Genomic DNA, 144179 nt, shown 5'->3' on the forward strand with positions numbered 1-144179 from the left:
ATTTCTCCCGATTCTTCTGATCTTTCCAGTTTTCTTTTTTTGTTCCTAACATTTTGGTATTAGAGTCATGCCCTAAACTAGTTAAAACTAGAAGCAGCAGTCTTCTACGTGTGTCATAATAAAAGTATGTCGATGGAGAGTCCACTTGTGCAGTCTACTGGAGGAAGGAGTCAAGGTCGTGGAAACTTTAGAGGCAGAGGAAGGGAACGAGGCAGACAAACCTTCAACAAGACAATAGTGGAGCGCTATAACTGTCACAAGCTAGGACATTTTCAATGGGAATGTCAAAGCAATACCAGACGAGGCAGACTATATCTCAGCCTGTAGCAACCGTTTAAACTCAATTGAAACTTATGGGGAAAAGTGGTTCAAGGTCTCTGTCGTACACTCACCGCTCCAATTCCTATCGTCATAGTCAGAGAAGCAGAAGGGACCCAAGTTCTTCCCCCTATCATTCCACTACCAATTCCAGGAGAAGCAGCCGTTCAAGTTCCCTCAGCCGCCAACGCAGAAGTAGGACTTCCTCGTTATCTCCTTTCCCCAAATCGTCCAGTTCTAGTCCTAGTCGTGCATCCACTGATCGGAATCATTCCATAGAGAAGCTTAAGAAAGAGGAAGAAGAGAAGAAAAGGCGTGAAACAGAGTTGAAGAAGTTAGAGGAAGATGCAGCTAGGAGGATGAAAGAACTAATTCAGAAGAATGTTGAAGAAAGGCTAAACTCTGAAGAGACTAAATTAGAAATACAGAGGCGAATAGAGAAAGGTCGCACGAAGTTGTTTGATGATGTTGATGTGCAACTTGAGAAAGAGAAAGACGCCGCTCTTACTGCTACAAGACAAAAAGAAGAACAAGCACCAAAAGAGAGAGAAGAGCTAGATAAAATGCTGGAAGAGAATAGAAGAAGGGTAGAAAAAGCACAGACGATTAGTTCTGGAGCTGCAGCGGAAGGAAGAAGAACAATATTGTGAGCTCGAGTTGATTCAGAGACAAAAAGAGGAGGCAGCTTAGAGAACTAAGGTAGATGATAAGAGTTTGAGTTATGTTTTGCTGGGAGTTAGTGATGAGTCAAAAGCTTACAGACTCTATGATATAGAAACGGCAGATGAAATAAGGATATAGAAACGACAGATGAAAATAAGAACATAGAAGCGGCAGATGAAAATAATGATATAGACGCGGCAGATGAAAATACTGCAGAGGAAAATATTTCATCTGGCTCTTTGGCTGAAGCAAGCTCTCCTAGCTCAAATAAGGCAAGGAATAAGAGACCACCAGTCTGGATGAGAGACTATGCAATAGGAGAAGTTTTTTTTTGTAAAGAAGATGATGAAGCTCAGCCATGTTTACCCTTACTGAACATGCAAACTTTGTAAACTTTAGAGAAGTATTGAAGAGTGAGAAATGGAGGCAAGCGAGGGATCTAGAGCCATAAACAGAAATGGCACATGGTTATTGATGAAGTTACCTAGTGGAAGTTTGGTATGAGGTCGTAGATATAAACTGATTACTATTCCTGTTCAGTTTAAGGGAGGGATTGTTAGGATTAGATTTGATTGAGTTATTTGGATTAGATTTGATCTAGTTATTTGAATTAGATTTGATTTAGTCATTCTTCAATTGGATGAGAGATTTCTCCCAATTCTTCTGATCTTACCGTTTTCTTTTTCTGTTACTAACAGTAACATGTCATTCTTAAAAAACTAGGATACCGATGTGACAATGATACATTAATTAAAAAGAATTATTTCAAAAAATTTATCAATTTTATATTAGAAATAAATTCATATAAATAAGTTTATATATTTGTATACTTAAAAAAAAAGCTTAATGTATGTTTCACTCTCAAAATATATTCAAAGTCAAGTGTCTGATACGATGGATTATAAATTTGTAATGTATCCATTGTATTAACAAGTGTTCAGTACATGCCCAACAAGTGTTCAGTACATTTAAAGTAGTTTGAAAACTAGCACGTCAAATATTATAATTGACTAACTACAACTTCAATTTTGTGCTTTAAGGATTGTTTTGACCCAAGAGAAATAAAATCCTTAATTTAGTACATGGTAGCAAAGATGGACATGAGAATGAGTTATTCTCATATGGAAACAGATTTCACCTTAAGTTATATCTCATATCCTCTCTTAACCAATTATTTAGTTTTATTTAGTATGTTTTAGAAAGATAGGTCCATCCATAGCAAAAAAATAAAATAAATAGAATAGATTAAATTAGCCACTAACATAATTAAAAAAAAAAAAAAAAACATAAAGGATGAATTGATTAAATTGACTAATTGCTAACATAATTTAAAAAAAAAAATGTAACAAACACACGGAAATAAGATTAGGAACACAAGTAAAAAAAAAAAAAAAAACTCATACAGCCAAAAAATCAAGATTTGGAAAGTGTTAAACAGTTTTGATATATAGACATTTCAAGACCTTACTCGTGCAATTTTCCCATGAAATCTAACACTAAAGCATCATAAAATTTAGAGAAATGATTGAAATTGATGTCATGTTCATATAGGTTGACTTTAATACAAAAGACAAATCGAACTTTCTTAAGGATAAATTGGGGACACCAGCCTAAGCTAATCAGGTAGGTGGCCTTACCATCCGTATAGTTATATTTGATGTTGACTTTGCTCGTGGTTCTGCAACTGTCATATATATTGATATATGTGAAATGTTTGTGAATCGATATGCTTATGATATGTTATAATATGTGAATTGTATGATAATACTTACGGTACCATGTGTTCAATGGTATATTTGAGATAGGATACGAGAAGGATGCACTAAACGTAATGTAACGATAGGAGTAAGACATGTTCATGAAACGTTATGGTTTGGTTACGTATCGAAGTGTTATGGGTATGACAGATCGATAACAACGATATGGTCACGATGGATTCATAAAACAATACGATTAGGTTATGGGTAGAAAGGGATAGGATTATGATAGATTGATAGAACGATAGCGTTAGGATACGTTCTTGTAACGTTAAGACTAAGGTACGTTCAGGTAACGACACAACTATGATATGTCTAAGGACGTTAAGGCTATGATAAATTAGGGAAGGATATAATCATGAAGTTTTTACGACATGATATGATTATGATACGACATGTGAAGGACGGATATATATCCAACAAGTGTCTAAGAGGGACGTGAGAATAAATTATTCTCGAGCTTTCTTTACATCGGTCAAAGAGTATTTGATAAGCTATCAAAATGAAGGGTTTTCTCTTTTCTTCTTCCTTCTTTCTCCCTTTTCACGTTTATTTATTTATTTTTTTAAATAAAAAAAAGTTTAATGTGAGAATGAAGAAATTAGAAAGGAGAAAGAAATGAATGTAATAAAACTTTTCCGTCGGTAGGAATGGAAATGGTGAATGGGTTCTTGACGATAGTCGACCGCTATACTCTTGTTTTGGATGTAAGTGATGATTATCAGCAATATGAGTTGTGTCAATACCACACGGTTATCAAGAGGAAGTAAAGTAGAGTAGAATAGAATAGATCAAGCGATCCATTTGTTGAGAGTACTGTAAGAGGCACACAATTAAGAAGGTTGGATATAACTACTCTTCCACATCTGAGGGATGAGTCTCAAAGATCCAACTACAATATCAAAGAAACTTTGGGTGGTAGCGATTGCTTGCATTGGTGTCTCCGTGGTATCCCAGACACATGTAACATGATTTTTCTTGCTCAAATATAGCTTCATTTGTCTTAAAAGTTCACTTTTGAGTAATCCTGGAAGGCTTCTTAATTTGCGCTTCTGGTGAAGATGATCACTCCGAGGTGGGTTTGTTAGTGATGATGCAATTATATAATCAGGGTTTTATATCAATGGTTCCATTTATATCTATAAATGAAATTTGTGGTGTATTTTTTAGAAATTCAACAATAATCATCGGTTATTTGGTTACCATTCTAAAGAAATTCAACTTTCGACCTTTTGTGAATGCTCAAAGCTACTTGCAAAGTACTATTGATTATGATCCATAATACTCACCGACTCGAAATTGAGGTTTGTTCATGTTTGAAAATGTGACAAACCAAAAGACAAGATGCTAATTAATATTGTTTGTGATTGTTGTTGTGAATTCTTCATCTTTGAATACATATTTTGGTTGGCTCATGAATTTTTCCATCTTTTAAAAATATTATTTTTTTTAGTTCCGGCCTAATTTCATAATAGGCTATTGAATCACAATATTGCAATATTTTAAGTTACTTTTAAGATTAAAGGTCCATGAATAAAGTAATTACGACAAGTTCTTTTTATGCATCTTATTTTAATCTAGCACATAAATGCTTCCTAATTATTTTATTTCTTTTTTTATGAATTAGGTTATGAAGAGCATTTGAATTATAAACGCTTTAATTTATACAATATATAATAACTAATCATTTTAATATTTATACTCAAATATACTAACAAGTACTAGTAACACTAGTCTCAATGACTTAAAGAATACAACTATTATCTCGAACTATAAAGAATTTAATTCTAACCTATTCTAATGGACAAACGCTTTATTAGACTCTATTGTAAGATTTCACTTCATCAATTTAAGTAGCGTTCAACTACAACTATAAATATCAAATTCTTAAGTATTCATGAACAAAATCGGCCTAACAATGTCTCTTGGAACTATTTACCAAAGGTGTTAGAATGAGCTGTGTGGAAGGGTTGCCTTTAGATGCTTTAGTACCAATTAAGGATGTCAATATCCTAGTAGTGCAGAATGCAGGAAGGTTCGTAGTTGAAAAGAATAACGAGAATAGTGGACATCGTTTCATCTACAAGCGTGTGGTGAACGGTCTGGTTGGTATGACTAGAGAACGTCGTCCTCGCATAATTTATATTATTGTGATAGAAGTTATAAATAACGATGATATTCCTTGGTCTTTTATTACAAAGGTGCATAACTTTTAAAGAAGTTCTCGAGTTCCTTGTCCCCAAGTAGCAATACAACTACTAAAATGCTATCTCTACTTATAATAAAGCCCTCTCTCCCTCGAAATATATATGTGTGTTTGTGGATGTATTACTCTCTTTTATTAATAAAATATGGCATAGTCATAATGATATTGTAACGTCCTTTGGTCCAATTATGTCAAGCAAATGTTGTAGCAAGCAAAGAGTTTTTAATAAGTTTGCTATTGCAAAGAGCTCGGTTTATGGCACAAATGTCTCTGATGTGAAAGGCGCACCAATTCAACGAGATTTAAGTAACCATGAATAAGACACATGATACAGCATGTAAACAAAACGATGTCCATGACTCTTGTTATTTTCTTCCACTACAAACCTTCTAGCCTCTTGCACTTTTTTGTCATTGACATCCTTAATTGAAACTAGAATTGAAGGAAACACTTCTCCACAACTCATAGTGGAACACCTTTGATAGATAGTTTCAACCGATTTACTTTGTCGAGGAATACTTTAAAATTCGATATTTATAGTTGAACGCTACTTAAATTGATGAAGTGAAATTTTACAACAGATGTTAATAAATCGTTTGTCTATTAGAAGAGAGCTTGGAATTAAATTCTTTATAGTTGGGATAAGGGAGGTTTTAGTCAAATTAAGTATACTTTTTAGTTTTAAAATAAATTAATTTTTTAGTTTAAAATAAATTGATTTTTAGTTTTAATTTTATTCCTAATAAATTAATTTTGATGGGGTGTTATGTATTTTAATAAAATTAATATTAACTTAATCAACAAAAAATTTTAATTATAAGCTAAATTAATAAAAATACCATTCAACTTTGCACTTTATCTAAAAAAATACTCATAATTTTTTTAGAAGTTTCAATAATACACTTAATCTTTAAAAAAAAAAAATCTATAGAAACTATTAATTTGTTTTTTACAAAAATACCGATTGAATTTTCAAAAAAAAAAAAAAAAAAAAAAAAAAAACTTCAAAACTATGGTTAACTTTCAAAAGTGTTTAAAAAAAGATAGATGAGAGAAAATTGGGTTCATGGGGATAAAATTGAACGTGGAGAAGGTTTTCAAGCTCAGTATAAGATCCTGAAAACACAACAAGAAGTAATATCCATGTTTATCTACTAGTAGTAGGCTACTCACTAAGTTTTACTCACTCCATGTTTATCTTAAGGTAGCCATTAAGAACCTACTAGTAGGCTACTCACTAAGTTTTACTCACTCCATGTTTATCATTTTTTTTTTTCGAAGTAACTAAGAGTTGGTCGTGGATGAGAGCGTATTTTTTTAAGTCTGCTTCTTATTTTGTGTTTGTAACGAGTATGTATGTGTAACACCCAAAAAATGAAGGAAATTATCTCCCATAAGAATAAGCCACTCATGAAAGACCCAATGGATAGAAAGGAAAAAAATTAAAGGATTAAGCAAGAACAAAGGACTTAGTCAAGTCACTCGTGTACCCTAACAAGTGATTTCAAGGAGTTAAAGGCCTTTTGAAAAGAATTGGAAACGAATAAGTAAATCAAAAGGGCAAAAAAGTCATTTTATCAATTATAAAAAATCTTTCCGAATTTGTAATTCCTTATCTAAAAGGAATCTCAAGATTCAAAAAAAGGGAAAAATGATAAAAAAGCGATGAGAAATTTGTAGAAATTTTTTGGATTTTTCAAGAAAAATAATAATAAAATATTCGGAAAGTGGTAAATTACCAAAATACCCCTAGAAGAATGGATAATTACAGAAATGCCACTCCAATTAGAATCAGAGCATCTACCGTGACCATCCGAACAAAATCTTTCGAACTCAAATCTCAATCGTCAGATGTCCTCAAAAATTTGATATGATCTAGAACGAACACGCACGGATCATCACATCCAACGACTAGTATGCAAAGCCAAGGTCGATAAGGCCATGATCGAAGTTGATATCACCAAAAAATTATCCAGAAAGATCGATCTCTAAATAACGAAGATTCTGGAGCTCTCAATGTCGGTTTAAGCTCCTCCTATAAAGTCGAAAGTAGGAGCAACAATACGGAATAAGAATCGAGAAAGGTCGATCCCCCAATTGAAGGCAATAAACGTTTAGATTGTGTTTCTCCTACTCTCAGATTTCTTCCAAATTCGAGAGCAATCCTCCACCATTTCTCTTCAAACTTCTAAATAACGAAGAATCTGGAGCTCTCAATGTCGGTTTAAGCTCCTCCTGTAAAGTCTAAAGTAGGAGCAACAATATGGAATAAGAATCGAGAAAGGTCGATCCCCCAATCGAAGGCAATAAGCGTTTAGATTATGGGTCTCCTACTCTCAGATTTCTTCCAAATTCGAGAGCAATCCTCCACCATTTCTCTTCAAACTTATTCCTACCGTTTCTCAACAAGATTACCCACAAGTTCTATGAAGGAATAGAGTGCTGAAAGTGCCTAGAAACCATTCCCCCAATTCAATCCGCCATTGAAGAACTTTAAGAAAAACTTGAAAATCCTACCCGAGGATACATGATGACTCGTCGAGCAAGAATGATTCCAATCAGTTTCTGTACCTCCAAGGAATGCTTCCATAGAAGACCACGAAGAAAAATAACTTCGAGAGCGTGCCAAATTGAAGGAAATAGGTTTCAAAATTAAATTGGGGATAAGAGTCAAAATTCCTATCTACAATCTCTTTTCCTTCAAATTAAGGATTCCTCTAGCTTTAGAGAAAGAAGTTGAGTAAACTTGATGAAGGAATCCAGTGCTGAAACGTCGTAGAATAAGCTACCCACGAGATCTCAAATCTGGCGTTTCGAGTGAGTTGCATACCGAGAACGATTTCTGGAAATTAAGGTCCTACACTCAAAGACGTTCCTCCAAACCAATTCCTTGAGCCTAAAGATAGGATATGGAAGAGGTTCAATGAAGAAATAGGGCCTTGAAACCCCTAGAATCGGCTACCCAATAAGAAATCCTTTGTTTTATCTCCAGCGATAAATCAGATTTTGGATGAACTTTTGTAGCGAATATCTTAGGCTACGATCCACGAGAAGTTATCAAATAAATCCCAAGCCCTTTCTTGTAACATCCATCTTTAAGTTTCACGAAGAAATCGAGGAGAGAAACACTGTAAATTCGGCTGTACAGGCCGAGTTTCAGATGGCGGCGATGCGAAAAATGTGCATCTTCTTCCTGTTCAGAGGAAGAAAACGATGATACGGCCAGTTCAGCTGAACTGTCCAAGTCAACTAAAAAGTTTACCTTTTCTCGGGTTTTCTCAGTAGATCTTATTTTATGAAATGTTGTATGAATCCTTTTCCCGAGAGGTTATATAAGGTAATGAAGTTTGGGAGTTATTGGAAAACTTTAGTTAGTGAAAAAAGATATGGGAGAAAATGCTCATCACGATCCATATGACTTTACCTCCTACGATAACTCAAGTGGTATCCCTAAAATAATAGATTCCCCAGATGTACCCTTGGTCTCTAATAAATACTACGTGCACAATATCATGCTGGGCTTATTTCCTAAGAACCCCTTGGTCTCTAATAAATACTACGCTTATTTCCTAAGAACCTCTTGTTCTCTAATAAATACTACGCTTATTTCCGAAGAACCCCTTGGTCTCTAATAAATACTACGCTTATTTCCTAAGAACCCCTTGGTCTCTAATAAATACTACGTTTATTTCCTAAGAACCCCTATAAATACTACGCTTATTTCCTAAGAACCCCTTGGTCTCTAATAAATACTACGCTTATTTCCTAAGAACCCCTATAAATACTACGCTTATTTCCTAAGAACCCCTATAAATACTACGCTTATTTCCTAAGAACCCCTATAAATACTATGCTTATTTCCTAAGAACCCCTTGGTCTCTAATAAATACTACGCTTATTTCCTAAGAACCCCTTGGTCTCTAATAAATACTACGCTTTTTTCCTAAGAACCCCTTGGTCTCTAATAAATACTAAGCTTATTTCCTAAGAACCCCTTGGTCTCTAATAAATACTACGTTTATTTCCTAAGAACCCCTATAAATACTACGCTTATTTCCTAAGAACCCCTTGGTCTCTAATAAATCTATAAATACTACGCTTATTTCCTAAGAACCCTTATAAATACTACGCTTATTTCCTAAGAACCCCTATAAATACTACGCTTATTTCCTAAGAACCCCTATAAATACTACGCTTATTTCCTAAGAACCCCTATAAATACTACGCTTATTTCCTAAGAACCCCTATAAATACTACACTTATTTCCTAAGAACCCCTATAAATACTACGCTTATTTCCTAAGAACCCCTACCTCTATAAATACTAGGCTTATTTCCTAAGAACCCCTACCCCTATAAATACTAGGCTTATTTCCTAAGAACCCCTACCCCTATAAATACTAGGCTTATTTCCTAAGAACCCCTATAAATACTAGGCTTATTTCCTAAGAACCCCTTGGTCTCTAATAAATACTACGTGCACAATATCATGCTGGGCTTATTTCCTAAGAAATTATAAGTTCCAAGCTTATGCATAGAGGCCCCTATTTCAATTTAGGTGGGATGCTATGGTATATGTACCATGAGCTGCACCACGATTATGACAACGCACCCCTACCCCTATAAATACTACGCTTATTTCCTAAGAACCCCTACCCCTATATCATGCTGGGCTTATTTCCTAAGAAATTATAAGTTCCAAGCTTATGCATAGAGGCCCCTATTTCAATTTAGGTGGGATGCTATGGTATATGTACCATGAGCTGCACCACGATTATGACAACGCACCCCTACCCCTATAAATACTAGGCTTATTTCCTAAGAACCCCTATAAATACTAGGCTTATTTCCTAAGAACCCCTATAAATACTAGGCTTATTTCCTAAGAACCTATAAATACTAGGCTTATTTCCTAAGAACCTATAAATACTAGGCTTATTTCCTAAGAACCCCTTGGTCTCTAATAAATACTACGTGCACAATATCATGCTGGGCTTATTTCCTAAGAAATTATAAGTTCCAAGCTTATGCATCATAGAGGCCCCTATTTCTCTTTAGGTGGGATGCTAATTTCCTAAGAACCCCTTGGTCTCTAATAAATACTACGTGCACAATATCATGCTGGGCTTATTTCCTAAGAAATTATAAGTTCCAAACTTATGCATCATAGAGGACCCTATTTCTCTTTAGGTGGGATGCTATGGTATATGTACCATACTAGGCTTATTTCCTAAGAACCCCTTGGTCTCTAATAAATACTACGTGCACAATATCATGCTGGGCTTATTTCCTAAGAAATTATAAGTTCCAAGCTTATGCATCATAGAGGCCCCTATTTCTCTTTAGGTGGGATGCTATGGTATATGTACCATGAGCTGCACCACGATTATGACAACGCCACCTATGCACTCATGGGAAGTGGTAATGGGCTTATTTCCTAAGAACTTATAAGTTCCAAGCTTTATGCATCATAGAGGCCCCTATTTCTCTTTAGGTGGGATAGGTGGGATGCTATGGTATATGTACCATGAGCTGCACCACGATTATGACAACGCCACCTATGCACTCATGGGAAGTGGTAATGGGCTTATTTCCTAAGAACTTATAAGTTCCAAGCTTATGCATCATAGAGGCCCCTGTTTCTCTTTAGGTGGGATGCTGCACCACGATTATGACAACGCCACCTATGCACTCATGGGAAGTGGTAACAACGTTTTGTTTTAAAATGTCTTGTGTTGTCGTTCCTTATTCTGTGTTTTCACATCAAGGTCATTTCATAAAGGTCCTACCGGGAGTAGAACCCAAGTTGTTGGATTCAAAGTCCAAAGTGCTAACCACTACACCATAGAACCCCCTGTAAAAATTTATTTTGGAATGGGTTTCCTATTTCATGTTACTAATTAGTTGGTTTGGTTTGATTCAATTCTTGGGTCCACTAGATTGAATTGACGTAGCTCAATTAAACTCTTGATAATATAAAAATCATAAGTTTCTTAAATTAAGTTAACTTAAAAGTTTAACCCCTAATCTTTTTTAGAATGTTTGGCTTTGTGTCTAGTTGATCTCTAAATGCTTAAAAATATCTAATAAGACTTCTATTTAAGGAACTTTTCACTATAAAAGATGTAAGACTTCAGGTTTATTATTAAGGAATTTCAAATGAGTGATTTGATATATCTCAGAGGACAAAATATTTATTTGTTTCAAATATCTTACGTTGACCATTCTTTTTTGTCGAATATTTTGAATATTATCATTGTGAATTACTAATGGCATTAGATTGAATCTCATTAATAACAATATCCCAAAACTCAGGTAAAGATGACATCAAAATTAATACTTTAATTTCATCTTCAAATTTTATTTCCATTTAACTCAGTTGACTAATAATCATAATAGTCACAGGTTCACAAATATTTACAACCTTAAAAGGTAAAATTATAAGGAGTACAAGAAAAAAGTTTTTAAAATAGTTTCAAAATATAGAAAAAAAAAATAGTAGGAATTGGTCAAAGTCAACATCCATTGATCACTTATGAAACAACACAACACAGATGAGGGTAACATTTTTTTATTTCTCTACGCCCTTTGGTTTATTGGCTTTACAAGATGGAGACATGAAGTTTTCTATGTTCTAAATAAATTTGGTTGATTGTTTTCTCTACGCCCTTTGGTTTATTTGGTTGATTGTTTACAAGATGAGGATAACATTGGTACCATCAAAACTTATTTATTTCTTTGAAATGTTTGAGTTTACAATTTACATGTTTTTATTTTTCTACTTTGTCTGCTTGCATTTAGAAATGAAGCAAAATTAGTCCGAGGGTTTTAGGCAGATTGTTATAATTCTAATTTTTAACTAAAAAAAAAAATTAGTCTCGTTGTCACGCTTAAAACTACCCTAGAGGTATAATCGACCTATTATCCTTCCACCAATAGGAGCAAAAGGCAACGTTACTATGTGAAACTAGTTTCATGTCATTTATTCAACAATAAGGGTGTTAGCATGCATTTGAAAATGAACCCATATTTAAAAAATTTATATAAAATAGAAAAGAATTGTTATCTCAAAGACAATGAGAAAACCAACGGTTCCTTCACCCAAGACCTATGGCCCGACTCCCAACATGGAAGGGATAATCTAGAGAATCATTCCAAGAACCCTACCGGATGGGTTACTAACTCACATTTCGGTGGGTTCTGCAAGCACGGATTGCAAGTTAAAAGAGGTTGAAAACAAAGTAAAATGATAAAAGGGCCCAACCAAATTCGAATGGGTGACCTCGTGATCTGCAGTCAAATGCTTTACCACTGAGCTATGGACCCATTTTGCATGATTTAAACCTGAGTGACCCCTTCTATAGAGTGTCAGTCTAAAAGTGGAAAAAGTGTCTCTCCAAAATAAAAGGGCCCAACCAAGTTCACAAACGGGTGACCGGTCAAATTCTCTACCATTGAGCCATGGATTCATTTTGTAGGATTTTAACCTTAGTGACCCCTTAGACATAGTGTCGGTCCAAAAAGTGTAACAAATTTCTATCCAAGGTAGAAGGGCCTGTTAGGATCGCACAACAACGCAAACGCTCGATCTAGATGAACACAAAGAACAGGATAGAGAAAAGTGTAAGGAGAACTCTGGCTAAAAGGTTTTTTCTATTGATGACTTCAGGTATGTACAGTAACAGAGAATTACAGAGAATAAAAAGTACTTTTCAAAGCTCTAGCGGACCGGATATATGTATAGTTCAGTTTACTATATATAGGTTTACCAGATTTAACCATCTACTATATATTGACATTTACTATATATAGCTTTACCCGATTTAACCATCTACTATATATAGCTATTTACCATATATAGGTTTACCGGATATAGTTTTACCAAATATAGTTGTACCAGATATAGCTTTACCAAATATAGCTTTATCGGATATAACCATTGACCAAGCTATAAGTAAGTTGCAGGCTCCATGACCTAACACACTTGGAGACTGATCTAGTCAACTAAAAATTTCATTCTCAAACGAACATGAGCATCTTCATGGTCTTCATGGCACCATATCAATTGAGGCTTTGCACAACCTCAATATTCCAACATCAACACATTTTGTCAACATGTTTGCTGGATTCTTTGCACCCTCTATCTTCTCCAAACACATCACAATCTTTCATTAACCTACAAGTGAAATGGTATCGTCTTATGTGTTTTCTCTTTAAATGATAGACCGGGTTCCTTCGCCAACTGTATGACACTCTGACTATTTCTGTTAAGAATCTTCGTGCTGCTTCTTGCTCATTCTTCCAGATAGTCAGTCATCCATATCGTCTTCTTTCCAGCTTCAACTATTGCCACGTACTCCATCTCAGTACAACACATTTTTTAAGCCTAGACGTTCCATCATCCATGGCTTGCTCCTACTTGGTTGTATCCTCCAACTGTAGGGTCTCATCAAAGGGTTGTGGTTCCCTTTCATCAGCAACAGATAGTGTAATGAAGGTACATACATATCTGGTACTCTGATAGTACATGATGATCTTCTCAACACAAGTTCAGGTGTCAGTTACTCCACTACTGATTCCTCCGCAACAACCTCAGGAGTTTGTTGAGTATCTGCTACAAGATCACTTGGTGATTTTCTCCGCAACTCAACCTCAACTCCCACTTGCTTTGTTGTCTTGGAACCTTGCTCCACATCTGGTTCCTCAGCAGTAGTCTCAGGAGTTTCTTGAGTATCTGCTACAACATCACTAGGTGTGTTTCCCTGCAACTCAAGCTCAACTCCCACTGTCTTCGTGGTCTTGGAACCTTTCTCCACATCTGGTTCCATTTCCAATCGCACTTTCTTCAATTCTCTAGCGGTCCTTGTGAAGCTAACTCGTTTCTGCTTGCTCATAACGTAGTTCTCACAACGACCCACATGAACAGATTTCAGACTTTCTAAAACTCCTTTCGCAGCCAGCCTCTTCATTCCTTTCGCGCTCATAGGTTCAAGTCTATTGTGCTGTAGACTTGAATTTGAAGCACTCTCAGCAGCAGCAGCTATGTTCATACACCCTGCAGTTGTGTATAAGGTTCTAGATTTTGAGCCACGTGCTACCACTGTAGCACCCTTCCTAATTTTCCACGAACTCTTCCCTAACCTTGTTGCATAACTTGTGTTGTCCAACTGACCAATAGAGATCAGGTTCCTTCAGAGACCAGGAATATATCTGACATCCTTTAATGTCCACTGATTTCCTGCTGGAGTTTTTATGCACACATCTCCTTTTCCTTTAATCTCTAAATCTTTGTTGTCGGCAAGATACACCTTCTCGAAATTTCCAGACTTGAAATTCCAAAACAACTCTTTATTTGGAGACGAATGAAAAGATGCACCTGAATCCAAAATCCAGGATTCAGTCAAACTGTCCACGCTGAGGATTATAGAATCATCACATCTCCAGATTTTTGATTCTGCTTTCTCTTTGGTCTTGTACAACCTGTCTGAAAGTGACCTTTTTCTCCACAATTCCAACACGTTACGTTTGGTCTATTTGGAGATTTTTCTCGGTTCTTTGATTTTGATCGCCCTTTGTTTGGGCCCTTCGGTTTACTTCTTCCCCTTCGATCAACACTGAGAGCATTGCCTGATGAATCTCCAGTTTCCCGTTTGCGAATACTTTCGCTGAGAACTACATCTCAAATTTCACAAAACTTCAGTTTATAAGATCCTCGGGAACTGCTGATTGCGACAACAACAGTATCCCATGACTCGGGTAAGGATGACATCATAATCAACGCTTTAATTTTATCTTCGAAATTAATTTCCACCGAACTCAGTTGACTCATGATCATATTGAATTCATTTATATGATCAGCAACAGGTCCACCTTCAGACATCTGTAGATTGAACAATCTCCACATCAAATACACCTTGTTCATAGCCGATGGTTTTTCATACATATTTGACAGCGTCTTCAATAGATCAAACGTTGTCTTCTACTTGATAATGTTGAACGCCACGTTTTTGGATAGCGTCACCCGAATCAGCCCCAAGGCTTGTCGATCCTTGAGCTTCCACTGTTCCATGGTCATGAATTCCGGCTTCACTCCCAACAGAGGTTCGTGAAGATGTTTCTGGTACAGATAATCTTCAATCTGCATCATCCAGAAACCGAAATCGGATCCATCGAACTTCTCAATTCCAATCTTTGAACTTTCCATCTTCACAGATCGTGGTGAATTTCGCCTAGCTCTGATACCAGTTGTTGGGATCGCACAACAACGCAAACGCTCGATCTAGATGAACACAAAGAACAGGATAGAGAAAAGTGCAAGGAGAACTCTGGCTAAAAGGATTTTTCTATTGATGACTTCACGTATGTATAGTAAGAGAGAATTACCGAGAATAGAAAGTACTTTTCAAAGCTCTAGCAGATGATATATATATATATATAGTTAAGTTTACTATATATAGGTTTACCAGATTTAACCATCTACTATATATAGCCATTTACTATAGCTTTACCCGATTTAACCATCTACTATATATATAGCTATTTATCATACATAGCTTTACCAGATATAGCTTTACAAAATATAGCTTTACCGGATATACCTTTACCAAATATAGTTTTACCGGATATAACCGTTGACCAAGCTATAAATAAGCAGCAGGCTCCATAACCTAACAGGGCTCAACTAGGTTTGAATTGGTGACCTCTTGATCTGTAATCAAATGCTCTAACATTGAGCTATGGTCCAATTTTATATGATCTCAACCTTAGTGACCCCTTCTACAGATTATCGGTCCAAAAGTGACCCTATCGAATCGGCTATGGACCAATTTTATATAAATTGGTGGATTACCTATCGGTAATTAAACACAGGTCGTTAGATTCAAAGTCGAAAGTACTAACCACTACACCATAGAACCACTTGTTAAACTTTATTTTGGCAGCGATTTTGATAAGCGCCACAACGCTGGATTTTGCAAAGCTAGAGGTCATAGTATCCTTAGATACTTTCACAAGGTGTTTTCAACTTCTTTTATAGGTAATTGAACTTTTGAGTTCATGTAAATGATTGGTTGGATTAGTATCAGTTTAAGAAGACAGAGAGAGAAGAGAGACTTTGTTAGAAATTCTCCCAGATATTCCCCCAAGGTGTTTTCAACTCCTTTTATAGGTCGAATTTTAAAATTAAACCACAACAAAATTTACTTCTATCTAGCAAAATTATTTTTTTGTTTGAAACAAGATTATTCCCTTCTTTTTCTAAAACTAAATTTGACTCTCCAATAGATTTTAATAGTTTTGTTATTTAAATTTTCTTTAAAATTTTTGTACACAGAGTACCATGGAAATAATATATATATATATATATATATATATATATATATTTTACTATTTTGTAATTTGTATGGTATTATTGGAGGCTTTTGAATGAAATATGATAATTGATTCTCTGTCCTCTTTGACAATTTTAGATACCTCCATATCCGATATTTGATGCGTCACGTTTCATTATGAGATCTGCCCTTGGGTCAATAAGACTTAAGTAGAGAGTTTATTTGACTAATGAATTTATTTTTTTGGGTAGTAGAGATATCCCTTATAAATCAAAACTTTGTATTATTTTGAAGACACTCATCAAGACATTTGTAAATGTGCCTGATATCTTGAAGGATATAAGACACGTAATTGAGAGAACCTAAATTTTTTTTGAAGTTTACTTTTCTAGGATACGTCATCACCAAAGTTTGAGACAAAGACCATTGGATGGGTTTTAATAAGGCTCAAATAAATTTAAAATCCAAGAAAACGTATCTGAGTTTGATATTATTTGATTTTGGGTATGGACACAACTAGCTGATTTCTTTTGATTACATTAATGAATGTATGTAGATGTTTAAAGTGTTGATCTTAATGGTTTTAGAAAATATCAACACATCATCGATATAAACTATCGAATTTTTTTGAAAGGATTGAACATATCATTCATAATCTTCTGAAATTCGGATGGAGCGTTATTTAGCCTAAATGGCATGACGTTCCTCTCATATTTTCTAAAATTGACATTAAATGCTATTTTATATTTGTCCTTATAGGAAACTAGAATTTTCAGAAATCACAATTTCATGTCCAATTTTATAAAAACATTTGACTCTAAATTATTTTTATCAAATCATTTTTGTTTTGGATTGGATATCTTATTTATTCTAAAACCTTATTCAAAGGTTTGTAGTTAATTACGAGTATCAGAATTTCTGGTTTCTTTTCACCATGTTGTTAACCTAAAATGCCAGACATGACCACATGCTCTTTGAAGACCTTATCAGCTTCCTCTGCAAAATATCACCTAAAATGTCACAGTATTTAGTGTCCGATACTTTTTGACTTAACCCTAGGGTTCTATTTAAAGTGAACTTGTGATAATTTTTGTCAAATACCTAATACATTAAGATATAATATCTTATTTCAATAATATTAAAATGTCGTAGAATATCATAATATATGTTTAATTAATATGAATCTCATTCAAATTTCAAATATATATTTTTATTTAATGTTTATGATACACATCAATTATTTTAATATTTAACATATCAAATACGTTAATATGTTTTGATATTATACTTCAAGACTATAGGAACTTGCTCAGAGGACCTGAGAGTTACGTTGGCCTACAATGCATCTCATGGACGATGCAAAACTATGGTGGCGCTTGAAGGTGAATTGTATAAAAAACTGGTCATGCACCAAAAAATCATGGGAAGACCATTGATGGAATTGAAGCAATCGACGCTCCCCTGTATGGGTTTCCAATCAAAGACCTAATGTTTGATGTTGACTCTTTTGAAGAAAGAGCCACATGATCAAACAACAAAAAAACGCGGTGATATCTTTGAGAACTCTATCACACACATAAAAAAAACGTGTCGAAGAGTTAGACATTACACAGAAGATCTAGCTTTCATCGAGGAGACCTGAGTTCGATTCTCGAAAATGAAATTTTATTTTCTTATTTCGTTTATTTTATAGTTTCATCTTTTGTCACCAATTATATTTAAACTTTACCTAGGTTTGAGAAGCACTATAATCGATAAGTTCAATAGTATCTTAAATTCAAAAGACTTTTATGAACTTGGTTTGAGAGGCACTATAATGGTCAAGTTCAATAGTATCTTAGATTAAAAGGACTTTTATAAACTTTGAACCTTTAATAGTGTTATGTCATAGATATTTAGTTCAATTTCAACAAGTGAGGTTGCGGTCATTCAAATGGTTAATGTGATAATCCGGTCATTTTCAAGGTCTCTTTTGTTGAACGCCATCATGGCTGAGATGACTGAGATGAGCACCAGATGTGAGTTTGACAAGGAGGGTCGTAGAGAACCACACCTCAAGCCAAGCTCATGTTGGGCTTAACAAACTGAAAATCCAAAAACACAAACCCTTAAATGGGAACCAGGATGCTAAGGAATTAAAAAGCTTTATTTTTGACGTAGAACAATATTTGAAGGTTACAGGAACTTGCTCATAGAACCTAAGAGTTACGTTGGCCACAATGCCTCTCATGGACGGTGGAGCTCGAAGGTGGATGATATAGAAAATGGGTCATGCACCATAAACTCATGGGAAGACCATTGATGGAATGGATGCAATCGACGCTCCCCTTGATGGGTTGCCAATTAAAGACCTGACGTTTGATGTTGACTCTTTTGAAGAAAAAGCCACACGATCAAACACCTCGAAATGTCGCGGTAGCTCTAAGAACTCTATCATACGACTTGAGAGTTGAGGGCTACAAGAACTTTCTCATACGACCTGAGAGTTACGTTAGCCGCAATGCATCTCATGGACAATGCAAAACTATGGTAGTTCACGAAGGTGAATGGTATAAAAAATGGGTCATGAACCATAAACTCATGGGAAGATCATTGATGGAATCGATGCAATCGACACTCCCCTGGATGGGTTGCCAATCAAAGACCTAACATTTTATATTTACTCTTTTGAAGAAAGAGCCACACAATCGAACAGCTTGAAACGTCACGGTAGCCATGAGAACTCTAACACACACAGGGAAGGAGGTGTCGAAGAGTTAGACATTAAGCAAAAGATCATCCTAAAACTCTTCAGCGATCTGACAAAAGACTTCAGAACATTTACACCAAAAATCCATTGTCGTCCAGCGGTAAGGATATCTGGCTTTCACCCAGGAGACCTGGGTTCGATTCCTTTATTTTTTTATTTCATTTTATTTTACAATTTCTATCTTAGACTAAAAAGACTTTTATGAACTTCGTACCTTTGTTAGAGTTATGTTATAGATATTTTGTTCAATTTCAAATGGTTAATGCGATAATTCAGTTGTTTTCGAGGTCTCTCTTGTTGAACGGCATCATGGTTGATGAGCACCCGAGTGAGTTTGACAAGTTGGGCTGTAGAGAACCACACCTCAAGCCAAGTTCATGTGGGCTTAACAAACTTAAAATCCAAGAACACAACCCCTTAAATGAAAACCGGGATGCTAAGGAATTAAAAAGCTTTATTTTTTACGTAAAACAATACTTGAAGGTTACTTGAACTTGCTCATAGGACCTAAGAGTTACATTGGTCGCAATGCATCTCATGGACGATGCAAAACTATGGTGGCGCTCGAAGGTGAATGGTATAAAAAATGGGTCATGCACCATAAACTCATGGGAAGACTTTTAATGGAATCGATGCAATCGACGCTCCTTCTTATACAAAATTTGGATCAATCAAGAGATAAAGCTAGAATTAGATTATGAAACCTTTTTCTAAATTGAGTCACTCCACAATCGAACTTGATCAAGGCTTGATTGAATGACTCAGATGCAATGTACCACAAGAATTGCATAAAACTTAGAAATGACAAAGATATGCTCGAATTTCTACACGAGGGATCATCTCAACTTGAGAGATCAATTTCATTGATCACAAATATGCTTTTACTTATAATATGTGGGTATTTATAGTCTCCCCACAAAAGAAGTTAGTGGCCGTGATTTAATCTCGATCCCTTTAGATCTCCACAGAAGACGAAGTCAATTTGAGCATTACAAACTTTATGAAATTAAAATAAGAAATAAAGTTTTCTAACCACTCATGAAATGATGCTTGCAACTTCATCCGCTACTTCAACCATGCAAATATTTACTTTTGAATCTCCAAATGGTTTTGACTCAAACGAATAAGCTTGTCACACATGAAATGATGGTTGAACCTAGCCTATCCTATTTTGTAGATGAAGTATGAATGCTTGTTGAATCTTCTTGGCCTTGGGTTGTGTAATAGGTCCAGTTGGAACACCGTGATTCTTATCATCATCCCCATCTTTAAAAGGATTCGTCCTCGAATCAGAAAAATCATCACCTACATCAAAAGGACTCAACTCAGCAACATTGAAAGTAGAATGTACACTGTGATTCTTATCATCATCCCCCTCTTTAAGATTCGTCCTCGAATAAGAAAAATCATCACCTACATTAGAAGTACTCAACTTAGCAACATTGAAAGTAGAATGGATTGATAATTCTAAGGGAAGATCAATTTTATTGTTCCATGCAATAAAATAAGTCATTTTACTAAATGTCTTATAGATCATTTATAGTAAAATAAAGAATTAGGAATCCACGCTATCTACAAACGCACTCCCAATTTAGCTATCCACGCTAACATTAAAATGAAAATTCATCAGTAAAATTATTTACGCTAACTCATTGAAATTTTAAAAAGAAATCATCTCTAAATTTAGATAAGATAGTAAGTTATATTACTTGAATCACCTGTGGTGAAGGTCCAACAACACCTGACCTTCAAATCTTCAATATTAAGCTCTCCCAACTAAGCTATCCCCTATAACATTGAAAAATGAAAATTCTGAAATTTTAAAAAGAAATAATCACTAAATTTAGATTAAATAATCAAGAATTTTAAAAAGAAATAATCACTAATTTTAGATTGAATATTTAGGTTATGCAAGTTAGTCAACTTGAATTAGGTGCCGTGAACGTGGATCAAACACGTGACTTTCAGATCTTCAGTGATGCTCTCACGTGACTTTCAGATCTTCAGTGACGCTCTCCAAACTAAGCTATCCCCACTAACATTAAAAATAAAAATTCATCGGTTAAGATATTATCACTACTTCATTGAGATTTTAAAAAGAAATATCATTAATTTTAGATTGAATAGCCAGGTTATGCAACTTAGTCAACTTGAACCCTCTCCAAACTGAGCTATCCCCGCTAACATGAAAAATAAAAATTCATCGGTTAATAAGATATTTTCACTACTTCATTGAGATTTTAAAAAGAAGTAATCACTAATTTTAGATTGAATAGCGAGGTTATGCAACTTAGTCAACTTGAATCAGGTGCAGTGAACGTGGATCAAACACGTGACCTAATCACTAATTTTAGATTGAATATTTAGGTTATGCAAGTTAGTCAACTTGAATTAGGTGCGGTGAACGTGGATCAAACACGTGTCGTTCAGATCTTCAGTGATGCTCTCACGTGACTTTTTCAGATCTTCAATGATGCTCTCCAAACTGAGCTATCCCCGCTAACATTAAAAATAAAAGTTCATCGGTTAAGATCTTCAGTGATGCTCTCACGTGACTTTTTCAGATCTTCAATGACGCTCTCCAAACTGAGCTATCCCCGCTAACATTAAAAATAAAAATTCATCGGTTAATATATTTTCACTACTTGATTGAGATTTTAAAAAGAAATAATCACTAATTTTAGATTTTATAGCCAGGTTATGCAACTTAGTCAACTTGAACGCTCTCCAAACTGAGCTATCCCCGCTAACATTAAAAATAAAAATTCATCGGTTAATAAGATATTTTCACTACAGCATTGAGATTTTAAAAAGAAATAATCACTAATTTTAGATTGAATAGCAAGATTATGCAACTTAGTCAACTTGAATCAGGTGCAGTGAATGTGGATCTAACACGTGACCTTGAGATCTTTAGTGACCCTCTCCCAACGAAGCTATCCGGGCTAACATTAAAAATGAAAACTCATTAGTAAAGTATTTAGCTAATTCATTGATATTTTAAAAGGAAATAAATCTAACACGTGACCTCGAGATCTTTAGTGACGCTCTCCCAACGAAGCTATCCGGGCTAACATTAAAAATGAAAACTCATTAGTAAAGTATTTAGCTAATTCATTGATATTTTAAAAGGAAATAATCAGTAATTTTAAATTGAATAGTCACGAGTGAAGTTATGTGGCTTGAATCAGGTGCGGTGAACGTGGATCGAACACGTGACCTTCACATTTTCAGTCTGACGCTCTCAAAACTAAGTTATCTTCGCTAATATTTGAAAAAAAAATCATAAGTAAAGGTATTTTCGCTAATTCATTATATTTTTAAAAGAAATAATCACTAATTTTAGGTTGAATAAAGTTATGCAACTTAAAGAACTTATGCAACGTAAACCAAGTGCGGCGAACGTGGATTAAACATGTAACCTTCAGATATTCAGTCCGAACTAAGCTATCCCCGCTAACACTAAAAATCAAAATTCATGTGTAAAGGTATTTCTGCTAATTCATTATTCTTTGAAATTTTAAAAATAAATAATAACTAGTTTATTTTTTATTGAATAGTCCGCTTATGAAAATGGAAACAGGTGCGGTGAACGTGGAGATTAAACATGCGACCTTCAAATCTTTAGTTTGACACTCTCCCAATTGAGCTATCCCCGCTAACATTAAAAATAAAAATTCATAAAACTATAAGGTGCGATGAATGCAGATTGAACACAAGACCTTCCAATAATCAATTTGATGCTCTCCCAACTAAGCCATCCTAGATAACATAAAAAATAAATAATCACATGTTTTAGATTGAATAGTAAAGTTATGCAACTTAGTCAACTTATGCCAGTTGGATACAAAACGTGACAGATCTTCTGCTAATTCATTGAGATTTTAAAAAGAAATAATCGCTAATGTAGTGAACGTGGATCAAACGTTACCTTTAAATCTTCAATATGACGCTCTCCCTGAGCTATCCACGCTAATATTAAAATTAAAAATTCAAAAAGAAATAATCGCTAATGCAGTGAACGTGGATCAAACGTTACCTTTAAATCTTCAATATGACGCTCTCCCTGAGCTATCCACGCTAATATTAAAATTAAAAATTCAAAAAGAAATAATCGCTAATGCAGTGAACGTGGATCAAGCATTACCTTTAAATCTTCAATATGATGCTCTCCCTGAGCTATCCACGCTAATATTAAAATTGAAAATTCATAAGTAAAGGTATTTCCACTAATTCATTATATTTTAAACATAAATAATCACTAATTTTAGAAAGAATATTCAAATTATAGAACCTGAACAAAGTGCGGTGAACGTGGATCGAACACGTGACCTTCAGATCTTCAGTCTGACGCTCTCCCAACTAAGCTATCCCCGCAATCATTGGAAATGAAAATTCATCAGTAAAGGTATTTTCGTTGATTCATTGAGATTTTAAAAAGAAATAATGACTAATTTTTTATTGAATAGTCAGGTTATGCAAAAAGAAACAGGTGCGGTGAACGTGGAGATCGAACACGTGACCTTCAAATCTTAAATCTGACGCTCTCCAAACTGAGCTATTCCCGCTAAAATTAAAAGTGAAAGTTTTTAAGTTTTAAGTAAAGGTATTTCCACTAATTAATTGAAATGTTAGAAAGAAATAATCACTAATTTTATATTGAATAGTCAAATTATGCACCGTGAACCATGTGTGGTGAACATGAATCGAACACGAGACCTTCAGATCTTCAATCTAACGCTATCTCAACTGAGCTATCCACACTAACATTAAAAATGAAAATTCATCAGTAAAGGTTCGCTAATTAATTGAAATTTTAAATAGAAATAATCACTAATTTTTAATAAGATATTCAAGTTATCCAACTTGTTTAAGGTGCGGTGAACTAGAACACGTTAGGTATTTCCGATAATTCATTGAGATTTCAAAAAGGAATAATGACTAATTTTAGATTGAATAGTCGGATTATGCAACTAGAATCAGGTACGGTGAACGTGGAGATCAAACACGTGACCTTCAAATCTTCAGTCTGACGCTCTCCCAACAGAGTTATCCTTGCTAATATTCAAAATGAAAATTCATAAGTAAAGGTATTTCCGCTAATTCATTATTTTTAAAAAAGAAATAATCACTAATTTTAGATTGAATAAGCAAGTTATGTTTTTAGATTGTATAGTCAGGTAATAAACTTGTATTAGGTGCGTTGAACGTGGATAAAACACGTGTGACCTTCAAATCTTCAGTCTAACAATCTCCCAACTGAGCTACTCTTGCTAAAATTAAAAATGAATATTTATCAGTAAAGGTATTGGGTACGCTTCTGGAAATTCAACAAAAGGCAATAGTATTAGACCGAGATGCCAGATTTAAATCTCGCTTCTGGAAAATTCAACTAAGGCATTGGGTACGCAGTTATAGTACGACATTCCACCCATAAACAGATGGTCAAACAGAAATGCTCAAGCAAATATTGGAAGACATGTTGAGGATATATGTGATGGATTTTGCAGGAAGCTCGGATAAGTACCTACCCCTTATGAAATTCACTTATAATAATACTTGCCAAGCCACCATACAAATGGCCACATACGAGGTTCTCTATGGACGAAGATTTCGATCCCTTATCTTTTGGGAAGAAGGGGGGCAAACGACAACTATTGGGCCAGAGTTGGTGCAAAGTACCAACGCCGCAGTCTAGAAGATTAAAGCTAGGATACAAACCGCACAAAGCCGAGAGAAAAGCTATGCAGACCTAAGGCGCAAGGACATGGAATTGTAGGTAGGGGATCATATATTCCTAAAGGTAGCACCCCATGAGAGGGGTGCTCAGGTAGGGTAAAAAGGGGAAGCTAAGCCCTAGGTTTATCCATCCCTTTGAGATATTAGAAAGGATTGGATCTGTGGCCTATAGAATCGGGCAATGCCCAAACTTGTCTGCAGTACATAATATCTTTCATGTATCCATACTACGGAAGTATAACCTAGATCGTTCGCACGTACTGACTCATGAAACTCTCTTCTTGAGAGATGACCTAACGTATAAAAAAGACCCGATTCAAATAATAGACAAGAAAGTCAAATGATTGAGAAACAAGGAAATCTCTCTTGTTAAGGTCCTATGGAAGAATCATAGAGTAAAAGAAGCCACTTGGGAAACAGAAGAAAAATAAGAACCTTATACCTTTACCTATTTTAGAATAAACACTTTCGATGACTGAAAGTTTTCAAAAGAGAGGAGAATTTGCAACACTCAAGGTCTCCAATAAGAGACAGTGTATAATCCCTACTAGGTTGTATCTAGAAGTAAAGAACAAGTAAAATTGAAAAAACATTGAGAAAATGGTACTTTTTCTAATTTCTATAAACTTCCCGAATCATTAAATTTTTTATAGAATAAGAATTACAAGTTGCTTAAAAAAGGAAGGCTCCGATCGGAGAAGACTTTTCTGGCAGAAGATTCAGAAAAATCAAGAATGAAATTATAGAAATTCTAGACGTTTCAATGGTAGTGGAAAATCTGTCTATAAATTATGAATAAGGGTAGACTATTAGGGGCAAGAAGCAAGCTTAATCGAGTACCCAATCGAGAGATACAAGTTTTTTGTTTTGGGGCATCGTGTTCATGGGTTTACCTAGAATTCGAGAACTATAGTCCACTATTCATTTCCAAACTTGTTCCTGCACCTTCTATATAAGTTTACCCATAAGTTTGGTGAAGGAAAGAGGTCCTCAAAGTGCTAGTAGGTTTTCACACGAATTAGTCCACGTTAGGTTACCCTCTAATGTTTTCCTAAGCTCAAACCTCAACTTCTAAAGCCTAACCCATGACATTATGTATAAACCTAGGTTCATAAATAATCCATGTACCAAGTACCTAGAACTATGTGAATAACATGCTAAATAAGTTGCTAGGATCCATACCCATAAGTAACCATTATCTGCATTACAATGTGTACTAAAAGGCCCCTATTCCTCTTTAGGTAGGATGTCCTGCAATATGTATCATGAGCTGGATGTTATGATAGGCCTACCTTTCCCATAAGCTAAATGAGATGTCCTGCACCACGATTTACCAGTAGGATTACATGATTATGATGACACCACTCATGTGTTCATGGGGAGAAAATTGAAGGTTATTTTAGCGGAAGGTTTTCAGGATCAGTATATGATACATGACACGATGACCTCTAAGTTCTAAGATCCTGAAAACATAACAAGAAGTAATATCCTAGCTTAAGGTCGCCATTAAGAACCTATGAGTAGGCTACTTACTAAGTTTTACTCACTCCATGTTTATCATTTTTTATCAAGTAACTAAGAGTTGGTCGTGGATGAGAGTGGACTTTAGAGTGTGGGCCATGGACTAACCTCTATTTTTAATCTAGTATTTTTTGTTCTTCTCTACATTCAAAATAAGCCAAAAATGATAAAAAAGCGATCAGGAATTTGTAGAAAAATTATGGATTTTTCGAGAAAAATAATAATAAAATATTCGAAAAGTGGCAAATTACCAAAATACCCCTAGAAGAATGGATATTTATAGAAATGCCACTCTAATTAGAATCAGAGCATCTACCGTGACCATCCGAGCAAAATCCTTCGAACACAAATTTCAACCGTCGGATCTCCTCCAAAATTTGATATGATCTAGAACGAACACGCACGGATCATCACATCCAATGACTAGTATGCAAAGCCAAGGTCGGTAAGGCTATGATCGGAGTTGATATCTCCGAAAAATTATTTAGAAAGTTCGATATCTAAATAACGAATAATCTGGAGCTCTCAATGTTGGTTTAAGCTCCTCCTATAAAGTCTGAAGTAGGAGCAACAATACGGAATAAGAATCGAGAAAGGCCGATCCCCCAATCGAAGGCAATAAGCGTTTAGATTGTGGGTCTCCTACTCTCAGATTTCTTCCAAATTCGAGAGTAATCCTCCACCATTTCTCTTCAAACTTCTAAATAACGAAGAATCTGGAGCTCTCAATGTCGGTTTAAGCTCCTCCTATAAAGTCTGAAGTAGGAGAAACAATACGGAATAAGAATCGAGAAAGGACGATCCCCCAATCGAGGGCAATAAGCGTTTAGATTATGGGTCTCCTACTTTCAGATTTCTTCGAAATTTGAGAGCAATCCTCCACCATTTCTCTTCAAACTTATTCCTACCGTTTCTCAACAAGATTACCCACAAGTTCTATGAAGGAATATAGTGCTGAAAGACCCTAGAAACCATTCCCCCAATTCAATCAACCATTGAAGAACTTCAAGAAAAACTTGAAAATCCAATCCGAGGATATATGATGATTCGTCGAGCAAGAATGATTCCAATCAGTTTCTACACCTCCAAGGAATGCTTCCATAGAAGACCACAAAGAAAAGTAACCTCGAGAGCGTGTTGAATTGAAGAAAATAGGTTTCAAAATTAAATTGGGGATAAGAGTCGAATTCCTATCTACGATCTCTTTTCCTTCAAATTAAGGATCCTCTAGCTTCAGAGGAAGAAGTTGAGTAAACTTGATGAAGGAATCGAGAGAGGAAACATCGTAAAACAAGCTACCCAAGAGATCGAAAAATCTGGCGTTTCGAGTGAGTTGCATACCGAGAACGATTTTTGAAAATTAACGTCTTGCATTCAAAGACGTTCCTCCAAACCAATTCCTTTAGCCTGAAGAAAGGATATGGAAGAGGTTCGATGAAGAAATAGGGCCTTGAAACCCCTAGAATCGGCTACCCAATAAGAAATCCTTTGGTTTATCTCAAGCGATAAATTAGATTTTGGATGAACTTTGGAAGCGAATATCTTAGGCTACGATCCACGAGAAGGTATCAAATCAATCACTAGCCCTTCCTTGTAATACCCATCTTTAAGTTTCACGAAGAAATCGAGGAGAGAAACGCTGTAAATGTGGCTTTACAGGCCGAGTTACAGATGGCGGCGACGCGAAAAATGCGCATCTTCTTCCTGTTAAGAGGAAGAAAACGATGATATGGCCAGTTCAACTGAACTGTCCAAGTCAACTCAAAATTTGACCTTTTCTCGGGTTTTCTCAATTTTAACCCCATTCCAGACCGATATAGAAAATCTCATGGTTTCAGAAACTATACACAATAAGGAGTACGTGGAAGGAAATTTTGAAGTAATTTAGATACTGGAAGCTCAAGAATGGATGTCCCAAACGTCGACGACGAGGCAAGTAGCCACCTTGGACTTTTTGATAAGAAATACTTGTAGAAATCGCTTGGATTTTCATATGAACCCTAAACCAAGTATGAATTAAGGATATATGAAAGAAAAACCCAAAGAACCGTGAGTTAAGACCCTGAACCGATCAAATAGCTCGAGATTTAAGTAACGTTAAAATAACCCACTATATGAGCTCCGCTGCCTATCAAATGAAATTTTGGTGGTCATTGGATAAGGATAAGTATGATCCATATGACCTTTGCCATGAAGCACGATGTTTATAAGTTTTGTAGTCAATGTTGCCAATGTTTGCTGCACACAAAAAAAGATAGGGATGTTAAATTTTTAAGTCACTTTTGGAATATTAAGTCATAAATTGGGTAACAAAATATTAGGAGCATTGCCTAGGGCTATTATTTATAAGAATATTAAGTCATAAATTGGGTAACAAAATATTAGGAGCATTGCCTAGGGCTATTATTTATAAGAATATTAAGTCATAAATTGGGTAACAAATTATTGTTTTTAACTACATGTCATCTTAAGATTAACGAGCAAACTAAGGTGGTTAATAGAACGTTAGGAGCATTGCTTAGGGCTATTAACAACAACTCTTTAATAAACTAAAATCATACCGTCAACATACTTAAACTATATAAAACTCTCTCGCCTCCCCTATTAAGTTTAGCTCTCCAAACAAACTGAATTAAACAGAGGAATCCGCATCTTCATCATGTAAAATTGATGGAATAAGGAAAGAGAACAAGGAAATAGAGAGTTATCCCGGTTTGTTGCCGTTCATCAATGGAAGTTCCCTTCTCTTGAGCTCTCACGTCCACCTCTTTGCCCTAATCAATCCTTGTTGGTCTCCTTTTCTTTCTGCTGTCAACAGCTGCTGGATTAGTGTTTTCTTCTTCTTCTCTAGTTTCACAGCAGAGGCTGCTGCTGTGTAATTCGATTTTCTCCCCCAAAATGTGGCCCCTCTCCTGTTGGTCTTCCTTTTCCTTTTATATTGAGCATGGGTTCCCCTTTAGGGCTGAAAAGGAATAAGTAGTCAACATAGGATGTTCCTCATTGGGTAGTAAATGACCCACTTGGACTGATGACGTGGATTTAAACTTTTCATGTCATCCCCCATTTGTTTCCAAATTTGCTACTCCCACATGGTTTAGCATAAATGTCTGAAATTTTACCATATAACTCAACTAAATATACAATTAAGATCGATTTATGCCAAATCATATTTTTTTTTCATGTTAGACCGCAATAAACGATTTCATGCTCACTAAGTAGTAGAATAAATGGGTAATAAATGAGAAAATTGTGAATAAGGGTGCAATATTAACTATAAAAAGACTTGATATAACTCTACTCTTACAGAGTTATCAATATTATAATGGCTACTACCTAAATTATAACCTAAAGTTGATAATTGATGTCCAATTAGCCAACCCTAAATTTGTAATCATTATGGAGTGATTGAAATTACAATGGAAGTAGTTTAAACTCCTAGTACCTTAAATGAAGTTGGTCCCTTCTAACAAAACACGAATTTTTCTTTAATATCATTAATACAATTATGCTTCATCTTGAACCTACTAAACATGAAACTAAAACTGCGTTCAATTTAACTCAATTTTATTGTCATCTTGAATGACGTGTAGGATATATTCTTGATTTACCTCGATATTTCATATTAGTTAAGCTTTTTGCAAAATCACAATTAGACAACAACAAAGATGAACTTGGGTCTATTTATTATTGTAAAGAAAATTTCTAAAGATGAACTTGGGTCTTACTTACCAGTAAAATACTAGACCATCAACTTTTTGTTTTATAGTCCAACAACAGCTTAAGAAAATAGATTTTAAACTTGAGGGAAAAAAATATATTGAGTAGGAGCTAAAAATGTTGCATTTTTTTTAGAAAGGGCATTTGGTCTAGTGGTATGATTCTTGCTTAGGGTGTGAGAGGTCCCGAGTTCAATTCTTGAAATGCCCCTATGTATATGTCTCAACCTAGTGTATTATCATTTAATGATAATGCTCTTTTAATATCATTTACTTGTGTACTCCACGATATATGTCTCAACCAAGTATATTATCATTTAATGATAATGCTCTTAATATCATTTACTTGTGTAATATATGTCTCAAATGTAACTATCAAACTAAAACTTACACGAGAAAATAAAAAATAAGAACTCCAAAATAACTTCGTAATTAACTTCTATTCTTTTTTTTCTCTCTATAGTAATTCTATTCTTTTTTTTCTCTCTATAGTAATTCTATTCTTTTTTTTCTCTCTATAGTAATTCTATTCTTTTTCTATTCTTTTTTTTCTCTCTATAGTAATTCTATTCTTTTTCTATTCTTTTTTTTCTTTCTATAGTAATTCTATTCTTTTTCTATTCTTTTTTTTCTCTCTATAGTAATTCTATTCTTTTTCTATTCTTTTTTTTCTCTCTATAGTAATTCTATTCTTTTTCTATTCTTTTTTTTCTCTCTATAGTAATTCTATTCTTTTTCTATTCTTTTTTTTCTCTCTATAGTAATTCTATTCTTTTTCTATTCTTTTTTTTCTCTCTATAGTAATTCTATTCTTTTTCTATTCTTTTTTTTCTCTCTATAGTAATTCTATTCTTTTTCTATTCTTTTTTTTCTCTCTATAGTAATTCTATTCTTTTTCTATTCTTTTTTTTCTCTCTATAGTAATTCTATTCTTTTTCTATTCTTTTTTTTCTCTCTATAGTAATTCTATTCTTTTTCTATTCTTTTTTTTCTCTCTATAGTAATTCTATTCTTTTTCTATTCTTTTTTTTCTCTCTATAGTAATTCTATTCTTTTTCTATTCTTTTTTTTCTCTCTATAGTAATTCTATTCTTTTTCTATTCTTTTTTTTCTCTCTATAGTAATTCTATTCTTTTTCTATTCTTTTTTTTCTCTCTATAGTAATTCTATTCTTTTTCTATTCTTTTTTTTCTCTCTATAGTAATTCTATTCTTTTTCTATTCTTTTTTTTCTCTCTATAGTAATTCTATTCTTTTTCTATTCTTTTTTTTCTCTCTATAGTAATTCTATTCTTTTTCTATTCTTTTTTTTCTCTCTATAGTAATTCTATTCTTTTTCTATTCTTTTTTTTCTCTCTATAGTAATTCTATTCTTTTTCTATTCTTTTTTTTCTCTCTATAGTAATTCTATTATTTTTCTATTCTTTTTTTTCTCTCTATAGTAATTCTATTATTTTTTTTCTCTCTATAGTAATTCTATTATTTTTCTTCTATCTAGCTCATGGATTTCATTAACAAAGAAAATAGATGAAATAATGATGATACATTCGATAAAAAACTTAATATATAGTCATTAATAAGGGCATTTGGTCTAGTGGTATGATTCTTGCTTTGGGTGCAAGAGGTCTCGAGTTCGATTCTCAAAATGCCCCTTCAAAAGAAAACAAGCACAATTTTGAAACTTCTATAAATTTTTCATATATTGAGGCACGGAAAATATATAGGCATTTGGTCTACTATAAAGGCATTTGGTCTAAGTGGTATGATTATCATTTTGGGTGTGAGAGGTCTCAAGTTCGATTCTCAAAATGCCCCCAACAAAATTATATCAAAATGAATTATGCAAGATAATATGATTTAAAATGTGGTTTTTAAACATTGAATCAAGAAGATGAGAATACAGAATGAAACATATTCTTGGAAGGGCCGGACTTCAAAAAGAGCATTACATAAATTGTTCTATTCTTTCTAGGAACTTTTCATTATGTTGTCCGCTGTCGTCAAATAGATCATCTGTTGTCGCAATTCTTTTAAGGAAGATGCGCTTTCATTATGTTGTTCGCTGTCGTCAAATAGATCATCTGTTGTCACAATCCTTTTAAGGAAGATGCGCTTTCATTATGTTGTCCGCTGTCGTCAAATAGATCATCCGTTGTCACAATCCTTTTAAGGAAGATGCGCCCAAATAACCGATAAAGAAGTTTCAGAGAGCCATAGGTTCGAATCCTGTCACCTTGATGTGGTATTCTCAGGGGCCGAAGTGCAAAGCCCCGTAGTCTATCCGTGGTTAGGAAGGCAGGCATGTTGTCCGCTGTCGTCACATAGGTCATCTGTCGTCACAATCCTTTTAAGAAAGATGCGCCCAAATAACCGATGAAGAAGTTTCAGAGAGCCATAGGTTCGAATCCTGTCACCTTGATGTGGTATTCTAAGGGGCCGAAGTGCAAATCCCCAAAGCCTATCCGTGGTCAGGAAGGCAGGCGAACCACGCACACTAAAAAAAAAAAGATCTCCTTTTCTATCACACGTAGAATTGTCATTCTTTTGTCTTTTGAAACCCCTTACCTTATCAGTCATCAGGCAGGTTTTTGGTATCATATATCGAGATAATTATTATGAAAAATCTATTCCACTAGTATGACTTAGATACCCTTTCTTTGTGGTATCAGCCATGCTATTTGAATAGCCTGAAGTCATCATAGCCTCTCCACCAGTTCCGAAGACTCCTTTGGCATCAATGTGCTCCAATGAAAGAGATGAGACCCTTTCCTGAACCAGAACCGAGCATAAAACACCGAGGAGAAAGTCGAAAGCGAGCTCTTTTCGCGTATATGCAATCTCGAAACCCAATTAGCTCACGGACTGTCTCTTCAACCCTAGCGAGTATGAGTGCTTGGTAACAGAGAATGTCGAATGAGAAAGACATTCGATTACGGCAACATTCGCAACTACCAAAGTGCACTAAACCAAGTAGAGATCTTCGACCTAACGACAATGGAACTTCAAGCCCATTTTATCAATCCGCTTTGTACCTTATTGTTGACCGAATCGGATGCACGCCAGGCCTAAATTCTCTCTTAGTCACCCGGAGACGAAATGATGATCAGATCTGAAGTTTACGAATCGAAGAGAAAGTGGATCTGAGTTCTACACGCTTTCATTTTCAAAAGCTTCGCTTGCCTACGGTACTTTATTCAGGATGTGCAACAATACGGTCATCTCTCAGCCGTGTATAGAGAATTCCTTGATCATTTCCTTGGCGGATAACACAAATGAAATCGTTTCCCTGACCGCCCATCTTATGAGTTCATTCTTGTCTTGTTGGTTTGTTGTACTATTTTATACCTCTCTCGATTGATAGAAAGTCATTCGGGAGCTGGGAGGGCCTATCGTGAGGGAACTTTTCTTTTCACGATAGGCAAAGGTAAAGTGGGAGCTGCATATATCCACGGTGATCAAGGCAGAGCGACTCCTTCTTTAAAAGAGGTTGGTTTTATCGAAACTGTTAGATCCGCTTTCGTTAAAGAAAAAATAGTAGCTCTTGGTTTGGCCGATGTTGATTCGTATGGCAATGCGGACTTGACTCAGGATGAGGATTTCGCTTTTCATACTGCTGCTATGAGCCGAAAGAGCTGGTAAGCTATCTCGCTAAACGAAAGGAAAAAGCACGTATGCGTTGACCTCTTTAGGATCGGTTGCTTCCTCTTTTTGTTTATACGTTTGGAGAAACCTTCTAAGCGCTCCTTTCTTACCAGGTGTGATTCAATCTTTCAGCTCAAACTTTCCTATCATCCGACGGAAAAGGTAGGAGTACGACTACCTTTTCCTTTTCTTGCCCGAGCCAAGGGATCATTCAGTTTCTACCAAAAAGTTCGCTATCTATTAGTTGTCGTAATCGAATGTATTTCTCATTTCATGTTAGCTCCCCCAAGAGCTTCCTTGTCCATAGTAGATGAAATCTTGGACTTCTATCGGACTTATAGCATTGCCTGGTGAGCTCGTCGTTGAGGGTGTGCCTTACAAGAGATCGAGCAGCCTTTCTTTCCCTACCTGGTATGCTTTTCCGCTTATCGTGCAACTAGCCAACTAGCCAAAGAGAGAGGGAGAGGGATCATGTCAATCAATTTGTATGTGCATTTTGTCCGTCCTATACTTGCTTGCTTAGCTTTCTTAACCAACATCTCCGGTTTCCCTCGAACCAAGAGGTCCTGCTTATCTATACCCAACAGTCACACTTTCAGCCGAAAGACTGATTTTTTTCATAAAGTCGGTTCATAGATCAAGAAAGAATGAAGCTGCTTACAGGGACGGTTATGCGATACGTCTTTTCATACTCGCCTTTTCTTTAACCTTGCTATCAACCTAGCCATTCTCGCTTGTTGCTTTAAGGGGTCTCCCCACTGTAGATTACTCAGATTGGTTCTCGCGTCCCTGTGCCAAAAAGGATGGGCGAGTTTGAGTGTTCATCGATTGGATGGATCCATTTGCTCCGAGGGGGGGGGTGGTGAGACGAGGTGTAGCGCAGTCTGGTCAGCGCATCTGTTTTGGGTATGTTATCCGCTAAATGTTTTAGGACAGGGGGTACAAATTTTCTACATAGGTCATCTGTGGTCACAATTCTTTTAAGGAAGATGCTCCCAAATAATCGGTGAACAATAGACTTTAAAGAAGTTTCAGAGAGCAAGAAGATATAGAACAGAGAATAGGAGTGAGTGGTGCAAGGAAGAAGGAACTAGTAGATTTAATTTGGGTTCATTTGAACTAAAAAACGAACCAAATTTTTTCAAACGAACCCAAATTCAAGACTCACTAGCCCATAGTCCATATGTGGTAAAAAAAAAAACCTTCCGTGGCCCAACCCTTATTTGCAATCAGCATCCAACCATTTCTTTTTCAACCTACACGTATGCTCCAAGCCAAACTCACGTAACTAGTCAGAAGATGCGGCCCACAACTAAACGGAAGACAAGTGTCACAATCGCACTCTTGCAGTAGTGAGACAATGATTATGTGACATTTGTTCTAATCCAATGAACAAGTCAACCATGCAAAATTTAGACTGAACGAACAATAGCAGTGTATGCTCGAATCACATTTAGAAGAAATATTTTAGAAAACGTGAGCGAGGAAATACGTTAAAAACAATTTCAAATAAAGCAATGTTATAAGCTAAAAGTGAAGAAACAACAACTGGTCACGTTCTCCTATAGTACATTTTGGGACATTTTAGTCCTGATGGGTGTAGATATGAGTTTGAGGGCTAATCATACACCCTGTATTGGCACAACAATAATAGTAAAGGCCTATCTAAGATGAAAGCAAGTAAAAGGGGTTTGGAATGATCATGCCACCATGAACCACAAATCGTTTACAAGAATAGCTGAGACATCTAACATGTAGCCACAGGCAACATGCCTCAGCCAATCATGACCGCGACATCTATCCTTACACAATTTGTCAATATCTCTATCAACCGGCTCTTCATAAACTCAACGTTGTAGAATGAGGCTGACTTTGGGTCTCCCTACGCACTTCTAGCTGATCTCAGTATTGAGGAGTCTTTTCCAACCTACTAGGAGCTATTGAAAATCACTTCTCGGTTTGTTAACTCATCAAGTCTTCTCTGTTGGTGTTTATCCTACTTTCTTCGCTTGAAACAATTTCTTCTTTGCATGATGTCATACCACCTGCTTTTACTTGATGTTTTCTTGGTCGGAATAATAACGTTTCAAGTTACTGACGTGGACAACAGGGTTAGTCTGTATCGATAGAAGCAATTGAATCCTATATGATGTCTTCCTAATCTTGTGGATAACTTCGACTAGTCCATAGAATTTTCGCACCAGTCTTTGGTTCTTGTTGCTTTGAACTCAAAGTTGATCTGACCTTAACTTATCATAACTCTCTATTTGCTTTGAAATTATCGTGGTCGACCCTTCTCTACATCCGTCTCGATGGTATTTTTGCGTGAACATGTGTTGCTTTAGTGGTTTGTTTTTGTCTCCCTTCTTCAGTAGAGGTGTTGGCTTGGTGGCTTTGCCAAGCATTTGAGTGATCACTGACAAGAGCCTTTGCAGGTCAAATAAACTCGACTGTGAACATGACATTTTGCTATTTGTAGAATTCAACTAGCTCAGGCTGAGCCACATGACATCTATTTGTGGTAGGCGACATAAAACTAATCTTGTGATTTATCTCTCTTGGTGAGGTTAAAACCCAATATCTGACCTTCTTGTTTTGGGTCGTGGTGTTCATGTAGTGGCAATAAAGTTTTTGTTGAGGTTGGCACACTTGAGCTCCCCTTTTTAAATACAACAATGGCAGCAAGTGTAGATTCATCATGGCTAAGATTCTTTCTCAACTGTACTATCGTCATCATTTTCACCCCTCTTGGTTGATGGATGTTTGTCTGAATGATCGTTGGGTTAGACTCCGTTACTACTAGGCATTTTGGGGGTGAAGCTGGATACCATGACCACGGAGGAGTGGAAGCTCAAGGATTTTCACGCCGCAGGGTTAATCTGGTTGACGCTGCCAGGGAACCAAAGAAAGTGCGATTGGAAATGGTCCATACAGACATTTGGGGACCATCTCCAGTTTCTTCATTTCTAGTACCAAAATTTCATGGATTAGAGGTCTCGCCCTTGCAACGACAACTCTTTGTTTTCATAAGGCTAGTCAGATATCTCATGACCACTCTTTTTCTCCTCACCATATCTAGACAATATAACGTTGATCCAGTATTGTCTTATATAGTTAATGTTCACTCTTTAACGTCCGAGGACATTTTATAACTACCACGAAAATCAAAACATACAATAAATTCATACAAGTTTTACAACATATCATATACTGCTTACTTGGTCGCGGAGAGACGTGTCATCGAGCTGAGTCATAGAGATATACGACTCTTTATCCTAAGAAAAAATCGATATAATTTAAAATCTGGCTGATACCAATCTGCCACAACCCAACTTTTAAGGGTTCAAAACTCAAATAGAAACTAAAATTGAGAGTGAAAACAAATAAAAATAAAAGTAAATTAATATAAAATAAGAAAATGTTGTAAAATTAAAATGAGATTGAGAAAACAACACAACATTAAATGAAACTAAGGTGCATTCAATACAACTTTATTTTTTTGTCATACGAGGCAAAATAGAAAAATTAAATCAAACAAACTAATGAACTGAACCGAATCAATCCAACCAAAATTGATTAGTTTGTTTCTTTTGTTGGGTTGTTGGTTTATTTGATAACCCTTGTATATTATAACGATTCAACAAGAGAAAAATATATTTAAGTACAAGCTAAAAATATTTGGTGTTCAAGAAAAGGCATTTGGTTTAGTGGTATGATTCTCACTTGGGGTGCAAGAGTTTTTGAGTTCAATTCTTTATATGCCCCTATGTCTAAATCTTTTCTTATCTAAGGACATCATATTCGAAATCAACCTAACTTCATATTCGACATTTTACCCTTACCATCATGCTCTTAATACTCATAGTCTTTCTTAACATCTCATCCCAAGGCTTTATTCTCCAAGACAAATTCTACATCCAAGGTATTCTCCAAGACAAATTCTACATCCAAGGTATTCTCCAAGACAAATTCTACATCCAAGGACTTCACGTGTTTCCTACAATACGACCTTAATACCTAGGCCTAAGGCTTCATACATACGTTTCAAGTGGTATAATACCTAGGCCTAAGGCTTCATACATACGTTTCAAGTGGTATAATACCTAGGCCTAAGGCTTCATACATACGTTTCAAGTGGTATAACAAGGGCATTAGGCTTCATGGCTTCATTCATACGTTTCAAGTGGTATAACAAGGGCATTAGGCTTCATACATACGTTTCAAGTGGTATAACAAGGGCATTTGGTCTAGTGCTATGAAAGTTCGATTCTCAAAATGCCCCTTCAAGAGATTGTAGTATGAAAGACATTTACCAAGTAAATAAATACATTAAAATAACACAAGTGACACATATGTAAACTATGTTATTAATATTTTATTTCTATTACATCTTTCCTTATTTATGAAATAATGATCGGAGATATTTTTCATTTTCCCAATTACTGATGACGGGAGGTTTAGGATTTTTTAATGTAAGAATCGTGGGGATGTAGCTCAGATGGTAAAGCGCTCGCTTCCGATGTGGAAAGTACGGAGATCGATACCTTGCATCTCCAAATGAATCGATCACTAATATATTATTTCTTTTCAATTTTTTCTTATTTACGACATAATGAGCAGGGATAGTTTTTCATGTCACTATTATTGATGACGAGACGTTTAGGATTTTGTGACGTGAGAATTGTGGGGATGTAGCTCAAATGGTAGACCGCTTGCTTTGCATGCGAGAGGTACGGGGATAGATACCACGCATCTCCAAAATAAAACTATCTATTATTAAATATATTATTGAAAATTATTTCTTTTCAAATTTTCCTTATTCATGACAGGTTGAGTAGCGATATTTCTTCATTTTCACTATTATTGATGATGAAAATTTAGGATTTTGTGATGCAAGAATTGTGGGGATGTAGCTGTGCTTAGCATAAGAGAGGTACGACTTAGCATACGAGAGGTACGAGGATCGATACCTCTCATCTCCAAAAGAAACTATTTATTATTAATATTTTATTTCTATTCAATATTTTCTTATTTATGACATAATATCAGAGATACTTTTTCATTTTCACAATTATTGATGAAGGGACGTTTTGGGTTTTCTGATGTAAGAATCATAGGGATGTAGTTCAAATGGTAGAGCGTTCATTTCCCATGTGGAAAGTACGGAGATCAATACCTTCATCTCCAGTTGAATCGATTACTAAATATATTATTTCTTTTCAATTTTTTCTTATTTAGGACATAATGAGCTCGGATAATTTTTCATTTTCACTATTGTGACATAAGAACTGTGGGGATATAGCTTAGATGGTAGAGCACTCGCTTTGCATGCGAGAGGTATGGGGATTGATACCCTGCATCTCTAGATTTAGATGGTAGATCACTCGCTTTGCATGCGAGAGGTATGGGGATTGATACCCTGCATCTCTAGATTTTCTTCATTTTCACTATTATTGATGATGGGAATTTGAGGGTTTTATGATGCAACAATTGTGGGGATGAAGCTTATGATGGGAAATACGTTATTAATATTTTACTTCTATTCAACCTTTCCTTATTTATGACATAATTAACGGAGATATTTTTTCATTTTCACTGGAATCGTTGACGGGACATTTAGGGTTTTTGGATATAAGTATTGTGGGAATGTAGCTTAGATGGTAGATTGCTTGCTTAGCATGCAAGAGGTACGGGGATCGGATCGATACCCCATATCTCCAAAAGAAACTATTCGTTAGTACTATTTTATTTCTATTCAATTTTTCCTTATTTATGACATAATGAATAGCGTTATTTTTTTATTTTCACTATTATTGATGACGAGATGTTTAGGATTTTGTGACGTAAGAATCTTGAGGATATAGCTTAGATGGTAGAGCGTTTGCATCCCATGTGAGAATTACTGGGATCGATACCATGCATCAACAAAGGAAACGATTACTAAATATATTAGTTCAATTAAATTTTTCCATATTAATGACATAATGAGCGGGGATAGTTTTTCATTTTCAATATCATTGATGACGGGAAGTTTAGAGTTTTTTTTATGTAAAATGTAAAATCGTGGGATTGTAGCATGCGAGAGATACGGGGATCGATACCTCGCATCTCCATAAGAAACTATTCGTTATTACTATTTTATTTCTATTCAATATTTCCTTATTTATGACATAATGAGTAGCGATATTTTTCATTTTCACTATTATTCATGACGAGACGTTTAGGGTTTTGTGACGTAAAAATTGTGGAGATGTAGCTTAGATGGTAGAGTGCTCGCTTTGCATGCGAGTTGTACGGGGATTGATAACCCGCATCTCCAAAAGAAAGTATTTAATTTGTTATTATATTTTTTCATTTTCACAATTATCGATCCCCCGCATCACCAATCCAAACTATTTGTTATTAATATTTTGATATTTTTTTTATTTTCACTATTATTGATGATGGGACATTTAGGGTTTATGATGTAAAAATCATGGGGATGTAGCTCAGATGGTAGAGCGCTCGATTGTTTTGTGATGCAAAAATTGGGGGATATAGCTCAGATGGTAGAGCGCTCGCTTAGCATGCGAGAGGTATGGGGATCGATACCCCGCATCTCCAAAAGAGATAAATTATTTTTTTAAGTATGAGTTAATTTAACATGTTATGTATCCATGGGTATGAGAGAAAAAGAAAAGATACTTATATAAGGATTATTATATCATTATGGCTATGCCATTTTTATACATAAAAGAGAGTAATGTCCCACAAGCACATATAGAGAAAGGAAAGATACTTGTATAAAAGGAAAGATACTTATATAAGGATTATTATATCATTATGGCTATGCCATTTTTATAGATAAAAGAGAGTAATGTCCCACAAGGACATATAGAGAGAGGACTTATTGTAAGTAAAGAAAGCAATCTAGTAGTTATACTGCTACTTGTGAAGAGGGAATTTGATGAATTCCTCAAAAGATAAAAGCTTATAGGATGGCGGTAGATGCATATGACGGAACTTCTTCACAATTGCAATATCTGACCAATGAATATTATTGTCATTTATAGCTTCTATCACAATACTATAAAATTTGGGGTCAAGGCCTATGAAATTTTACACGGCAAACCTTCCAATAGCTTGCACTTCTTCATCATTGAAATCCTTTATTGGAACTAGATTTTAAGGCAAATCTTCTCCACGACTCACTTTTGAACACTTTTATAGATAGTTTCAACAAACTTACTTTGCTCGTGAATACTTTGGAGTTCAATATTTATAGTTGGAGAACGCTATTCAAATTGATATGGTCGAATCCAACAAAGTCTAATTGAGCCTCACTCTATTAGGAGATAGCCTCGAATCAAATTCTTTAGTTTGGGCAATGGTTGCATTGTTTTAGTCAAACAACCGAGACTAGTGTATTACCAATAGTATAGATATTTTGTACATGTATTTTCTTACATTTTAACAATGGTATACAAATAATAATTAAATTTATGAGTAGAAGTTTGGATGGAGTTTTATTAAATAGGTACTTAAATTATATATAAAAATATATAAGATTTTTATTTTTTATTTTTTTTATATACATTGAGGGGAACAAAACAAAGATTCAAGAAGAGGTCATTCCTGCCATGTTTTAATTTTTATTCTTTCTTATTTCTCGAAGATTAAAAAAAAAAAAGTTATCCTCTCTCAAATATGATTCGTTATTTGATTATTTTGTCTTGAGTGAATTTTAAGTGAAATACATTCTCTACACAAGTAATTGCAAGATACAAGCTTCACACCAAGAGGAATCAAAGTCCCAAGTATCAACGTCCTTAAGTGTCAATTTTTATTCTCCATCTCAACATAAATTAAACTTATTTTCGTGAAGATATCTATTTATAAAAGCAAAATATCTCAAAGTCACAAAAATAAAAATGAGATATAGATACGAGACATAAATAGTATACCAAATAGATATGATAACTGTAAGGATTAGATTTGATAGAGTTATTTGGATTAGATTTTATCTAGTTATTTGAATTAGATTTGATTTAGTCATTCTTCAATTGGATGAGAGATTTCTCCCGATTCTTCTGATCTTTCCAGTTTTCTTTTTTTGTTCCTAACATTTTGGTATCAGAGTCATGCCCTAAACTAGTTAAAACTAGAAGCAGCAGTCTTCTACGTGTGTCATAATAAAAGTATGTCGATGGAGAGTCCACTTGTGCAGTCTGCTGGAGGAAGGAGTCAAGGTCGTGGAAGCTTTAGAGGCATAGGAAGGGGACGGGGCAGACAAACCTTCAACAAGGCCATAGTGGAGTGCTATAACTGTCACAAGCTAGGACATTTTCAATGGGAATGTCAAAGCAATACCAGACGAGGCAGAGAAACCTTCAACAAGGCCACAGTGGAGTGCTATAACTGTCACAAGCTAGGACATTTTCAATGGGAATGTCAAAGCAGGGAGAAGGAGACAAACTATGCAGAGAGTCAAGAAGAGATGTCGCTGAGGCTTACGTGAATATGAATAAGGCCAATAGAGAAGATATGTGGTTCCTTGACTCAGGATGTAGCAATCATAAGTGTGGGAAGAAGGAATATTTTTCAGATTTTGATGGAAGTTTCAGAGATTAAGTGAAGCTGGGCAACAACTCAAGCATGGTTGTAACTGGAAAGGGTAATGTACTGCTGGAAGTGAATGGAATCATAATGATAATCACAGGAGTGTTCTATGTGGCAGACCTGAGGAACAATTTGTTGAGTATTGGTAAATTGCAAGCAAAGGGGTTACCTTTTTGTTTCAAAATGGAACATGCAAGGTGTTTCATCCTGAGAGAGGCTTAATCATGGAGAAAAATATGTCTTTGAATCGAATGTTCGTATTGCATGCTATATCTCAAACTCAATTGAAACTTATGGGGAAAAGTGGTTCAAGGTCTCTGTCGTACACTCACCGCTCCAATTCCTATCGCCATAGTTAGAGAAGCAGAAGGGACCCAAGTTCTTTCCCATATCATTCCACTACCAATTCCAGGAGAAGCAGCCGTTCAAGTTCCCTCAGCCGCCAACGCAGAAGTAGGTCTTCCTCGTTATCTCCTTTCCCCAAATCGTCCAGTTCCAGTCCTAGTCATGCATCCACTAATCGGAATCATTCCATAGAGAAGCTTAAGAAAGAGGAAGAAGAGAAGAAAAGGCGTGAAACAGAGTTGAAGAAGTTAGAAGAAGATGCAACTAGGAGGATGGAAGAACTAATTCAGAAGAATGTTGAAGAAAGGTTAAACTCTAAAGAGACTAAATTAGAAATACAGAGGCGAATAGAAGAAGGTCGCACGAAGTTGTTTGATGATGTTGATGTGCAGCTTGAGAAAGAGAAAGAAGCCGCTCTTACTGCTACAAGACAAAAAGAAGAACAAGCACGAAAAGAGAGAGAAGAGCTAGATAAAATGCTGGAAGAGAATAGAAGAAGGGTAGAAAAAGCACAGCGACGATTAGTTCTAGAGCTGCAGCGAAAGAAAGAAGAACAATATTGTGAGCTTTAGTTGATTCAGAGATAAAAAGAGGAGGCAGCTCAGAGAACTAAGCTAGATGATAAGAGTTTGAGTTATGTTTTGCTGGGAGTTAGTGAAGAGTCAAAAGCTTACAGACTCTATGATATAGAAACGGCAGATGAAAATAAGGATATAGAAGCGGCAGATGAAATAATGATATAGAAGCGGCAGATGAAAATACTGCAGAGGAAAATATTTCATCTGGCTCTTTGGTTGAAGCAAGCTCTCCTAGCTCGAATAAGGCAAGGAATAAGAGACCACCAGTCTCGATGAGAGACTATGCAATAGGAGAAGTTTTTTTTTGTAAAGAAGATGATGAAGCTCAGCCATGTTTACCCCTACTGAACCTGCAAACTTTGTAAACTTTAGAGAAGTATTGAAGAGTGAGAAATGGAGGCAAGCCAGGGATCTGGAGCAATAAACAGAAATGGCACAAGGGAGTTGATGAAGTTACCTGGTGGAAGTTTGGTATGAGGTCGTAGATATAAACTGATTACTATTCGTGTTCAGTTTAAGGGAGGGATTGTTAGGATTAGATTTGATTGAGTTATTTGGATTAGATTTGATCTAGTTATTTGAATTAGATTTGATTTAGTCATTCTTCAATTGGATGAGAGATTTCTCCCAATTCTTCTTATCTTACCGTTTTCTTTTTCTGTTACTAACAGTAACATGTCATTCTTAAAAAACTAGGATACCGATGTGACAATGATACATTAATTAAAAAGAATTATTTCAAAAAATTTATCAATTTTATATTAGAAATAAATTCATATAAATAAGTTTATATATTTGTATACTTACAAAAAAGCTTAATGTATGTTTCACTCTCAAAATATATTCAAAGTCAAGTGTCTGATACGATGGATTATAAATTTGTAATGTATCCATTGTATTAACAAGTGTTCAGTACATGCCCAACACGTGTCAGATTAGTGAAACTAAGTTATTCTCATGCTCTCTTTACACCCATTTAAAGTAGTTTGAAAACTAGCACGTCAAATATTATAATTGACTAACTATAATTTCAATTTTGTGCTTTAAGGATGGTTTTGACCCAAGAGAAATAAAATGCTTAATTTAGTACATGGTAGCAAAGATGGGCATGAGAATGAGTTATTCTCATAGGGAAAGAGATTTAACCTTAAGTTATATCTCATATCCTCTCTTAACCAATTATTTAGTTTTATTTAGTATGTTTTAGAAAGATAGTCCATCCATAGCTAAAAAATAAAATAAATAGAATAGATTAAATTAGCCACTAACATAATTAAAAAAAAAAAAAAAAACATAAAGGATGAATGGATTAAATTGGCTAATTGCTAACATAATTAAAAAAAAAAATGTAACAAACACACCGAAATAAGATTAGGAACACAAGTAACAAAAAAAAAAAAAAAAAAAACTCATACAGCCAAAAAATCAAGATTTGGAAAGAGTTAAACAGTTTTGATATATAGACATTTCAAGACCTTACTCGTGCAATTTTCCCATAAAATCTAACACTAGAGCATCATAAAATTTAGAGAAATGATTGAAATTTATGTTATGTTCATATAGGTTCACTTTAATACAAAAGACAAATCGAACTTTGTTAAGGATAAATTGGGGACACCAGCCTAAGCTAATCAGGTAGGTTGCCTTACCATCCATATGGTTATATTTGATGTTGACTGTGCTCGTGGTTCTGCAAGTGTCATATATATTGATATGTGTGAAATGTTTGTGAATCGATATGCTTTATGATATGTTATAATATGTGAATTGTATGATAATACTTACGGTACCATGTGTTCAATGGTATATTTGAGATAGGATACGAGAAGGATGCACTAAACGTAATGTAACGATAGGAGTAAGACATGTTCATGAAACGTTATGGTTTGGTTACGTATCGAAGTGTTATGTGTATGACAGATTGATAACAACGATATGGTCACGATGGATTCATAAAACAATATGATTAGGTTATGGGTAGAAAGGGATAGGATTATGATAGATTGATAGAATGATAGCATTACGATACGTTCCTGTAACGTTAAGACTAAGGTACGTTCAGGTAACGACACAACTATGATATGTCTAAGGATGTTAAGGCTATGATAAATTAGGGAAGGATATAATCACAAAGTTTTTACGACATGATATGATTATGATACGACATGTGAAGGACGGATATATATCCAACACGTGTCTAAGAGGGACGTGAGAATAAATTATTCTCGAGCTTTCTTTACATCGGTCAAAGAGTATTTGATAAGCTTTCAAAATGAAGGGTTTTCTCTTTTCTTCTTCCTTCTTTCTCCCTTTTTACGTTTATTTTTATTTTTTTTAAATAAAAAAAAGTTTAATGTGAGAATGAAGAAGTTAGAAAGGAGAAAGAAATGAATGTAATAAAACTTTTCCGTCCGTAGGAATGGAAATGGTGAATGGGTCCTTGACGATAGTCGACCGCTATACTCTTATTTTGGATGTAAGTGATGATTATCAGCAATATGAGTTGTGTCAATACCACACCGTTATCAAGAGGAAGTAAAGTAGAGTAGAATAGATCAAGCGATCCATTTGTTGAGAGTACTGTAAGAGGCACACAATTAAGAATGTTGGATATAACTACTCTTTCACATCGGAGGGATGAGTCTCAAAGATCCAACTACAATATCAAAGAAACTTCGGGTGGTAGCGATTGCTTGCATTGGTGTCTCCGTGGTATCCCAGACACATGTAACATGATTTTTCTTGCTCAAATATAGCTTCATTTGTCTTAAAAGTTCACTTTTGAGTAATCCTGGAAGGCTTCTTAATTTGTAGCCTCTGGTGAAGATGATCACTACGAGGTGGGTTTGTTAGTGATGATGCAATTATATAATCAGTGTTTTATATCAATGATTCCATTTATATCTATAAATGAAATTTGTGGTGTATTTTTTTGGAAATTCAACAATAATCATCGGTTATTTGGTTACCAATCTAAAGAAATTCAACTTTCGACCTTTTGTGAATGCTCAAAGCTACTTGCAAAGTACTGTTGATTATGATCCATAATACTCACCGACTCGAAATTGAGGTTTGTTCATGTTTGAAAATGTGACAAACCAAAAGACAAGATGCTAATTAATATTGTTTGTGATTGCTGTTGTGAATTCTTCATCTTTAAATACATATTTTGGTTGGCTCATGAATTTTTCCATCTTTTAAAAATATTATTTTTTTAGTTCGTGCCTAATTTCCCTATTGAATCACAATATTGCAATATTTTAAGTTACTTTTAAGATGAAAGGTCCATGAATAAAGTAATTACGGCAAGTTCTTTTTATGCATCTTATTTTGATCTAGCACATAAATGCTTCCTAATTATTTTATTTATTTTTTTTATGAATTAGGTTATGAATTTCATTTGAATTATAAACGCTTTAATTTATACAATATTTAATAACTAATCATTTTAATATTTATACTCAAATATACTAACAAGTACTAGTAACACTAGTCTCAATGACTTAAAGAATACAACCTATTCTAATGGACAAACGCTTTATTAGACTCTATTGTAAAATTTCACTTCATCAATTTAAGTAGCGTTCAACTACAACTATAAATATCAAATTCTTAAGTATTCATGAACAAAATCGGCCTAACAATGTCTCTTGGAACTATTTACCAAAGGTGTTAGAATGAGCCGTGTGGAAGGGTTGCCTTTAGATGCTTTAGTACCAATTAAGGATGTCAATATCCTAGTAGTGCCGAATGCAGGAAGGTTCGTAGTTGAAAAGAATAACGAGAATAGTGGACATCGTTTCATTTACAAGCGTGTGGTGAACGGTCTGGTTGGTATGACTAGAGAACGTCGTCCTCGCAGAATTTATATTATTGTGATAGAAGTTATAAATAACGATGATATTCCTTGGTCTTTTATTACAAAGGTGCAGAACTTTTAAAGAAGTTCTCGAGTTCCTTGTCCCCAAGTAGCATACAACTACTAGAATGCTATCTCTACTTATAATAAAGCCCTCTCTCTCTCTCGAAATATATATGTGTGTGTTTGTGGATGTATTACTCTCTTTTATTAATGAAATATGGCATAGTCATAATGATATTATGAGTATCTTTTCTATCCCTCCCTTCCTTATCGCTATATAAAGAATATGAAGATTATAAGTAAAAGATGTAGAAGTAATTTGTTACTTTTGAACTTAAAATGCTTATAATTCAATATATCTTTGTTATCAACAATAATTATCAAACGGTATATAATTTTGTCCAAGTAAGGTCGCTTCTCATTTCCTGTATGATATCATAACACAAAATCGAGCGGAAGGGTTAACGATAAAATGATAACAAAAACCCATTCGTCGAACTAACTATAAAGGAAGGGTTGGTTGGAAACCATGTCTATACTTCTTTGCTTTAATCACACGTAACTAAAGATATATAAGAACAACAGAATATGGCATGCCCAGTCAAAACATAAAAAATTTCTTGCCATGTTATAGTTAATGAATATGGTATGCACAAAGATCCAATGTCACACTTCATGATTGGAGACCAATATAGTGAGCTATGGTCGTCCATAACGTCCTTTGGTCCAATTATGTCAAGCAAATGTTGTAGCAAGCAAAGAGTTTTTAATAAGTTTGCTATTGCAAAGAGCTCGGTTTATGGCACAAATGTCTCTGATGTGAAAGGCGCACCAATTCAACGAGATTTAAGTAACCATGAATAAGACACATGATACAGCTTGTAAACAAAACGATGTCCATGACTCTTGTTATTTTCTTCCACTACAAACCTTCTAGCCTCTTGCACTTTTTTGTCATTGACATCCTTAATTGAAATTAGAATTGAAGGAAACGCTTCTCCACAACTCATTCTGGAACACTTTTGATAGATAGTTTCAACAGATTTACTTTGCCGAGGAATACTTTAAAATTCGATATTTATAGTTGAACGCTACTTAAATTGATGAAGTGAAATTTTACAACAGATGTTAATAAATCGTTTGTCTATTAGAAGAGAGCTTGGAATTAAATTCTTTATAGTTGGGATAAGGGATGTTTTAGTCAAATTAAGTATACTTTTTAGTTTTAAAATAAATTAATTTTTTAGTTTAAAATAAATTGATTTTTTAGTTTTAATTTTATTCCTAATAAATTAATTTTGATGTGGTATTATGTATTTTAATAAAATTAATATTAACTTAATCAACAAAAATTTGTATTTTTTTAAAAATTATAAGCTAAATTAATAAAAATACCATTGAACTTTGCACTTTATCTAAAAAAAAATACTCATAATTTTTTTAGAAGTTTCAATAATACACTTAATCTTTAAAAAAAAAAAAATCTATAGAAACTATTAATTTGTTTTTTAAAAAAATACAGTTGAATTTTCAAAAAAAAAAAAAAAAAAGCTTCAAAACTACTCGTTAACTTTCAAAAGTGTTTAAAAAAAGATAGATGGGGAGAAAATTGTGTTTATGGAGAAAAAATTGAAGGTTATTTTAGGAGAAGGTTTTCAAGATCAGTATAAGATACTGAAAACATAACAAGAAGTAATATCCTAGCTTAAGGTCGCCATTAAGAACCTACTAGTAGACTACTTACTAAGTTTTACTCACTCCATGTTTATCATTTTTTTTCGAGTAACTAAGAGTTGGTCGTGGATGAGAGTGGACTTTGGAGTGTGGGCCATGGACTAACCTCTGTTTTTAATCTAGTATTTTTTGTTCTTCTTTTAAGTCTGCTTCTTATTTTGTGTTTGTAACGAGTATGTATATGTAACACCCAAAAAATGAAGGAAATTATCTCCCATAAGAATAAGCCACTCATGAAAGACCCAATGGATAGAAAGGAAAAAAATTAAAGGATTAACCAAGAACAAAGGACTTAGTCAAGTCACTCGTGTACCCTAACAAGTGATTTCACGGAGTTAAAGGCCTTTTGAAAAGGATTGGAAACGAAAAAGTAAATCAAAAGGGCAAAAAAGTCATTTTATCAATTATAAAAAATCTTTCTCGATTTGTAATTCCTTATCTAGAAGGAATCTCAAGATTAAAAAAAAAAGGGAAAAATGATAAAAAAGCGATGAGAAATTTGTAGAAAACTTTTGGATTTTTCAAGAAAAAAAATAATAAAATATTCGGAAAGTGGTAAATTACCAAAAAAAACCCCTAGAAGAATGGATAATTACATAAATCCCACTCTAATTAGAAGCAGAGCATCTACCGTGACCATCCGAGCAAAATCTTTCGAACTCAAATCTCAACCGTCGGATGTCCTCTAAAATTTGATATGATCTAGAACGAACACGCACGGATCATCACATCCAACGACTAGTATGCAAAGCCAAGGTCGAAAGGCCATGATCGGAGTTGATATCACCAAAAAATTATCCAGAAAGATCAATCTCTAAATAACGAAGATTCTAGAGCTCTCAATGTCGGTTTAAGCTCCTCCTATAAAGTCGGAAGTAGGAGCAACAATACGGAATAAAAATTGAGAAAGGTCGATCCCCCAATTGAAGGCAATAAACGTTTAGATTGTGTTTCTCCTACTTTCAGATTTCTTCCAAATTCGAGAGCAATCCTCCACCATTTCTCTTCAAACTTCTAAATAATGAATAATCTGGATCTCTCAATGTAGGTTTAAGCTCCTCCTATAAAGTCTAAAGTAGGAGCAACAATATGGAATAAGAATCGAGAAAGGTCGATCCCCCAATTGAAGGCAATAGGCGTTTAGATTATGGGTCTCCTACTCTCAGATTTCTTCCAAATTCGAGAGCAATCATCCACCATTTCTCTTCAAACTTATTCCTACCGTTTCTCAACAAGATTACCCACAAGTTCTATGAAGAAATAGAGTGCTGAAAGTGCCTAGAAACCATTCCCCCAATTCAATCCGCCATTGAAGAACTTCAAGAAACACTTGAAAATCCAACCCGAGGATACATGATGACTCGTCGAGAAAGAATGATTCAATCAGTTTCTGTACCTCCAAGGAATGCTTCCATAAAAGACCACGAAGAAAAATAACCTCGAGAGCGTGCCAAATTGAAGGAAATAGGTTTCAAAATTAAATTGGGGATAAGAGTCAAAATTCCTATATACAATCTCTTTTCCTTCAGATTAAGGATTCCTCTAGCTTCAGAGGAAGAAGTTGAGTAAACTTGATGAAGGAATCCAGAGCTAAAACGTCGTAGAATAAGCTACCCACGAGATTGAAAATCTGGCGTTTCGAGTGAGTCGCATACCGAGAACGATTTCTGGAAATTAAGGTCCTACACTCAAAGACGTTCCTCCAAACCAATTCCTTTAGCCTGAAGATAGGATATGGAAGAGGTTTAATGAAGAAATAGAGCCTTGAAACCCCTAGAATCGGCTACCCAATAAGAAATCCTTTGTTTTATCTCTAGCGATAAATCAGATTTTGGATGAACTTTGGTAGCGAATATCTTAGGCTACGATCCACGAGAAGGTATCAAATAAATCCCAAGCCCTTTCTTGTAACATCCATCTTTAAGTTTCACGAAGAAATCGAGGAGAGAAACACTGTCAATGTGGCAGGTAATGAAGTTTGGGAGTTATTGGAAAACTCATCAATGTGGCAGGTAATGAAGTTTGGGAGTTATTGGAAAACTCATCAATGTGGCAGGTAATGAAGTTTGGGAGTTATTGGAAAACTCATCAATGTGGCAGGTAATGAAGTTTGGGAGTTATTGGAAAACTCATCAATGTGGCAGGTAATGAAGTTTGGGAGTTATTGGAAAACTCATCAATGTGGCATGTAATGAAGTTTGGGAGTTATTGGAAAACGTTATTGGAAAACTCATCAATGTGGCAGGTAATGAAGTTTGGGAGTTATTGGAAAACTCATCAATGTGGCAGGTAATGAAGTTTGGGAGTTATTGGAAAACTCATCAATGTGGCAGGTAATGAAGTTTGGGAGTTATTGGAAAACTCATCAATGTGGCAGGTAATGAAGTTTGGGAGTTATTGGAAAACTCATCAATGTGGCAGGTAATGAAGTTTGGGAGTTATTGGAAAACTCATCAATGTGGCAGGTAATGAAGTTTGGGAGTTATTGGAAAACTCATCAATGTGGCAGGTAATGAAGTTTGGGAGTTATTGGAAAACTCATCAATGTGGCAGGTAATGAAGTTTGGGAGTTATTGGAAAACTCATCAATGTGGCAGGTAATGAAGTTTGGGAGTTATTGGAAAACTCATCAATGTGGCAGGTAATGAAGTTTGGGAGTTATTGGAAAACTCATCAATGTGGCAGGTAATGAAGTTTGGGAGTTATTGGAAAACTCATCAATGTGGCAGGTAATGAAGTTTGGGAGTTATTGGAAAACTCATCAATGTGGCAGGTAATGAAGTTTGGGAGTTATTGGAAAACTCATCAATGTGGCAGGTAATGAAGTTTGGGAGTTATTGGAAAACTCATGGGAAGTGGTAACACCGTTTTGTTTTAAAATGTCTTGTGTTGTCAAAGGTCCTACCGGGAGTAGAACCCAAGTCGTTGGATTCAAAGTCCAAAGTGCTAACCACTACACCATAGAACCCCTTGTAAAAATTTATTTTGAAGTGGGTTTCCTATTTTATTCAGATTCCACAAGAAGGGAGATCCTATCATGAGTCAAACTCAAGTTATTGGATTCAAAGTTCTAGAGCTGTTTTATCTAACTCGTTGTGATCTTGAGCATCTTTAGAGTGGTTGCAGAAGTAACCCTCCGGTGTTGATTGAAGCTCTTGGAGAACATGTAATTTTATTTATTTCTTATAGTTAATTTATATAATGTTGTATATTACAAACAAATTGAAATAATACTTTACATCCCCGTCTTTCTTTCTTCCGTGCAAAACTTAACATGAAAACTATATTATTTCAATATTCACTCGAGAAACAAGGGGTGAAAACTATATTATTTCAAACCCTCCATTATTGCTTCTACTTTGCGTGAAAATGCTTCCACTAAATCATGTTACTAACTAGTTGGTTTGGTTTGGTTTGGTTCAATTTTTGGGTCCACTCAATTAAACTCTTGATAATATAAAAATCATAAGTTTCTTAAATTAAGTTAACTTAAAAGTTTAACCCCTAATTTTTTTTTAGAATGTTTAGCTTTGTGTCTAGTTGATCTCTAAATGCTTAGAAGTATCTAATAAGACTTCTATTTAAGGAACTTTTCACTATAAGAGATGTAAGACTTGAGGTTTATTATTAAGGAATTTCAAATGAGTTATTTGATATATCATAGAGGACAAAATATTTATTTGTTTCAAATATCTTAAGTTGACCATTCTTTTTTGTCAAGTATTTTGAATATTATCATTGTGAATTACTAATGGCATTAGATTGAATCTCATTAATAACAATATCCCAAAACTCAGGTAAAGATTACATCAAAATTAATACTTTAATTTCATCTTCAAAATTTATTTCCACTTAACTCAGTTGACTAATAATCATAGTAGTCACCTGTGCACAAATATTTACAACCTTAAAAGGTAAAATTATAAGGAGTACAAGAAAAAAAGTGTTTAAAATAGTTTCAAAATATAGAAAAAAAAATAGTAGGAATCGGTCAAAGTCAACATCCATTGATCACTTATGGCACAACACTAACACATATGAGGGTAACATTTTTTCATTTCTCTACTATATTAGGCCCTTTGGTTTATTGGCTTTACAAGATGGAGACATGAAGTTTTCGATGTTCGAAACCAATTTGGTTGATTGTTTTGTGGTTAGCATTGGTACCATCAAAACTTGTTTATTTCTTTGAAATGTTTTACAATTTACATGTTTTCATTTTTCTACTTTGTCTGCTTGCATTTAGAAATGAAGCAAAATTAGTCTGAGGGTTTTAGGCAGATTGTTATAATTCTAATTTTTAACTAAAAAAAAAAAATTAGTCTCGTTGTCACGCTTAAAACTACCCTATAGGTATAATCGACCTATTATCCTTCCACTAATAGGAGAAAAAGGCAACGTTACTATGTGAAACTAGTTTCATGTCATTTATTCAACAATAAGGGTGTTAGCATGCATTTGGAAATGAACCCATCTTTAAAAAATTTATATAAAATAGAAAAGAATTGTTATCTCAAAGACAATGATACTATGTGAAATTAGCCTCAAGATGCTTCCTTAACTCTTAAGGGCGGTAAACCAACGGTTCCTTCACCCAAGACCCATGGCCCGACTCCCAACATGGAAGGGATAATCTAGAGAATCATTCCAAGAACCCTAACGGATGGGTTACAAACTCACATTTCGGTGGGTTCTCCAAGCACGGATTGCAAGTTAAAAGAGGTTGAAAACAAAGTAAAATGATAAAAGAAACCAACCAAATTCGAATGGGTGACCTCTTGATCTACCGTCAAATGCTTTACCACTGAGCTATGGACCCATTTTGCATGATTTCAACCTTAATGACCCCTTCTACACAGTGTCAGTCTAAAAGTGTAAAAAGTGTCTCTCCAAAATAAAAGGGCCCAACCAAGTTCAAACTGGTGACCGGTCAAATTCTCTACCACTGAGCCATAGATCCATTTTGTAGGATTTTAACCTTAGTGACCCCTTAGGCATAGTGTCGGTCCAAAAAGTGTAACAAATTTCTATCCAAGATAGAAGGGCCTGTTAGGATCGCACAACAACGCACACGCTCGATCTAGATGAACACAAAGAACAGGATAGAGAAAAGTGCAAGGAGAACTCTGGCTAAAAGGATTTTTCTACTGATGACTTCACGTATGTACAGTAAGAGAGAATTACAGAGAATAGAAAGTACTTTTCCAAGCTCTAGCGGATGGGATATATATATAGTTTAGTTTACTATATATAGGTTTACCAGATTTAATCATCTACTATATATAGCCATTTACTATATATAGCTTTACCCGATTTAACCATCTACTATATATATCTATTTACCATATATAGGTTTACCGGATATAGTTTTACCAAATATAGCTGTACCGGATATAGCTTTACCAAATATAGCTTCACCATAACCTAACAATTCTCCCACTTGGAGACATCTAGTCAACCAAGAATTTCATTCTCAAACGACCCATGAGCATCTTCATGGTCTTCATGGCACCATATCAATTGAGGCTTTGCACAAATCAATATTCCAACATCAACACATTTTGTCAACATGTTTGCTCGATTCTTTGCACCCTCTATCTTCTCCAAACACATCACCATCTTTCACTAACCTGCAAGTGAAATGGTATCGTCTTATGTGTTTTCTCTTTAAATGATAGACCGGGTTCCTTCGCCAACTATATGACACTATGACTATTTTTGTTAAGAATCTTCGTGCTACTTCTTGCCCATTCTTCCAGATAGTCAGTCATCCATATCGTCTTCTTTCTAGCTTCAACTATTGCCACGTACTCAATGTCAGTACAACGCATTTTTGAAGTCTAGACGTCCCATCATCCATGGCTTGCTCCTACTTGGTTGTATCCTCCAACTGTAGGGTCTCATCAAAGGGTTGTGGTTCCCTTTCATCAGCAACCGATAGTGTAATGAAGGTACATACATATCTGGTACTCTGATAGTACAGGATGATCTTCTCAACACCAGTTCAAGTGTCAGTTGCTCCACTGCTGATTCCTCCGCAACAACCTCAAGAGTTTGTTGAGTATCTTCTACAAGATCACTTGGTGATTTTCTCCGCAACTCAACCTCAACTCCCACTTGCTTTGTTGTCTTGGAACCTTGCTCCACATCTGGTTCCTCAGCAGTAGTCTCAGGAGTTTCTTGAGTATCTGTTACAACATCACTAGGTGAGTTTCCCTGCAACTCAAGCTCAACTCCCACTGTCTTCGTGGTCTTGGAACCGTGCTCCACATCTGGTTCCATTTCCAATTGCACTTTCTTCAATTCTCTGGCAGTCCTTGTGAAGCTAACTCGTTTCTGCTTGCTCATAACGTAGTTCTCACAACGACCCACATCAACAGATTTCAGACCTTCTAAAACTCCTTTCGCAGCCAACCTCTTCATTCCTTTCGCGCTCATAGGTTCAAGTCTATTGTGCTGTAGACTTGAATTTGAAGCACTCTCAGCAACAGCAGCTATGTTCATACACCCTGCAGTTGTGTATAAGGTTCCAGATTTTGAGCCACGTGCTACCACCGTAGCACCCTTCATAATTTTCCACGAACTCTTCCCTAACTTTGTTGCATAACCTGTGCTGTCCAACTGACCAATAGAGATCACGTTCCTTCAGAGACCAGAAATATATCTGACATCCTTTAATGTCCACTGATTTTCTGCTGGAGTTTTTATGCAGACATCTCCTTTTCCTTTAATCTCCAAATCTTTGTTGTCGGCAAGATACACCTTCTCAAAATTTCCAGACTTGAAATTTCAAAACAACTCTTTATTTGGAGACGAATGAAAAGATGCACCTGAATCCAAAATCCAGGATTCAATCGAACTGTCCACGCTAAGGATTAGAGCATCCCCAATGTCTTCTGCTGAATTTATAGAATCATCACATCTCCAGATTTGTGATTCTGCTTTCTCTTTGGTCTTGTACAACCTGTCCGAAAGTGACCTTTTTCTCCACAATTCCAACACGTTACGTTTGGTCAATTTGGAGATTTTTCTCGGTTCTTTGATTTTGATCGCCTTTTGTTTGGGCTTTCGGTTTACTTCTTCCCCTTCGATCAACACTGAGAGCATTGCCTGGTGAATCTCCAGTTTCTCGTTTGCGAATACTTTCGCTGAGAACTACATCTAGAATTTCACAAAACTTCAGTTTATCAGATCCTCGGGAACTGCTGATTGCGGCAACAACAGTATCCCATGACTCGGGTAAAGATGACATCAAAATCAACGCTTTCATTTCATCTTCAAAATTAATTTCAACCGAACTCAGTTGACTTAGGATCATATTGAATTCATTTATATGATCAGCAACAGGTCCACCTTCAGACATCTGTAGATTGAACAATCTCCTTATCAAATACACCTTATTCATAGCCGATGGTTTTTCATACATATTTGACAGCGCCTTCAATAGATCTGACGTTGTCTTCTACTTGATAATGTTGAACGCCACGTTTCTAGATAGCGTCAACCAAATTAGCCCCAAGTCTTGTCGATCCTTGAGCTTCAACTGTTCCATGGTCATGGATTCCGACTTCACTCCCAACAAAGGATCGTGAAGATCTTTCTAGTACAGATCATCTTCAATCTGCATCATCCAGAAACCGAAATCGGATCCATCGAACTTCTCAATTCCAATCTTTGAACTTTCCATCTTCACAGATCGTGGTGAATTTCGCCTAGCTCTAATACCAGTTGTTGGGACTGCACAACAACGCACACGCTCGATCTAGATGAACACAAAGAACAGGATAGAGAAAAGTGCAAGGAGAACTCTGGCTAAAAGAATTTTTCTATTGATGACTTCACAGTATTTAGTGTTCGATGCTTTTTGACTTAACCCTAGGGTTCTATTTAAAGTGAACTTGTGATAATTTTTGTCAAATTATATATTTGAATACCTAATACATTAAGATATAATATCTTATTTCAATAATATTAAAATGTCGTAGAATATCATTATATATGTTTAATTAATATGAATCTCATTCAAATTTCAAATATATATTTTTATTTAATGTTTATGATACACATCAATTATTTTAATATTTAACATATCAAATACGCTAATATGTTTTGATATTATACTTCAAGACTATAGGAACTTGCTCAGAGGACATGAGAGTTACATTGGCCTACAATGCATCTCATGGACAATGCAAAACTATGGTGGCGCTTGAAGGTGAATTGTATAAAAAACTTGTCATGCACCAAAAAATCATGGGAAGACCATTGATGGAATTGAAGCAATCGACGCTCCCCTGTATGGGTTTCCAATCAAAGACCTAATGTTTGATGTTGACTCTTTTGAATAAAGAGCCACATGATCAAACAACAAGAAACGTGGCGGTATCTCTGAGAACTCTATCACACATATAAAAAAAAACGTGTCGAAGAGTTAGACATTACACAGAAGATCTGGCTTTCATCGAGGAGACCCGAGTTTGATTCTTGAAAATAAAATTTTATGTTCTTATTTCGTTTATTTTATAGTTTCATCTTTTGTCACCAATTATATTTAAACTTTACCTAGGTTTGAGAAGCACTATAATGGATGTGTTCAATAGTATCTTAAATTCAAAAAACTTTTATGAACTTGGTTTGAGAGGCACTATAATGGTCAAGTTCAATAGTATCTTAGATTAAAAAGACTTTTATGAACTTTGAACCTTTAATAGTGTTATGTCATAGATATTTGGTTCAATTAAAACAAGTGAGGTTGAGGTCATTCAAATGGTTAATGTGATAATCCGGTCATTTTCAAGGTCTCTTTTGTTGAACGCCATCATGGCTGAGATGACTGAGATGAGCACCAGAGTGAGTTTGACAAGGAGGGTCGTAGAGAACCACACCCCAAGCCAAGCTCATGTTGGGCTTAACAAACTGAAAATCCAAAAACACAAACCCTTAAATGGGAACCAGGATGCTAACGAATTAAAAAGCTTTATTTTTGACGTAGAACAATACTTGAAGGTTACAGGAACTTGCTCATAGAACCTAAGAGTTACGTTGGCCACAATGCATCTCATGGACGGTGGCGCTCGAAGGTTGATGATATAAAAAATGGGTCATGCACCATAAACTCATGGGAAAACCGTTGATGGAATCGATGCAATCGACGCTCCCCTTGATGGGTTGCCAATTAAAGACCTGACGTTTGATGTTGACTCTTTTGAAGAAAAAGCCACACGATCGAACACCTCGAAATGTCGCAGTAGCTCTAAGAACTCTATCATACAACCTGAGAGTTGAGGGCTACAGGAACTTTCTCATACGACCTGAGAGTTACGTTAGCCGCAATGCATCTCATGGACGATGCAAAACTATGGTAGTTCTCGAAGGTGAATGGTATAAAAAATGGGTCATGAACCATAAACTCATGGGATGATCGTTGATGGAATCGATGCAATCGACACTCCCCTGGATGGGTTGCCAATCAAAGACCTAACATTTTATATTGACTCTTTTGAAGAAAGAGCCACACAATCGAACAGCTTGAAACGTCGCGGTAGCTTTGAGAACTCTAACACACACAGGGATGGATGTGTCGAAGAGTTAGACATTAAGCAAAAGATCATGCTAAAACTCTTCACCGATCTGACAAAAGACTTCAGGACATCTAGACCAAAAATCCATTGTCGTCCAGCGGTAAGGATATCTGGCTTTCATCCAGGAGACCTGGGTTCGATTCTCGGCAATGGAATATTATTTTCTTATTTCATTTTATTTTACAGTTTCTATCTTAGACTAAAAAGACTTTTATGAACTTCGTACCTTTGTTAGAGTTATGTTATAAATATTTTGTTCAATTTCAAATGGTTAATGCGATAATCCAGTCGTTTTCGAGGTCTCTCTTGTTGAACGACATCATGGTTGAGATGAGCACGTAATTAAAATGGTTAATGCGATAATCCAGTCATTTTCGAGGTCTCTCTTGTTGAACGACGTCATGGTTGAGATGAGCCGGTGATTCAAATGGTTAATGCGATAATCCAGTCGTTTTCAAGGTCTCTCTTGTTGAACGACATCATGGTTGATGAGCACCCGAGTGAGTTTGACAAGTTGGGCTGTAGAGAACCACACCTCAAGCCACGTTCATGTGGGCTTAACAAACTTAAAATCCAAGAACACAACCCCTTAAATGGAAACCGGGATGCTAAGGAATTAAAAAGCTTTATTTTTGACGTAGAACAATACTTGAAGGTTACTTGAACTTGCTCATAGGACCTAAGAGTTACGTTGGTCGCAATGCATCTCATGGACGATGCAAAACTATGGTGGCGCTAGAAGGTGAATAGTTTAAAAAATGGGTCATGCACCATAGACTCATGGGAAGACTGTTGATGGAATCGATGCAATCGATGCTCCTTATACAAAATTTGGATCAACCAAGACATAAAGCTAGAATTAGATTATGGAACCTTTTTCTAAATCGAGTCACTCCACAATCAAACTTGATCAATACTTGATTGAATGACTCAGATGCAATCTACCACAAGAATTGCATAAAACTTAGAAATGACAAAGATATGCTCGAATTTCTACACGAGGGATCATCTCAACTTGAGAGATCAATTTCATTGATCACAAATATGCTTTTACATAATAATGTGTGGGTATTTATAGTCTCCCCACAAAAGAAGTTAGTGGCCGTGATTTAATCTCGATCCCTTTAGATCTCCACAGAAGACGAAGTCAATTTGAGCATTACAAACTTTATGAAATTAAAATAAGAAATAAAGTTTTCTAACCACTCATGAAATGATGCTTGCAACTTCATCCGCTACTTCACCCATGCAAATATTTACTTTTGAATCTCCAAATGGTCTTGACTCAAACGACTCAGCTTGTCACACATGAAATGATGGATGAACCTAGCCTATCCAATTTTGTAGATGAAGTATGAATGCTTGTTGAATCTTCTTGGCCTTGGGTTGTGTAATAGGTCCAGTTGGAACACCGTGATTCTTATCATCATCCCCCTCTTCAAAAAGATTCGTCCTCGAATCAGAAAAATCATCACCTACATCAAAAGGACTCAACTCAGCAACATTGAAAGTAGAATGTACACTGTGATCCTTATCATCATCCCCCTCTTTAGGATTCGTCCTCGAATAAGAAAAATCATCACCTACATCAGAAGGACTCAACTTAGGTACATTGAAAGTAGCATGTATTGACAATTCTAAGGGAAGATCAATTTTATTGTTCCATGCAATAAAATGAGTCATTTTACTAAATGTCTTATAAAGCATTTATAGTCAAATAAAGAATTAGGAATCCACGCTATCTACAAACGCACTCCCAATTGAGCTATCCACGCTAACGTTAAAATGAAAATTCATCAGTAAAATTATTTACGCTAACTCATTGAAATTTTAAAAAGAAATCATCTCTAAATTTAGATAAGATAGTAAGTTATATTACTTGAATCAGGTGTGGTGAAGGTCGAACAACACCTGACCTTCAAATCTTCAATATTAAGCTCTCCCAACTAAGCTATCCCCGGTAACATTGAAAATGAAAATTCTGACATTTTAAAAAGAAATAATCACTAAATTTAGATTAAATAGTCAAGTAATTTTAAAAAGAAATAATCACTAATTTTAGATTGAATATTTAGGTTATGCAAGTTAGTCAACTTGAATTAGGTGCGGTGAACGTGGATCAAACACGTGACTTTCAGATCTTCAGTGATGCTCTCACGTGACTTTCAGATCTTCAGTGACGCTCTCCAAACTGAGCTATCCCCGCTAACATTAAAAATAAAAATTCATCGGTTAAGATATTTTCACTAATAATCACTAATTTTAGATTGAATAGCCAGGTTATGCAACTTAGTCAACTTGAACGCTCTCCAAACTGAGTTATCCCCGCTAATATTAAAAATAAAAATTCATCGGTTAATAAGATATTTTCACTACTTCATTGAGATTTTAAAAGGAAATAATCACTAATTTTAGATTGAATAGCGAGGTTATGCAACTTAGTCAACTTGAATCAGGTGCAGTGAACGTGGATCAAACACGTGACCTTGAGATCTTTAGTGACGCTCTCCCAACGAAGCTATCCTGGCTAACATTAAAAATGAAAACTCATTAGTAAAGTATTTAGCTAATTCATTGATATTTTAAAAGGAAATAATCACTAATTTTAAATTGAATAGTCACGAGTGAAGTTATGTGACTTGAATCAGGTGCGGTGAACGTGGATCGAACACGTGACCTTCACATTTTCAGTCTGACGCTCTCAAAACTAAGTTATCTTCGCTAATATTTGAAAAAAAAAATCATAAGTAAAGGTATTTCCGCTAATTCATTATATTTTAAAAAGAAATAATCACTAATTTTAGATTGAATAAAGTTATGCAACTTAATGAACTTATGCAACTTAAACCAAGTGCGGTGAACGTGGATTAAACATGTAACCTTCATATATTCAGTCCGAACTAAGCTATCCCCGCTAACACTAAAAATCAAAATTCATGTGTAAAGGTATTTCTGCTAATTCATTATTCGTTGAAATTTTAAAAATAAATAATAACTAGTTTATTTTTTATTGAATAGTCAGCTTATGCAAATGGAAACAGGTGCGGTTTTAGTTTGACACTCTCCCAACTGATCTATCCCCGCTAACATTAAAAATAAAAATTCATAAAACTATAAGGTGCAGTGCAGATTGAACACAAGACCTTCCAATACTCAATCTGATGCTCTCCCAACTAAGCCATCCTAGATAACATAAAAAATAAATAATCACGTTTTAGATTGCATAGTAAAGTTATGCAACTTAGTCAACTTATGCCTTGGATAAAAAACGTGACAGATCTTCTGCTAATTCATTGAGATTTTAAAAAGAAATAATCGCTAATGTAGTGAACGTGGATCAAGCGTTACCTTTAAATCTTCACTAATTTTTGAAGGAATAGTCAAATTATACAACCTAAACAAAGTGCGGTGAACGTGAATCAAACACATGACCTTCAGATCTTCAGTCTGACGGTCTCCCAACTGAGCTATCCCCGCAATCATTGGAAATGAAAATTCATCAGTAAAGGTATTTTCGCTGATTCATTGAGATTTTAAAAAGAAATAATGACTAATTTTTTATTGAATAGTCAGGTTATGCAAAAAGAAACAGGTGCGGTGAACGTGGAGATCGAACACGTGACCTTCAAATCTTCAATCTGACACTCTCCAAACTGAGCTATTCCAGCTAACATTAAAAGTGAAAGTTTTTAAGTTTTAAGTAAAGGTATTTCCACTAATTAATTGAAATGTTAGAAAGAAATAATCACTAATTTTAGATTGAATAGTCAAATTATGCATCGTGAACCATGTGTGGTGAACATGGATCGAACCCGAGAAATTTCAGATGAAGAAGTTTCAGAGAGCCATAGGTTTGAATAGATCATATGTTGTCACAATCCTTTTAAGGAAGATGGGCCCAAATAACTGATGAAGAAGTTTCAGAGAGCCATAGGTTCGAATAGGTCATCTGTCGTCACAATCCTTTTAAGAAATATGCGCCCAAATAACCGAGGAAGAAGTTTCAGAGTTTGAATCCTGTCACCTTGATGACGTATTCTCAGGGGCCGAAGTGCAAAGCCTTGTAGTCTATCCGTGGTTAGGAAGGCAGACATGTTGTTCGCTGTCGTCACATAGGTCATCTGTCGTCAGAATCCTTTTAAGAAAGATGATCCCAAATAACCGATGAAGAAGTTTCAGAGAGCCATAGGTTCGAATCCTGTCACCTTGATGTGGTATTCTCAGGGGCCGAAGTGCAAAGCACCATAGTCTATCCGTGGTCAGGAAGGCAGGCATGTTGTCCGCTGTCGTCACATAGGTCATCTGTCGTCACAATCTATTTAAGAAAGATGTGCCCAAATAACTGATGAAGAAGTTTCAGAGAGCCATAGGTTTGAATCCTGTCACCTTGATGTGGTATTCTAAGGGGCCGAAGTGCAAATCCCCAAAGCCTATCCGTGGTCAGGAAGGCAGGCGAACCACGCACACTAAAAAAAAAAAATCTCCTTTTCTATCACACGTAGAATTGTCATTCTTTTGTCTTTTGAAACCCCTTACCTTATCAGTCATCAGGCAGGTTTTTGGTATCATATATCGAGATAATTATTATGAAAAATCTATTCCACTAGTGTGACTTAGATACCCTTTCTTTGTGGTATCAGCCATGCTATTTGAATAGCCTGAAGTCATCATAGCCTCTCCACCGGTTCCGAAGACTCCTGCGGCATCAATGTGCTCCAATGAAAGAGATGAGACCCTTTCCTGAACCAGAACCAGGCATAAAACGCCGAGGAGAAAGTCGAAACCGAGCTCTTTTAGCGTATACGCAATCTCGAAACCCAATTAGCTCACGGATTGTCTCCTCAACCCAGGCGAGTATGAGTGCTTGGTAAGAGAGAATGTCGAATGAGAAAGACATTCGATTACGGCAACATTCGCAACTACCAAAGTGCACTAAACCTAGTAGAGATCTTCGACCTAACGACAATGGAACTTCAAGCCCATTTTATCAATCCGCTTTGTACCTTATTGTTGACCGAATCGGATGCACGCCAGGCCTAAATTCTCTCTCAGTCACCCGGAGACGAAAGGATGATCAGATCCAAAGTTTACGAATCGAAGAGAAAGTGGATCTGAGTTCTACACGCTTTCATTTTCAAAAGCTTCGCTTGCCTACGGTACTTTATTCAGGATGTGCAACAATACGGTCATCTCTCAACCGTGTATAGAGAATTCCTTGATCATTTCCTTGGCGGATAACACAAATGAAATCGCTTCCCTGACCGCCCATCTTATGAGTCCATTCTTGTCTTGTTGGTTTGTTGTACTATTCTATACCTCTCTCAAGGCAGAGCGACTCTTTCTTTAAAAGAGGTTGGTTTTATCGAAACTGTTAGATCCGCTTTCGTTAAAGAAAAAATAGTAGCTCTTGGTTTGGCCGATGTTGATTCGTATGGCAATGCAGACTCAACTCAGGATGAGGATTTCGCTTTTCATACTGCTGCTATGAGCCGAAAGAGCTGGTAAGCTATCTCGCTAAACGAAAGGAAAAAGCACATATGCGTTGACCTCTTTAGGACCGGTTGCTTCCTCTTTTTGTTTATACGTTTGGAAAAACCTGCTAAGCCCGCCTTTCTTACCAGGTGTGATTCAATCTTTCAGCTCAAACTTTCCTATCGTCCGACGGAAAAGGTAGGAGTACGACTACCTTTTCCTTTTCTTGCCCGAGCCAAGGGATCATTCAGTTTCTACCAAAAAGTTCGCTATCTATTAGTTGCCGTAATCGAATGTATTTCTCATTTCATGTTTCCTCCTCCAAGAGCTTCCTGGTCCATAGTAGACGAAATCTTGGACTTCTATCGGACTTATAGCATTGCCTGGTGAGCTCGCCGTTGAGGGTGTGCCTTACAGGAGATCGAGCAGCCTTTCTTTCCCTACCTGGTATGCTTTTCCACTTATCGTGCAACTAGCTAACTAGCCAAAGAGAGAGGGAGAGAGATCATGTCAATCAATTTGTATGTGCATTTTGTCCGTCCTATACTTGCTTGCTTAGCTTTCTTAACCAACATCTCCGGTTTCGCTCGCCTTTTCTTTAACCCTGCTATCAACCTAGCCATTCTCGCTTGTTGCTTTTAGGGGTCTCCCCACTGTAGATTACTCGATTTGGTTCTCGCGTCCCTGTGCCAAAAAGGATGGGCGAGTTTGGTTTGAATGTTCATCGATTGGGTGGATCCATTTGCTTCGGGGGGGGGGGGGGGGTGAGACAAGGTGTAGCGTAGTCTGGTCAGTGTATCTGTTTTTAGGTATGTTGTCCGCTAAAGGTTTTAAGAAAGGGGGTACAAATTTTCTACATAGGTCATCTGTGGTCACAATTCTTTTAAGGAAGATGCTCCCAAATAATCAGTGAACAATAGCCTTTAAAGAAGTTTCAGAGAGCAAGAAGAGGCAGAACAGAGAATAGGAGTGAGTCGTGCAAGGAAGAAGGAACTAGTAGGTTTAATTTTGGTTCGTTTGAACTAAAAAACGAACCAAATTTTTTCAAACGAACCCAAATTCAAGATTCACTAGCCCAAAGTCCATATGTGGTAAAAAAAACCTTCCGTGGCCCAACCCTTATTTGCAATCCGCATCCAGCCATTTCTTTTTCAACCTATACGTATGCTCCAGGCCAAACTCACGTAACTAGTCAGAAGATGCGGCCCACAACTGAACGGAAGACAAGTGTCACAATCGCACTCTTGCAGTAGTGAGACAATGATTATGTGACATTTGTTCTAATCCAATGAACAAGTCAACCATGCAAAATTTAGACTGAACGAACAATAGCAGTGTATGCTCGAATCAAGTAAAAGGCCTATCTAAGATGAAAGCAAGTAAAAGGTGTTTGGAATGAACATGCCACCATGAACCACAAATCGTTTACAAGAATAGCTGAGACATCTAACATGCAGCCATAGGCAACATTCCTCGGCCAATCATGACCGCGACATCTGCCCTTACACAATTTGTCAATATCTCTATCAACCGGCTCTTCATAAACTCAACGTTGTAGGATGAGGCTGACTTTAGGTCTCTCGACGCACTTCTAGCTGATCTCAGTATTGAGGAGTCTTTTCCAACCTACTAGGAGCTACTGAAAATTACTTCTCAGTTTGTTAACTCATCAAGTCTTCTCTGTTGGTGTTTATCCTACTTTCTTCGCTTGAAACAATTTCTTCTTTGCATGATGTCATACCACCTGCTTTTACTTGATGTTTTCTTGGTCGGAATAATAACGTTTCAAGTTACTGACGTGGACAACAGGGTTAGTCTGTATCGATAGGAGCAATTGGATCCTATATGATGTCTTCCTAATCTTGTGGATAACTTCGACTAGTCCATAGAATTTTCGCACTAGTCTTTGGTTCTTGTTGCTTTGAACTCAAAGTTGATCTGACCTTAACTTATCATAACTCTCTATTTGCTTTGAAATTATCGTGGTCGACCCTTCTCTACATCCGTCTGGATGGTATTTTTGCGTGAACATGTGTTGCTTTAGTGGTTTGTTTTTGTCTCGCTTCTTCAGTAGAGGTGTTGGCTTGGTTGCTTTGCCAAGCATTTGAGTGATCACTGACAAGAGCCTTTGCAGGTCAAATAAACCCGACTGTGAACATGTCATTTTGCTATTTGTAGAATTCAACTAGCTCAGGCTGAGCCGCATGACATCTATTTGTGGTAGGCGACATAAAACTAATCTTATGATTTATCTCTCTTGGTGGGGTTAAACCCAATATCTGACCTTCTTGTTTTGGGTCGTGGTGTTCATGTAGTGGCAATAAAGTTTTTTGTAGATTCATCATGGCTAAGATTCTTTCTCAACTGTACTATCGTCATCATTTTCACCCCTCTTAGTTGATGGATGTTTGTCTGAATGATCGTTAGGTTAGACTCCGTTACTACTAGGCATTTTTCTAGGGGCATGTACATGACTTTGTGTTCTAGTAGGATGTCAATCCCTGACTATTTGGGCTCTAGAAGGTTGGATATGAAGGCTGACTATTTAATAGTAAAAATCTGATAGAGATATATATACTAAATAATTATATATAGTAGGCGGTTACATATAGTGAAGCTATATATAATAAACTGAAATCATATGTATACCCATTAGTCAGTGCTTCCTAGATGTACATTTCTCATTCTCCATATCCTCTCTTTGCATACCAGAAATCATTAATACAAAACCATTAGTCAATATTTCTTCTTACATTTTCTCTATCACGTTCTTTGTGTTCATTTAGATCAAGTGTGTGCGTTGTTGTGTGATTCTAATAACTGGTATCAGAGCGATGAGAGATTCACCACGATCTGTGAAGATAAAAAGTTCAAAGACTGGAATTGAAAAGTTTGATGGATTCGATATCAGTTTCTAGAAGATGCAGATTGAAGATTATCTGTACGAGAAAGATATTCAGGAACCCATTTTAGGGGTGAAGCTGGATACCATGACCATGGAGGAATGGAAGCTCAAGGATTGTCACGCCGTAGGGTTAATCTGGTCGACGCTGCCAGGGTACTAAAGAAAGTGCGATTGGAAATGGTCCATACAGACGTTTGGGGACCATCTCCAGTTTCTTCATTTCTAGTACCAAAATTTCATGGATTAGAGGTCTCGCCCTTGCAACGAAAACTCTCTGTTTTCGTAATGCTAGTCAGATATCTCATGACCACTCTTTTCCTCCTCACCATATCTAGACACTATAACGTTGATCCAGTATTGTCTTATATAGTTAACGTTCACTCTTTAACGTCCAAGAACATTTTATAACTACCACGAAAATCAAAACATACAATAAATTCATACAAGTTTTACAACATATCATATACTACTTGGTCGCGGAGAGACGTGTCATCGAGCTGAGTCATAGAGATATACGACTCTTTATCCTAAGAAAAAATCTATATAATTTAAAATCTGGCGGCTCTGATACCAATCTGTCACAACCCAACTTTTAAGGGTTCAAAACTCAAATAGAAACTAAAATTGAGAGTGAAAACAAATAAAAATAAAAGTAAATTAATATAAAATAAGAAAATGTTGTAAAATTAAAATGAGATTGAGAAAACAACACAACATTAAATATAAAATAAAATAAAATTATAAGAGGTGTTGTTCAAATTTATCCCAACAAAAAAAAAAAGTGTTTGGGATACAGTTACAAAAAAAAAAAAAAAAAAGTACAAAAAAACTCAAACGCAAACACAGACTAACGCTACATAACAACCCCATCTGTGAGTGCACAACCTTTGAAGGCTCCCTCATCTCACGGTAAGTTCTATTACGAACCCATCCAAAATAATCACACCTGTGACCGCATCTCCTGACTTTAAACTGCTAGTCTAAACATGGTTTCGTAACGAAAGCTTTAGAGATAAATCTATCTTTACAAAAATATTTTTCTCTTAATTTATAATTAGTCATAATAAGAAATAATTAGGTACAAATTTGGTCTAGAATTCAAAACTTTCAAATCTTACTGTTACTTAACTAGATTCAAATCTAGATTCTTGAACTCCTAGTACCATAAATAAAGTTGGTATCCTCTAATAAAACAGTCATTTCTCTTAAGATCATTAAATTCTTATAGACTCCAGGCTCAATATCATTAATACAATTATGTTTTATCTTGAACATGCCAGACATGAAACTAAAGTGTGTTCAATTTAACTCCATTTTATTGCCATCTTGAATTATGTGTAGGGTATATTCTTGATTTACCTTAAAGTTCTTGTGACATGACAGTTCATATTAGTTAAGCTTTTTGCAAAATCACAAGTTTAAAGACAACAACGATGAACCTAGGTCTATTAGTCAATTCAAAGACAATTTCTTTCTCCATCTTATCGATAATAATAGTTCAACTAAATCCATTTTATACAAAGAAACAAGTTTACGACTCATAAAAACAACTACCTAAATTATGTCCTAAAATTTTGAAAACATAAGTTGTAGTTGATAATTACACAAAAATTTCCTTAAATCCATGAATTCGTGTCCAATTAGTCAATCCTAAAGATTACAACTAGCATATAGTAATTGAAGCTCCACATGAACGTAATTTAAAGTTCCCCTTACCTAACTAAAGTTTATCTCATCTTTAATGAAGCATGAATTGCACTGAAATTCATGAAATGCTTATAGACTCCAACTCTGAGTACTATTAATGCAATCATGTTTCATATGAGTTTGTCATAAATGAAACTAAGATGCATTCAATACAACTTTATTTTCTTGTCATACGAGGCAAAATAGAAAAATTAAATCAAACAAACTAATGAACTGAACCAAATCAATCCAACCAAAATTGATTAGTTTGTTTCTTTTGTTGGGTTGTTGGTTTATTTGATAACCCTTGTATATTATAACGATTCAACTTTTCGTTTTATAGCCCTTCAACTACTAAGAGAAAAATATATTTGAGTAGAAGCTAAAAATATTGGGTGTTTAAGAAAAGGCATTTGGTTTAGTGGTATGATTCTCACTTGGGTGCAAGAGGTTTTGAGTTCAATTCTTGAAATGCCCCTATGTCTAAATCTTTTCTTATCTAAGGACTTCATATTCAAAATCAACTTAACTTCATATTCGACATTGTACACTTACCATCATGCTCTTAATACTCATAGTCTTTCTTAACATCCCATCCCAAGGCTTTATTCTCCAAGATAAATTCTACATCCGAGGACTTCACGTGTTTCCTGCAATACGACCTTAATACCTAGGCCTAAGGCTTCATACATACGTTTCAAGTGGTATAATACCTAGGCCTAAGGCTTCATACATACGTTTCAAGTGGTATAACAAGGGCATTTGGTCTAGTGCTATGAAAGTTCGATTCTCAAAATGCCCCTTCAAGAGATTGTAGTATGAAAGACATTTACCAAGTTAAGAAATACATTAAAATAACACAAGTGACACATATGTAAACTATGTTATTAATATTTTATTTCTATTACATCTTTCCTTATTTATGAAATAATGAGAGGAGATATTTTTCATTTTCACAATTACTGATGACGGGAGGTTTAGGATTTTTTAATGTAAGAATCGTGGGGATGTAGCTCAGATGGTAAAGCGCACGCTTCGGATGTGGAAAGTACGGAGATCGATACCTTGCATCTCCAAATGAATCGATCACTAAATATATTATTTATTTTCAATTTTTTCTTATTTAGGACATAATGAGCCAGGATAGTTTTTCATTTTCACTATTACTGATGACGAGATGTTTAGGACTTTGTGACATAAGAATTGTGGGGATATAGCTTAAATGGTAGAGCACTTGCTTTGCATGCGAGAGGTATGGGGATCAATACCCTGCATCTCTAGATTTTCTATATTTTCACTATTATTGATGAGGAATCGTGGGATGTAGCTTATGATGGGAAATTTAGGGTTTTATGATGCAAGAATTGTGGGGATGTAGCTTAGATGGTAGAGCTCATTTAGCATGTTAGAGGTAAGGGGATATCTCGCATCTCCAAAAGAAACTATTTGTTATTAATATTTTACTTCTATTCAACCTTTCCTTATTTATGACATAATTAGCGGAGATATTTTTTCATTTTCACAAGAATTGATGACGGGACATTTAGGGTTTTTTGATATAAGTATTGTGGGAATGTAGCTTAGATGGTAGATTGCTTGCTTAGCATGCAAGAGGTACGGGGATCGGATCGATACCCCATATCTCCAAAAGAAACTATTCGTTATTACTATTTTATTTCTATTCAATTTTTCCTTATTTATGACATAATGAATAGCGTTATTTTTTTATTTTCACTATTATTGATGACGAGATGTTTAGGATTTTGTGACGTAAGAATCTTGAGGATATAGCTTAGATGGTAGAGCGTTTGCATCCCATGTGAGAATTACTGGGATCGATACCATGCATCAACAAAGGAAACGATTACTAAATATATTAGTTCTTTTAAATTTTTCCTTATTAATGACATAATGAGCGGGGATAGTTTTTCATTTTCAATATCATTGATGACGGGAAGTTTAGAGTTTTTTTATGTAAAATCGTGGGATTGTAGCATGTGAGAGATACGGGGATCGATACCTCGCATCTCCAAAAGAAACTATTCGTTATTACTATTTTATTTCTATTCAATATTTCCTTATTTATGACATAATGAGTAGCGATATTTTTCATTTTCACTATTATTCATGACGAGACGTTTAGGGTTTTGTGACGTAAAAATTGTGGAGATGTAGCTTAGATGGTAGAGCACTCGCTTTGCATGCAAGTTGTACGGGGATTGATAACCCGATCTCCAAAAGAAAGTATTTAATTTATTATTATATTTTTTCATTTTCACAATTATCGATGCCACGCATCACAAAACCAAACTATTTGTTATTAATATTTTGATATTTTTTTTTATTTTCACTATTATTGATGACCGGAAATTTAGGGTTTATGATGTAAAAAACATGGGGATGTAGCTCAGATGGTAGAGCGCTCGCTTTGCAATGAGAGGTACGGGGATTGGTACCCCGCACCTCCAAAAATAAGACTATCTATTATTAAATATATTATTTTTTTTCAATTTTTCCTTATTCATGACATGTTGGGTAGCAATATTTCTTCATTTTCACTATTATTGATGACGGGAAATTCAGGGTTTTATGATGTAAAAATTGTGGGGATATAGCTCAGATGGTAGAGCGCTCGCTTAGCATGCGAGAGGTATGGGGATCAATACCCCGCATCTCCAAAAGAGAGAAATTATTTTTTTAAGTATGAGTTAATTTAACATGTTATGTATCTGTGTGTACGAGAGAAAAAGAAAAGATACTTATATAAGGATTATTATATCATTATGGCTATGTCATTTTTATAGATAAAAGAGAGTAATGTCCCACAAGTAATGTCCCACAAGCACATATACAGAAAGGAAAGATACTTCTATAAAAGGAAAGATAAGAGTAATGTCCCACCAGCACATATATAGAAAGGAAAGATACTTCTATAAAAGGAAAGATAAGAGTAGCACATATATAGAAACGAAAGATACTTCTATAAAAGGAAAGATACTTCTATAAAAGGAAAGATACTTCTATAAAAGGAAAGATACTTCTATAAAAGGAAAGATACTTCTATAAAAGGAAAGATACTTATATAAAAGGAAAGATACTTATATAAGGATTATTTTATCATTATGGCTATGCCATTTTTATAGATAAAAGAGAGTAATGTCCCACAAGCACATATAGAGAAAGGAAAGATACTTATATAAGGATTATTATATCATTATGGCTATGCCACTTTTATAGATAAAAGAGAGTAATGTCCCACAAGGACATATAGAGAGAGGACTTATTGTAAGTAAAGAAAGCAATCTAGTAGTTATACTGCTACTTGTGAAGAGGGAATTTGATGAATTCCTCAAAAGATAAGAGCTTATAGGATGGCGGTAGCGTCCGATGCATATGACGAAACTTCTTCACAATTGCAATATCTAACCAATTTATATTATTGTCATTTATAGCTTCTATCACAATACTATAAAATTTGGGGTCAAGGCCTATATGGGACTGAAAAGACCATTCACCACACGCTTGTAAATTAAATTATATCTACCACCCCTGAAATTTTCCACGGCAAACCTTCCAACAACTTGCACTTCTTCATCATTGACATCCTTAATTGGAACTAGATTTTAAGGCAAATCTTCTCCACGAGTCACTTTGGAACACTTTTATAGATAGTTTCAACAAACTTACTTTGCTCGTGAATACTTTAGAGTTCAATATTTATAGTTGGAGAACGCTATTCAAATTGATATGGTCGAATCTTACAACAAAGTCTAATTGAGCCTCACTCTATTAGGAAATAGCCTCGAATCAAATTCTATAGTTTGGACAATGGTTGCATTGTTTTAGTCAACCAACCGAGACTAGTGTATTACCAATAGTATAAACAAATAATAATTAAATTTATGAGTAGAACTTTGGATGAAGTTTTATTAAATAGGTACTTAAATTATATCTAAAAATAGATAAGATTTTTTATTTTTATTTTTTTTATATACATTTAGGATAACAAAACAAACATTCAAGAAGATGTCATTCCTGCCATGTTTTAATTTTTATTCTTTCTTATTTCTCGAAGATTAAAAAAAATAAAAGTTATCATCTCTCAAATATGGTTCGTTATTTGATTATTTTCTCTTGAGTGAATTTTAAGTGAAACACATTCTCTACCCAAGTAATTGCAAGATGGAAGCTTCACACCAAGAGGAATCAAAGTCCCAAGTATCAACGTCCTTAAGTGCCAATTTTTATTTTCCATCTCAACATAAATTAAACTTATTTTCGTGAAGATATCTATTTATAAAAGCAAAATATCTCAGAGTCACAAAAATAAAAATGAGATATAGATACGAGACATAAATATGATACCAAATAGATATGATAACTATAAGGATTAGATTTGATTAAGTTATTTGGATTAGATTTTATATAGTTATTTGAATTAGATTTGATTTAGTCATTCTTCAATTGGATGAGAGATTTCTCCCGATTCTTCTGATCTTTCCAGTTTTCTTTTTCTGTTCCTAACATTTTGGTATTAGAGTCATGCCCTAAACTAGTTAAAACTAGAAGCAGCAGTCTTCTACGTGTGTCATAATAAAAGTATGTCGATGGAGAGTCCACTTGTGCAGTCTACTGGAGGAAGGAGTCAAGGTCGTGGAAGCTTTAGAGGCAGAGGAAGGGAACGAGGCAGACAAACCTTCAACAAGACAATAGTGGAGCGCTATAACTGTCACAAGCTAGGACATTTTCAATGGGAATGTCAAAGCAATACCAGACGAGGCAGACAAACCTTCACAAGGCCATAATGGAGTGCTATAACTGTCACAAGCTAGGACATTTTCAATTGAAATGTCAAAGCAATACCAGACGAGCCAGACAAACCTTCAACAAGGCCACAGTGGAGTGCTATAACTGTCACAAGCTATGACATTTTCAATGGGAATGTCAAAGCAAGGAGAAGGAGACAAACTATGCAGAGAGTCAAGAAGAGATGTCGCTGAGGCTTACGTGAATATGCATAAGGCCAATAGAGAAGATATGTGGTTCCTTGACTCGGGATGTAGCAATCATATGTGCGGGAAGAAGGGAATATTTTTTAGATTTTGATGGAAGTTTCAGAGATTCAGTGAAGCTGGGCAACAACTCAAGCATGGTTGTAACTGGAAAGGGTAATGTACGGCTGGAAGTGAATGGAATCATAATGATAATCACAGGAGTGTTCTATGTGCCAGACCTGAGGAACAATTTGTTGAGTATTGGTAAATTGCAAGCAAAGGCGTTACCTTTTTGTTTCAAAATGGAACATGCAAGATGTTTCATCCTGAGAGAGGCTTAATCATGGAGACAAAGATGTCTTTGGATCGAATGTTCGTATTGCATGCTATATCTCAGCCTGTAGCAACCGTTCAAACTCAATTGAAACTTATGAGGAAAAGTGGTTCAAGGTCTCTGTCGTACACTCACCGCTCCAATTCCTATCGCCATAGTCAGAGAAGCAGAAGGGACCCAAGTTCTTCCCCCTATCATTCCACTACCAATTCCAGGAGAAGCAGCCGTTCAAGTTCCCTCAGCCGCCAACGCAGAAGTAGGACTTCCTCGTTATCTCCTTTACCCAAATCGTCCAGTTCCAGTCCTAGTCGTGCATCCACTGATCGGAATCATTCCATAGAGAAGCTTAAGAAAGAGGAAGAAGAGAAGAAAAGGCGTGAAACAGAGTTGAAGAAGATAGAAGAAGATGCAGCTAGGAGGATGGAAGAACTAATTCAGAAGAATGTTGAAGAAAGACTAAACTCTGAAGAGACTAAATTAGAAATACAGAGGCGAATAGAGAAAGGTCGCACGAAGTTGTTTGATGATGTTGATGTGCAACTTGAGAAAGAGAAAGATGCCGCTCTTACTGCTACAAGACAAAAAGAAGAACAAGCACGAAAAGAGAGAGAAGAGCTAGATAAAATACTGGAAGAGAATAGAAGAAGGGTAGAAAAAGCACAGACGATTAGTTCTGGAGCTGCAGCGGAAGGAAGAAGAAAAATATTGTGAGCTCGAGTTGATTCAGAGACAAAAAGAGGAGGCAGCTCAGAGAACTAAGGTAGATGATAAGAGTTTGAGTTATGTTTTGCTGGGAGTTAGTGAAGAGTCAAAAGCTTACAGACTCTATGATATAGAAACGACAGATGAAAATAAGGATATAGAAGCGGCAGATGAAAATAAGGACATAGAAGCGGCAGATGAAAATAATGATATAGACGCGGTAGATGAAAATACTGCAGAGGAAAATATTTCATCTGGCTCTTTGGCTGAAGCAAGCTCTCCTAGCTCGAATAAGGCAAGGAATAAGAGACCACCAGTCTGGATGAGAGACTATGCAATAGGAGAAATTTTTTTTTGTAAAGAAGATGATGAAGCTCAGCCATGTTTACCCTTACTGAACCTACAAACTTTGTAAACTTTAAAGAAGTATTGAAGAGTGAGAAATAGAGGCAAGCCAGGGATCTAGAGCCATAAACAGAAATGGCACATGGTTATTGATGAAGTTACCTGGTGGAAGTTTGGTATGAGGTCGTAGATATAAACTGATTACTATTCCTGTTCAGTTTAAGGGAGGGATTGTTAGGATTAGATTTGATTGAGTTATTTGGATTAGATTTGATCTATTTATTTGAATTAGATTTGATTTAGTCATTCTTCAATTGGATGAGAGATTTCTCCCAATTCTTCATGATCTTACTGTTTTCTTTTTCTGTTACTAACAGTAACATGTCATTCTTAAAAAACTAGGACACCGATGTAACAATGATACATTAATTAAAAAGAATTATTTCAAAAAATTTATCAATTTTATATTAGAAATAAATTCATATAAATAAGTTTATATATTTGTATACTTAAAAAAAAGCTTAATGTATGTTTCACTCTCAAAATATATTCAAAGTCAAGTGTTTGATACGATGGATTATAAATTTGTAATGTATCCATTGTATTAACAAGTGTTCAGTACATGCCCAACACGTGTCATATTAGTGAAACTAAGTTATTCTCATGCTCTCTTTACACCTATTTAAAGTAGTTTGAAAACTAGCACGTCAAATATTATAATTGACTAACTACAACTTCAATTTTGTGCTTTAAGGATGGTTTTGACCCAAGAGAAATAAAATCCTTAATTTAGTACATGGTAGCAAAGATGGACATGAGAATGAGTTATTCTCATGTTGAAAGAGATTTAACCTCAAGTCATATCTCATATCTCTCTCAACCAATTATTTAGTTTTATTCAGTATGTTTTAGAAAGATAGGTCCATCAATAGCAAAAAAAAAAAAAAAAAAAAATAATAATAATAAAATAAAATAAAATAGAATAGAATAGATTAAATTAGCTAAAAGTAATGACTAACATAATTAAAAAAAAAAAAAAAAAACATAAAGGATGAATTGATTAAATTGGCTAATTGCTAACATAATTAAAAAAAAATGTAACAAACACACCTAAGTAAGATTAGGAACACAACTAAAAAAAAAAACACAAACAGCCAAAAAAATCAAGATTTGGAAAGTGTTAAATAGTTTTGATATATAGACATCTCAAGACCTTACTCGTTCAATTTTCCCATGAAATCTCATACTACAGCATCATAAAATTTAGAAAAATGATTGAAATTGATGTCATGTTCATATAGGTTGACTTTAATACAAAAGACAAATCGAACTTTCTTAAGGATAAATTGGGGACACCAGCCTAAGCTAATCAGGTAGGTGGCCTTACCATGCGTATGGTTATATTTGATGTTGACTGTACTCGTGGTTCTACAAGTGTCATATATATTGATATGTGTGAAATGTTTGTGAATCGATATGCTTATGATATGTTATAATATGTGAATTGTATGAAATACTTACGGTACCATGTGTTGAATGGTATATTTGAGATAGGATACGAGAAGGATGCACTAAACGTAATGTAACGATAGGAGTAAGACATGTTCATGAAACGTTATGGTTTGGTTACATATCGAAGTGCTATGGGTATGACAGATTGATAACAACGATATGGTCACGATGGATTCACAAAACAATACGATTAGGTTATGGGTAGAAAGGGATAGGATTATGATAGATTGATAGAACGATAGCGTTATGATACGTTCCTGTAATTGACATCCTTAATTGAAATTAGAATTGAACTTTTTTGTCATTGACATCCTTAATTGAAATTAGAATTGAAGGAAACACTTCTCCACAACTCATTATGGAACACCTTTGATAGATAGTTTCAACAGATTTACTTTGCGGAGGAATACTTTAAAATTCGATATTTATAGTTGAACGCTACTTAAATTGATGAAGTGAAATTTTACAACAGATGTTAATAAATCGTTTGTCTATTAGAAGAGAGCTTGGAATTAAATTCTTTATAGTTGGGATAAGGGATATTTTAGTCAAATTAAGTATACTTTTTAGTTTTAAAATAAATTAATTTTTTAGTTTAAAATAAATTGATTTTTTAGTTTTAATTTTATTCCTAATAAATTAATTTTGATGTGGTGTTATGTATTTTAATAAAATTAATATTAACTTAATCAACAAAAATTTGTATTTTTTTTTAAATTATAAGCTAAATTAATAAAAATACCATTGAACTTTGCACTTTATCTAAAAAATACTCATAACTTTTTTAGAAGTTTCAATAATACACTTAATCTTTAAAAAAAAAAATATAAAGAAACTATTAATTTGTTTTTTAAAAAAATACGGTTGAATTTTCAAAAAAAAAAAAAAAAAAAAAAAGCTTCAAAACTACTCTTTAACTTTCAAAAGTGTTAAAAAAAAAGATAGATGGGGAGAAAATTGTGTTCCTGGGAAGAAAATTGAAGGTTATTTTAGGAGAAGGTTTTCAAGATTAGTATAAGATCCTCAAAACATAACAAGGAGTAATATCCTAGCTTAAGGTCGCCATTAAGAACCTACTAGTAGGCTACTTACTAAGTTTTACTCACTCCATGTTTATCATTTTTTTTCAAGTAACTAAGAGTTGGTCGTGGATGAGAGCGGACTTTGGAGTGTGGGCCATGGACTAACCTCTATTTTTAATCTAGTATTTTTTGTTTTTCTTTTAAGTCTGCTTCTTATTTTGTGTTTGTAATGAGTATGTATATGTAACACCCAAAAAATGAAGGAAATTATCTCCCATAAGAATAAGCCACTCATGAAAGACCCAATGGATAGAAAGGAAAAAAATTAAAGGATTAAGCAAGAACGAAGGACTTAGTCAAGTCACTCATGTACCCTAACAAGTGTTTCACGGAGTTAAAGGCCTTTTGAAAAGAATTGGAAACCAAAAAGTAAATCAAAAGGGCAAAAAAGTCATTTTATCAATTATAAAAAATCTTTCCGGATTTGTAATTCCTTATCTAGAAGGAATCTCAAGATTAAAAAAAAAAGAAGGGAAAAATGATAAAAAAGGGATGAAAAATTTGTAGAAAAATTTTGGATTTTTCAAGAAAAATAATAGTAAAATATTCGGAAAGTGGTAAATTACCAAAATACCCCTAGAAGAATGGATAATTACAGAAATGCCACTCTAATTAGAATCAAAGCATCTACTGTGACCATCCGAGCAAAATCTTTCAAACTCAAATCTCAACCGTCGGATGTCCTGCAAAATTTGATATGATCTAGAATGAACATGCACGGATCATCAAATCCAACGACTAGTATGCAAAGCCAAGGTCGATAAGGCCATGATCGGAGTTGATATCACCAAAAAATTATCCAGAAAGATCGATCTCTAAATAACAAAGATTCTGGAGCTCTCAATGTCGGTTTAAGCTCCTCCTATAAAGTCAGAAGTAGGAGCAACAATACGGAATAAGAATCGAGAAAGGTCGATCCCCCAATTGAGGGCAAGTGTTTCTCCTACTCTCAGATTTCTTCCAAATTCGAGAGCAATCCTCCACCATTTCTCTTCAAACTTCTAAATAACGAAGAATCTGAAGCTCTCAATGTCGGTTTAAGCTCCTCCTATAAAGTCTAAAGTAGGAGCAACAATATGGAATAAGAATCGAGAAAGGTTGATCCCCTAGTCGAAGGCAATAAGCGTTTAGATTATGGGTCTCCTACTCTCAGATTTCTTCCAAATTCGAGAGCAATCCTCCACCATTTCTCTTCAAACTTATTCCTATCGTTTCTCAACAAGATTACCCACAAGTTCTATGAAGGAATAGAGTGCTGAAAGTGCCTAGAAACCATTCCCCCAATTCAATCCGCCATTGAAGAACTTCAAGAAAAACTTGAAAATCCAACCCGAGGATACATGATGACTCGTCGAGCAAGAATGCTTCCATAGAAGACCACGAAGAAAAATAACCTCGAGAGCGTTCCAAATTGAAGGAAATAGGTTTCAAAATTAAATTGGGGATAAGAGTCAAAATTCCTATCTACGATCTCTTTTCCTTCAAATTAAGGATTCCTCTAGTTTCAGAGGAAGAAGTTGAGTAAACTTGATGAAGGAATCCAGAGCTGAAACGTCGTAGAATAAGCTACCCACGAGATCGAAAATCTGGCGTTTCGAGTGAGTTGCATACCGAGATTTCTAGAAATTAAGGTCCTACACTCAAAGACGTTCCTCCAAACCAATTCCTTGAGCTTGAAGATAGGATATGGAAGAGGTTCCATGAAGAAATACGGCCTTGAAACCCCTAGAATCGGCTACCTAATAAGAAATCCTTTGTTTTATCTCCATCGATAAATCAGAGTTTGGATAACCTTTTGTAGCGAATATATTAGGCTACGATCCACGAGAAGTTATGAAATAAATCCCAAGCCCTTTCTTGTAACATCCATCTTTAAGTTTCACGAAGAAATCGAGGAGAGAAACACTGTAAATGTGGCTGTACAGGCCGAGTTTCAGATGGCGGCGATGCGAAAAATGTGCATCTTCTTCCTGTTCAGAGGAAGAAAACGATGATACGGCCAGTTCAACTAAACTGTCCAAGTCAACTCAAAAGTTGACCTTTTCTCGGGTTTTCTTAGTAGATCTTATTTTATGAAATGTTGTATGAATCCTTTTCCCGAGAGGTTATATAAGGTAATGAAGTTTGGGAGTTATTAGAAAAATTTATTTTGGAATGGTTTTCCTATTTTATGCGGATTCCACAAGAAGGGAGATTCTATCATGAGTCAAACTCAATTTATTGGATTCAAAGTTCTAGAGCTGTTTTATCTAACTCGTTGTGATCTTGAGCACCTTTAGAGTGGTTGCAGAAGTAACCCTCCGGTATTGATTGAAGCTCTTGGAGAAAATGTAATTTTATATATTTCTTATAGTTAATTTATATATTGTTGTATATTACAAACAAATTGAAATAATACTTTACATCCCCGTCTTTCTTTCTTCCGTGCAAAACTTAACATGAAAACTATATTATTTCAATATTCACTCGAGAAACAAGGGGTGAAAACTATATTATTTCAAACCCTCCATTATTGCTTCTACTTTGCGTGAAAATGCTTCCACTAAATCATGTTACTAACTAGTTGGTTTGGTTTGGTTCAATTCTTGGGTCCACTAGATTGAATTGACGTAGCTCAATTAAACTCTTGATAATATAAAAATCATAAGTTTCTTAAATTAAGTTAACTTAAAAGTTTAACCCCTAATCTTTTTTAGAATGTTTAGCTTTGTGTCTAGTTGATCTCTAAATGCTTAGAAGTATCTAATAAGACTTCTATTCAAGGAACTTTTCACTATAAAAGATGTAAGACTTCATGTTTATTATTAACGAATTTCAAATGAGTGATTTGATATATCACAGAGGATAAAATATTTATTTGTTTCAAATATCTTAAGTGGACCATTCTTTTTTGTCTAAGTATTTTGAATATTATCATTGTGAATTACTAATGGTCAGGTAAAGATGACATCAAAATTAATACTTTAATTTCATCTTCAAAATTTATTTCCAGTTAACTCAGTTGACTAATAATCATAATAGTCACCCGTGCACAAATATTTACAACAAAAGGTAAAATTATAAGGAGTACAAGAAAAAAGTGTTTAAAATAGTTTCAAAATATAGAAAAAAAAATTAGTAGGAATTGGTCAAAGTCAACATCCATTGATCACTTATGGCACAGCACAACACAACACAGATGAGGGGAACATTTTTTTTATTTCTCTACTATATTAGGCCCTTTGGTTTATTGGCACAGCACAACACAACACAAGATGGAGACATGAAGTTTTCTATGTTCGAAATAAATTTGGTGGTTGATTGTTTTCTGGTTAGCATTGGGGTACCATCAAAACTTATTTATTTCTTTGAAATGTTTGAGTTTACAATTTACATGTTTTCATTTTTCTACTTTGTCTGCTTACATTTAGAAATGAAGCAAAATTAGTCTGAGGGTTTTAGGCAGATTGTTATAATTCTAATTTTTAACTAAAAAAAAAATTAGTCTAGTTGTCACGCTTAAAACTACCCTATAGGTACAATCGACCTATTATCCTTCCACCAATAGGAGCAAAAGGCAACGTTAGTATGTGAAACTAGTTTCATGTCATTTATTCAACAATAAGGGTGTTAGCATGCATTTGGAAATGAACCCATATTTAAAAAAATTATATAAAATAGAAAAGAATTGTTATCTCAAAGAAAATGGCGAGTTAAAAGAGGTTGAAAACAATGGCAAGTTAAAAGAGGTTGAAAACAAAGTAAAATGAAAGGGCCCAACCAAATTCGAACAGGTGACCTTAAAAGAGGTTGAAAACAAAGTAAAATGAAAGGGCCCAACCAAATTCGAACAGGTGACCTCTTGATCTGCAGTCAAATGCTTTACCACTGAGCTATGGACCCATTTTGCATGATTTCAACCTGAGTGACCCCTTCTACAGAGTGTCAGTCTAAAAGTGTAAAAAGTGTCTCTCCAAAATAAAAGGGCCCAACCAAGTTCAAACGGGTGACCGGTCAAATTCTCTACCACTGAGCCATGGATTCATTTTGTAGGATTTTAACCTTAGTGACCCCTTAGACATAGTGTCGGTCCAAAAAGTGTAACAAATTTCTATCCAAGATAGAAGGGCCTGTTAGGATCGCACAACAACGCACACGCTCGATCTAGATGAACACAAAGAACAGGATAGAGAAAAGTGCAAGGAGAACTCTGGCTAAAAGGATTTTTCTATTGATGACTTCACGTATGTACAGTAAGAGAGAAGTACAGAGAATAGAAAGTACTTTTCAAAGCTCTAGCGGACGGGATATATATATACAGTTCAGTTTACTATATATAGGTTTACCAGATTTAACCATCTACTATATATAGCCATTTACTATATATAGCCATTTACTATATATAACTTTACCCGATTTAACCATCTACTATATATAGCTATTTATCAAATATAGGTTTACCGGATATAGTTTTACCAAATATAGCTTTACCAAATATAGCTTTATCGGATATAACCGTTGACCAAGCTATAAATAAGCCGCAGGCTCTATAACCTAACAATTCTCCCACTTGGAGACTGATCTAGTCAACCAAGAATTTCATTCTCAAACGACCATGAGCATCTTCATGGTCTTCATGGCACCATATCAATTGAGGCTTTGCACAACCTCAATATTCCAACATCAACACATTTTGTCAACATGTTTGCTGGATTCTTTGCACCCTCTATCTTCTCCAAACACATCACCATCTTTCACTAACCTGCAAGTGAAATGGTATCGTCTTATGTGTTTTCTCTTTAAATGATAGACCGGGTTTCTTCGCCAACTGTATGACACTCTGGCTATTTCTGTTAAGAATCTTCGTGCTGCTTCTTGCCCATTCTTCCAGATAGTCAGTCATCCATATCGTCTTCTTTCCAGCTTCAACTATTGCCACGTACTCAATCTCAGTACAACGCATTTTTGAAGCCTAGATGTCCCATCATCCATGGCTTGCGGTCTTATCAAAGGGTTGTGGTTCCCTTTCATCAGCAACAGATAGTGTAATGAAAGTACATACATATCTGGTACTCTGATAGTACAGGATGATCTTCTCAACACTAGTTCAGGTGTCAGTTGCTCCACTGCTGATTCCTCCGCAACAACCTTAGGAGTTTGTTGAGTATCTGCTACAAGATCACTTGGTGATTTTCTCCGCAACTCAACCTCAACTCCCACTTGCTTTGTTGTCTTGGAACCTTGCTCCACATATGGTTCCTCAGCAGTAGTCTCAGGAGTTTCTTGAGTATCTGCTACAACATCACTAGGTGAGTTTCCCTGCAACTCAAGCTCAACTCCCACTTGCTTCGTGGTCTTGGAACCTTGCTCCACATCTGGTTCCATTTCCAATCGCACTTTCTTCAATTCTCTGGCGGTCCTTGTGAAGCTAACTCGTTTCTGCTTGCTCATAACGTAGTTCTCACAACGACCCACATCAACAGATTTCAGCCCTTCTAAAACTCCTTTCGCAGCCAGCCTCTTCATTCCTTTCGCACTCATAGGTTCAAGTCTATTGTGCTGTAGACTTGAATTTGAAGCACTCTCAGCAACAGCAGCTATGTTCATACACCCTGCAGTGGTGTATAAGGTTCCAGATTTTGAGCCACGTGCTACCACCGTAGCACCCTTCATAATCTTTCACGAACTCTTCCCTAACTTTGTTGCATAACCTGTGCTGTTCAACTGACCAATACAGATCATGTCCAATCATTTCCTGCCGGAGTTTTTAAGTCGAAAGTGCTAACCACTACACCATAGAACCACTTGTTAAACTTTATTTTGGCAGCGATTTTTATAAGCGCCAACAACGCTGGATTTTGCACAGCTAAAGGTCGTAGTATCCTTATATACTTTCACAAGGTGTTTTCAACTTCTTTTATAGGTAATTGAACTTTTGAGTCCATGTAAATGATTGGTTGGATTAGTATCAGTTTAAGAAGATAGAGGAGAGAAGAGAGACTTTGTTAGAAATTCTCCCATAGGTAATCCCCCAAGGTGTTTTCAACTTCTTTTATAGGTCGAATTTTAAAATCAAACCACAACAAAATTTACTTCTATCTAGCAAAATTATTTTTTTGTTTGAAACAAGATTATTCCCTTCTTTTTCTAAAACTAAATTTGACTCTGAAGTAGATTTTAATAGTTTTGTTAATGAAATTTTCTTTAAATTTTTTGTACACAGAGTACCATGGAAATAAGGCTCAAATAAAGGATATAAGACACGTAATTGAGAGAACCTAAATTTTTTTTGAAGTTTGCTTTTCTAGGATACGTCATCACGAAAGTTTGAGACAAAGACCATTGGATAGGTTTTAATAAGGCTCAAATAAATTTAAAATCCAAGAAAACGTATGGACACAACTAGCTGATTTCTTTTGATTACATTACTGAATGTATGTAGATGTTTTAAGTGTTGATCTTAATGGTTTTAGAAAATATCAACACATCATCGATATAAACTATAGAATTTTTTTGAAAGGATTGAACATATCATTCATAATCTTCTGAAATTCGGATGGAGCGTTATTTAGCCTAAATGGCATGACGTTCCTCTCATATTTTCTAAATTGGACATTAAATGCTATTTTATATTTGTCCTTTTAGGAAACTAGAATTTTCCAAAATCCCAATTTCATGTCGAATTTTATAAAAACATTTGACTCTAAATTCTTTTTATCAAATCATTTTTGTTTTGGATGGGATATCTTATTTATTCTAAAACCTTATTCAAAGGTTTGTAATTAATTACCGGTATCAGAATTTCTGGTTTCTTTTCACCATGTTGTTAACCTAAAATGCGAGACATGACCACATGCTCTTTGAAGACCTTATCAGCTTCCTCTGCAAAATATCACCTAAAATGTCACAGTATTTAGTGCAAAATATCACCTAAAATGTCACAGTATTTAGTGTTCGATGCTTTTTGACTTAACCCTAGGGTTCTATTTAAAGTGAACTTGCGATAATTTTTGTCAAATTATATATTTCAATACCTAATACATTAAGATATAATATCTTATTTCAATAATATTAAAATGTTGTAGAATATCATAATATATGTTTAATTAATATGAATCTCATTCAAATTTCAAATATATATTTTTATTTAATGTTTATGATACACATCAATTATTTTAATATTTAACATATCAAATACGTTAATATGTTTTGATATTATACTTCAAGACTATAGGAACTTGCTCAGAGGACCTGAGAGTTACATTGGCCTACAATGCATCTCATGGACGATGCAAAACTATGGTGGCGCTTGAAGGTGAATTGTATAAAAAACTGGTCATGCACCAAAAAATCATGGGAAGACCATTGATGGAATTGAAGCAATCGACGCTCCCCTGTATGGGTTTCCAATCAAAGACCTAATGTTTGATGTTGACTCTTTTGAAGAAAGAGCCACATGATCAAACAACAAGAAATGGGGCGGTATCTCTGAGAACTGTATCACACACATAAAAAAAATATGTCGAAGAGTTAGACATTACACAGAAGATCTGGCTTTCATCGAGGAGACCCGACTTATATTCTCGAAAATGAAATTTTATTTTCTTATTTCGTTTATTTTATAGTTTCATCTTTTGTCACCAATTATATTTAAACTTTACCTAGGTTTGAGAAGCACTATAATGGATGAGTTCAATAGTATCTTAAATTCAAAAGACTTTTATGAACTTGGTTTCTGAGGCACTATAATGGTCAAGTTCAATAGTATCTTAGATTAAAAAGACTTTTATGAACTTTGAACCTTTAATAGTGTTATGTCATAGATATTTGGTTCAATTTCAACAACTGAGGTTGAGGTTATTCAAATGGTTAATGTGATAATCCGGTCATTTTCAAGGTCTCTTTTGTTGAACGCCATCATGGCTGAGATGACTGAGATGACTGAGATGAGCACTTGAGTGAGTTTGACAAGGAGGGTCGTAGAGAACCACACCCCGAGCCAAGCTCATGTTGGGCTTAACAAACTAAAAATCCAAAAACACAAACCCTTAAATGGGAACCAGGATGCTAAGGAATTAAAAAACTTTATTTTTGACGTAGAACATTACTTGAAGGTTACAGGAACTTGCTCATAGAATCTAAGAGTTACGTTGGCCACAATGCATCTCATGGACGGTGGCGCTCGAAGGTGGATGATATAAAAAATGGGTCATGCACCATAAACTCATGGGAAGACCGTTGATGGAATCGATGCAATCGACGCTCCCCTTGATGGGTTGCCAATTAAAGACCTGACGTTTGATGTTGACTCTTTTGAAGAAAAAGCCACACGATCGAACACCTCGAAATGTCGCGATAGCTCTAAGAACTCTATCATACGACCTGAGAGTTGAGGGCTACAGGAACTTTCTCATACGACCTGAGAGTTACGTTAGCCGCAATGCATCTCATGGACGATGCAAAACTATGGTAGTTCTCGAAGGTGAATGGTATAAAAAATGGGTCATGAACCATAAACTCATGGGAAGATCATTGATGGAATCGATGCAATCGACACTCCCCTGGATGGGTTGCCAATCAAAGACCTAACATTTTATATTGACTCTTTTGAAGAAAGAGCCACACAATCGAACAGCTTGAAACGTCGCGGTAGCCCTGAGAACTCTAACACACACAGGGAAGGGTGTGTCGAAGAGTTAGACATTAAGTAAAAGATCATGCTAAAACTCTTCAGCGATCTGACAAAAGACTTCAGGACATCTACACCAAAAATCCATTGTTGTCCAGCGGTAAGGATATCTGGCTTTCACCCAGGAGGACCCGGGTTTGATTCCCGGCAATGGAATATTATTTTCTTATTTCATTTTATTTTACAGTTTCTATCTTAGACTAAAAAGACTTTTATGAACTTTGTACCTTTGTTAGAAGTTATGTTATAGATATTTTGTTTAATTTTAAATGGTTAATGCGATAATCCAGTCGTTTTCGAGGTCTCTCTTGTTGAACGACATCATGGTTGAGATGAGCAGGTAATTCAAATGGTTAATGCAATAATCCAGTCATTTTCGAGGTCTCTCTTGTTGAACGACGTCATGGTTGAGATGAGCAGGTGATTCAAATGGTTAATGCGATAATCCAGTCGTTTTCGAGGTCTCTCTTGTTGAACGACATCATGGTTGATGAGCACCCGAGTGAGTTTGACAAGTTGGGCTGTAGAGAACCACACCTCAAGCCACGTTCATGTGGGCTTAACAAACTTAAAATCCAAGAACACAACCCCTTAAATGGAAACGGGGATGCTAAGGAATTAAAAAGCTTTATTTTTTACGTAGAAAAATACTTGAAGGTTACTTGAACTTACTCATAGGACCTAAGAGTTACGTTGGTCGCAATGCATCTCATGCACGATGCAAAACTATGGTGGCGCTCGAAGGTGAATGGTATAAAAAATGGGTCATGCACCATAAACTCATGGGAAGACTGTTGATAGAATCGATGCAATCGACGCTCCTTCTTATACAAAATTTGGATCAACCAAGAGATAAAGCTAGAATTAGATTATGGAACCTTTTTCTAAATCGAGTAACTCCACAATCAACTTCATCGAGGCTTGATTGAATGACTCAGATGCAATCTACCACAAGAATTGCATAAAACTTAGAAATGACAAAGATATGCTCGAATTTCTACGGGAGGGGTCATCTCAACTTGAGAGATCAATTTCATTGATCACAAATATGTTTTTACATAATAATGTGTGGGTATTTATAGTCTCCCCACAAAAGAAGTTAGTGGCTGTGATTGAATCTCGATCCCTTTAGATCTCCACAGAAGACGAAGTCAATTTGAGCATTACAAACTTTATGAAATTAAAATAAGAAATAAAGTTTTCTAACCACTCATGAAATGATGCTTGCAACTTCATCCGCTACTTCAACCATGCAAATATTTATTTTTGAATCTCCAAATGGTCTTGACTCAAACGACTCAACTTGTCACACATGAAATGATGGTTGAACCTAGCCTATCCAATTTTGTAGATGAAGTATGAATGCTTGTTGAATCTTCTTGGCCTTGGGTTGTGTAATAGGTCTAGTTGGAACACCATGATTCTTATCATCATCCCCCTATTCAAAAGAATCAGAAAAATCATCACCTACATCAAAAGGACTCAACTCAGCAACATTGAAAGTAGAATGTACACTGTGATTCTTATCATCATCCCCCTCTTTAGGATTCGTCCTCGAATAAGAAAAATCATCCACCTACATCAGAATGACTCAACTTAGCAACATTGAAAGTAGAATGTATTGACAATTCTAAAGGAAGATCAATTTTATTGTTCCATGCAATAAAATGAGTCATTTTACTAAATGTCTTATAGAGCATTTATAGTCAAATAAAGAATTAGGAATCCACGCTATCTACAAACGCACTCCCAATTGAGCTATCCACGCTAACGTTAAAATGAAAATTCATCAGTAAAATTATTTACGCTAACTCATTGAAATTTTAAAAAGAATTCATCTTTAAATTTAGATAAGATAGTAAGTTATATTACTTGAATCAGGTGTGGTGAAGGTCGAACAACAACCTGACCTTCAAATCTTCAATATTAAGCTCTCCCAACTAAGCTATCCCCTGTAACATTGAAAATGAAAATTCCTAAATTTTAAAAAGAAATAATCACTAAATTTAGATTAAATAGTCAAGTAATTTTAAAAAGAAATAATCACTAATTTTAGATTGAATATTTAGGTTATGCAAGTTAGAAAACTTGAATTAGGTGCGGTGAACGTGGATCAAACACGTGACTTTCCGATCTTTAGTGATGTTCTCACGTGACTTTCAGATCTTCAGTGACGCTCTCCAAACTGAGCTATCCCCGCTAACATTAAAAATAAAAATTCATCGGTTAAGATGTTTTCACTACTTCATTGAGATTTTAAAAAGAAATAATCACTAATTTTAGATTGAATAGCTAGGTTATGCAACTTACTTGAACGCTCTCCAAACTGAGTTATCCCCGCTAACATTAAAAATAAAAATTCATCGGTTAATAAGATATTTTCACTACTTCATTGAGATTTTAAAAAGAAATAATCACTAATTTTAGATTGAATAGCGAGGTTATACAACTTAGTCAACTTGAATCAGGTGCAGTGAACGTGGATCAAACATGTGACCTAATCACTAATTTTAGATTGAATATTTAGGTTATTCAAGTTAGTCAACTTGAATTAGGTGCGGTGAACGTGGATCAACCACGTGACTTTCAGATCTTTAGTGATGCTCTCACTTGACTTTCAGATCTTCAGTGACGCTCTCCAAACTGAGCTATCTCCACTAACATTAAAAATAAAAATTCATCGGTTAAGATATTTTCACTACTTCATTGAGATTTTAAATAGAAATAATCACTAATTTTAGATTTTATAGCCACGTTATGCAACATAGTCAACTTGAACGCTCTCCAAACTGAGCTATCCCCGCTAACATTAAAAATAAAAATTCATCGGTTAATAAGATATTTTCACTACTTCATTGAGATTTTAAAAAGAAATAATCACTAATTTTAGATTGAATAGCGAGGTTATGCAACTTAGTCAACTTGAATGAGGTGCAGTGAACGTGGATCAAACACGTGACCTTGAGATCTTTAGTGACGCTCTCCCAACGAAGCTATCCCGGCTAACATTAAAAATGAAAACTCATTAGTAAAGTATTTAGCTAATTCATTGATATTTTAAAAGGAAATAATCACTAATTTTAAATTGAATAGTCACGAGTGAAGTTATGTGACTTGAATCAGGTGCGGTGAACGTGGATCGAACACGTGACCTTCACATTTTCAGTCTGACGCTCTCAAAACTAAGTTATCTTCGCTAATATTTGAAAAAAAAAAATCATATGTAAAGGTATTTCCGCTAATTCATTATATTTTAAAAAGAAATAATCACTAATTTTAGATTGAATAAAGTTATGCAACTTAATGAACTTATGCAACGTAAACCAAGTGCGGTGAACGTGGATTAAACATGTAACCTTCAGATATTCAGTCCGAACTAAGCTATCCCCGCTAACACTAAAAATCAAAATTCATGTGTAAAGGTATTTCTGCTAATTCATTATTCGTTGAAATTTTAAAAATAAATAATAACTAGTTTATTTTTTATGCAACGTAAACGAAGTGCGGTAAACGTGGATTAAACATGTAACCTTCAGATATTCAGTCCGAACTAAGCTATCCCCGCTAATATTAAAAATCAAAATTCATGTGTAAAGGTATTTCCGCTAATTCATTATTCATTGAAATTTTAAAAATAAATAATAACTAGTTTATTTTTTATTGAATAGTCAGCTTATGCAAATGGAAACAGGTGCAGTGAACGTGGAGATTCAACATGCGACCATCAAATCTTTAGTTTGACACTCTCCCAACTGAGCTATCCCCGCTAAACATTAAAAATAAAAATTCATAAAACTATAAGGTGCAATGGATGCAAATTGAACACAAGACCTTCCAATACTCAATTGGATGCTCTCCCAACTAAGCCATCCTAGATAACATAAAAAATAAATAATCACATGTTTTAGATTGAATAGTAAAGATATGCAACTTAGTCAACTTATGCCAGTTGGATAAAAAACGTGACAGATCTTCTGCTAATTCATTGAGATTTTAAAAAGAAATAATCGATCTTCTGCTAATTCATTGAGATTGAGATTTTAAAAAGAAATAATCGCTAATGTAGTGAACGTGGATCAAACGTTATCTTTAAATCTTCCTTCTACTAATTCATTGAGATTGAGATTTTAAAAAGAAATAATCGCTAATGCAGTGAACGTTGATCAAACGTTACCTTTAAATCTTTAATATGACGCTCTCCCTGAGCTATCCACGCTAATATTAAAATTAAAAATTCAAAAAGAAATAATCGCTAATGCAGTGAACGTGGATCAAACGTTACCTTTAAATCTTCAATATGACGCTCTCCCTGAGCTATCCACGCTAATATTAAAATTAAAAATTCAAAAAGAAATAATCGCTAATGGAGTGAACGTGGATCAAACGTTACCTTTAAATCTTCAATATGACGCTCTCCCTGAGCTATCCACGCTAATATTAAAATTAAAAATTCAAAAAGAAATAATCGCTAATGCAGTGAACGTGGATCAAGCGTTACCTTTAAATCTTCAATATGACGCTCTCCCTGAGCTATCCAGGCTAATATTAAAATTGAAAATTCATAAGTAAAGGTATAAAGTGCGGTGAACGTGGATCGAACACGTGACTTTCACAGATCTTCAGTCTGACGCTCTCCCAACTGAGCTATCCCCGCAATCATTGGAAATGAAAATTCATCAGTAAAGGTATTTTCGCCGATTCATTGAGATTTTCAAAAGAAATAATGACTAATTTTTTATTGAATAGTCAGGTTATGCAAAAAGAAACAAGTGCGGTGAACGTGGAGATCGAACACGTGACCTTCAAATCTTAAATCTGACGTTCTCCAAACTGAGCTATCTTCGCTAACATTAAAAATGAAAGTTTTTAAATTTTAAGTAAAGGTATTTCCACTAATTAATTGAAATGTTAGAAAGAAATAATCACTAATTTTCGATTGAATAGTCAAATTATGCACCGTGAACCATGTGTGGTGAACATGGATCGAACACGAGACCTTCAGATCTTCAATCTAACGTTATCTCAACTGAGCTATTCACACTAACATTAAAAATGAAAATTCATCAGTAAAGGTATTTTCGCTAATTCATTGAAATTTTAAATAGAAATAATCACTAATTTTTAATAAGATATTCATGTTATCCAACTTGTATAAGGTGCGGTGAACTAGAACACGTTAGGTATTTCCGATAATTCATTGAGATTTCAAAAAGAAATAATGACTAATTTTAGATTGAATAGTTGGGTTATGCAACTAGAATCAGGTGCGGTGAACGTGGAGATCAAACACGTGACATTCAAATCTTCAGTCTGACGCTCTCCCAACAGAGTTATCCCTACTAATATTATAAATGAAAATTCATAAGTAAAGATATTTCCGCTAATTCATTATATTTAAAAAAGAAATAATCACTAATTTTAGATTGAATAAGCAAGTTATGTTTTTAGATTGTATAGTCAGGTAATAAACTTGTATTAGGTGCGTTGAACGTGGATAAAACACGTGTGACCTTCAAATCTTCAGTCTAACAATCTCCCAACTGAGATACTCTTGCTAACATTAAAAATGAATATTTATCAGTAAAGGTATTGGGTACGCTTCTGAAAATTCAACAAAAGGCAATAGTATTAGATCGAGATGCCAGATTTAAATCTCGCTTCTGGAAAATTCAACTAAGGCATTGGGTACGTAGTTATAGTACGACATTCCACCCATAAACAGATGGTCAAACAGAAATGCTCAAGCAAATATTGGAAGACATGTTGAGGGTATATGTGATGGATTTTGCAGGAAGCTCGAATAATTACCTACCCCTTATGAAATTCACTTATAATAATACTTGCCAAGCCACCATACAAATGGCCACATACGAGGTTCTCTATGGACGAAGATTTTGATCCCTTATCTTTTGGGAAGAAGGGGGGCAAACGACAACTATTGGGCCACAGTTGGTGCAAAGTACCACGCCGCAGTCCAGAAGATTAAAGCTAGGATACAAACCGCACAAAGCCGAGAGAAAAGCTATGCAGACCTAAGGCGCAAGAACATGGAATTGTAGGTAGGGGATCATATATTCCTAAAGGTAGCACCCCATGAGAGGGGTGCTCAGGTAGGGTAAAAAGGGGAAGCTAAGCCCTAGGTTTATCCGTCCCTTTGAGATATTAGAAAGGATTGGATCTGTGGCCTATAGAATCGGGCAATGCCCAAACTTGTCTGCAGTACATAATATCTTTCATGTATCCAAACTACGGAAGTATACCCTAGATCGTTCGCACGTACTGGCTCATGAAACTCTCTTCTTGAGAGATGACCTAACGTATAAAGAAGACCCGATTCAAATAATAGACAAGAAAGTCAAATGATTGAGAAACAAGGAAATCTCTCTTGTTAAGGTCATATGGAAGAATCATAGAGTAAAAGAAGCCACTTGGGAAACAGAAGGCAAATAAGAACCTTGTACCTTGACCTATTTTAGAATAAACACTTTCGATGACTGAAAGTTTTCAAAGGAGAGAAGAATTTGCAACACTCAAGGTCTCCAATAAGAGACAGTGTGTAATCCCTATTAGGTTGTATCTAGAAGTAAAGAACAAGTAAAATTGAAAAAATATTGAGAAAACTGTACTTTTTCTAATTTGTATAAACTTCCCGAATCATTAAATTTTTTATAGAATAAGAATTACAAGTTGCTTAAAAAAGCAAGGCTCCGATCGGAGAAGACTTTTCTAGTAGAAGATTCAAAAAAATCAAGAATGAAATTATAGAAATTCTAGACGTTTCATTGATAGTGGAAAATCCGTCTATAAATTATGAATAAGGGTAGACTATTAGGGGCAAGAAGCAAGCTTAATCGAGTACCCAATCGAGAGATACAAGTTTTTTTTTTGGGGTATAGTGTTCATGGGTTTACCTAGAATTCGAGAACTATAGTCCACTATTCATGTCCAAACTTGTTCCTGCACCTTCTAAATAAGTTTACCCATAAGTTTGGTGAAGGAAAGAGGTCCTCAAAGTGCTAGTAGGTTTTCACACGAATTAGTCCACGTTAGGTTACACTTTAATGTTTTCCTAAGCTAAAACCTAAACTCCTAAAGCCTAATCCATGACATTATGTATAAACCTAGGTTCATCAATAATCCATGTATCAAGTACCTAGAACTATGTGAATAACATGCTAAATAAGTTGCTAGGATCCTGTAACGACCCTAAATTTCCACAAACTCAGAGTCGCTACTAACGTCTCATGCTCATCTATAATGCGGAAATATAACTCTTACATGAACATAGTTGATAACGTAAACTTCAAAAAAAACGTTTAAAACAACTTCTTCTCTGGAAAACACAGCCATGGTCTTACGTGTTTAAGTATGAAATACTGAAATTTAGAGAAAACAAAAACAAATACAAAATAATTTAAAACAATGAAATGCAAAACAACCTATTCTAACTTAAGACTAGAAATTTAAATATGAATCTACCCTATGCACGTGCCACAGTCTCTGCTCGCGATGCCGCCGTCCCCGTACAAGTGCGCCTTGCCTTTACCTGAAAAATGATGTGGCACACGGCCTGAGTATTTCAAAGAATACTCAGTAAGTGGCCCCGCTATAGGGGCCATGCAAATGCAAACACATGCAATCATGATTTAGGGACCTATCTCTAATCATCTTAGGGGTGGCCTCCAGTCTCGGACAAATTGGATGTGTAGTACTTCCCTACACATGACTCACACGTGCGAGTGTGAGTCCCCAGGGCGCTCGCACACCCCCTGGACCCTCTGGTCAAGCTAATCTGTAGGGACGTCCGGAGGTCAGCGGAACCCCATAGTGTCATGCGCCTCATGAACACCCTCATCTGTGTGCTTTCGCACCTGTGCGCATTCGCGCTCATCATAAGGTGCGCGTCCGCACTCATCATCTCTAGGGGAAGTAGCCCTATGCTTATGAACATACAATATGCATGAGGTCCCTCTAAATCCATCATAATGTCTCTTCTGACACAACCCTCTAGTCTCATCTCTTTGTTACTCTAGGTAACACATACTCGTGGATATTTATATTAATATCATTTTCACGCTCTTAGGGTTGTGTCCTATGTCGATCTAACGACATGATGCAATATGGCACTCATCATCATATGGCATGCTCAATATGGAAAACATCATCATATTAAGGTAAACGTCACGCAATCATCATACTCATCATATTGCCACAAAGTGCATCAAACATATCAAGTACGACATTCATCAAAATATATATATACTGAGCACATCATCAGGTATCATAACCCACACATCATCATAACTCATATATCGCATCGTACGACATAGTTCATACAACATCGTAACTCATACAATTTTTAGCCTATCCTATAGTAAGGCCACTTACCTGGTTAGCTTATACGGGTGTGACCAATTTATCCTTAATGAAAGTTCGATTTTTCCCTTTGTATCCAAGCCAACCTATAAGAATTCATAACATCAATTTCATGTTTAATTCTCTAACTCCGACAAGGGTTCATGTGCTAAACTTCATGTGAGCATTAAAGACTTTATGAGTATTGAATATATATATATATATATCTTAGTATCTTTTTTTTTTTTACTCTATGTATTTACTCTGTAAAATTATTTCTCTTCACCAAATCTTCCATTTTCCTCCCCACTGTCTCTTTCTTTTCTTTACTGTATTTAATTAGTTAAATATATATAATTTCCTTTCCTTTACCTCTTTCTTTTCTTCTTTTCTGTACTTAATTAAATATATGTATATATATTTTTCTTTACCTCTCTCTGTTTAATTCATTTCAAACCTCTTGTTTAATTCTTGTTCAATTCTTTTCTTCCCTATTTAATTCTAACACTTTAGTAAATGAAGGGTTTCTAATTCTTAATAATGGTACAAAGAAGAAGATCTATGATCTCATTCAAAGATCTGACATGATTTCTAACTGCTAATTAACATCTAAATAACTGGGTAATGTAGGTGGAAATCTGATTCTAATTAATTCGATAAATGATTTTGAATTTTTCTTTTCTTTCCTAAAACTACTGTCATTAACCATTTCCAATCTATTTTAATTTTTCCTTGAGTAAAAATGGCTATGCATCCATCCATTATGATTTTCTTCTCTTTCCTCAAAATGATGATTCAATTTAGATGCAATTGACACACCCAATTTTGATTTTCGATCCCATATCCAAAAATCTAAATAATTGAAGGAGAGATCTAAGATAACTTTTCTATCTCGTGCAAAAATAAAAGAAAATGAGATCCAACTTACCGATGACTTTTCTATCTCTTTCCATTCCTATTAGATCTGCCTGAAGTGAAGGTCATCTCCAATTCTTCTCTCCCAAAATCTGTGATCTTTCCTATGTTTCTTTCTCCCTTCCCAGAATCTGCCATTTTTGTATCTCCAATTCTTCTCCCCCAAAATCTGTGATCTTTCCTATGTTTCTTTCTCCCTTCCCAGAATCTGCCATTTTTGTTTCTGTTTCCTTTCTTGTTTTTTTTTGCAGATCATTTTAAAGTTGGAGGGGTTGGGGAGATATTGGGGGAAGGTGGAGAGAGAGGGTCGATAATTTACTTTTTTTTTTTTTTTATAATTATTATTTACTTATTTTTTTTTTTTGGGTCGTTACAGATCCATACCCATAAGTAACCATTATCTGCATTACGATGTGTACTAAAAGGCTCCTATTCCTCATTAGGTAGGATGTCCTACAATATGTATCAGGAGCTGAATGTTATGATAGGCCTACCTTTCCCATCAGCTAAACCAGATGCCCTGCACCACGATTTACCAGTAGGATTACATGATTATGACGACACCACTCATGTGTTCATGGGGAGAAAATTGAAGGTTATTTTAGCGGAAGGTTTTCAGGATCAGTATATGATACATGACACGATGACCTCTAAGTTCTAAGATCCTGAAAACATAACAAGAAGTAATATCCTAGCTTAAGGTCGCGATTAAGCACCTACGAGTAGGCTACTTACTAAGTTTTACTCACTCCATGTTTATCATTTTTTTTCAAGTAACTAAGAGTTGGTCGTGGATGAGAGTGGACTTTGGAGTGTGGTCCATGGACTAACCTCTATTTTTAATCTAGTATTTTTTGTTCTTCTCTAGATTCAAAATAAGCGGAAAATGATAAAAAAGCGATGAGGAATTTGTAGAAAAATTATGGATTTTTTCGAGAAAAATAATAATAAAATATTCGGAAAGGGGCAAATTACCAAAATACCCCTAGAAGAATGGATAATTACAAAAATGCCACTCTAATTAGAATCAGAGCATCTACCGTGACCATCCGAGCAAAATCCTTCGAACACAAATTTCAACCGTCGGATCTCCTCCAAAATTTGATATGATCTAGAACGAACACGCATGGATCATCACATCCAACGACTAGTATTCAAAGCCAAGGTCGGTAAGGCTATGATCGGAGTTGATATCTCCTAAAAATTATCCAGAAAGTTCGATCTCTAAATAATGAAGATTCTGGAGCTCTCAATGTCTGTTTAAGCTCCTCCTATAAAGTCTGAAGTAGGAGCAACAATACGGAATAAGAATCGAGAAAGGTCGATCCCCCAATCGAAGGCAATAAGCGTTTAGATTGTGGGTCTCTTACTCTCAGATTTCTTCCAAATTCGAGAGAAATCCTCCACCATTTCTCTTCAAACTTCTAAATAACGAAGAATCTGGAGCTCTCAATGTCGGTTTAAGCTCCTCCTATAAAGTCTTAAGTAGGAGCAACAATACGGAATAAGAATCGAGAAAGGTTGATCCCCCAATCGAGGGCAATAAGCGTTTAGATTATGGGTCTCCTACTCTCAGATTTCTTCCAAATTTGAGAACAATCCTCCACCATTTCTCTTCAAACTTATTCCTACCGTTTCTAAACAAGATTACCCACAAGTTCTATGAAGGAATATAGTGCTGAAAGAGCCTAGAAACCATTCCCCCAATTCAATCAACCATTGAAGAACTTCAAGAAAAACTTGAAAATCCAATCTGAGGATACATGATGATTCGTCGAGCAAGAATGATTCCAATCAGTTTCTACACCTCCAAGGAATGCTTCCATAGAAGACCACAAAGAAAAGTAACCTCGAGAGCGTGTCGAATTGAAGGAAATAGGTTTCGAAATTAAATTGGGGATAAGAGTCGAATTCCTATCTACGATCTCTTTTCCTTCAAATTAAGGATCCTCTAGCTTCAAAGGAAGAAGTTGAGTAAACTTGATGAAGGAATCGAGAGAGGAAACATCGTAAAACAAGCTACCCAAGAGATCGAAAATTCTGGCGTTTCGAGTGAGTTGCATACCGAGAACGATTTTTGGAAATTAAGGTCTTACATTTAAAGACGTTCCTCCAAACCAATTCCTTTAGCCTGAAGAAAGGATATGGAAGAGGTTCGATGAAGAAATAGGGCCTTGAAACCCCTAGAATCGGCTACCCAATAAGAAATCCTTTGTTTTATCTCCAACGATAAATCAGATTTTGGATGAACTTTGGAAGCGAATATCTTAGGCTACGATCCACGAGAAGGTATCAAATCAATCCCTAGCCCTTCCTTGTAATAACAATCTTTAAGTTTCACGAAGAAATCGAGGAGAGAAACGCTGTAAATGTGGCTGTACAGGCCGAGTTTCAGATGGCGACGACGCGAAAAATGCGTATCTTCTTCCTGTTCAGAGGAAAAAAACGATGATATGGCCAGTTCAACTAAACTGTCCAAGTCAACTCAAATAAATACTACGTGCACAATATCATGCTGGGCTTATTTCCTAAGAACCCCTTGGTCTCTAATAAATACTACGTGCACAATATCATGTTGGGCTTATTTCCTAAGAACCCCTTGGTCTCTAATAAACTTATCTTTTTTTGTTCCTAACATTTTGGTATCAGAGTCATGCCCTAAACTAGTTAAAACTAAAAGCAGAAGTCTTCTACGTGTGTCATAATAAAAGTATGTCGATGGAGAGTCCACTTGTGCAGTCTGCTGGAGGAAGGAGACAAGGTCGTGGAAGCTTTAGAGGCAAAGGAAGGGGACGAGGCAGACAAACCTTCAACAAGGTCATAGTGGAGTGCTATAACTGTCACAAACTAGGACATTTTCAATGGGAATGTCAAAGAAATACCACACGAGGCAGACAAACCTTCAACAAGGCCACAGTGGAGTGCTATAACTGTCACAAGCTAGGACATTTTCAATGGGAATGTCAAAGCAAGGAGAAGGAGACAAACTATGCAGAGAGTCAAGAAGAGATGTCGCTGAGGCTTACGTGAATATGAATAAGGCCAATAGAGAAGATATGTGGTTCCTTGACTCGGGATGTAGCAATCATAAGTGTGGGAAGAAGGAATATTTTTAAGATTTTGATGGAAGTTTCAGAGATTCAGTGAAGCTGGGCAACAACTCAAGCATGGTTGTAACTGGAAAGGGTAATGTACGGCTGGAAGTGAATGGAATGATAATGATAATCACAGGAGTGTTTTATGTGCCAGACCTGAGGAACAATTTGTTGAGTATTGGTAAATTGCAAGCAAAGGCGTTACCTTTTTGTTTCAAAATGGAACATGCAAGGTGTTTTATCCTGAGAGAGGCTTAATCATGGAGACGAAGATGTCTTTGAATCGAATGTTCGTATTGCATGCTATATCTCAGCCTGTAGCAGCCGTTCAAACTCAATTGAAACTTATGGGGAAAAGTGGTTCAAGGTCTCTGTCGTACACTCACCGCTCCAATTCCTATCGCCATAGTCAGAGAAGCAGAAGGGACCCAAGTTCTTCCCCCTATCATTCCACTACCAATTCCAGGAGAAGCAGTCGTTCAAGTTCCCTCAGCCGCCAACGCAGAAGTAGGTCTTCCTCGTTATCTCCTTTCCCCAAATCGTCCAGTTCCAGTCCTAGTCGTGCAACCACTTATCGGAATCATTCCATAGAGAAGCTTAAGAAAGAGGTAGAAGAGAAGAAAAGGCGTGAAACAGAGTTGAAGAAGTTAGAAGAAGATGCAACTAGGAGGATGGAAGAACTAATTCAGAAGAATGTTGAAGAAAGGCTAAACTCTAAAGAGACTAAATTAGAAATACAGAGGCGAATAGAGAAAGGTCGCACGAAGTTGTTTGATGATGTTGATGTGCAGCTTGAGAAAGAGAAAGAAGCCGCTCTTACTGCTACAAGACAAAAAGAAGAACAAGCACGAAAAGAGAGAGAAGAGCTAGATAAAATGCTGCAAGAGAATAGAAGAAGGGTAGAAAAAGCACAGCGACGATTAGTTTTGGAGCTGCAGCGGAAGGAAGAAGAACATTATTGTGAGCTCGAGTTGATTCAGAGATAAAAAGAGGAGGCAGCTCAGAGAACTAAGCTAGATGATAAGAGTTTGAGTTAAGTTTTGCTGGGAGTTAGTGAAGAGTCAAAAGCTTACAGACTCTATGATATAGAAACGGCAGATGAAAATAAGGATATAGAAGCGGCAGATGAAAATAATGATATAGAAGTGGCAGAGGAAAATATTTCATCTGGCTCTTTGGCTAAAGCAAGCTCTCCTAGCTCGAATAAGGCAAGGAATAAGAGACCACTAGTCTGGATGAGAGACTATGCAATAGGAGAAGTTTTTTTTTGTAAAGAAGATGATGAAGCTCTGCCATGTTTACCCCTACTGAACCTGCAAACTTTGTAAACTTTAGAGAACTATTGAAGAGTGAGAAATGGAGGCAAGCCAAGGATCTGGAGCAATAAACAGAAATGGCACATGGGAATTGATGAAGTTACCTGGTGGAAGTTTGGTATGAGGTCGTAGATATAAACTGATTACTATTCGTGTTCAGTTTAAGGGAGGGATTGTTAGAATTAGATTTGATTGAGTTATTTGGATTAGATTTGATCTAGTTATTTGAATTAGATTTGATTTAGTCATTCTTCAATTGGATGAGAGATTTCTCCAAATCATCCTTCTGATCTTACAGTTTTCTTTTTTTGTTACTAACAGTAACATGTCATTCTTAAAAAACTAGGATACCGATGTGACAATGATACATTAATTAAAAAGAATTATTTCAAAAAATTTATCAATTTTATATTAGAAATAAATTCATATAAATAAGTTTACATATTTGTATACTTAACAAAAAAAAGCTTAATGTATGTTTCACTCTAAAAATATATTCAAAGTCAAGTGTCTGATACGATGGATTATAAATTTGTAATGTATCCATTGTATTAACAAGTGTTCAGTACATGCCCAACAAGTGTTCAGTACATTTAAAGTAGTTTGAAAACTAGCACGTCAAATATTATAATTGACTAACTACAACTTCAATTTTGTGCTTTAAAATTGGTTTTGACCCAAGAGAAATAAAATCCTTAATTTAGTACATGGTAGCAAAGATGAACATGAGAATGAGTTATTCTCATATGGAAAGAGATTTAACCTTAAGTTATATCTCATATCCTCTCGTAACCAATTATTTAGTTTGATTTAGTATAAATTAGAAAGATAGGTCCATCAATAGCAAAAAAGTAAAATAAAATAAAATAAATAGAATAGATTAAATTAGCCACTAACATAATTAAAAAAAAAAAAAAAACATAAAGGATGAATTGATTAAATTGGCTAATTGCTGACATAATTAAAAAAGAATGTAACAAACACACCGAAATAAGATTAGGAACACAAGTAAAAAAAAAAAAAAAAAAAAAAACTCATACAGCCAAAAAATCAAGATTTGGAAAGTGTTAAACAGTTTTGATATATAGACATTTCAAGACCTTACTCGTGCAATTTTCCCATGAAATCTAACACTAGAGCATCATAAAATTTAGAGAAATGTTTGAAATTGATGTCATGTTCATATAGGTTGACTTTAATACAAAAGACAAATCGAACTTTCTTAAGGATAAATTGGGGACACCAGCCTAAGCTAATCAGGTAGGTGGCCTTACCATCCGTATGGTTAAATTTGATGTTGACTGTGCTCGTGGTTATGCAAGTGTCATATATATTGATATATGTGAAATGTTTGTGAATCGATATGCTTATGATTTGTTATAATATGTGAATTGTATGATAATACTTACGGTACCATGTGTTGAATGGTATATTTGAGATAGGATACGAGAAGGATGCACTAAACGTAATGTAATGATAGGAGTAAGACATGTTCATGAAACGTTATGGTTTGGTTACGTATCGAAGTGTTATGGGTATGACAGATCGATAACAACGATATGGTCACGATGGATTCATAAAACAATACGATTAGGTTATGGGTAGAAAGGGATAGAATTATGATAGATTGATAGAACGATAGCGTTAGGATACGTTTCTGTAACGTTAAGACTAAGGTACGTTCAGGTAACGACACGACTATGATATGTCTAAGGACGTTAAGGCTATGATAAATTAGGGAAGAATATAATCATGAAGTTTTTACGACATGATATGATTATGATACGACATGTGAAGGACGGATATATATCCAAAAAGTGTCTAAGAGGGACGTGAGAATAAATTATTCTCGAGCTTTCTTTACATCGGTCAAAGAGTATTTGATAAGCTATCAAAATGAAGGGTTTTCTCTTTTCTTCTTCCTTCTTTCTCCCTTTTCACGTTTATTTATTTATTTTTTTAAATTAAAAAAAGTTTAATGTGAGAATGAAGAAATTAGAAAGGAGAAAGAAATGAATGTAATAAAACTTTTCCGTCGGTAGGAATGGAAATGGTGAATGGGTTCTTGACGATAGTCGACCGCTATACTCTTGTTTTGGATGTAAGTGATGATTATCAGCAATATGAGTTGTGTCAATACCACACCGTTATCAAGAGGAAGTAAAGTAGAGTAGAATAGATCAAGCGATCCATTTGTTGAGAGTACTGTAAGAGGCACACAATTAAGAATGTTGGATATAACTACTCTTCCACATCTGAGGGATGAGTCTCAAAGATCCAACTACAATATCAAAGAAACTTCGGGTGGTAGCGATTGCTTGCATTGGTGTCTCCGTGGTATCCCAGACACGTGTAACATGATTTTTCTTGCTCAAATATAGCTTCATTTGTCTTAAAAGTTCACTTTTGAGTAATCCTGGAAGGCTTCTTAATTTGCGCTTCTGGTGAAGATGATCACTCCGAGGTGGGTTTGTTAGTGATGATGCAATTATATAATCAGGGTTTTATATCAATGGTTCCATTTATATCTATAAATGAAATTTGTGGTGTATTTTTTAGAAATTCAACAATAATCATCGGTTATTTGGTTACCGTTCTAAAGAAATTCAACTTTTGACCTTTTGTGAATGCTCAAAGCTACTTGCAAAGTACTGTTGATTATGATCTATAATACTCACCCGAAATTGAGGTTTGTTCATGTTTGAAAATGTGACAAACCAAAAGACAAGATGCTAATTAATATTGTTTGTGATTGTTGTTGTGAATTCTTCATCTTTGAATACATATTTTGGTTGGCTCATGAATTTTTCCATATTTTAAAAATATTTTTTTTTTTTAGTTGCGGCCTAATTTCATAATAGGCTATTGAATCACAATATTGCAATATTTTAAGTTACTTTTAAGATTAAACGTCCATGAATAAAGTAATTACGGCAAGTTCTTTTTATGCATCTTATTTTAATCTAGCACATAAATGCTTCCTAATTATTTTATTTATTTTTTTATGAATTAGGTTATGAAGATCATTTGAATTATAAACGCTTTAATTTATACAATATTTAATAACTAATCATTTTAATATTTATACTCAAATATACTAACAAGTACTAGTAACACTAGTCTCAATGACTTAAAGAATACAACTATTATCTCGAACTATAAAGAATTTAATTCTAACCTATTCTAATGGACAAACGCTTTATTAGACTCTATTGTAAGATTTCACTTCATCAATTTAAGTAGCGTTCAACTACAACTATAAATATCAAATTCTTAAGTATTCATGAACAAAATCGGCCTAACAATGTCTCTTGGAACTATTTACCAAAGGTGTTAGAATGAGCCGTGTGGAAGGGTTGCCTTTAGATGCTTTAGTACCAATTAAGGATGTCAATATCCTAGTAGTGCAGAATGCAGGAAGGTTCGTAGTTGAAAAGAATAACGAGAATAGTGGACATCGTTTCATCTACAAGCGTGTGGTGAACGGTCTGGTTGGTATGACTAGAGAACGTCGTCCTCGCATAATTTATATTATTGTGATAGAAGTTATAAATAACGATGATATTCCTTGGTCTTTTATTACAAAGGTGCATAACTTTTAAAGAAGTTCTCGAGTTCCTTGTCCCCAAGTAGCAATAAAACTACTAAAATGCTATCTCTACTTATAATAAAGCCCTCTCTCTCTCTCGCAATATATATGTGTGTGTTTGTGGATGTATTACTCTCTTTTATTAATGAAATATGGCATAGTCATAATGATATTATGAGTATCTTTTTTATCCCTCCCTTCCTTATCGCTATATAAAGAATATGAAGATTATAAAGAATATGAAGATTATAAGTAAAAGATGTACAAGTAATTTGTTACTTTTGAACTTAAAATGCTTATAATTTTATCAACAATAATTATCAAACGGTACATAATTTTGTCCAAGTAAGGTCGCTTCTCATTCCCTGTATGATATCATAACACAAAATCGAGCGGAAAGGTTAACGATAAAATGATAACAAAAACCGATTCGTCGAACTAACTATAAAGGAAGGGTTGGTTGGAAACCATGTCTATACTTCTTTGCTTTAATCACAGGTAACTAAAGATATATAAGAACAACAGAATATGGCATGCCCAGTCAAAATATAAAAAATTTCTTGCCATGTTATAGTTAATGAATATGGTATGCACAAAGATCTGATGTCACACTTCATGATTGGAGACCAATACAGTGAGCTATGGTCGTCCATAACGTCCTTTGGTCCAATTATGTTAAGCAAATGTTGTAGCAAGCAAAGAGTTTTTAATAAGTTTGCTATTGCAAAGAGCTCGGTTTAAGGAACAAATGTCTCTGATGTGAAAGGCGCACCAATTCAACGAGATTTAAGTAACCATGAATAAGACACATGATACAGCTTGTAAACAAAACGATGTCCATGACTCTTGTTATTTTCTTCCACTACAAACCTTCTAGCTTCTTGCACTTTTTTGTCATTGACAACCTTAATTGAAATTAGAATTGAAGGAAACACTTCTCCACAACTCAACAAAAATTTGTATTTTTTTTTTAATTATAAGCTAAATTAATAAAAATACCATTGAACTTTGCACTTTATCTAAAAAAATACTCATAATTTTTTTAGAAGTTTCAATAATACACTTAATCTTTTTAAAAAAAAAATCTATAGAAACTATTAATTTGTTTTTTACAAAAATACTGTTGAATTTTCAAAAAAAAAAAAAAAAAAAGCTTCAAAACTACGGTTAACTTTCAAAAGTGTTTAAAAAAAGATAGATGGGAGAAAATTGTGTTCAAGGGGATAAAATTGAAGGTTATTTTCAGTATAAGATTCTGAAAACATAACAAGAAGTAATATCCTAGCTTAAGGTAGCCATTAAGAACCTACTAGTAGGCAACTTACTAAGTTTTACTCACTCCATGTTTATCATTTTTTTTTTCGAAGTAACTAAGAGTTGGTCGTGGATGAGAGCGGACTTTGGAGTGTCGGCCATGGACTAACCTCTGTTTTTAATCTAGTATTTTTTGTTCTTCTTTTAAGTCTGCTTCTTATTTTGTGTTTGTAACGAGTATGTATATGTAACACCCAAAAAATGAAGGAAATTATCTCCCATAAGAATAAGCCACTCATGAAAGACCCAATGGATAGAAAGGAAAAAAATTAAAGGATTAAGCAAGAACAAAGGACTTAGTCAAGTCACTCGTGTACCCTAACAAGTGATTTCAAGGAGTTAAAGGCCTTTTGAAAAGAATTGGAAACGAAAAAGTAAATCAAAAGGGCAAAAAAGTCATTTTATCAATTATAAAAAATCTTTCCGGATTTGTAATTCCTTATCTAAAAGGAATCTCAAGATTCAAAAAAAAGGGAAAAAAGATAAAAAGGCGATTGAGAAATTTGTAGAAATTTTTTGGATTTTTCAAGAAAAATAATAATAAAATATTCGGAAAGTGGTAAATTACCAAAATACCCATAGAAGAATGGATAATTACAGAAATTCAACTCCAATTAGAATCAGAGCATCTACCGTGACCATCCGAACAAAATCTTTCAAACTCAAATCTCAATCGTCGGATGTCCTAAAAAATTTGATATGATCTAGAACGAACACGCACGGATCATCACATCCAATGACTAGTATGCAAAGCCAAGGTCGATAAGGCCATGATCGAAGTTGATATCACCAAAAAATTTTCTAGAAAGATCGATCTCTAAATAACGAAGATTCTGGAGCTCTCAGTGTCGGTTTAAGCTCCTCCTATAAAGTCGAAAGTAGGAGCAACAATACGGAATAAGAATCGAGAAAGGTCGATCCCCCAATTGAAGGCAATAAACGTTTAGATTGTGTTTCTCCTACTCTCAGATTTCTTCCAAATTCGAGAGCAATCCTCCACCATTTCTCTTCAAACTTCTAAATAACAAAGAATCTGGAGCTCTCAATGTCGGTTTAAGCTCCTCCTATAAACTCTAAAGTAGGAGCAACAATATGGAATAAGAATCGAGAAAGGTTGATCCCCTAGTCGAAGGCAATAAGCGTTTAGATTATGGGTCTCCTACTCTCAGATTTCTTCCAAATTCGAGAGCAATCCTCCACCATTTCTCTTCAAACTTATTCCTACCGTTTCTCAACAAGATTACCCACAAGTTCTATGAAGGAATAGAGTGCTGAAAGTGCCTAGAAACCATTCCCCCAATTCAATCCGCCATTGAAGAACTTCAAGAAAAACTTGAAAATCCAACCCGAGGATACATGATGACTCGTCGAGCAAGAATGATTCAAATCAGTTTTTGAACCTCCAAGGAATGCTTCCATAGAAGACCACGAAGAAAAATAACTTCGAGAGCGTGCCAAATTGAAGGAAATAGGTTTCAAAATTAAATTGGGGATAAGAGTCAAAATTCCTATCTACGATCTCTTTTCCTTCAAATTAAGGATTCCTCTAGCTTCAGAGGAAGAAGTTGAGTAAACTTGATGAAGGAATCCAGTGCTGAAACGTCGTAGAATAAGCTACCCACGAGATCTCAAATCTGGCGTTTTGAGTGAGTTGCATACCGAGAACGATTTCTGGAAATTAAGGTCCTACACTCAAAGACGTTTCTCCAAACCAATTCCTTGAGCCTAAAGATAGGATATGGAAGAGGTTCAATGAAGAAATAGGGTCTTGAAACCCCTAGAATCGGCTACCCAATAAGAAATCCTTTGTTTTATCTCCAGCGATAAATCAGATTTTGGATGAACTTTTGTAGCGAATATCTTAGGCTACGATCCACGAGAAGTTATCAAATAATTCCCAAGCCCTTTCTTGTAACATCCATCTTTAAGTTTCACGAAGAAATCGAGGAGAGAAACACTGTAAATTCGGCTGTACAGGCCGAGTTTCAGATGGCGGCGATGCGAAAAATGTGCATCTTCTTCCTGTTCAGAGGAAGAAAACGATGATACGACCAGTTCAGCTGAACTGTCCAAGTCAACTAAAAAGAGTACCTTTTCTCGGGTTTTCTCAGTAGATCTTATTTTATGAAATGTTGTATGAATCCTTTTCCCGAGAGGTTATATAAGGTAATGAAGTTTGGGAGTTATTGGAAAACTTTAGTTAGTGAAACAAAGATATGGGAGAAAATGCTCATCACGATCCATATGACTTTACCTCCTAGGATAACTCAAGTGGTATCCCTAAAATAATAGATTCCCCAGATGTACCCTTGGTCTATAATAAATACTACGTGCACAATATCATGCTGGGCTTATTTCCTAAGAACCCCTTGGTTTCTAATAAATACTACGTGCACAATATCATGCTGGGCTTATTTCCTAAGAAATTATAAGTTCCAAGCTTATGCATAGAGGCCCCTATTTCTCTTTAGGTGGGATGCTATGGTATATGTACCATGAGCTGCACCACGATTATGACAACGCCACCTAAAATACTAGGTGCACAATATCATGCTGGGCTTATTTCCTAAGAAATTATAAGTTCCAAGCTTATGCATAGAGGCCCCTATTTCTCTTTAGGTGGGATGCTATGGTATATGTACCATGAGCTGCACAACGATTATGACAACGCCACCTAAAGCACAATATCATGCTGGGCTTATTTCCTAAGAAATTATAAGTTCCAAGCTTATGCATAGAGGCCCCTATTTCTCTTTAGGTGGGATGCTATGGTATATGTACCATGAGCTGCACCACGATTATGACAACGCCACCTATGCACTCATGGGAAGTGGTAACAACGTTTTGTTTTAAAATGTCTTGTTGTCATTCCTTATTCTGTGTTTTCACATCAAGGTCATTTCTTAAAGGTCCTATCGGGAGTTGAACCCAGGTCGTTGGATTCAAAGTCCAAAGTGCTAACCACTACACCATAGAACCCCTTGTAAAAATTTATTTTGGAATGGTTTTCCTATTTTATGCCGATTCCACAAGAAGGGAGATCTTATCATGAGTCAAACTCAAGTTATTGGATTCAAAGTTCTAGAGCTGTTTTATCCAACTCGTTGTGATCTTGAGCAACTTTAGAGTGGTTGCAGAAGTAACCCTCCGGTGTTGATTGAAGCTCTTGGAGAACATGTAATTTTATATATTTCTTATAGTTAATTTATATATTGTTGTATATTACAAACAAATTGAAATAATACTTTACATCCCCGTCTTTCTTTCTTCCGTGCAAAACTTAACATGAAAACTATATTATTTCAATATTCACTCGAGAAACAAGGGGTGAAAACTATATTATTTCAAACCCTCCATTATTGCTTCTACTTTGCGTGAAAATGCTTCCACTAAATCATGTTACAAACTAGTTGGTTTGGTTTGATTCAATTCTTGGATCCACTAGATTGAATTGACATAGCTCAATTAAGCTCTTGATAATATAAAAATCATAAGTTTCTTAAATTAAGTTAACTTAAAAGTTTAACCCCTAATCTTTTTTAGAATGTTTTGCTTTGTGTCTAGTTGATCTCTAAATGCTTAGAAGTATCTAATAAGACTTCTATTTAAGGAACTTTTCACTATAAAAGATGTAAGACTTCAGGTTTATTATTAAGGAATTTCAAATGAGTGATTTGATATATCATAGAGGACAAAATATTTATTTGTTTCAAATATCTTACGTTGACCATTCTTTTTTGTCAAGTATTTTGAATATTATCATTGTGAATTACTAATGGCATTAGATTGAATCTCATTAATAACAATATCCCAAAACTCAGGTAAAGATGACATCAAAATTAATACTTTAATTTCATCTTCAAATTTTATTTCCATTTAACTCAGTTGACTAATAATCATAATAGTCACAGGTTCACAAATATTTACAACCTTAAAAGGTAAAATTATAAGAAGTACAAGAAAAAAGTGTTTAAAATAGTTTCAAAATATAGAAAAAAAAATAGTAGGAATTGGTCAAAGTCACCATTGATCACTTATGAAACAACACAAGACAGATGAGGGTAACATTTTTTTATTTATCTACGCCCTTTGGTTTTTGGCTTTACAAGATGGAGACATGAAGTTTTCTATGTTCTAAATAAATTTGGTTGATTGTTTTCAGGATAACATTGGTACCATCAAAACTTATTTATTTCTTTGAAATGTTTGAGTTTACAATTTACATGTTTTTATTTTTCTACTTTGTCTGCTTGCATTTAGAAATGAAGCAAAATTAGTCCGAGGGTTTTAGGCAGATTGTTATAATTCTAATTTTTAACTAAAAAAAAAGAATTAGTCTCGTTGTCACGCTTAAAACTACTCTAGAGGTATAATCGACCTATTATCCTTCCACCAATAGGAGCAAAAGGCAACGTTACTATGTGAAACTAGTTTCATGTCATTTATTCAACAATAAGGGTGTTAGCATGCATTTGGAAATGAACCCATATTTAAAAAATTTATATAAAATAGAAAAGAATTGTTAATCTCAAAGACAATGAGAAAACCAACGGTTCCTTCACCCAAGACCTATGGCCCGACTCCCAACATGGAAGGGATAATCTAGAGAATCATTCCAAGAACCCCACCGGATGGGTTACTAACTCACATTTCGGTGGGTTCTGCAAGCACGGATTGCAAGTTAAAAGAGGTTGAAAACAAAGTAAAATGATAAAAGGGCTCAACCAAATTCGAACGGGTGACCTCTTGATCTGCAGTCAAATGCTTTACCACTGAGCTATGGACCCATTTTGCATGATTTCAACCTCAGTGACCCCTTCTATAGAGTGTCAGTCTAAAAGTGGAAAAAGTGTCTCTCCAAAATAAAAGGGCCCAACCAAGTTCACAAACGGGTGACCGGTCAAATTCTCTACCACTGAGCCATGGATCCATTTTGTAGGATTTTAACCTTAGTGACCCCTTAGACATAGTGTCGGTCAAAAAAGTGTAACAAATTTCTATCCAAGATAGAAGGGCCTGTTAGGATCGCACAACAACGCACACGCTCGATCTAGATGAACACAAAAACAGGATAGAGAAAAGTGTAAGGAGAACTCTGGCTAAAAGGTTTTTTCTATTGATGACTTCACGTATGTACAGTAAGAGAGAATTACAGAGAATAGAAAGTACTTTTCAAAGCTCTAGCGGACCGGATATATGTATAGTTCAGTTTACTATATATAGGTTTACCAGATTTAACCATCTACTATATATAGCCATTTACTATATATAGCTTTACCCGATTTAACCATCTACTATATATAGCTATTTACCATATATAGGTTTACCGGATATAGTTTTACCAAATATAGCTGTACCAGATATAGCTTTACCAAATATAGCTTTATCGGATATAACCGTTGACCAAGCTATAAGTAAGCTGCAGGCTCCATAACCTAACAATTCTCCCACTTGGAGACTGATCTAGTCAACCAAAAATTTCATTCTCAAACGAACATGAGCATCTTCATGGTCTTCATGGCACCATATCAATTGAGGCTTTGCACAACCTCAATATTCCAACATCAACACAGTTTGTCAACATGTTTGCTGGATTCTTTGCACCCTCTATCTTCTCCAAACACATCACCATCTTTCATTAACCTACAAGTGAAATGGTATCGTCTTATGTGTTTTCTCTTTAAATGATAGACCGGGTTCCTTCGCTAACTGTATGACACTCTGACTATTTCTGTTAAGAATCTTCGTGCTGCTTCTTGCCCATTCTTCCAGATAGCCAGTCATCCATATCGTCTTCTTTCCAGCTTCAACTATTACCACGTACTCCATCTCAGTACAACACATTTTTTAAGCCTAGACGTTCCATCATCCATGGCTTGCTCCTACTTGGTTGTATCCTCCAACTGTAGGGTCTCATCAAAGGGTTGTGGTTCCCTTTCATCAGCAACAGATAGTGTAATGAAGGTACATACATATCTGGTACTCTGATAGTACATGATGATCTTCTCAACACCAGTTCAGGTGTCAGTTACTCCACTACTGATTCCTCCGCAACAACCTCAGGAGTTTGTTGAGTATCTGCTACAAGATCACTTGGTGATTTTCTCCGCAACTCAACCTCAACTCCCACTTGCTTTGTTGTCTTGGAACCTTGCTCCACATCTGGTTTCTCAGCAGTAGTCTCAGGAGTTTCTTGAGTATCTGCTACAACATCACTAGGTGAGTTTCCCTGCAACTCAAGCTCAACTCCCACTGTCTTCGTGGTCTTCGAACCTTTCTCCACATCTGGTTCCATTTCCAATCGCAGTTTCTTCAATTCTCTGGCGGTCCTTGTGAAGCTAACTCGTTTCTGCTTGCTCATAACGTAGTTCTCACAACGACCCACATCAACAGATTTCAGACTTTCTAAAACTCCTTTCGCAGCCAGCCTCTTCATTCCTTTCGCGCTCATAGGTTCAAGTCTATTGTGCTGTAGACTTGAATTTGAAGCACTCTCAGCAGCAGTAGCTATGTTCATACACCCTGCAGTGGTGTATAAGGTTCTAGATTTTGAGCCACGTGCTACCACTGTAGCACCCTTCATAATTTTTCACGAACTCTTCCCTAACCTTGTTGCATAACTTGTGTTGTCCAACTAACCAATAGAGATCAGGTTCCTTCAGAGACCAGGAATATATCTGACATCCTTTAATGTCCACTGATTTCCTGCTGGAGTTTTTATGCACACATCTCCTTTTCCTTTAATCTCTAAATCTTTGTTGTCGGCAAGATACACCTTCTCAAAATTTCCAGACTTGAAATTCCAAAACAACTCTTTATTTGGAGACGAATGAAAAGATCATCTGAATCCAAAATTCAGGATTCAGTCAAACTGTCCACGCTGAGGATTATAGAATCATCACATCTCCAGATTTGTGATTTTGCTTTCTCTTTGGTCTTGTACAACCTGTCTGAAAGTGATCTTTTTCTCCACAATTCCAACACGTTACGTTTGGTCTATTTGGAGATTTTTCTCGGTTCTTTGATTTTGATCGCCCTTTGTTTGGGCCCTTTGGTTTACTTCTTCCCCTTCGATCAACACTGAGAGCATTGCCTGATGAATCTCCAGTTTCCCGTTTGCGAATACTTTCGCTGAGAACTACATCTCAAATTTCACAAAACTTCAGTTTATAAGATCCTCGGGAACTGCTGATTGCGACAACAACAGTATCCCATGACTCGGGTAAGGATGACATCAAAATCAATGCTTTAATTTCATCTTCGAAATTAATTTCCACCGAACTCAGTTGACTCATGATCATATTGAATTCATTTATATGATCAGCAACAGGTCCACCTTCAGACATCTGTAGATTGAACAATCTCCACATCAAATACACCTTGTTCATAGCCGATAGTTTTTCATACATATTTGACAGCGTCTTCAATAGATCAAATGTTGTCTTCTACTTGATAATGTTGAACGCCACGTTTCTGGATAGCGTCACCCGAATCAGCCCCAAGGCTTGTCGATCCTTGAGCTTCCACTGTTCCATGGTCATGGATTCCGGCTTCACTCCCAACAGAGGTTCGTGAAGATCTTTCTGATACAGATAATCTTCAATCTGCATCATCCAGAAACCGAAATCGGATCCATCGAACTTCTCAATTTCAATCTTTGAACTTTCCATCTTCACAGATCGTGATAAATTTCGCCTAGCTCTGATACCAATTGTTGGGATCGCACAACAACGCAAACACTCGATCTAGATGAACACAAAGAACAAGATAGAGAAAAGTGCAAGGAGAACTCTGGCTAAAAGGATTTTTCTATTGATGACTTCACGTATGTATAGTAAGAGAGAATTACCGAGAATAGAAAGTAGTTTTCAAAGCTATAGCGGATGGTATATATATATATATATATAGTTAAGTTTACTATATATAGGTTTACCAGATTTAACCATCTACTATATATAGCCATTTACTATATATAGCTTTATTCGATTTAACCATCTACTATATATATAGCTATTTATCATACATAGCTTTACCAGATATAGCTTTACAAAATATAGCTTTACCGGATATACCTTTACCAAATATAGTTTTACCGGATATAACCGTTGACCAAACTATAAATAAGCAGCAGGCTCCATAACCTAACAGGGCTCAACTAGGTTTGAATTGGTGACCTCTTGATCTGTAATCAAATGCTCTAACATTGAGCTATGGTCCAATTTTATATGATCTCAACCTTAGTGACCCCTTCTACAGATTATCGGTCCAAAAGTGACCCTATCGAATCGGCTATGGACCAATTTTATATAAATTGGTGGATTACCTATCGGTAATTAAACACAGGTCGTTAGATTCAAAGTCGAAAGTACTAACCACTACACCATAGAACCACTTGTTAAACTTTATTTTGGCAGCGATTTTGATAAGCGCCACAACGCTTGATTTTGCAAAGCTAGAGGTCATAGTATCCTTAGATACTTTCACAAGGTGTTTTCAACTTCTTTTATAGGTAATTGAACTTTTGAGTTCATGTAAATGATTGGTTGGATTAGTATCAGTTTAAGAAGATAGAAGACAGAGGAGAGAAGAGAGACTTTGTTAGAAATTCTCCCAGGTATCCCCCAACGTGTTTTCAACTCCTTTTATAGGTTGAATTTTAAAATTAAACCACAACAAAATTTACTTCTATCTAGCAAAATTATTTTTTTGTTTGAAACAAGATTATTCCCTTCTTTTTCTAAAACTAAATTTGACTCTCGAATAGATTTTAATAGTTTTGTTATTTAAATTTTCTTTAAAATTTTTGTACACAGAGTACAATGGAAATAATATATATATATATATATATATATATATATATATATATATATATATATATATATATTTTACTATTTTGTAATTTGTATGGTATTATTGGAGGCTTTTGAATGAAATATGATAATTGATTCTCTGTCCTCTTTGACAATTTTAGATACCTCCATATCCGACATTTGATGCGTCACGTTTCATTATGAGATCTGCCCTTGGGTCAATAAGACGTAAGCAGAGAGTTTATTTGACTAATGAATTGATTTTTTTTGGTTGTAGAGATATCCCTTACAAATCAAGACTTTGTATTATTTTGAAGACACTCATCAAGACATTTGTAAATGTGCCTGATATCTTGAAGGATATAAGACACGTAATTGAGAGAACCTAAATTTTTTTTGAAGTTTACTTTTCTAGGATACGTCATCACCAAAGTTTGAGACAAAGACCATTGGATGGGTTTTAATAAGGCTCAAATAAATTTAAAATCCAAGAAAACGTATCTGAGTTTGATATTATTTGATTTTGGGTATGGACACAACTAGCTGATTTCTTTTGATTACATTAATGAATGTATGTAGATGTTTAAAGTGTTGATCTTAATGGTTTTAGAAAATATCAACACATCATCGATATAAACTATCGAATTTTTTTGAAAGGATTGAACATATCATTCATAATCTTCTGAAATTCGGATGGAGCGTTATTTAGCCTAAATGGCATGACGTTCCTCTCATATTTTCTAAATTGGACATTAAATGCTATTTTATATTTGTCCTTTTAGGAAACTAGAATTTTCCGAAATCCCAATTTCATGTCGAATTTTATAAAAACATTTGACTCTAAATTCTTTTTATCAAATCATTTTTGTTTTGGATTGGATATCTTATTTATTCTAAAACCTTATTCAAAGGTTTGTAGTTAATTACGAGTATAAGAATTTCTGGTTTCTTTTCACCATGTTGTTAACCTAAAATGCCAGACATGACCACATGCTCTTTGAAGACCTTATTAGCTTCCTCTGCAAAATATCACCTAAAATGTCACAGTATTTAGTGTTTGATGCTTTCTGACTTAACCCTAGGGTTCTATTTAAAGTGAACTTGTGATAATTTTTGTCAAATACCTAATACATTAAGATATAATATCTTATTTCAATAATATTAAAATGTCGTAGAATATCATAATATATGTTTAATTAATATGAATCTCATTCAAATTTCAAATATATTTTTTTATTTCACAATTTCATTAATACAATTATGCTTCATCTTGAACCTACTAAACATGAAACTAAAACTGCATTCAATTTAGCTCAATTTTATTGTCATCTTGAATGACGTGTAGGATATATTCTTGATTTACCTCGATATTTCATATTAGTTAAGCTTTTTGCAAAATCACAATTAGACAACAACAAAGATGAACTTGGGTCTATTTATTATTTTAAAGAAAATTTCTTTCTCCATCTTATTCCTAAAAACTTTGCAACTAAATTCATATTATGCGAAGAAACAAATTTTTTACTAGAAGTAAAATATGCAACTTTAACTAAAATTTCATCTAAACAAATTTTATTGCCATACAACATAGATGACAATTATAGCCTTCAAACAATAACTAGAATAGTTGTGGTGAACGGGATAGAAACTCTAGTGTTCATCCATAATATACAACCAGTACCTAAATTATGACCTAAAAATTTGAAAACATAAGTTGTAGTTGAAAATTACATAAAACAATCCCCTAAATCCAAGAACTCTGTCCAATTAGTAAATCCTAAAGATAGTAGCTAACATAGAGTAATTGAAGCTCCACATGAAGTAATTTAAAGTTCCAGTTACTTAACTAAAGTTTATCTCGTCTTTAATGAAGCATGAGTTGCACTTAAGTTCATGAAATGTTTATAAACTCCAACTCTTAGTACTATTAATGCAATCATATTTCATATGAGTTTGTCATAAATCAAACTATGGTACATTCAATACAACTTTATTTTCTTGTCATACGAAGCAAAATAGAAGAATTAAATCAAACAAACTGATGAACTGAGCCGAATAAATCCAACCCAACCCAAACTGATTAGTTTGATTCATTTGTTGGGTTGTAGTTTATTTGATAACACTTGCATATTAGAACAATTCAATATTACAAGCCTTACTTACAAGTAAAATACTAGACCATCAACTTTTTGTTTTATAGTCCAACAACCGCTCAAGAAAATAGATTTCAAACTTGGGAGAAAAAAATATATTGAGTAGGAGTTAAAAATGTTGCATTGTTTTTAGAAAGGGCATTTGGTCTAGTGGTATGATTCTCGCTTAGGGTGTGAGATGTCCCGGGTTCAATTCTTGGAATGCCCCTATTTTCATGTCATCAAAAGATGAGCCAACGAAGTGTATTATCATTTAATGATAATTCTTTTTTTTAATATCATTTACTTGTGTACTCCACGATATATGTCTCAACCTAGTGTATTATCATTTAATGATAATGCTCTTTTAATATCATTTACTCGTGTACTCCACGATATATGTCTCAAATGAAATTATCAAACTAAAACTTACACGAGAAAATAAGTTATTCTTTTTTCTTCTCTCTACTGTAATTCTATTCTTTTTTCTTCTCTCACTACAGTAATTAAATTCTAGAAAATAAAAATAACTTCTATTCTTTTTTCTTCTTTCACCTTAATTCTATTCTTTTTTCTTCTCTCCCTACAGTAATTAAATTCTAGAAAATAAAAATAACTTCTATTCTTTTTTCTTCTCTCTATAGTAATTCTATTAATTTTTCTTCTCTCTACAGTAATTAACTTCTATTCTTTAAATAACTTCTATTCTTTTTTTTTTCTCTCTACAACAGTAATTATCACAAACCCTATGTAAATAATTTAACAGCGGTCTAGATCTAAAAGATATAATAATAATTGCTCATGGATTTCATTAACAAAGAAAATAAATGAAATAATGATGATACATTCCATAAAAAACTTAATATATAGTCATTAATAAGGGCATTTGGTCTAGTGGTATGATTCTTGCTTTGGGTGCAAGAGGTCTCGAGTTCGTTTCTCGAAATGCCCCTCAAAAAGAAAAAAAACACAATTTTGAAAGGAAAAAAAAAACAAAAAAAATAAAATAGTTATCACAATGGGGCCTTAACCCAAAGGAATGCGTGGCAATGCACCTTCAACTTCTATAAATTTTTCATATATTGAGGCACGGAAAATATATAGACTAGCAACTAAGAATTATAAATCTATTACAAAGGCATTTGGTCTAAGTGGTATGATTATCGTTTTGGGTGTGAGAGGTCTCAAATTCGATTCTCAAAATGCCCCCAACAATATTATATCAAAATGAATTATGCTTTAAAATGTGGTTTTTAAACATTGAACCAAGAAGATGAGAATACAGAATGAAACATATTCTTGGAAGGGCCCAACTTCAAAAAGAGCATTACATAAATTGTTCTATTGTATTCTTTCTAGGAACTTTTCATTATGTTGTCCGCGGTCGTCAAATTGATCATTTGTTCTATTGTATTCTTTCTAGGAACTTTTCATTATGTTGTCCGCTGTCGTCAAATAGATCATGTGTTGTCACAATCCTTTTAAGGAAGATGCGCCCAAATAACCGATAAAGAAGTTTCCGAGAGCCATAGGTTCGAATCATGTCACCTTGATGTGGTATTCTCAGGGGCCGAAGTGCAAAGCCCCGTAGTCTATCTGTTGTCAGGAAGGCAGGCATGTTGTCCGCTGTCGTCACATAGGTCATCTGTCATCACAATCCTTTTAAGAAAGATGCACCCAAATAACCGATGAAGAATTTTTAGAGAGCCATAGGTTCGAATCCTGTCACCTTGATGTGGTATATTCTCAGGGGCCGAAGTGCAAAGCCCCGTAGTCCATCCGTTGTCAGGAAGGCAGACATGTTGTCCGCTGTCGTCACATAGGTCATCTGTCGTCACAATCCTTTTAAGAAAGATGCGCCCAAATAACCGATGAAGAAGTTTCAGAGAGCCATAGGTTCGAATCCTGTCACCTTGATGTGGTATTCTTAGGGGCCAACGTGCAAAGCCCCGTAATCTATCCGTGGTCAGGAAGGCAGGCATGTTGTCCGCTGTTGTCACATAGGTCATCTGTCGTCACAATCTATTTAAGAAAGATGAGCCAAAATAACCGATGAAGAAGTTTCAGAGAGTCATGTGTTCGAATCCTGTCACCTTGATGTGGTATTCTAAGGGGCCGAAGTGCAAATCCCCAAAGCCTATCCGTGGTCAGGAAGGCAGGCGAACCACGCACACTGAAAAAAAAAAGATCTCCTTTTCTATCACACGTAGAATTGTCATTCTTTTGTCTTTTGAAACCCCTTACCTTATCTGTCATCAGGCAAGTTTTTGGTATCATATATCGAGATAATTATTATGAAAAATCTATTCCACTAGTGTGACTTAGATACCCTTTCTTTGTGGTTTCAGCCATGCTATTTGAATAGCCTGAAGTCATCATAGCCTCTCCACCTGTTCCGAAGACTCCTTCGGCATCAATGTGCTCCAATGAAAGAGATGAGACCCTTTCCTGAACCAGAACCGGGCATAAAACGCCGAGGAGAAAGTCGAAAGCAAGCTCTTTTCGCGTATACGCAATCTCGAAACCCAATTAGCTCACGGACTGTCTCCTCAACCCTGGCGAGTATGAGTGCTTGGTAAGAGAGAATGTCGAATGAGAAAGACATTCGATTACGGCAACATTCGCAACTACCAAAGTGCACTAAACCTAGTAGAGATCTTCGACCTAACGACAATGGATCTTCAAGCCCATTTTATCAATCCGCTTTGTACCTTATTGTTGACCAAATCGGATGCACGCCAGGCCTAAATTCTCTCTCAGTCACCCGGAGACGAAAGGATGATCAGATCCGAAGTTTACGAATCGAAGAGAAAGTGGATCTGAGTTCTACACGCTTTCATTTTCAAAAGCTTCGCTTGCCTACGGTACTTTATTCAGGATGTGCAACAATACGGTCATCTCTCAGCCGTGTATAGAGAATTCCTTGATCATTTCCTTGGCGGTTAACACAAATGAAATCGTTTCCCTGACCGCCCATCTTATGAGTTCATTCTTGTCTTGTTGGTTTGTTGTACTATTCTATACCTCTCTCGATTGATAGAAAGATGTTCGGGAGCTGGGAGGGCCTATCGTGAGGGAACTTTCCTTTTCACGGTAGGCAAAGGTAAAGCGGGAGCTGCATATATCTACGGTGATCAAGGCAGAGCGACTCCTTCTTTAAAAGAGGTTGGTTTTATCGAAACTGTTAGATCCGCTTTCGTTAAAGAAAAAATAGTAGCTCTTGGTTTGGCCGATGTTGATTCATATGGCAATGCGGACTCGAAAGAGCTGGTAAGCTATCTCGCTAAACGAAAGGAAAAAGCACGTATGCGTTGACCTCTTTAGGATCGGTTGCTTCCTCTTTTTGTTTAAACGTTTGGAGAAACCTGCTAAGCCCGCCTTTCTTACCAGGTGTGATTCAATCTTTTAGCTCAAACTTTTCTATCGTCCGACGGAAAAGATAGGAGTACGACTACCTTTTCCTTTTCTTGCCCGAGCCAAGGGATCATTCAGTTTCTACCAAAATGTTCGCTATCTATTAGTTGTCGTAATCGAATGTATTTCTCATTTCATGTTAGCTCCCCCAAGAGCTTCCAGGTCTGTAGTAGACGAAATCTTGGACTTCTATCGGACTTATAGCATTGCCTGGTGAGCTCGCCGTTGAGGGTGTGCCTTACAGGAGATCGAGCAGCCTTTCTTTCCCTACCTGGTATGCTTTTCCGCTTATCGTGCAACTAGCCAACTATCCAAAGAGAGAGGGAGAGAGATCATGTCAATCAATTTGTATGTGCATTTTGTCCGTCCTGTACTTGCTTGCTTAGCTTTCTTAACCAACATCTCCGGTTTCCCTCGAACCAAGAGGTCCTGCTTATCTATACCCAACAGTCACACTTTCAGCTGAATGAAAGAATGAAGCTGCTTAAAGGGACGGTTATGCGATACGTCTTTTCGTACTTGCCTTTTCTTTAACCCTGCTATCAACCTAGCCATTCTCGCTTGTTGCTTTAAGCGGTCTCCCCACTGTAGATTACTCGGATTGGTTCTCGCGTCCCTGTGCCAAAAAGGATGGGCGAGTTTGATTTGAGTGTTCATCGATTGGGTGGATCCATTTGCTCCGGGGGGGGGGGGGGTGAGACGAGGTGTAGCGCAGTTTGGTCAACGCATCTGTTTTGGGTATGTTATCCGCTAAATGTTTTAGGAAATGGGGTACAAATTTTCTACATAAGTCATCTGTGGTCACAATCCTTTTAAGGAAGATGCTCCCAAATAATCGGTGAACAATAGCCTTTAAAGAAGTTTCAGAGAGCAAGAAGAGGCAGAACAGAGAATAGGAGTGAGTCGTGCAAGGAAGAAGAAACTAGTAGGTTTAATTTGGGTTCGTTTGAACTAAAAAACGAACTAAATTTTTTCAATCGAACCCAAATTCAAGACTCACTAGCCCATAGTCCATATGTGGTAAAAAAAAACCTTCCGTGGCCCAACCCTTATTTGCAATCAGCATCCAACCATGGTCAGCGGAGAAATCACAAAATACCTGCTTTTGACGCTACGGCCGACCCGGGTTTCTTTTTCAACCTACACGTATGCTCCAGGCCAAACTCACGTAACTAGTCAGAAGATGTGGCCCACAACTGAACGGAAGACAAGTATCACAATCGCACTCTTGCAGTAGTGAGACAATGATTATGTGACATTTGTTCTAATCCAATGAACAAGTCAACCATGCAAAATTTAGACTGAACGAACAATAGTAGTGTATGCTCGAATCAAATTTAGAAGAAATATTTTAGAAAACGTGAGCGAGAAAATACGTTAAAAACAATTTCAAATAAAGCAATGTTATAAGCTAAAAGTGAAGAAACAACAACTGGTCACGTTCTTCTATAGTACATTTTGGGACATTTTAGTCCTGATGGGTGTAGATATGATTTTGAGGGCTAATCATACACCCCGTATTGGCACAACAATAATAGTAAATGCCTATTTAAGATGAAAGCAAGTAAAAGATGTTTGGAATGAGCATGCCACCATGAACCACAAATCGTTTACAAGAATAGCTGAGACATCTAACATGCAGCCACAGGCAACATGCCTCGGCCAATCATGACCGCGACATCTGCCCTTACACAATTTGTCAATATCTCTACATCCGTCTGGATGGTGGTCGACCCTTCTCTACATCCGTCTGGATGGTATTTTTGCGTGAACATGTGTTGCGTTAGTGGTTTGTTATTGTCTCCCTTCTTCAGTAGAGGTGTTGGCTTGGTGGCTTTGCCAAGCATTTGAGTAATCATTGACAAGAGCCTTTGCAGGTCAAATAAACCCGACTGTGAACATGACATTTTGCTATTTGTAGAATTCAACTAGCTCAGGCTGAGCCGCATGACCTCTATTTGTGGTAGGCGACATAAAACTAATCTTGTGATTTATCTCTCTTGGTAGGGTTAAAACCCAATATCTGACCTTCTTGTTTTGGGTCGTGGTGTTCATGTAGTGGCAATAAAGTTTTTGTTGAGGTTGGCACACTTGAGCTCCCCTTTTCAAATACAACAATGGCAGCAAGTGTCGATTCATCATGGCTAAGATTCTTTCTCAACTGTACTATCGTCATCATTTTCACCCCTCTTGGTTGATGGATGTTTGTCTGAATGATCGTTGGGTTAGACTCCGTTACTACTAGACATTTTTCTTGGGGCATGTACATGGCTTTGTGTTCTAGCAGGATGTCAATCCCTGACTATTTGGGCTCTAGAAGGTTGGATATGAAGGCTGACTATTTATAGTAAAAATCTGATAGAGATATATATACTAAATAATTATATATAGTAGGCGGTTACACGTAGTTAAGTTATATATAATAAACTGAAATCATATGTATACCCATTAGTCAGTGCTTCCTAAATGTATATTTCTCATTCTCCATATCCTCTCTTTGCATACCAGAAGTCATTAATACAAAACCATTAGTCAATATTTCTTCTTACATTTTCTCTATCACGTTCTTTGTGTTCATTTAGATCAAGTGTGTGCGTTGTTGTGTGATTCTAATAACTGGTATCAGAGCGAGGAGAGATTCACCACGATCTATGAAGATGGAAAGTTCAAAGACTGGAATTGAAAAGTTTGATGGATTCGATATCAGTTTCTAGAAGATGCAGATTGAAGATTATCTGTACGAGAAAGATATTCAGGAACCCATTTTGGGGGTGAAGCTGGATACCATGACCACGGAGGAGTGGAAGTTCAAGGATTGTCACACCGTAGGGTTAATCTGGTTAACGCTGCCAGGGAACCAAAGAAAGTGCGATTGGAAATGGTCCATACAGACGTTTGGGGACCATCTCCAGTTTCTTCATTTCTAGTACCAAAATTTCATGGATTAGAGGTCTCGCCCTTGCAACGACAACTCTCTGTTTTCGTAAGGCTAGTCAGATATCTCATGACCACTCTTTTCCTCCTCACCATATCTAGACACTATAACGTTGATCCAGTATTGTCTTATATAGTTAACGTTCACTCTTTAACGTCCGAGGACATTTTATAACTACCACGAAAATCAAAACATACAATAAATTCATACAAGTTTTACAACATACCATATACTGCTTACTTGGTCGCGGAGAGACGTGTCATCGAGCTGAGTCATAGAGATATACGACTATTTATCCTAAGAAAAAATCTATATAATTTAAAATCTGGCTGCTCTGATACCAATCTGTCACAACCCAACTTTTAAGGGTTCAAAACTCAAATAGAAACTAAAATTGAGAGGGAAAACAAATAAAAATAAAAGTAAATTAATATAAAATAAGAAAATGTTGTAAAATTAAAATGAGATTGAGAAAACAACACAACATTAAATATAAAATTAAATTAAATTATAAGACGGTGTTGATCAAATTTATCCAAACAAAAAAAAAGTGTTTGGGATACAATTACAAAAAAAAATTAAAAAAAAATACAAAAAAGCTCAAACACAAAGACAGACTAACGCTACATAACAACACCATCTGTGAGTGCACAACCTTTGAAGGCTCCCTCATCTCAACGGTAAGTTCTATTACGAACTCATCCAAAATAATCACACCTGTGACCGCATCTCCTGACTTTAAACTGCTAGTCTGAACATGGTTTGGTCATGAAACTTTTAGAGATAAATCTATCTTTACAAAAATATTTTTCTCTTAATTTATAATTAGTCATAAAAAGAAATAATTAGGTACAAATTTGGTCTAGAATTCAAAACTTTCAAATCTTACCGTTACTTAACCAGATTCAAATCTAGATTCTTGAACTCCTCGTATCATAAATAAAGTTGGTATTCTCTAATAAAACAGGAATTTCTCTTAAGATCATTAAATTCTTATAGACTTCAGGCTCAATATCATTAATACAATTATGTTTTATCTTGAACACGCCAGACATGAAACTAAAGTGCGTTCAATTTAACTCCATTTTATTGCCATCTTGAATGATGTGTAGGGTATATTCTTGTGACATGACAGTTCATATTAGTTAAGCTTTTTGCAAAATCACTAGTTAAAAGACAACAACGATGAACCTAGGTCTATTAGTCAATTCAAAGACAATTTCTTTCTCCATCTTATCGATAATAATAATTCAACTAAATCCATATTATGCAAAGAAACAAGTTTACGACTCATAAAAACAACTACCTAAATTATGTCCTAAAAATTTGAAAACATAAGTTGTAGTTGATAATTACACAAAAATTTCCCTAAATCCATGAATTCGTGTCGAATTAGTCAATCCTAAAGCTTGTAACTAGCATATAGTAATTGAAGCTCCACATGAAGTAATTTAAAGTTCCCCTTACCTAACTAAAGTTTATCTCCTCTTTAATGAAATCCTTAATTGGAACTAGATTTTAAGGCAAATCTTCTCCACGACTCACTTTTGAACACTTTTATAGATAGTTTCAACAAACTTACTTTGCTCGTGAATACTTTGGAGTTCAATATTTATAGTTGGAGAACGCTATTCAAATTGATATGGTCGAATCTTACAACAAAGTCTAATTGAGCCTCACTCTATTAGGAGATAGCCTCGAATCAAATTCTTTAGTTTGGACAATGGTTGCATTGTTTTAGTCAAACAACCGAGACTAGTGTATTACCAATAGTATAGACATTTTGTACGTGTATTTTCTTACATATTAACAATTGTATACAAATAATAATTACATTTATGAGTAGAAGTTTGGATGGAGTTTTATTAAATAGGTACTTAAATTATATATAAAAATATATAAGATTTTTATTTTTTTATTTTTTTTATATACATTTAGGAGAACAAAACAAAGATTCAAGAAGATGTCATTCCTATCATGTTTTAATTTTTATTCTTTCTTATTTCTCGAAGATTAAAAAAAAAAAGTTATCATCTCTCAAATATGGTTCGTTATTTGATTATTTTCTCTTGAGTAAATTTTAAGTGAAACACATTCTCTACCCAAGTAATTGCAAGATGCAAGCTTCACACCAAGAGAAATCAAAGTCTCAAGTATCAACGTCCTTAAGTGTCAATTTTTATTCTCCGTCTCAACATAAATTAAACTTATTTTTGTGAAGATATCTATTTATAAAAGCAAAATATCTCAGAGTAACAAAAATAAAAATGAGATATAGATACGATACATAAATATTATACCAAATAGATATGATAACTGTAAGGATTAGATTTGATCGAGTTATTTGGATTAGATTTTATGTAGTTATTTGAATTAGATTTGATTTAGTCATTCTTCAATTGGATGAGAGATTTCTCCCGATTCTTCTAATCTTTTCAGTTTTCTTTTTTTGTTCCTAACATTTTCGTATCAGAGTCATGCCCTAAACTAGTTAAAACTAAAAGCAGAAGCCTTCTACGTGTGTCATAATAAATGTATGTCGATGGAGAGTCCACTTGTACAGTCTGCTAGAGGAAGGAGACAAGGTCGTGGAAGCTTTAGAGGCAGAGGAAGGGGACGAGGCAACAAACCTTCAACAAGGCCATAGTGGAGTGCTATAACTGTCACAAGCTAGGACATTTTCAATGGGAATGTCAAAGCAATACCAGACGAGGCAGACAGACCTTCAACAAGGCCACAGTGGAGTGCTATAACTATCACAAGCTAGGACATTTTCAATGGGAATGTCAAAGCAAGGAGAAGGAGACAAACTATGCAGAGAGTCAAGAAGAGATGTCGCTGAGGCTTACGTGAATATGAATAAGGCCAATAGAGAAGATATGTGGTTCCTTGACTCGGGATGTAGCAATCATAAGTGTGGGAAGAAGGAATATTTTTCAGATTTTGATGGAAGTTTCAGAGATTCAGTGAAGGTGGGCAACAACTCAAGCATGGTTGTAACTGGAAAGGGTAATGTACTGCTGGAAGTGAATGGAACCATAATGATAATCACAGGAGTGTTCTATGTGCCAGACCTGAGGAACAATTTGTTGAGTATTGGTAAATTGCAAGCAAAGGCGTTACCTTTTTGTTTCAAAATGGAACATGCAAGGTGTTTCATCCTGAGAGAGGCTTAATCATGGAGACAAAGATGTCTTTGAATCGAATGTTCATATTGCATGCTATATCTCAACCTGTAGCAGCCGTTCAAACTCAATTGAAACTTATGGGGAAAAGTGGTTCAAGGTCTCTATCGTACACTCACCGCTCCAATTCCTATCGCCATAGTCAAAGAAGCAGAAGGGACCCAAGTTCTTTCCCCTATCATTCCCCTACCAATTCCAGGAGAAGCAGCCGTTTAAGTTCCCTCAGCCGCCAACGCAGAAGTAGGTCTTCCTCGTTATCTCTTTTCCCCAAATCGTCCAGTTCCAGTCCTAGTCGTGCATCCACTGATCAGAATCATTCCATAGAGAAGCTTAAGAAAGAGGAAGAAGAGAAGAAAAGGCGTGAAACAGAGTTGAAGAAGTTAGAAGAAGATGCAACTAGGAGGATGGAAAAACTAATTCAGAAGAATGTTGAAGAAAGGCTAAACTCTAAAGAGACTAAATTAGAAATACAGAGGCGAATAGAGGAAGGTCGCACGAAGTTGTTTGATGATGTTGATGTGCAGCTTGAGAAAGAGAAAGAAGCCGCTCTTACTGCTACAAGACAAAAAGAAGAACAAGCACGAAAAGAGAGAGAAGAGCTAGATAAAATGCTGGAAGAGAATAGAAGAAGGGTAGAAAAAGCACAGCGACGATTAGTTCTGGAGCTGCAGCGGAAGGAAGAAGAACAATATTGTGAGCTCGAGTTGATTCAGAGATAAAAAGAGGAGGCAGCTCAGAGAACTAAGCTAGATGATAAGAGTTTGAGTTATGTTTTGCTGGGAGTCAGTGAAGAGTCAAAAGCTTACAGACTCTATGACATAGAAACGACAGATGAAAATAAGGATATAGAAGCGGCAGATGAAAATAATGATATAGAAGCGGCAGATGAAAATACTGCAGAGAAAAATATTTCATCTGGCTCTTTGGCTGAAGCAAGCTCTCCTAGCTCGAACAAGGCAAGGAATAAGAGACCACCAGTCCGGATGAGAGACTATGCAATAGGAGAAGTTTTTTTTTGTAAAGAAGATGATGAAGCTCTCCCATGTTTACCCCTACTGAACCTGCAAACTTTGTAAACTTTAGAGAAGTATTGAAGATTGAGAAATGGAGGCAAGCCAGGGATCTAGAGCAATAAACAGAAATGGCACATGAGAATTGATGAAGTTACCTGGTGGAAGTTTGGTATGAGGTCGTAGATATAAACTGATTACTATTCGTGTTCAGTTTAAGGGAGGGATTGTTAGGATTAGATTTAATTGAGTTATTTGGATTAGATTTGATCTAGTTATTTGAATTAGATTTGATTTAGTCATTCTTCAATTGGATGAGAGATTTCTCCCAATCATCCTTCTGATCTTACAGTTTTGTTTTTCTGTTACTAACAGTAACATGTCATTCTTAAAAAACTAGGATACCGATGTGACAATGATACATTAATTAAAAAGAATTATTTCAAAAAATTTATCAATTTTATATTAGAAATAAATTCATATAAATAAGTTTATATATTTGTATACTTAAAAAAAGCTTAATGTATGTTTCACTCTCAAGATATATTCAAAGTCAAGTGTCTGATACGATGGATTATAAATTTGTAATGTATCCATTGTATTAACAAGTGTTCAGTACATGCCCAACACGTGTCAGATTAGTGAAACTAAGTTATTCTCATGCTCTCTTTACACCCATTTAAAGTAGTTTGAAAACTAGCACGTCAAATATTATAATTGACTCACCACAACTTCAATTTTGTGTTTTAAGGATTGTTTTGACCCAAGAGAAATAAAATCCTTAATTTAGTACATGGTAGCAAAGATGGACAAGAGAATGAGTTATTCTCATAGGGAAAGAGATTTAACCTTATTTAGTTTTATTTAGTATGTTTTAGAAAGATACGTCCGTCAATACAAAAAATTAAAATAAAATAAATAGAATAGATTAAATTAGCCAAAAGTAATGACTAACATAATTAAAAAAAAAATAAACATAAAGGATGAATTGATTAAATTGGCTAATTGCTAACATAATTAAAAAAAAATGTAACAAACACACAAAGTAAGATTAGGAAAACAAGTAAAAAAAAAAAAACACAAACAGCCAAAAAAATCAAGATTTGGAAAGTGTTAAACAGTTTTGATATATAGACATTTCAAGACCTTACTCATGCAATTTTCCCATGAAATCTAACACTAGAGCATCATAAAATTTAGAGAAATGATTGAAATTGATGTCATGTTCATATAGGTTGACTTTAATACAAAAGACAAATCGAACTTTGTTAAGGATAAATTGGGGACACCAGCCTAAGCTAATCATGTAGGTGGCCTTACCATCCGTATGGTTATATTTGATGTTGACTGTGCTCGTGGTTCTGCAAGTGTCATATATATTGATATATGTGAAATATTTGTGAATCGATATGCTTATGATATGTTATAATATGTGAATTGTATGATAATACTTACGGTACCATGTGTTCAATGGTATATTTGAGATAGGATACGAGAAGGATGCACTAAACGTAATGTAACGATACGAGTAAGACGTGTTCATGAAACGTTATGGTTTGGTTACGTATCGAAGTGTTATGGGTATGACAGATTGATAACAACGATATGGTCACGATGGATTCATAAAACAATACGATTAGGTTATGGGTAGAAAGGGATAGGATTATGATAGATTGATAGAACGATAGCGTTAGGATACGTTCCTGTAACGTTAAGACTAAGGTACATTCAGGTAACGACACAACTATGATATGTCTAAGGACGTTAAGGCTATGATAAATTAGGGAAGGATATAATCACAAAGTTTTTACGACATGATATGATTATGATACGACATGTGAAGGACGGATATATATCCAACAAGTGTCTAAGAGGGACATGAGAATAAATTATTCTCGAGCTTTCTTTACATCGGTCAAAGAGTATTTGATAAGCTTCCAAAATGAAGGGTTTTCTCTTTTCTTCTTCCTTCTTTCTCCCTTTTCACGTTTATTTATTTATTTTTTTAAATAAAAAAAAGTTTAATGTGAGAATGAAGAAGTTAGAAAGGAGAAAGAAATGAATGTAATAAAACTTTTCCGTCGGTAGGAATGGAAATGGTGAATGGGTCCTTGATGATAGTCGACCGCTATACTCTTGTTTTGGATGTAAGTGATGATTATCAGCAATATGAGTTGTGTCAATACCACACCGTTATCAAGAGGAAGTAAAGTAGAGTAGAATAGATCAAGCGATCGATTTGTTGAGAGTACTGTAAGAGGCACACAAGTAAGAATGTTGGATATAACTACTCTTTCACATCTGAGGGATGAGTCTCATCGATCCAACTACAATATCAAAGAAACTTCGGGTGGTAGTGATTGCTTGCATTGGTGGCTCCGTGGTATCCCAGACACATGTAACATGATTTTTCTTTCTCAAATATAGCTTCATTTGTCTTAAAAGTTCACTTTTGAGTAATCCGGAAAGGCTTATTAATTTGCAGCCTCTGGTGAAGATGATCACTCCGAGGTGGGTTTGTTAGTGAAGATGCAATTATATAATCAGGGTTTTCTATCAATGGTTCCATTTATATCTATAAATGAAATTTGTGGTGTATTTTTTTGGAAATTCAACAATAATCATCGGTTATTTGGTTACCATTCTAAAGAAATTCAACAATATTCATCGGCTATTTAAATTTTCTTTAAAATTTTTGTACACAGAGTATAATGGAAATAATACTTTTTTATTTTATTATATTTTATTTTTACTATTTTGTAATTTGTATGGTATTATTGGAGGCTTTTGAATGAAATATGATAATTGATTCTCTGTCCTCTTTGACAATTTTAGATACCTCCATATCCGACATTTGATGCGTCACGTTTCATTATGAGATCTGCCCTTGGGTCAATAAGACGTAAGCAGAGAGTTTATTTGACTAATGAATTTATTTTTTTGGGTTGTAGAGATATCCCTTATAAATCAAGACTTTGTATTATTTTGAAGTCATGAAGACATTTGTAAATGTGCCTGATATCTTGAAGGATATAAGACACGTAATTGAGAGAACCTAAATTTTTTTTGAAATTTGCTTTTCTAGGATACGTCATCACCAAAGTTTGAGACAAAGACCATTGGATGGGTTTTAATAAGGCTCAAATAAATTTAAAATCCAAGAAAACGTATCTGAGTTTGATATTATTTGATTTTGGGTATGGACACAACTAGCTGATTTCTTTTGATTACATTAATGAATGTATGTAGATGTTTAAAGTGTTGATCTTAATGGTTTTAGAAAATATCAACACATCATCGATATAAACTATCGAATTTTTTTGAAAGGATTGAACATATCATTCATAATCTTCTGAAATTCGGATGGAGCGTTATTTAGCCTAAATGGCATGACGTTCCTCTCATATTTTCTAAATTGGACATTAAATGCTATTTTATATTTGTCCTTTTAGGAAACTAGAATTTTCCGAAATCCCAATTTCATGTCGAATTTTATAAAAACATTTGACTCTAAATTCTTTTTATCAAATCATTTTTGTTTTGGATTGGATATCTTATTTATTCTAAAACCTTATTCAAAGGTTTGTAGTTAATTACGAGTATAAGAATTTCTGGTTTCTTTTCACCATGTTGTTAACCTAAAATGCCAGACATGACCACATGCTCTTTGAAGACCTTATTAGCTTCCTCTGCAAAATATCACCTAAAATGTCACAGTATTTAGTGTTTGATGCTTTCTGACTTAACCCTAGGGTTCTATTTAAAGTGAACTTGTGATAATTTTTGTCAAATACCTAATACATTAAGATATAATATCTTATTTCAATAATATTAAAATGTCGTAGAATATCATAATATATGTTTAATTAATATGAATCTCATTCAAATTTCAAATATATTTTTTTATTTAATGTTTATGATACACATCAATTATTTTAATATTTAACATATCAAATACGTTAATATGTTTTGATATTATACTTCAAGACTATAGGAACTTGCTCAGAGGACCTGAGAGTTACATTGGCCTACAATGCATCTCATGGACCATGCAAAACTATGGTGGCGCTTGAAGATGGATTGTATAAAAAAATGGTCATGCACCAAAAAATCATGGGAAGACCATTGATGGAATTGAAGCAATCGACGCTCCCCTGTATGGGTTTCCAATCAAAGACCTAATGTTTGATGTTGACTCTTTTGAAGAAAGAGCCGCCTGATCAAACAACAAAAAACGCAGCGGTATCTTTGAGAACTCTATCACACACATAAAAAAAAAACGTGTCGAAGAGTTAGACATTACACAGAAGATCTAGCTTTCATCGAGGAGACCCGAGTTTGATTCTCGAAAATGAAATTTTATTTTCTTATTTCGTTTATTTTATAGTTTCATCTTTTGTCACCAATTATATTTAAACTTTACCTAGGTTTGAGAAGCACTATAATCGATGAGTTCAATAGGAACTTAAATTCAAAAGACTTTTATGAACTTGGTTTGAGAGGCACTATAATGGTCAAGTTCAATAGTATCTTAGATTAAAAGGACTTTTATGAACTTTGAACCTTTAATAGTGTTATGTCATAGATATTTGGTTCAATTTCAACAAGTGAGGTTGCGGTCATTCAAATGGTTAATGTGATAATCCGGTCATTTTCAAGGTCTCTTTTGTTGAACGTCATCATGGCTGAGATGACTGAGATGAGCACCAGAGTGAGTTTGACAAGGAGGGTCGTAGAGAACCACACCCCAAGCCAAGCTCATGTTGGGCTTAACAAACTGAAAATCCAAAAACACAAACACTTAAATGGGAACCATGATGCTAAGGAATTAAAAAGCTTTATTTTTGACGTAGAACAATACTTGAAGGTTACAGGAACTTGCTCATAGAACCTAAGAGTTACGTTGGCCACAATGCCTCTCATGGACGGTGGAGCTCGAAGGTGGATGATATAGAAAATGGGTCATGCACCATAAACTCATGGGAAGACCGTTGATGGAATCGATGCAATCGACGCTCCCCTTTATGGGTTGCCAATTAAAGACCTGACGTTTGATGTTGACTCTTTTGAAGAAAAAGCCACACGATCGAACACCGCGAAATGTTGCGGTAGCTCTAAGAACTCTATCATACGACCTGAGAGTTGAGGGCTACAGGAACTTTCTCATATGACCTGAGAGTTACGTTAGCCGCAATGCATCTCATGGACAATGCAAAACTATGGTAGTTCACGAAGGTGAATGGTATAAAAAATGGGTCATGAACCATAAACTCATGGGATGATCGTTGATGGAATCGATGCAATCAACACTCCCCTGGATGGGTTGCCAATCAAAGACCTAACATTTTATATTGACTCTTTTGAAGAAAGAGCCACACAATCGAACAGCTTGAAACGTCGCGGTAGCCCTGAGAACTCTAACACACACAGGGAAGGACGTGTCGAAGAGTTAGACATTAAGCAAAAGATCATGCTAAAACTCTTCAGCGATCTGACAAAAGACTTCAGGACATCTACACCAAAAATCCATTGTCGTCCAGTGGTAAGGATATTTGGCTTTCACCCAGGAGACCTGGGTTTGATTCCCGGCAATGTAATATTATTTTCTTATTTCATTTTATTTTACAGTTTCTATCTTAGACTAAAAAGACTTTTATGAACTTGGTACCTTTGTTAGAGTTATGTTATAGATATTTTGTTCAATTTCAAATGATTAATGCGATAATCCAGTTGTTTTTGAGGTCTCTCTTGTTGAACGACATCATGGTTGAGATGAGCAGGTAATTCAAATGGTTAATGCGATAATCCAGTCATTTTCGAGGTCTCTCTTGTTGAACGACGTCATGGTTGAAATGAGCAGGTGATTCAAATGGTTAATGCGATAATCCAGTCGTTTTCGAGGTCTCTCTTGTTGAACGACATCATGGTTGATGAGCGCCCGAGTGAGTTTGACAAGTTGGGCTGTAGAGAACCACACCTCAAGCCAAGTTCATGTGGGCTTAACAAACTTAAAATCCAAGAACACAACCCCTTAAATGAAAATCGGGATGCTATGGAATTAAAAAGCTTTATTTTTGACGTAAAACAATACTTGAAGGTTACTTGAACTTGCTCATAGGACCTAAGAGTTACGTTGGTCGCAATGCATCTCATGGACGATGCAAAACTATGGTGGCGCTCGAAGGTGGATGGTATAAAAAATGGGTCATGCACCATAAACTCATGGGAAGACTGTTGATGGAATCGATGCAATCGACGCTCCTTTTTATACAAAATTTGGATCAACCAAGAGATATAGCTAGAATTAGATTATGGAACCTTTTTCTAAATTGAGTCACTCCACAATCGAACTTGATCAAGGCTTGATTGAATGACTCAGATGCAATGTACCACATGAATTGCATAAAACTTAGAAATGACAAAGATATGCTCGAATTTCTACACGGGGGATCATCTCAACTTGAGAGATCAATTTCATTGATCACAAATATGCTTTTACATAATAATGTGTGGGTATTTATAGTCTCCCCACAAAAGAAGTTAGTGGCCGTGATTTAATCTCGATCCCTTTAGATCTCCACAGAAGACGAAGTCAATTTGAGCATTACAAACTTTATGAAATTAAAATAAGAAATAAAGTTTTCTAACGACTCATGAAATGATGCTTGCAACTTCATCCGCTACTTCAACCATGCAAATATTTACTTTTGAATCTCCAAATGGTCTTGACTCAAACGAATCAGCTTGTCACACATGAAATGATGGTTGAACCTAGCCTATCCAATTTTGTAGATGAAGTATGAATGCTTGTTGAATCTTCTTGGCCTTGGGTTGTGTAATAGGTCTAGTTGGAACACCGTGATTCTTATCATCATCCCCTTCTTCAAAAAGATTCGTCCTCGAATAAGAAAAATCATCACCTACATCAAAAGGACTCAACTCAGCAACATTGAAAGTAGAATGTACATTGTGATTCTTATCATCATCCCCCTCTTTAGGATTCGTCCTCGAATAAGAAAAATCATCACCTACATCAGAAGGACTCAACTTAGCAACATTGAAAGTAGAATGTATTGACAATTCTAAGGGAAGATCAATTTTATTGTTCCATGCAATAAAATGAATCATTTTACTAAATGTCTTATAGAGCATTTATAGTCAAATAAAGAATTAGGAATCCACGCTATCTACAACCGCACTCCCAATTGAGCTATCCACGCTAACATTGAAATGAAAATTCATCAGTAAAATTATTTACGCTAACTCATTGAAATTTTAAAAAGAAATCATCTCTAAATTTAGATAAGATAGTAAGTTATATTACTTGAATCAGGTGTGGTGAAGGTCTAACAACACCTGACCTTCAAGTAATTTTAAAAAGAAAATTATGAAACATTGAAAATGAAAATTCTCAAACTTTAAAAAGAAATAATCACTAAACTTAGATTAAATAATCAAGAATTTTAAAAAGAAATAATCACTAATTTTAGATTGAATATTTAGGTTATGCAAGTTAGTCAACTTGAATTAGGTGCGGTGAACGTGGATCAAACACGTGACTTTCAGATCTTCAGTGATGCTCTCACGTGACTTTCAGATCTTCAATGATGCTCTCACGTGACTTTCAGATCTTCAATGACGCTCTCCAAACTAAGCTATCCCCGTTAACATTAAAAATAAAAATTCATCGGTTAAGATATTTTCACTACTTGATTGAGATTTTAAAAAGAAATAATCACTAATTTTAGATTTTATAGCCACGTTATGCAACTTAGTCAACTTGAACGCTCTCCAAACTGAGCTATCCCGCTAACATTAAAAATAAAAATTTATCGGTTAATAAGATATTTTCACTACATCATTGACATTTTAAAAAGAAATAATCACTAATTTTAGTTTGAATAGCAAGATTATGCAACTTAGTCAACTTGAATAAGGTGCAATGAACGTGGATCTAACGGGCTAACATTAAAAATGAAAACTCATTAGTAAAGTATTTAGCTAATTCATTGATATTTTAAAAGGAAATAATCACTAATTTTAAATTGAATAGTCACGAGTGAAGTTATGTGACTTGAATCAGGTGCGGTGAACGTGGATCGAACACGTGACCTTCACATTTTCAGTCTGACGCTCTCAAAACTAAGTTATCTTCGCTAATATTTGAAAAAAAAAATCATAAGTAAAGGTATTTCCGCTAATTCATTATATTTTTAAAATAAATAATCACTAATTTTAGATTGAATAAAGTTATGCAACTTAATGAACTTATGCAACATAAACCAAGTGCGGTGAACGTGGATTAAACATGTAACCTTCAGATATTCAGTCCGAACTAAGCTATCCCCGCTAACACTAAAAATCAAAATTCATGTGTAAAGGTATTTCTGCTAATTCATTATTCTTTGAAATTTTAAAAATAAATAATAACTAGTTTATTTTTTATGCAACGTAAACCAAGTGCGGTGAACGTGGATTAAACATGTAACCTTCAGATATTCAGTCCGAACTAAGCTATCCCCGCTAACATTAAAAATCAAAATTCATGTGTAAAGGTATTTCCGCTAATTCATTATTCATTGAAATTTTAAAAATAAATAATAACTAGTTTATTTTTTATTGAATAGTCAGCTTATGCAAATGGAAACAGGTGCGGTGAACGTGGAGATTAAACATGCGACCTTCAAAGCTATCCCCGCTAACATTAAAAATCAAAATTCATGTGTAAAGGTATTTCTGCTAATTCATTATTCATGGAAATTTTAAAAATAAATAATAACTAGTTTATTTTTTATTGAATAGTCAGCTTATGCAAATGGAAACGTGAACGTGGAGATTAAACATGCGACCTTCAAATCTTTAGTTTGACACTCTCCCAATTGAGCTATCCCCGCTAACATTAAAAATAAAAATTCATAAAAATAACTATAAGGTGCGATGAATGCAGATTGAAAACAAGACCTTCCAATAATCAATTTGATGCTCTCCCAACTAAGCCATCCTAGATAACATAAAAAATAAATAATCACATGTTTTAGATTGAATAGTAAAGTTATGCAACTTAGTCAACTTATGCCAGTTGGATAAAAAACGTGACAGATCTTCTGCTAATTCATTGAGATTTTAAAAAGAAATAATCGATCTTCTCCTAATTCATTGAGATTGAGATTTTAAAAAGAAAGAATCGCTAATGTAGTGAACGTGGATCAAACGTTACCTTTAAATCTTCAAGATGACGCTCTCCTTGAGCTATGCATGCTAATATTAAAATTAAAAATTCAAAAAGAAATAATCGCTAATGCAGTGAACATGGATCAAACGTTACCTTTAAATCTTCAATATGACGCTCTCCCTGAGCTATCCACGCTAATATTAAAATTAAAAATTCAAAAAGAAATAATCGCTAATGCAGTGAACGTGGATCAAGCGTTACCTTTAAATCTTCAATATGACGCTCTCCCTGAGCTATCCACGCTAATATTAAAATTGAAAATTCTTAAGTAAAGGTATTTCCACTCATTCATTATATTTTAATTATATATAATCACTAATTTTAGAAAGAATATTCAAATTATACAACCTAAAACATAGTGTGTGCGGTGAACGTGGATCGAACACGTGACCTTCAAATCTTCAGTCTAACGCTCTCCCAACTGAGCTATCCCCGCAATCATTGGAAATGAAAATTCATCAGTAAAGATATTTTCGCTGATTCATTGAGATTTTAAAAAGAAATAATGACTAATTTTTTTATTGAATAGTCAGGTTATGCAAAAAGAAACAGGTGCAGTGAACATGGAGATCGAACACGTGACCTTCAAATCTTAAATCTAACGCTCTCCAAACTGAGCTATCCCCGCTAACATTAAAAATGAAAGATTTTAAGTAAAGGTATTTCCACTAATTAATTGAAATGTTAGAAAGAAATAATCACTAATTTTATATTGAATAGTCAAATTATGCAGCGTGAACCATGTGTGGTGAACATGGATCGAACACGAGATCTTCAGATCTTCAATCTAACGCTATCTCAACTGAGCTATCCACACTAACATTAAAAATGAAAATTCATTAGTAAAGGTTCACTAATTCATTGAAATTTTAAATAGAAATAATCAGTAATTTTTAATAAGATATTCAAGTTATCGAATTTGTTTAAGGTGCGGTGAACTAGAACACGTTAGGTATTTCCGATAATTCATTGAGATTTCAGAAAGGAATAATGACTAATTTTAGATTGAATAGTCGGGTTATGCAACTAGAATCAGGTGCGGTGAACGTGGAGATCAAACACGTGACCTTCAAATCTTCAGTCTGACGCTCTCCCAACAGAGTTATCCCTGCTAATATTAAAAATGAAAATTCATAAGTAAAGGTATTTCCGCTAATTCATTATTTTTAAAAAAGAAATAATCACTAATTTTAGATTGAATAAGCAAGTTATGTTTTTAGATTGTATAGTCAGGTAATAAACTTGTATTAGGTGCGTTGAACGTGGATAAAACACGTGTGACCTTCAAATCTTCAGTCTAACAATCTCCAAACTGAGCTACTCTTGCTAACATTAAAAATGAATCTTTATCAGTAAAGGTATTGGGTACGCTTCTGGAAATTCAACAAAAGGCAATAGTATTAGACCGAGATGCCAGATTTAAATCTCGCTTCTGGAAAATTCAACTAAGGCATTGGGTACGTAGTTATAGTACGACATTCCACCCATAAACAGATGGTCAAACAGAAATGCTCAAGCAAATATTGGAAGACATGTTGAGGGTATATGTGATGGATTTTGCAGGAAGCTCGGATAAGTACCTACCCCTTATGAAATTCACTTATAATAATACTTGCCAAGCCACCATACAAATGGCCACATACGAGGTTCTCTATGGACGAAAATTTCGGTCCCTTATCTTTTGGGAAGAAGGGGGGCAAACGACAACTATTGGGCCAGAGTTGTTGCAAAGTACCAACGCCGCAGTCTAGAAGATTAAAGCTAGGATAAAAACCGCACAAAGCCGAGAGAAAAGCTATGCAGACCTAAGGCGCAAGGACATGAAATTGTAGGTAGGGGATCATATATTCCTAAAGGTAGCACCCCATGAGAGGGGTGCTCAGGTAGGGTAAAAAGGGGAAGCTAAGCCCTAGGTTTATCCGTCCCTTTGAGATATTAGAAAGGATTGGATCTGTGGCCTATAGAATCGGGCAATGCCCAACTTGTCTGCAGTACATAATATCTTTGATGTATCCATACTACGGAAGTATACCCTAGATCGTTCACAGGTACTGGCTCATGAAACTCTCTTCTTGAGAGATGACCTAACGTATAAAAAAGACCCGATTCAAATAATAGACAAGAAAGTCAAATGATTGAGAAACAAGGAAATCTCTCTTCTTAAGGTCCTATGGAAGAATCATAGAGTAAAAGAAGCCACTTGGGAAACAGAAGGTAAATAAGAACCTTGTACCTTGACCTATTTTAGAATAAACACTTTCGATGACTCAAAGTTTTCAAAAGAGAGGAGAATTTGCAACACTCAAGGTCTCCAATAAGAGACAGTGTATAATCCCTACTAGGTTGTATCTAGAAGTAAAGAACAAGTAAAATTGAAAATACATTGAGAAAATGGTACTTTTTCTAATTTGTATAAACTTCCCGAATCATTAAATTTTTTATAGAATAAGAATTACATGTTGCTTAAAAAAGGAAGGCTCCGATCGGACAAGACTTTTCTGGCAGAAGATTCAGAAAAATCAAGAATGAAATTATAGAAATTCTAGACGTTTCAATGGTAGTGGAAAATCCGTCTATAAATTATGAATAAGGGTAGACTATTAGGGGCAAGAAGCAAGCTTAATCGAGTACCCAATCGAGAGATACAAGTTTTTTGTTTTGGGGCATCGTGTTCATGGGTTTACCTAGAATTCGAGAACTATAGTCCACTATTCATTTCTAAACTTGTTCCTGCACCTTCTAAATAAGTTTACCCATAAGTTTGGTGAAGGAAAGAGGTCCTCAAAGTGCTAGTAGGTTTTCACACGAATTAGTCCACGTTAGGTTACCCTCTAATGTTTCCCTAAGCTAAAACCTCAACTCCTAAAGCCTAACCCATGACATTATGTATAAACCTAGGTTCATCAATAATCCATGTACCAAGTACCTAGAACTATGTGAATAACATGCTAAATAAGTTGCTAGGATCCATACCCATAAGTAACCATTATCTGCATTACGATGCCCCTATTCCTCTTTAGGTAGGATGTCCTGCAATATGTATCATGAGCTGGATGTTATGATAGGCCTACCTTTCCCATAAGCTAAACGAGATTTCCTGCACCACGATTTACCAGTAGGATTACATGATTATGACGACATCACTCATGTGTTCATGGGGAGAAAATTGAAGGTTATTTTAGCGGAAGGTTTTCAGGATCAGTATATGATACATGACACGATGGCCTCTAAGTTCTAAGATCCTGAAAACATAACAAGAAGTAATATCCTAGCTTAAGGTCGCGATTAAGAACCTACGAGTAGGCTACTTACTAAGTTTTACTCACTCTATGTTTATCATTCTTTATCAAGTAACTAAGAGTTGGTCGTGGATGAGAGTTGACTTTGGAGTGTGGGCCATGGACTAACCTCTTTTTTTAATCTAGTATTTTTTTGTTCTTCTCTTGATTCAAAATAAGCGAAAAATGATAAATAAATAAAAAAAGCGACGAGGAATTTGTAGAAAAATTATGAATTTTTCCAGAAAAATAATAATAAAATATTTAGAAAGTGGAAAATTACCAAAATACCCCTAGAAGAATGGATAATTATAGAAATGCCACTCTAATTAGAATCAGAGCATCTACCGTGACCATCCGAGAAAAATCCTTCGAACACAAATTTCAACCGTCAGATCTCCTCCAAAATTTGATATGATCTAGAACGAACACGCACGGATCATCACATCCAACGACTAGTATTCAAAGCCAAGGTCGGTAAGGCTATGATCGGAGTTGATATCTCCGAAAAATTATCCAGAAAGTTCGATATCTAAATAACGAATAATCTGGAGCTCTCAATGTTGGTTTAAGCTCCTCCTATAAAGTCTGAAGTAGGAGCAACAATACGGAATAAGAATCGAGAAAGGTCGATCCCCCAATCGAAGGCAATAAGCATTTAGATTGTGGGTCTCCTACTCTCAGATTTCTTCCAAATTCGAGAGCAATCCTCCACCATTTCTCTTCAAACTTCTAAATAACGAAGAATATGGAGCTCTCAATGTCGGTTTAAGCTCCTCCTATAAAGTCTGAAGTAGGAGAAATAATACGGAATAAGAATCGAGAAAGGTCGATCCCCCAATCGAGGGCAATAAGCGTTTAGATTATGGGTCTCCTACTTTCAGATTTCTTCCAAATTTGAGAGCAATCTTCCACCATTTCTCTTCAAACTTATTCCTACCGTTTCTCAACAAGATTACCCACAAGTTCTATGAAGGAATATAGTGCTGAAAGAGCCTAGAAACCATTCCCCCAATTCAATCAACCATTATAGAACTTCAAGAAAAACTTGAAAATCCAATCCGAGGATACATGATGATTCGTCGAGCAAGAATGATTCCAATCAGTTTCTACACCTCCAAGGAATGCTTCCATAGAAGATCACAAAGAAAAGTAACCTCGAGAGCATGTCGAATTGAAGGAAATAGGTTTCGAAATTAAATTAGGGATAAGAGTCGAATTCCTATCTATGATCTCTTTTCCTTCAAATTAAGGATCCTCTAGCTTCAGAGGAAGAAGATGAGTAAACTTGATGAAGGAATCGAGAGAGGAAACATCGTAAAACAAGCTACCCAAGAGATTGAAAAATCTGGCGTTTCGAGTGAGTTGCATACCGAGAACAATTTTTGAAAATTAACGTCTTACATTCAAAGACGTTCCTCCAAACCAATTTCTTTAACCTGAAGAAAGGATATGGAAGAGGTTCGATGAAGAAATAGGGCCTTGAAATCCCTAGAATCGGCTACCCAATAAGAAATCCTTTGTTTTATCTCCAGCGATAAATCCGATTTTTGATAAACTTTGAAAGGGAATATCTTAGGCTACGATCCACGAGAAGGTATCAAATCAATCACTAGCCCTTCCTTGTAATACCCATCTTTAAGTTTCACGAAGAAATCGAGGAGAGAAACGCTGTAAATGTGGCTGTACAGGCCGAGTTTCAGATGGCGGCGAAGCGAAAAATGCGCATCTTCTTCTTGTTCAGAGGAAGAAAACGATTATATGGCCAGTTCAACTGAACTGTCCAAGTCAACTCAAAATTTGACCTTTTCTCGGGTTTTCTCAATTTTAACCACATTCCAGACTGATTCTCATAGAAAATCTCATGGTTTCAGAAACTATACACAATAAGGAGTACGTGGAAGGAAATTTTGAAGTAATTTAGATACTGGAAGCTCAAGAATGGACGTCCCAAACGTCGACGACGAGGCAAGTAGCCTCCTTGGAATTTTTGTTAAGAAATACTTCTAAAAATCGCTTGAATTTTCATATGAACCCTAAACCAAGTATGAATTAAGGATATATGAAAGAAAAACCCAAAGAACCGTGAGTTAAGACCCTGAACCGATCAAATAGCTCGAGATTTAAGTAACGTTAAAATAACCCACTATATGAGCTCCGTTGCCTATCAAATTTTAATACTGAGCATATTATAGTATGTTGAGGTCAGATATGAAATTTGGTGGTCATTGGATAAGGATAAGTAGGTAAACCAAGAAATAGTGTAAAATGACCATAGTGCCCCTAAGGTAATTTACCTTCAGTTCATGACCTAGATGACCTTCAAATGCTATGAAATTCATCGATAGATCTTATTTTATGAAATGTTATATGAATCCTTATCCCAAGAGGTTATATAAGGTAATGAAGTTTGGGAGTTATTGGAAAACTTTAGTTAGCGAAACCAAGATATGGGAGAAAATGCTCATCACGATCCATATGACCTTTGCCATGAAGCACGATGTTTATACGTTAAATTTTTAAGTCACATTTGGAATACTAAATTGGGTAACAAAATATTATGAGCATCACTTAGGGCTATTATTTATAAGAATATTAAGTCATAAATTGGGTAACAAATTATTATTTTCAACTACATGTCATCTTCAGATTAACGAGCAAACTAAGGTGGTTAATAGAACGTTAGGAGCATTGCTTAGGGCTATTAACAACAACTCTTTAATAAACTAAAATCATACCATCAACATACTTAAACTATATAAAACTCTCTCGTCTCCCCTATTAAGTTTAGCTCTCCATACAAACTGAATTAAACAGAGGAATCCGCATCTTCATCATGTAAAATTGATGGAATAAGAAAATAGAGAGTTATCCCGGTTTGTTGTCATTCATCAATGGAAGTTCCCTTCTCTTGAGCTCTCACGTCCACCTCTTTGCCCTAATCAATTCTTGTTGGTCTTCTTTTTTTTCTGCTGTCAACAGCTGCTGGATTAGTGTTTTCTTCTTCTTCTCTGGTTTCTGTGTAATTCGATTTTCTCCCCCAAAATGTGGCTCCTCTCCTCTTGGTCTTCCTTTTCCTTTTATATTGAGCATGGGTTCCCCTTTAGGGCTGAAAAGGAATAAGTAGTCCACATAGGATGTTCCTCATTGGGTAGTCAATGACCGACTTGGACTGATGATGTGGATTTAAAATTTTCATGTCATCCCCCATTTGTTTCAAAATTTGCTACTCCCACATGGTTTAGCATAAATGTCTGAAATTTTACCATATAACTCAACTAAATATACAATTAAGATCGATTTATGCCAAATCATATTTTTTTTTTCATGTTAGGCTGCAATAAACGATTTCATGCTCACTAAGTAGAATAAATGGGTAATAAATGAGAAAATTGTGAATAAGGGTGCAATATAACTATAAAAAGACTTCATATAACTCTACTCTTACAGAGTTATCAATATATTAATGACTACTACCTAAATTATAACCTAAAGTTAATAATTGACGTCCAATTAGCCAACCCTAAATTTGTAATCATTGTGGAGTGATTGAAATTCCAATGGAAGTAGTTTAAACTCCTAGTACCTTAAATGAAGTTGGTCTCTTCTAATAAAACACGAATTTCTCTTTAATATCATTAATACAATTATGCTTCATCTTGAACCTACTAAACATGAAACTAAAATTGCGTTCAATTTAACTCAATTTTATTGTCATCTTGAATGACGTGTAGGATATATTCTTGATTTACCTCGATATTTCATATTAGTTAAGCTTTTTGCAAAATCACAATTAGACAACAACAAAGATGAACTTGGGTCTATTTATTATTTTAAAGAAAATTTCTTTCTCCATCTTATTCCTAAAAACTTTGTAACTAAATTCATATTATGCGAAGAAACAAATTTTTTACTCGCAAGAAGTAAAATATGCAACTTTAACCAAAATTTCATCTAAACAAATTTTATTGCCATACAACATAGATGACAATTATATCCTTCAAACAAAAACTAGAATAGTTGTGGTGAACGGGATAGAAACTCTAGTGTTCATCCATAATATACAACCACTACCTAAATTATGACCTAAAAATTTAAAAACATAAGTTGTAGTTGAAAATTACATAAAACAATCCCCTAAATCCAAGAACTCTATCCAATTAGTAAATCCTAAAGATAGGAGCTAACATAGAGTAATTGAAGCTCCACATGAAGTAATTTAAAGTTCCCCTGAACTAACTAAAGTTTATCTCCTCTTTAATGAAGCATGAATTGCACTAAAGTTCATGAAATGCTTATAGACTCCAACTCTGAGTACTATTAATGCAATTATGTTTCATATGAGTTTGTCATAAATGAAACTAAGGTGCATTCAATACAACTTTATTTTCTTGTCATAAGAGGCAAAATAGAAAAATTAAATCAAACAAACTAATGAACTGAACCGAATCAATCAAACCAAAATTGATTAGTTTGTTTCTTTTGTTGGGTTGTTGGTTTATTTGATAACCCTTGTATATTATAACGATTCAACTTTTCGTTTTATAGCCCTCCAACTACTAAGAGAAAAATATATTTGAGTAGAAGCTTAAAATAATTGGTATACAAGAAAAGGCATTTGGTTTAGTGGTATGATTCTCACTTGGGGTGCAAGAAGTTTTGAGTTCAATTCTTGAAATGCCCCTATGTTTAAATCTTTTCTTATCTAAGGACTTCATATTTGAAATCAACTTAACTTCATATTCGACATTTTACACTTACCATCATGCTCTTAATACTCATAGTCTTTCTTAACATCTCATCCCAAGGCTTTATTCTCCAAGACAAATTCTACATCCAAGGTATTCTCCAAGACAAATTCTACATCCAAGGACTTCACATGTTTCCTGCAATACGACAAAATATGACCTTCATACCTAGGCCTAAGGCTTCATACATACGTTTCAAGTGGTATAATACCTAGGCCTAAGGCTTCATACATACGTTTCAAGTGGTATAATACCTAGGCCTAAGGCTTCATACATACGTTTCAAGTGGTATAACAAGGGCATTTGGTCTAGTGCTATGAAAGTTCGATTCTCAAAATGCCCCTTCACGAGATTGTAGTATGAAAGACATTTACCAAGTAAATAAATACATTAAAATAACACAAGTGACACATATGTAAACTATGTTATTAATATTTTATTTCTATTACATCTTTCCTTATTTATGAAATAATGAGCGGAGATATTTTTCATTTTCACAATTACTGATGACGGGAGGTTTAGGATTTTTTAATGTAAGAATCGTGGGGATGTAGCTCAGATGGTAGAGCGCTCGCTCGATGTGGAAAGTACGGAGATCGATACCTTGCATCTCCAAATGAATCGATCACTAATATATTATTTCTTTTCAATTTTTTCTTATTTACGACATAATGAGCAAGGATAGTTTTTCATGTCACTATTATTGATACGAGACGTCTAGGATTTTGTGACGTGAGAATCGTGGGGATGTAGCTCAAATGGTAGACAGCTTGCTTTGCATGCGAGAGGTATGGGGATAGATACCATGCATCTC

General features: G+C 35.2%; 1 long non-coding RNA gene, 9 other non-coding genes and 4 pseudogenes across 10 annotated transcripts; 8 read left to right on the forward strand and 6 right to left on the reverse strand.

The window, feature by feature from the left end:
* The first annotated feature begins 353 nt into the window (after positions 1-353).
* On the forward strand, positions 354-1119 carry LOC147790711 (uncharacterized; annotated as a pseudogene).
* Positions 1120-23326: 22207 nt separating this feature from the next.
* Positions 23327-23399, reverse strand: TRNAF-GAA (transfer RNA phenylalanine (anticodon GAA)). Its single transcript has one exon. It is a non-coding gene; the product is annotated as a tRNA-Phe (tRNA).
* An 8178-nt stretch (positions 23400-31577) lies between these two features.
* TRNAP-UGG (transfer RNA proline (anticodon UGG)) lies at positions 31578-31649 on the forward strand. Its single transcript has one exon. It is a non-coding gene; the product is annotated as a tRNA-Pro (tRNA).
* A 10812-nt stretch (positions 31650-42461) lies between these two features.
* LOC147790714 (uncharacterized) lies at positions 42462-51577 on the forward strand (annotated as a pseudogene).
* A 75-nt stretch (positions 51578-51652) lies between these two features.
* TRNAQ-UUG (transfer RNA glutamine (anticodon UUG)) lies at positions 51653-51724 on the reverse strand. The gene has a single exon. It is a non-coding gene; the product is annotated as a tRNA-Gln (tRNA).
* Positions 51725-58420: 6696 nt separating this feature from the next.
* Positions 58421-58492, forward strand: TRNAE-UUC (transfer RNA glutamic acid (anticodon UUC)). The gene has a single exon. It is a non-coding gene; the product is annotated as a tRNA-Glu (tRNA).
* Positions 58493-81179: 22687 nt separating this feature from the next.
* On the reverse strand, positions 81180-81251 carry TRNAC-GCA (transfer RNA cysteine (anticodon GCA)). Its single transcript has one exon. It is a non-coding gene; the product is annotated as a tRNA-Cys (tRNA).
* A 4869-nt stretch (positions 81252-86120) lies between these two features.
* Positions 86121-86193, forward strand: TRNAE-UUC (transfer RNA glutamic acid (anticodon UUC)). The gene has a single exon. It is a non-coding gene; the product is annotated as a tRNA-Glu (tRNA).
* Positions 86194-93287: 7094 nt separating this feature from the next.
* On the reverse strand, positions 93288-95459 carry LOC147790719 (uncharacterized). The gene is made up of 3 exons (XR_015422596.1): positions 95321-95459; positions 94426-94499; positions 93288-93583 (listed from the first exon to the last, which is right to left on the reverse strand). It is a non-coding gene; the product is annotated as an uncharacterized LOC147790719 (long non-coding RNA).
* Positions 95460-98662: 3203 nt separating this feature from the next.
* On the forward strand, positions 98663-99439 carry LOC147790720 (uncharacterized; annotated as a pseudogene).
* Positions 99440-107528: 8089 nt separating this feature from the next.
* TRNAQ-UUG (transfer RNA glutamine (anticodon UUG)) lies at positions 107529-107600 on the reverse strand. Its single transcript has one exon. It is a non-coding gene; the product is annotated as a tRNA-Gln (tRNA).
* Positions 107601-116443: 8843 nt separating this feature from the next.
* Positions 116444-116515, forward strand: TRNAP-UGG (transfer RNA proline (anticodon UGG)). Its single transcript has one exon. It is a non-coding gene; the product is annotated as a tRNA-Pro (tRNA).
* An 8587-nt stretch (positions 116516-125102) lies between these two features.
* Positions 125103-126198, forward strand: LOC147790723 (uncharacterized; annotated as a pseudogene).
* A 9504-nt stretch (positions 126199-135702) lies between these two features.
* On the reverse strand, positions 135703-135775 carry TRNAF-GAA (transfer RNA phenylalanine (anticodon GAA)). The gene has a single exon. It is a non-coding gene; the product is annotated as a tRNA-Phe (tRNA).
* Between the last annotated feature and the right edge of the window lie 8404 nt (positions 135776-144179).

Source organism: Cucurbita pepo, chromosome 10 (assembly GCF_057944985.1).
Source record: "Cucurbita pepo subsp. pepo isolate OVF chromosome 10, ASM5794498v1, whole genome shotgun sequence".
Lineage (NCBI taxonomy): Eukaryota > Viridiplantae > Streptophyta > Magnoliopsida > Cucurbitales > Cucurbitaceae > Cucurbita > Cucurbita pepo.